Source organism: Nerophis lumbriciformis, linkage group LG01 (assembly GCF_033978685.3).
Source record: "Nerophis lumbriciformis linkage group LG01, RoL_Nlum_v2.1, whole genome shotgun sequence".
Classification (NCBI taxonomy): domain Eukaryota; kingdom Metazoa; phylum Chordata; class Actinopteri; order Syngnathiformes; family Syngnathidae; genus Nerophis; species Nerophis lumbriciformis.
Genome location: NC_084548.2, coordinates 7,557,163 through 7,700,000, shown reverse-complemented (window position 1 = coordinate 7,700,000; position 142,838 = coordinate 7,557,163). Strand labels below are relative to the sequence as shown.

The 142,838-nt window shown below is 37.8% G+C and overlaps 1 protein-coding gene across 2 annotated transcripts; it reads left to right on the top strand.

The window, feature by feature from the left end:
* Window positions 1-22,953: 22,953 nt before the first annotated feature.
* Window positions 22,954-141,774, top strand: prkar2aa (protein kinase, cAMP-dependent, regulatory, type II, alpha A). 2 transcript variants are annotated; one of them, XM_061974213.1, is made up of 11 exons: window positions 22,954-23,508; window positions 48,172-48,511; window positions 119,682-119,717; window positions 123,383-123,519; window positions 123,955-124,061; window positions 129,663-129,804; window positions 130,046-130,147; window positions 130,234-130,308; window positions 132,558-132,623; window positions 134,214-134,352; window positions 141,347-141,774. In XM_061974213.1, the coding sequence occupies exons 2-11, from the start codon at window positions 48,265-48,267 to the stop codon at window positions 141,469-141,471; spliced, it is 1,176 nt and encodes a 391-aa protein (XP_061830197.1). In that variant the 5' UTR covers window positions 22,954-23,508; window positions 48,172-48,264; the 3' UTR covers window positions 141,472-141,774. The 2 variants fall into 2 exon arrangements, with proteins under 2 accessions (XP_061830197.1, XP_061830188.1); XM_061974204.1 differs by having other exon boundaries at window positions 22,954-23,525.
* Window positions 141,775-142,838: the final 1,064 nt, after the last annotated feature.

The window sequence follows — 142,838 nt, the reverse complement described above, 5'->3', positions numbered from 1 at the left end:
GAAAACAAACTCTCTTTTTTCTGCTCTCCTTATCATGATGGCAAACTCTAACCGCTCGCCCACGAGAATCTGACGTGATAGCTTCTGCCGTTATAAATATATAGTTTATTATTCAATTTCATATAAAGCACCCTGTCATTTGTTAGTTGACATTTTACAAGCTATTTTCAGAGTTGACGCATCGAGTAAAAAAATAAAATAATAATAACTAGATGGCCAGTCCACACCTGCAGCCTGCTCTCTTCCTGGCTGGATATAATGAACTGTAAACTGCATCCGTAATATCACAAAAGCAGCTTCTGGAAAAAGTTCATGATCGCACTCACCAGATCAGCAGCAACACAGCAAAGGTTTTTAAGTCAATTTTTGTCAGAAATATCTCTCTTCTGTGAATGGTCGCCGCTCATCGCGCCAGAATGCCAATTAGTAAGCTTGTGGGCGGGTCCAAAGGGGGCACACTTCAGTCTGAGTGGAGGTTTCCGCCTGGCACAAGTGTTTGACTTGTCTCCGTTCAACGGCATTAAAAAGTGCCAGGAGAAGAAAAAAAAAGCCTTTTAGATAAATACCCCATACTTGCCAACCCTCCCGGATTTTCCGGGAGACTCCCGAAATTCAGCGCCTCTCCCGAAAACCTCCCGGGACAAATTTTCTCCCGAAAATCTCCCGAAATTCAGGCGGAGCTGGAAGCCACGCCCCCTCCAGCTCCATGCGTACCTGAGTGACGTCAGGTGCGCAACACCGCGTAAATCGTTGGCCAACCAAAAAGTAACCCCAGTACGCTATAGCCAACATTCACCAGGAGATGGCAACAGACAAACATAGATCATTATTACATTCCTCCCCTTTTAGAAATGTATAGAAGTTACTCAAAATAAATAAACAACCCAACCAAAAAATGCAGCAGCTCAATTAAAAAACTGTACTTAAGCCACATTCTTTTCTTCTTTTTTTTTTTAGAACTGAACTCTTAACCCTCATTTGTAAAAAAATAACATGCTTATTATACAAACAGTATTTGTACACCTTTAACACAGATTTTTATACTGTCTTCAGAGATTCAGTTTTTTTGGTGGTACTCGAAACCTTTCTGGGTACCTGCGAAAGGGTGTTCAGCATGGTTGGAAAAATAGTGACAGAGAATAGAACAAGGATGGACAATTCAACCCTTAACTCAACAATGAGTAGATGAGTGTTATGTGTGTGTATATGTGTAAATAAATGAACACTGAAATTCCAGTATTTCTCTTATTTATATATATATATATATATATATATATATATATATATACATATATATATATATATATATATATAATAAAATAAATATATATATATATAATAAAATAAATATATATATAGCTAGAATTCATTGAAAGTCAAGTATTTCTTATATATATATATATATATATATATGAAATACTTGACTTGGTGAATTCTAGCTGTAAATATACTCCTCCCCTCTTAGCCCCGCCCCCAACCACGCCCCCGTCCCACCCCGACCACGCCCCCCACCCCCCACCTCCCGAAATCGGAGGTCTCAAGGTTGGCAAGTATGACATACCCCTATCGACTCCAAATTACGCCCATGCTTTGATGTCACTTAAAAAAATAATAATAATAATTAAAAAAACGTGACCGATACAGCTGTTGTGTCATTTGAATGCAAAACACCAAACTGCTTACCAGGACAAACAGGCTAAGAAGTCGGAAGTTTTGCGTTTGACAAATCGGTTTACGTCTCCCATCATCGATCCAAATAGAAAGTTAAGTTAAAGTGCCAATGTGAAGTGAAGTGAATTATATTTATATAGCGCTTTTCTCTAGTGACTCAAAGCGCTTTACAATGTGAAACCCAATATCTAAGTTACATTTAAACCAGTGTGGGTGGCACTGGGAGCAGGTGGGTAAAGTGTCTTGCCCAAGGACACAACGGCAATGACTAGGTTTGCAGAAGCGGGGATCGAACCTGGAACCCTCAAGTTGCTGGCACGGCCACTCTACCAACCGAGCAAACCGCCCCAATATTGAAAAATTTGAGAAAAAGGAAAAACTACAGTTCCAAATAAAGAATGTTATTTTTTACTATTTTGTTTACTATTTTGATCACTAAACAGAGCTGCGCATGTCATATTCCTCTCGTTAAACAAATAGTTATATTTTTTACTATTTTGTTTACTATTTTGATCACTGAGCAGAGCTGCGCATGTCATATTCCTCTCGTTAAACAAATAGTTATATTTGCTAACTATTTTACTTGCCGGTCAATTGTAATGACTTGTTTGATTTTTGAAACCAACATCAGTGCAGTGTCGCTACAGGTAGTGAGTGTTCCATACACTCACCGAGGTGTCATTTACCCATCACTACATGTAACAAAGATGTCTCGTTAGATAAATCAACGACCTATGGGCAATTAGTTGCATTAAGCGGCCTTTTTTTTTTCTTTTTTTTTTTACCACATGTGCATGTCAGTCCCCGAGAGATGTGCACCAAATTCTCATAGTGATTCAGCCTTACAGCGGAGAGCTGTGCGAGAAATTTCAAGTCAATGGAAACTTTGGGGTTTAATACCCGCACTACCATGTGGTTGTGTGCATGTTTGGACACATTTTTTATCCTTTTGAGTGCAGCGTTTCAGGAATAGAAAAAGGTCCGGGTGCGGTCCGCGATAAATAGATGACAGAAATGAAATAGGGGGCGAATGAAAGAGAGAGGCCAAAGGTCAAGGGTTCAAAAGTTCTTTCCATTGTGTTTACTTTGGACTTCAGGGTCAAACCTAAATCCACTGTATGGGCTCTTTTAGCACGGGGCCATATTTCTTGTATGAAGTCCCAAGAAAAACGGACAATAGTGAGTCGGTTCACACGCCGGCTGCCATCGGGTGTTGTTGACACAAGGTGCCGTCGTTAAACACGTCAATAAAAGACAAAGTCTCACCTTTTATTATTGTTATTATTGCACATCTATAAGACCGGTGCGCCACTCGCAACACGCCAAAAGGGACAGATTGGCCCATATGTGACCACGCCGGCTGCCATCGGGTGTTGTTGACACAAGGTGCCATCGTTAAACCCGTCAATAGAAGACAAAGTGTCACCTTTATTATTGTTATTATTGCACATCTATAAGACCGGTGCGCCACTCGCAACACGCCAAAAGGGACAGATAGAATTCCATATGTGACCACGCCGGCTGCCATCGGGTGTTGTTGACACAAGGTGCCGTCGTTAAACACGTCAATAGAAGGCAAAGTGTCACCTTTATTATTATTATTATTGCACATCTATAAGACCGATGCGCCACTCACAACTCGCCAAAAGCGACAGATAGAATTCCGTTTGTGACCACGCCGGCTGCCATCGGGTGTTGTTGACACAGGGTGCCGTCGTTAAACCCGTCAATAGAAGACAAAGTGTCACCTTTTATTATTATTATTATTATAGCACATCTATAAGACCAGTGCGCCACTCGCAACACGCCAAAAGTAACAGATAGAATTTTGTATGTGACCACGCCGGCTGCCATCGGGTGTTGTTGACACAAGGTGCCGTCGTTAAACCCGTCAATAGAAGACAAAGTGTCACCTTTTATTATTATTATTATAGCACATCTATAAGACCAGTGCGCCACTCACAACACGCCAAAAGCGACAGATAGAATTCCGTATGTGACCACGCCGGCTGCCATCGGGTGTTGTTGACACAAGGTGCCGTCGTTAAACCCGTCAATAGAAGACAAAGTGTCACCTTTTATTATTATTATTGTTATTATTGCCCATCTATAAGACCAGTGCGCCACTCGCAACACGCCAAAAGCGACAGATAGAAGTCCATATGTGACCACGCCGGCTGCCATCGGGTGTTGTTGACACAAGGTGCCGTCGTTAAACCCGTCAATAAAAGACAAAGTGTCACCTTTTATTATTGTTATTATTGCCCATCTATAAGACCAGTGTGCCATTCACAACACGCTAAAAGCGACAGATATTATTCCATATGTGACCACGCCGGCTGCCATCGGGTGTTGTTGACACAAGGTGCCGTTGTTAAACCCGTCAATAAAAGACAAAGTGTCACCTTTTATTATTGTTATTATTGCACATCTATAAGACCAGTGCGCCACTCACAACATGCCAAAAGCGACAGATAGAATTCCATATGTGACCACGCCGGCTGCCATCGGGTGTTGTTGACACAAGGTGCCGTCGTTAAACACGTCAATAAAAGACAAAGTGTCACCTTGTATTATTGTTATTATTGCACATCTATAAGACCGGTGCACCACTCACAACACGCCAAAAGCGACGTGTTGATACCAGGGAGATTAGTTTATTTACACTTTGACTCCCAAGCCACGCCCCCGCTTGTTTTGTTTGTTGCCACGGTGACCAGCAGACTTTGTCCAGTCAGTCGCTTGTTCTCCTGTCTTGTCACCCAATACCGCCTCTAGTGGTCAGCTATAGAGTCGCATTTGTGTGTCCCTCGACGGACAGGAGATTTATTTGTCACTAGGGAGAATCAGAGGTGAAATGACATTTAAAAAAAACAACATTTTACTGCATAACATTAGCATTAGGGCGGAGAATGATGGAGTGAAAGGAGAGGGAGGGAGAAGACGATACACTGACTGTAACCATGGCAGCACCTTTGATGTTTTGTTTTTTTATGTTTAATTTATTCCGATAATTGAGCAGCATGTGAAAGGGTGCATATCAGGGCCTGATTGGTTCATTTGGCGCACTGAGAAGTCACACACTGAATGCAAATTAGGCTGTTTGAGCTTTTTCAAACTGATACGATATATAAATCCACATTTCCTATAAAAGATGCACACTATATTTTTTACAGTGCATTTAATCTAGTGTCTATACATAAGTTCCATAAAAACCTCGAAGATGTTGCTAGGAAGGATTAATGGGTGAGGTAGCGCTGTTTAGAATATTTCCCTTGTCACTTGTTGCTAGGCAGAATTCATGCGGCACAGTTAGCAAGCTGGCAGGCATAGCAACTTGGAAAAACATTGGTCACGTTTGCACAGAACTTGTGGGCCACAGCTGACTGGCAGACGCAGCAACATGGTTAGTCGTGTCACACGTTTGTATGGTAACTGGTTGCTAGGCAACACCGCTAGCTAGTAAGCTGGTTGTCTCAGCAACATAAAATGGCTGTAGAAATATTTTTTTGTCCTGGTTTGGTCACAGATATGTGGGGAAGAGACCTGTCGCTAGGCGGAATACATGGATCACAGTGCGCTAACTTGCCACATCAGGTGACCATTTACATGGTCACCTGTTGCTAGGCAAAGTTCATGCGACAGTTAGCACGCTAGCAGGCGTAGAAACTTGTAAAAAACAAAAAAAAATTAGTCCCGTCCCACACTTGCCCAGTCACTTGTTGCTAGGCAGAATTTGTGGGTCACAATTGACTTGCAGACGCAGGAACATAAGAATTAGTTATGATTTATGGTAACGGGTTGCTAGGCAACATAGCTAGTTAACTGGTTGTTTCAGCAACATCAAATGGCTGTACAAGTATTATTTTCTGGTCTGGTCACACATTTGTAGGGACACCGACTTGTTACCAGGCAAAATATGTGGAGCACATTGAGCTAACCAGAAATTTGCATGGTCACCTGTTGCTAGGCAGAATTCAAGCGGCACAGTTAGCAAGCTAGAAGGCATAGCAACTTGTAAAAAAAAATTAGTCTCGTCCCACACTTGCCCAGTCACTTGTTGCTAGGCAGAATTTGTGGGTCACAATTGACTTGCAGACGCAGCAACATAAGAATTAGTTATGTTTTATGGGCAACTGGTTGCTAGGCAACACAGCTAGTTAACTGGTTGTCTAAGCAACATCAAATGGCTGTACAAATATTTTTTCCTGGTCTGGTCACACATCTGTAGGGACACCGACTTGTTACCAGGCAGAATACGTGGAGCACAGTGAGCTAACCACAAATTTGCATGGTCACCTGTTGCTAGGCAGAATTCAAGCGGCACAGTTAGCAAGCTAGAAGGCATAGCAACTTGTACAAAAAAATTAGTCCCGTCCCACACTTGCCTAGTCACTTGTTGCTAGGCAGAATTTGTGGGTCACAATTGACTTGCAGACGCAGGAACATAAGAATTAGTTATGATTTATGGTAACGGGTTGCTAGGCAACATAGCTAGTTAACTGGTTGTCTCAGCAACATCAAATGGCTGTACAAATATTATTTTCTGGTCTGCTCACACATTTGTAGGGACACCGACTTGTTACCAGGATACGTGGAGCACAGTGAGCTAACCAGAAATGTGCATGGTCACCTGTTGCTAGGCAGAATTCAAGCGGCACAGTTAGCAAGCTCGAAGGCATAGCAACTTGTACAAAAAAATTAGTCCTGTCCCACACTTGCCTAGTCGCTTGTTGCTAGGCAGAATTTGTGGGTCACAATTGACTTGCAGATGCAGCAACATAAGAATTAGTTATGTTTTAAGGGCAACTGGTTGCTAGGCAACACAGCTAGTTAGCTGGTTGTCTCGGCAACGTAAAATGGCCGTACAAATATTTTTTTCCCTGGTCTGGTCACACATTTGTAGGGACACCGACTTGTTACCAGGCAGAATACGTGGAGCACAGTGAGCTAACCACAAATTTGCATGGTCACCTGTTGCTAGGCAGAATTCAAGCGGCACAGTTAGCAAGCTAGAAGGCATAGCAACTTGTACAAAAAAATTAGTCCCGTCCCACACTTGCCTAGTCACTTGTTGCTAGGCAGAATTTGTGGGTCACAATTGACTTGCAGACGCAGGAACATAAGAATTAGTTATGATTTATGGTAACGGGTTGCTAGGCAACATAGCTAGTTAACTGGTTGTCTCAGCAACATCAAATGGCTGTACAAATATTATTTTCTGGTCTGCTCACACATTTGTAGGGACACCGACTTGTTACCAGGATACGTGGAGCACAGTGAGCTAACCAGAAATGTGCATGGTCACCTGTTGCTAGGCAGAATTCAAGCGGCACAGTTAGCAAGGGAGCAGGCATAGCAACTTGGTTAAAAAAAAAATTGGTCACGTGCCACATTTGCAGTCACTTGTTGTCAGGCAGAATTCGAATGTCACAATTGACTGGCAGAATATTAGAATTAGTCATGTTTTATGGTAACTTGTTGCTAGGCAACACAAGTAGCTGGTTGTCTCAGCAACACAAAATAGCTGTACAAATTGTTTTCCCTGCTCTGATCACATATTTGAAGGGACACAGACCTGTTGCAATTATTTTTTCCTGATCTGGTCACACATTTGTAGAGCCACCGACCTGTTGCTAGGCAGAATACATGGAGCCCAGTAAGCTAACTCACAGGTCACATATTAGTATGGTCACCTGTTGCCAGACTGCCAATTAGCGAGCTTGTTGTCTCAGAAACATGGAATTAGTTTAACAAATATTTCCCATAATACCTGTATACATTTACATTTTCTCCTGGTGCTATAGGCAGAAATTGCGGGGCACATAATTAGCTGTAACGGGTATAGGTTCGATTCCCAGCCAGGGTTGCATAAAAACAAAACCAAGTCTATTCATGTGATTGACTAGCTGTGTCCAGGAAATGCAGAAGTAGAAATTAGCCATGACTTTTTATTTCTATTTGTATAGTCATTTGCTGTTAGGCAGAATTCATGAATGACAATTATAAAGCTCGGAGCAGTGTCAAAAAAAAAAAAAAAAAAGGTCATATATTTGCATGGTCACCTGTTGCTAGGCAAAATTCGCTAGAGCGCTGGCAGGAACATAGAAAAAGGAACTTGTCATGTCACCCTATTGTAAATGTTCACTTGTTGCTAGGCAGAATTTATGGGGCCCATCATTTGTCCATCCAGCATTATTAATAAATTATACATAGTTCTAGTCAAAGTATTTTATTTTACAACAGCACCATCTGCTGGCCAAATTTTAATTCATGTAAAACCACTACTGTTATCTTCACTGTAATACACAGTTTACTTTTACAAGCATGATCTATTTGAAGTCTATATATATATATATATATATATATATATATATATATATATATATATATATATATATATATATATATATATATACACATTATATATATATACATACATACATACATACATACATACATACATACATGTATGTATATATATAGATACATATATATATGTATATATATACATACATACATATATATGTATGTATGTATATATATACAGGTATATTATATATACATATATATATGTATATATTTATATATATATGTGTGTGTGTAATGTGTATATATGTATATATATGTATATATACATATATACATACACATATATATATATGTGTATTGTATATATGTACATATGTGTATATGTATATATATATACATTTATATACATACATTTTTGTATGTATACATACAAAAATATGTACTTATGTGTATATATATATATATATATATATATATATATATATATATACACACACACGTTCATTTGTATATGTTGTAATTCAAATGTGTATGTCAACAGAGCACAACTTTCTATACGATAATCAGTGTGACTGTTGTTATTAAGCAAGTTGGGAAGTGTTGAATAGTGAAAAGCATTTATTTCATTTTACAGTATTATTAATAATGAATTATATTTATACAGTATATATATATATATATATATGAAGTTAATACAGTATTAATAATGAATATGCAAAATATAATTAATACTGTAATAATTTGAAATATTTGTTATTAATATAAATATATATATATATATATATATATATTTACATTAATTTAAAAATATATATATATATACACACTAATAAAATATATGTTAATAATTTAAGACAATATCTATAAATAATATAGTATTAATAATGAATATATATTTATATATCTGTATACATTAATTAATGTGTATATACATATGTATTAATAGTTGATATAACAATTATATAACTTATTATTATTATTATTAATACTGTCGTAATTTTCTTTTCTTTTTTTCATTTAGATATATTTATATAAATTTGAATTTAAAAAAAAATTTGAATTTACATTTTGGTTTATTTCAATGTTCAAACCATGACTTTAAGACTGTTCCTTAAGTAAGAATAAAGGACCTTGATGTGTTTTTACTTCCACTGACATAGGCTGTAAAAAAAAAAAAAAAAATTCAAAAAAATGTTCTGTTTCTAAGAACCTAAAAAATTACAATAATTTAGCATGCCTGCTTTTTTTAAATGTATATTAAAAAAACTTTTTTTAAATATTTTAATTTACATTATTCCTTTTTAATTGGTGGTTTTTGAACAACTGTAATAGGACATTGTACTACTATAAAGCACTGCTTACTCATTATTAAGGCTATGTTGGGTTGTTTGAGTTACACATGTATATATTGTATACTGATCACACATTCAGGACAATGCACTTTTGATACCTTACCATATATCACACCTGTGATTTGTAACTTATTAACATGAGTTCAAAGTTGGTTGCTGTCACACACAAAAAAAAAAGTATGATGATGCTTCTCCTGTGACCCACTGTTTAATTCCTCTTTGCATTTATGATAAAAAAACAAAACAATGAATGTTTCTCTTCCTGGCATGTTTTGAAGCATGTTGGGACATACTGTACTCACTGTAAACTCCACTGCATGTATGTGACCATTTATACTGTACGTGGACATGAGGGTGACACACAGATTGGACCTCAGATTGATAAAAATGTTTGTTTTTTTGTCTAGAAATGCCAACCTGCAGTAAGTTAACAAGGACCTTGTATTGTATTGTTACATTGGAGATTGTAGTGTCTATAATATAGTGTTGTTTGTGCCTTATTGAGTATCGCCATGGACAAGAGTGTGAGCATGTTGGTGCAATAAGATGTGTCATATCAGGGTGACCAACTATGTCGACCTAATGAACATTGCTTTGTCTGTCTGTTCAATAAATGGCACTTTTACTCAAAATGGGTTTTCTTTGACCTTGACATTGCTATAAACCATACTTGCCAACCCTCCCGGATTTTCCGGGAGACTCCCGAAATTCAGCGCCTCTCCCGAAAACCTCCCGGAAGAAATTTTCTCCCGAAAATCTCCCGGAATTCAGCCGGAGCTGGAGGCCACGCCCCCTCCAGCTCCATGCGGACCTGAGTCCAGTGTGCGCACACAAGGAGACGAAGCAGAAGAACGAGACCATAGTCTAAGAGCGCAGGGGAGACACTTCTCCAGGGCCGATGTATGCTCGGGGCAACACCTTCGTCGTCCGCAGTGGGTCTCCACAGCGGACGACTTTAGGGTGAATGATGAGTCCAGCGATTAGTTGCAAATCTTGCTTTATTGATTGCTTGCACACAGCCAATCCCACACAAAACCAACTAGTCCCTCCCCGCACTCACTCCCTCTCTTCTCTCGCCCACACACTCACTGACGTCACTTACCTCACATGCTGTCACCTATTAAAGGGCCACACACACACATACTCTACTTTTATAACACACAGTACAGTTAGTAGAACAACTGTGTTTTCATTACTGTGTATTTGATAGGTGCCATTGCCCCAGAATTGTATTGCATTGTACTTTCAAGTACAACAATGAGTAGATGAGTGTTATGTGTGTGTATATGTGTAAATAAATGAACACTGAAATTCAAAAAAGTATTTCTTTTATTTATATATATAATAAAATATATATATATATATATATATATATATATATATATATATATATATATATAGCTAGAATTCACTGAAAGTCAAGTATTTCATACATACATATACACACATATACATATATACATATATATATACATATATATATATATATATATATATATATGAATGAAATACTCAGTTGGTGAATTCTAGCTGTAAATATACTCCTCCCCTCTTAACCACGCCCCCAACCACGTCCCCCGCCCCACCCCCGACCACGCCCCCCACCCCCCACCTCCCGAAATCGGAGGTCTCAAGGTTGGCAAGTATGCTATAAACACAAATAAAAAAACAGGAAATGACAATTATCCAACCAAATGCACTCCATTATTAATAAATTAACAATATTGATATCTCAGCGACCCCCAAAAGGGACAAGCGGTAGAAAATGGATGTATAAATAATGTATTTCACAAAACATATTAATTTGTATTAAATACATAAACAAACCTGTATTATTCGACTTTATAACTACATATTTGTGGTTTCAGTGAATTAAAAAACATTCACAATATTTGAGATAAACATGGATTATTTGGGGTAAATATAATACAATTTAATTGAAAAAATAGGTATTTTTAAATACATTATTGTACAAAACCCAAAAGCAGTGAATTGGCACGTTGTGTAAATGGTAAATAAAAACAGAATACAATGATTTGATAATCATTTTCAACTTATATTCAATTGAATAGACTGCAAAGACAAGATATTTAATGTTCCAGCTGGAAAACGTTATTTTTTGCAAATATTAGCTCATTTGGAATTTGATGCCTGCGACATGTTTCCAAAAAAGCTGGCACAAGTGGCAAAAAAGATTGACAAAGTTGAGGAATGCTCATCAAACACTTATTTGGAACATCCCACAGGTGAACAGGCTAATTGGGAACAGGTGGGTGCCATGATTGGGTATAGAAGCAGCTTCCATGAAATGCTCAGTCATTCACAAACAAGGATGGGGCGAGGGTCACCACTTTGTCAACAAATGCGTGAGCAAATTGTTTTAAGAACAACATTTCTCAACCAGCTACTGCAAGGAATTTGGGGATTTCACCGTCTACGGTCCGTAATATCAAAAGGTTCAGAGAATCTGGAGAAATCACTGCACGTAAGCAGCAAGGCTGAAAGCCAACATTAAATGCCTGTGACCTTCAATCCCTCAGGCGGTACTGTATCAAAAAGCGACATCAGTGTGTAAAGGATCTCACCACATGGGCTCAGGAACACTTCAGAAAACCACTGTCAGTAACTACAGTTGGTCGCTACATCTGTAAGTGCAAGTTAAAACTGTACTATGCAAAGCCAAAGCCATTTATCAACAACACCCGCTGGGCCCGAGCTCATCTAAGATGGACTGATGCAAAGTGGAAAAGTGTTCTGTGGTCTGACGAGTCCACATTTCAAATTGTTTTTGGAAACTGTGCACGTCGTGTCCTCCGGAACAAAGTGGAAAAGAACCAATCCGGATTGTTATAGGCGCAAAGTGGAAAAGCCAGCATCTGTGATGATATGGGGGTGTATTAGTGCCCAAGACATGGGTAACTTACACATCTGTGAAGGCGCCATTAATGCTGAAAGGTACATACAGGTTTTGGAGCAACATATGTTGCCATCCAAGCAGCGTTATCATGGACGCCCCTGCTTATTTCAGCAAGAAAATGCCAAGCCACCTGTTACAACAGCGTGGCTTCATAGTAAAAGAGTGTGGGTACTAGACTGGCCTGCCTGTAGTCCAGACCTGTCTACCATTGAAAATGTGTGGCGCATTATGAAGCCTAAAATACCACAACGGAGACCCCCGGACTGTTGAACAACTTAAGCTGTACATCAAGCAAGAATGGGAAAGAATTCCACCTGAATAGCTTCAAAAATTGGTCTTGTCAGTTCCCAAACGTTTACTGAGTGTTGTTAAAAGGAAAGGCCATGTAACACAGTGGTGAACATGCCCTTTCCCAACTACTTTGGCACGTGTTGCAGCCATGAAATTCTAAGTTAATCATTATTTGCAAACAAAAATTAAGTTTCTCAGATAGAACGTTAAGTATCTTGTCTTTGCAGTCTATTCAATTGAATATCAGTTGAAAAGGATTTGCAAATCATTGTATTCTGTTTTTATTTACCATTTACACAACGTGCCAACTTCACTGGTTTTGGGTTTTGTACATAAACAAACCTATAGTCGCACCAACTTATTTGACTTTATAACTACCTATTTGTTGTTTCAGTGAATTAAAAACAATCACAAGATTTGAGGAAAAACATGGATAATTTTGGGTAAAAATATTAGAATTTAATTGAAAAATTAGGTATTTGAAAATGAATTTTTGTATAATGTTTTTAGTATTATACAATTCATTTCTCAATGAATATAAAAAAATATATAGATTTATTCAATAAATAAATATGTGTTTGTACTAACTTTTTCAGCTTTATACCTAAAAATATTAGAATTTAATTGAAAAATTAGGTACTTGAAAATACAATGTTTTTAGTATTATACAATTCACTTCTTAATATTATTTTATTTATTTATTGATTTATTCAATACATAAATCTGTATTTGTACCAACTTCTCCAGCTTCAACTAAAAACAAAAAAAGTCAACAGTAAATTGTTCAGTGACTTTACTTGGCAGAAAGTACAATATGATTACAAATATCGATAAATAATGTATTTCACAAAAAACATTTATTCGTAATAAATACATTAAAAAAACCTGTATTCGCACCAACTTATTCGACTTTATAACTACATATTTATCGTTTCAGTGAATTAAAAACAATCACAAGATTTGAGGAAAAACATGGATAATTTTGGGTAAAAATATTAGAATTTAATTGAAAAATTAGGTACTTGAAAATACAATGTTTTTAGTACTATACAATTCACTTGTTATTATTTTTTTTTTGATTGATTTATTCAATACATAAATCTGTATTTGTACCAACTTCTCCAGCTTCAACTTAAAAAAAAAAGTCAACAGTAAATTGTTCAGTGACTTTACTTGGCAGAAAGTACATTATGATTACAAATATCGATAAATAATGTAATTTACAAAAAATATTTATTTGTAATAAATACATAAAAAAAACTGTATTTGCACCAACTTATTTGACTTTATAACTACATATTTATCGTTTCAGTGAATTAAAAACAATCACAAGATTTGAGGAAAAACATGGGTAATTTTGGGTAAAAATATTACAATTTAATTGAAAAATTAGGTACTTAAAAATACAATGTTTTTAGTATTATACAATTCATTTATTAATAAATATTTTAAAAAATTTGATTTATTCAATACATAAATCTGTATTTGTACCAACTTCTTCAGCTTCAACTTAAAAAACAAAAAAAGTCAACAGTAAATTGTTCAGTGATTTTTCTTGGCAGAAAGTACATTATGATTACAAATATCGATAAATAATGTATTTCACAAAAAATATTTATTCGTAATAAATACATAAAAAAACCTGTATTCGCACCAACTTATTCAACTTTATAACTACATATTTATCGTTTCAGTGAATTAAAAACAATCACAAGATTTGAGGAAAAACATGGGTAATCTTGGGTAAAAATATTACAATTTAATTGAAAAATTAGGTACTTAAAAATACAATGTTTTTAGTATTATACAATTCATTTATTAATAAATATTTTAAAAAAATTGATTTATTCAATACATAAATCTGTATTTGTACCAACTTCTTCAGCTTCAACTTAAAAAACAAAAAAAGTCAACAGTAAATTGTTCAGTGACTTTACTTGGCAGAAAGTACATTATGATTACAAATATCGATAAATAATGTATTTCACAAAAAACATTTATTCGTAATAAATACATAAACAAACCTGTATTCGCACCAACTTATTTGACTTTAGAACTACATATTTGTCGTTTTAGTGAATTAAAATTAAAAACAATCACAAGATTTGAGGAAAAACATGGATAATTTTGGGTAAAAATAGTAGAATTTAATTTAAAAATTAGGTATTTGAAAATACATTTCTGTATAATGTTTTTAGTATTATACAATACATTTCTTAATGATTTTTTTTTTTTTTATTTGATTTATTCAATACATAAATCTGTATTTGTACCAACTTCTCCAGCTTCAACTTAAAAAAAAAAGTCAACAGTAAATTGTTCAGTGACTTTACTTGGCAGAAAGTACATTATGATTACAAATATCGATAAATAATGTAATTTACAAAAAATATTTATTTGTAATAAATACATAAAAAAAACTGTATTTGCACCAACTTATTTGACTTTATAACTACATATTTATCGTTTCAGTGAATTAAAAACAATCACAAGATTTGAGGAAAAACATGGGTAATTTTGGGTAAAAATATTACAATTTAATTGAAAAATTAGGTACTTAAAAATACAATGTTTTTAGTATTATACAATTCATTTATTAATAAATATTTTAAAAAATTTGATTTATTCAATACATAAATCTGTATTTGTACCAACTTCTTCAGCTTCAACTTAAAAAACAAAAAAAGTCAACAGTAAATTGTTCAGTGATTTTTCTTGGCAGAAAGTACATTATGATTACAAATATCGATAAATAATGTATTTCACAAAAAATATTTATTCGTAATAAATACATAAAAAAACCTGTATTCGCACCAACTTATTCAACTTTATAACTACATATTTATCGTTTCAGTGAATTAAAAACAATCACAAGATTTGAGGAAAAACATGGGTAATCTTGGGTAAAAATATTACAATTTAATTGAAAAATTAGGTACTTAAAAATACAATGTTTTTAGTATTATACAATTCATTTATTAATAAATATTTTAAAAAAATTGATTTATTCAATACATAAATCTGTATTTGTACCAACTTCTTCAGCTTCAACTTAAAAAACAAAAAAAGTCAACAGTAAATTGTTCAGTGACTTTACTTGGCAGAAAGTACATTATGATTACAAATATCGATAAATAATGTATTTCACAAAAAACATTTATTCGTAATAAATACATAAACAAACCTGTATTCGCACCAACTTATTTGACTTTAGAACTACATATTTGTCGTTTTAGTGAATTAAAATTAAAAACAATCACAAGATTTGAGGAAAAACATGGATAATTTTGGGTAAAAATAGTAGAATTTAATTTAAAAATTAGGTATTTGAAAATACATTTCTGTATAATGTTTTTAGTATTATACAATACATTTCTTAATGATTTTTTTTTTTTTAATTTGATTTATTCAATACATAAATCTGTATTTGTACCAACTTCTCCAGCTTCAACTAAAAACAAAAAAAGTCAACAGTAAATTGTTCAGTGACTTTACTTGGCAGAAAGTACATTATGATTACAAATATCGATAAATAATGTATTTCACAAAAAGTATTTATTCGTAATAAATACATAAAAAAAACCTGTATACGCACCAACTTATTCGACTTTATAACTACATATTTATCGTTTCAGTGAATTAAAAACAATCACAAGATTTGAGAAAAACATGGATAATTTTGGGTAAAAATATTACAATTGAATTGAAAAATTAGGTACTTGAAAATACAATGTTTTTAGTATCATACAATTTATTTCTTAAAAAATATATTTTTTGAAAATGTATTTACTCAATACATAAATCTGTATTTGTACAAACTTCTTCAGCTTCAACTTAAAAAAATAAAAAAAAGTCAACAGTAAATTGTTCAGTGATTTTACTTGGCAGAAAGTAAATTATGATTTTAAATATCGATAAATATTGTATTTCACAAAAAACATTTATTCGTAATAAATACATAAAAAAAAACTGTATTCGCACCAACTTATTCGACTTTATAACTACATATTTATCGTTTCAGTGAATTAAAAACAATCACAAGATTTGAGGAAAAACATGGATAATTTTGGGTAAAAATATTAGAATTTAATTGAAAAATTAGGTACTTGAAAATACAATGTTTTTAGTATTATACAATTCATTTCTTAAAAAAAAAAAGTTTTTTAAATTGATTTATTCAATACATAAATCTGTATTTGTACCAACTTCTCCAGCTTCAACTAAAAAAAAAGAAGTCAACAGTAAATTGTTCAGTGACTTTACTTGGCAGAAAGTACATTATGATTACAAATATCGATAAATAATGTATTTCACAAAAAACATTTATTCGTAATAAATACATAAAAAAACCTGTATTCGCACCAACTTATTCGACTTTATAACTACATATTTACCGTTTCAGTGAATTAAAAACAATCACAAGATGTGAGGAAAAACATGGATAATTTTGGGTAAAAATATTAGAATTTAATTGAAAAATTAGGTACTTGAAAATACAATGTTTTTAGTATTATACAATTCATTTATTAATAAATATTTTTTTTAAATTAGATTTATTCAATACATAAATCTGTATTTGTACCAACTTCTTCAGCTTCAACTTAAAAAACAAAAAAGTCAACAGTAAATTGTTCAGTGATTTTACTTGGCAGAAAGTACATTATGATTACAAATATCGATAAATAATGCATTTCACAAAAAAACATTTATTCAAAATAAATACTTTAAAAAAAAACTGTATTCGCACCAACTTATTCGACTTTATAACTACATATTTATCGTTTCAGTGAATTAAAAACAATCACAAGATTTGAGGAAAAACATGGATAATTTTGGGTAAAAATATTAGAATTTAATTGAAAAATTAGGTACTTGAAAATACAATGTTTTTAGTACTATACAATTCACTTGTTATTATTATTATTTTTTTGATTGATTTATTCAATACATAAATCTGTATTTGTACCAACTTCTCCAGCTTCAACTTAAAAAAAAAAGTCAACAGTAAATTGTTCAGTGACTTTACTTGGCAGAAAGTACATTATGATTACAAATATCGATAAATAATGTAATTTACAAAAAATATTTATTTGTAATAAATACATAAAAAAAACTGTATTTGCACCAACTTATTTGACTTTATAACTACATATTTATCGTTTCAGTGAATTAAAAACAATCACAAGATTTGAGGAAAAACATGGGTAATTTTGGGTAAAAATATTACAATTTAATTGAAAAATTAGGTACTTGAAAATACAATGTTTTTAGTATTATACAATTCATTTCTTAAAAAATATTTTTTTTGAAAATGTATTTACTCAATACATAAATCTGTATTTGTACCAACTTCTTCAGCTTCAACTTAAATTTTTTTTTAAAAGTCAACAGTAAATTGTTCAGTGATTTTTCTTGGCAGAAAGTAAATTATGATTACAAATATCGATAAATAATGTATTTCACAAAAAACATTTATTCGTAATAAATACATTAAAAAAAACTGTATTCGCACCAACTTATTTGACTTTATAACTACATATTTATCGTTTCAGTGAATTAAAAACAATCGCAATATTTGAGGAAAAACATGGATAATTTTGGGTAAAAATATTACAATTGAATTGAAAAATGAGGTACTTAAAAATACAATGTTTTTAGTATCATAAAATTCATTTATTAATAAATATTTAAAAAAAATAATTGATTTATTCAATACATAAATCTGTATTTGTACCAACTTCTCCAGCTTCAACTTAAAAAAAAAAAGTCAACAGTAAATTGTTCAGTGACTTTTCTTGGCAGAAAGTACATTATGATTACAAATATCGATAAATAATGTATTTCACAAAAAACATTTATTCGTAATAAATACATTAAAAAAAACCTGTAATTGCACCAACTTATTCGACTTTATAACTACATATTTTTCGTTTCAGTGAATTAAAAATAATCACAAGATTTGAGGAAAAACATGGATAATTTTGAGTAAAAATATTAGAATTTAATTGAAAAATTAGGTACTTGAAAATACAATGTTTTTAGTATTATACAATTCATTTCTTAATAAAAAAATTTTTTTTTTAATTGATTTATTCAATAAATAAATATGTATTTGTACCAACTTCTCCAGCTTCAGCTAAAAACAAAAAAAGTCAACAGTAAATTGTTCAGTGATTTTACTTGGCAGAAAGTACAGTATGATTACAAATATCGATAAATAATGTATTTCACAAAAAACATTTATTCGTAATAAATACATTAAAAAAAACCTGCATTCGCACCAACTTATTTGACTTTATAACTACATATTTATCGTTTCAGTTAATTGAAAACAATCACAAGATTTGAGGAAAAACATGGCTAATTTTGGGTAAAAATATTAGAATTTAATTGAAAAATTAGGTACTTAAAAATACAATGTTTTTAGTATCATACAATTCATTTATTAATAAATATTTTAAAAAAAATTAGATTTATTCAATACATAAATCTGTATTTGTACCAACTTCTTCAGCTTCAACTTAAAAAACAAAAAAAAGTCAACAGTAAATTGTTCAGTGACTTTACTTGGCAGAAAGTACATTATGATCACAAATATCGATAAATAATGTATTTCACAAAAAACATTTATTCGTAATAAATACATAAACAAACCTGTATTCGCACCAACTTATTTGACTTTATAACTACATATTCGTCGTTTTAGTGAATTAAAAACAATCACAAGATTTGAGGAAAAACATGGATAATTTTGGGTAAAAATATTAGAATTTAATTGAAAAATTAGGTATTTGAAAATACATTTCTGTATAATGTTTTTACTATTATACAATACATTTCTTAATAAATATATATTTTTAAAATTTGATTTATTCAATACATAAATCTGTATTTGTACCAACTTCTTCAGCTTCAACTTAAAAAACCAAAAAAGTCAACAGTAAATTGTTCAGTGACTTTACTTGGCAGAAAATAATGTATTTCACAAAAAACATTTATTTGTAATAAATACATAAAAAAAACCTGTATTTGCACCAACTTATTCGACTTTATAACTACATATTTATCGTTTCAGTGAATTAAAAACAATCACAAGATTTGAGGAAAAACATGGATAATTTGGGGTAAAAATATTACAATTTAATTGAAAAATGAGGTACTTAAATATACAATGTTTTGAGTATTATACAATTCATTTCTTAATAAATATTTAAAAAAATAATTGATTTATTCAATACATAAATCTGTATTTGTACCAACGTCTTCAGCTTCAACTTCAAAAAAAAAAAAAAAAAGTCAACAGTAAATTGTTCAGTGAATTTACTTGGCACTAAGTACAGTATGATTACAAGAAAGATAAATACTAGCTAGATAATTAAAATGTGTTATTTTGCCAATACTGTAATATCTATACAAATCCAAACGATATTGATTTTCTTTTCATTTATTTGCATAACAGGTTATGATGATGATGCTACATAGTGATAGCATTATGGCACGCTACTATTTGACTGCCAGTAACTAAAACACGGTATTTCTTTATTGCATTAGCACATGTTTGCCACTAGATGTCAGTGTTCCACTCTTCCAAAGATTGCAGGATCTCTGAATAGAAGTGCAAAAGGCAGCACTTGCACACATAAACATGAATGAACATTGTGTTCAGCTTGGAAAACATAAAACCATTTTAATGATCCCCAATCAAATCTAGTGTGGCCACTAGGGGGCGTATTTACACACTCCAGAGATGCCTATGATATGTTGTGATGCATTAAAAAAAAAAAAGCATTATTGTCCTGGAGGTATTCTGTCCATATGCAGCATTGCGTTTTGCAATTAAATCATGCATAATCAATACTGTCCTCTCACCATATATCTTTTGAAATATGTCCTGCGTAGGAGAACTTAATGGGCTGTTTGTGGAAACCAAAGATCAACACAGAGAACCTGTTAGCAGGATTACATCCGGGACTGCGTGCACACGTGTTTGTGCATGTGCGTGTGCGCGCGTGCATCCGCGCGCGCGCGTGTGTGTGGCCATGGCAACCGTTTTTCCTCAGTCAGTGCTGCTGAGGAATGGGAATGGAAAGGAGGATGCAACACTGACCACATTGGTGCTTATGTAAAGAATACATATTTATATCATTCAAAAAAATCTACAAACAAAATATGAGAAAGTTGCACTCAATAATGGTGAAATTGGGAAAGTAATATTTAGAAAAATAGTCATATAATTAACAACAATAGAATAGGGGTTAGTGTGTGTGCCTCACAATAAGAAGGCCCTTGGTTCAATTTGTGGTACAAAAATGGATGGATGGAAGAACATAATAACATATAAAGAATACATACCTATATAATATATATCTATATTTCTTAAAAATGTAAATAAATTATAAGAAATAGTTTCATTTGACAAAATGGTCAAATTGGGAAAATAGTCATATTTTGGGGGGGGAAAAAAGTCACAATATAACCATATGTACTTTATATTATAGTCATAAGATAAAATCATAACTATATTTGTTAACTGAAGATAAAATCATGTAACTTCCGCAGACAATAACAAAAATAACAATTTTACATTGTTGTATAATAAATTGTAAAATACTGCATGTAATTACAATATTTTGAATACAAACAAAAATATTCGGTATGAGTTAAAAAAAAAATAATGTTTTTCTAATTACGCAAATATGTCATTATTTTTCCATTCAAATAGACGTCTACTTTTACTGTGGGCGGGGCCTTGTTTTCCGCCACGCCTCCTCTTCTTATCTGCATGCAACGTGATTGGCCCCACCTCGCGTCAGTCAACATGTCAAGGCTTTTCTCCCAGGCCACGCCCACCAGGCTTCCTGCGGTCCTGAGGGGGAGGTTCATTCTCGCACTGACAGGCTGTGGAGAAATAGTTTCCATTGACAAAACGGTCAAATTGGGAAAATAGCAGTATTTTGGTGAAAAAAAGTCACAATATAAACAAAAATAAAATAGAACAAAATATAATCTATACTTTATATAATCGTCATAACTATATTTGTTAACTTAAGATAAAATCATGTAACTTCCGCAGACAATAACACAATAACTTTACATTGTTGTATAATAAATTGTAAAAGACTGCATGTAATTACAATATTATGAATACACAACAACAATAGTCGGTATGAATTTAAAAAAAAAAAAAGATTTGTTTTTCTAATTACGCAAATATGGCATTATTATTTTCCCATTCAAATCAACGTCTAGTTTTTCTGTGGGCGGGGCCTTGTTTTCCGCCACGCCTCCCCTTCTTATCTGCATGCAACGTGATTGGCCCCACCTCGCGTCAGTCAACATGTCAAGGCTTTTCTCCCAGGCCACGCCCACCAGGCCTCCCTGCGGTCCTGAGGGGGAGGTTCATTCTCGCACTGACAGGCTGTGGAGAAATAGTTTCCATTGACAAAACGGTCAAATTGGGAAAATAGCAGTATTTTGGTGAAAAAAAGTCACAATATAAACAAAAATAAAATAGAACAAAATATAATCTATACTTTATATAATCGTCATAACTATATTTGTTAACTTAAGATAAAATCATGTAACTTCCGCAGACAATAACACAATAACTTTACATTGTTGTATAATAAATTGTAAAAGACTGCATGTAATTACAATATTATGAATACACAACAACAATAGTCGGTATGAATTTAAAAAAAAAAAAAGATTTGTTTTTCTAATTACGCAAATATGGCATTATTATTTTCCCATTCAAATCAACGTCTAGTTTTTCTGTGGGCGGGGCCTTGTTTTCCGCCACGCCTCCCCTTCTTATCTGCATGCAACGTGATTGGCCCCACCTCGCGTCAGTCAACATGTCAAGGCTTTTCTCCCAGGCCACGCCCACCAGGCCTCCCTGCGGTCCTGAGGGGGAGGTTCATTCTCGCACTGACAGGCTGTGGAGAAATAGTTTCCATTGACAAAATGGTCAAATTGGGAAAATAGCAATATTTTGGTGAAAAAAAGTCACAATATAAACAAAAATAAAATAGAACAAAATATAATCTATACTTTATATAATAGTAATAACTATATTTGTTAACTTAAGATAAAATCATGTAACTTCCGCAGACAATGACTTTACATTGTTGTATAATAAATTGTAAAAGACTGCATGTAATTACAATACTATGAATACACAACAAAAATATTCGGTATGAGTTAAAAAAAAAAAAAAGATTTGTTTTTCTAATTACGCAAATATGTCATTATTATTTTTTCCATTCAAATGGACGTCTACTTTTACTGTGGGCGGGGCCTTCTTATCTGCATGCAACGTGATTGGCCCCACCTCGCGTCAGTCAACATGTCAAGGCTTTTCTCCCAGGCCACGCCCACCAGGCTTCCTGCGGTCCTGAGGGGGAGGTTCATTCTCGCACTGACAGGCTGTGGAGTCTCTTCTCTGGCCGGGGGAGGAGGACGAGTCCTTCCATTTATGCACGCGTCTCCACGTTACAACCAGCACTTTAACATCGCTCTAAAAACGACACGTTTTGTGAGGGGCTTTTTTTTTTTTTTTTTTTTTGGTGTGTTTGTGTGTGTGTTTTTTCTAAAAAAAAAAACCCGCCTTGTATCAGATACGATACAAGCTGTTAGCTAGTTAGCCGGATAGCTTGTGGGCTAGCCAGCTCTCTCCCCGCCCTCAACACGGTGCGTGGTCGTCGTGCCAAACTGCAGCCGAGAAGCGCGACTTTTTCTTTCTTTTCTTTTTTTTTTCTTCCCCCCCCTTCGCCTTCGACCGACGTCGTCGAGCCGGCACGTTAGCAAAGGTGACGCCAGCGACATAGTGGGCGCTACGTGGGGAGAGACGTGTCTTCTGACAGCAGGGATACGTCGGCTGTCCTCCCCGCCTCTGGCTGACAGCTCGGGCTGCTGAGACGGAAGACGACGCGGCGAAGGAGGGGATTGGCGACTTTATAGCCGGTGAGCTCGATTTGCACGTAAGTTTGCACACGCAGTAGCCTTTTAGTTGTTGTTGTTAAACCACTTACCTTGGCTTGTAACTTCTCCGACCGGCGCACTCGTGGTAAGCTGCCATAAACCCTCGAAGGACCAGCTAGCATGAGGGAGCTATACGGTCTGGGTGGATGGAACTCCTACAAAATACACCGCTAATCTCACTAAATGACCGACAGTATTTGTCCTATCACCATTACTAGGTTGTTTGTTTTTGTAGTTTCATGAAAAACACCGCCTCCTCAAGCTAATTGTCACGAGTATTAGCCTCTTTGCTAAGCCGCCAAAGTTGACAGCTAAGTGCAGGGGTCCCCAAACTACGGATCCGGCCCGCCAGCGTCCCAAATCAGGCCCACAGAAAGTCCCAAATATAAAAAATATATATATATATATATATTTTTTTTTTCTGTCTTTTCTTATCCACTTGCTACTCACGGTGTCTCCTAGCCGCTCAGGCAAATCATATTGTCTAAAAATGCATTTTCTCATCGATAACATGACATCATCGCGCACGCGGAAAGTGCGCTATATATATATATATATATATATATATATATATATATATATATATATATATATATAATATATATTAGGGCTGCAACAACTAATCGATTAAAATCGATTATAAAAATAGTTGGCGATTAATTTAGTCATCGATTCGTTGGAGCTAAGCGCATGCGCAGAGGCAATTTTTAATTTTTTAAATTATTTTTTATAAACCTTTATAAACTGCAACATGTACAAACAGCTGAGAAACAATAATCAAAATAAGTATGGTGCCAGTACGCTGTTTTTTTCCCCAATAAAATACTTGAAAGGATAGAAATGTAGTTTGTCTCTTTTATCCGATTATTAATCGATTAATCGAAGTAATAATCGACAGATTAATCAAGGGGTCCCCAAACTACAACCGGGAAGTCCCAAGTATAAAAAAATATATATATATTTTTTCTGTCTTTTCTTATCCACTTTGTACCGCTTGCTACTCACGGTGTCTCCTAGTTGCTCAGGCATATCATATTGTCTAAAAATGCATTTTCTCATCGATAACGTGACATCATCGCGCAACAACTAATCGATTAAAATCGATTATAAAAATAGTTGGCGATTAATTTAGTCATCGATTCGTTGGAGCTAAGCGCATGCGCAGAGGCAATTTTTAATTTTTTAAATAATTTTTTATAAACCTTTATAAACTGCAACATGTACAAACAGCTGAGAAACAATAATCAAAATAAGTATGGTGCCAGTACGCTGTTTTTCCCCCCAATAAAATACTTGAAAGGATAGAAATGTAGTTTGTCTCTTTTATCCGATTATTAATCGATTAATCGAAGTAATAATCGACAGATTAATCAAGGGGTCCCCAAACTACAACCGGGAAGTCCCAAGTATAAAAAAATATATATATATTTTTTCTGTCTTTTCTTATCCACTTTGTACCGCTTGCTACTCACGGTGTCTCCTAGTTGCTCAGGCATATCATATTGTCTAAAAATGCATTTTCTCATCGATAACGTGACATCATCGCGCAACAACTAATCGATTAAAATCGATTATAAAAATAGTTGGCGATTAATTTAGTCATCGATTCGTTGGAGCTAAGCGCATGCGCAGAGGCAATTTTTAATTTTTTAAAATATTTTTTATAAACCTTTATAAACTGCAACATGTACAAACAGCTGAGAAACAATAATCAAAATAAGTATGGTGCCAGTACGCTGTTTTTCCCCCCAATAAAATACTTGAAAGGATAGAAATGTAGTTTGTCTCTTTTATCCGATTATTAATCGATTAATCGAAGTAATAATCGACAGATTAATCAAGGGGTCCCCAAACTACAACCGGGAAGTCCCAAGTATAAAAAAATATATATATATTTTTTCTGTCTTTTCTTATCCACTTTGTACCGCTTGCTACTCACGGTGTCTCCTAGTTGCTCAGGCATATCATATTGTCTAAAAATGCATTTTCTCATCGATAACGTGACATCATCGCGCAACAACTAATCGATTAAAATCGATTATAAAAATAGTTGGCGATTAATTTAGTCATCGATTCGTTGGAGCTAAGCGCATGCGCAGAGGCAATGTTTATTTTTTTTAATTATTTTTTATAAACCTTTATAAACTGCAACATGTACAAACAGCTGAGAAACAATAATCAAAATAAGTACGGTGCCAGTATGCTGTTTTTTTTCAATAAAATATTTGAAAGGATAGAAATGTAGTTTGTCTCTTTTATCTGATTATTAATCTATTATCAAAGTAATAATCGACAGATTAATCAAGGGGTCCCCAAACTACGGTCCGCAGGCCGCATCCGGCCCGCCAACGTCCTAAATCAGGCCCGCGGGAAGTCCCAAGTATAAAAAAAAAAATATATATATATTTTCTGTCTTTTCTTATCCACTTGCTACTCACGGTGTCTCCTAGCCGCTCAGGCAAATCATATTGTCTAAAAATGCATTTTCTCATCAATAACATGACATTATCGCGCACGCGAAAAGTGCGCTATGTATATATATATATAATATATATCATCGCGCACGCGGAAAGTACGCTATATATATATATAATATATATAACATATATATATATATATATATATCTAATATATATTAGGGCTGCAACAACTAATCGACTAAATCGATTAAAATCGATTATAAAAATAGTTGGCGATTAATTTAGTAATCGATTTGTTCGAGCTATGCGCAGAGGCAATTTTTAATTTTTTTTCTTTTTTTTATAAACCTTTATTTATAAACTGCAACATGTACAAACAGCTGAGAAACAATAATCAAAATAAGTATGGTGCCAGTATGCTGTTTTGTTTTTCAATAAAATACTTGAAAGGATAGAAATGTAGTTTGTCTCTTTTATCTGATTATTAATCTATTATCAAAGTAATAATCGACAGATTAATCAAGGGGTCCCCAAACTACGGTCCGCAGGCCGCATCCGGCCCGCCAACGTCCTAAATCAGGCCCGCGGGAAGTCCCAAGTATAAAAAAATATATATATATATATTTTCTGTCTTTTCTTATCCACTTGCTACTCACGGTGTCTCCTAGCCGCTCAGGCAAATCATATTGTCTAAAAATGCATTTTCTCATCAATAACATGACATTATCGCGCACGCGAAAAGTGCGCTATGTATATATATATATAATATATATCATCGCGCACGCGGAAAGTGCGCTATATATATATATAATATATATAACATATATATATATATATATATATATATATATATATATATATATATATCTAATATATATTAGGGCTGCAACAACTAATCGACTAAATCGATTAAAATCGATTATAAAAATAGTTGGCGATTAATTTAGTAATCGATTTGTTCGAGCTATGCGCAGAGGCAATTTTTAATTTTTTTAATTTTTTTCTTTTTTTTATAAACCTTTATTTATAAACTGCAACATGTACAAACAGCTGAGAAACAATAATTAAAATAAGTATGGTGCCAGTATGCTGTTTTGTTTTTCAATAAAATACTTGAAAGGATAGAAATGTAGTTTGTCTCTTTTATCTGATTATTAATCGATTAATCAAAGTAATAATCGACAGATTAATCAAGGGGTCCCCAAACTATGGTCCGTGGGCCGGATCCAGCCCGCCAGCGTCCAAAATCAGGTCCACGGGAAGTCCCAAGTATAAAAAAATATATATATATATTTTTTCTGTCTTTTCTTATCCACTTGCTACTCACGGTGTGTCCTAGCCGCTCAGGCAAATCATATTGTCTAAAAATGCATTTTGTCATTGATAACATGACATCATCGCGCACGCGGAAAGTGCGCTATATATATATATAATATATATCATCGCGCACGCGGAAAGTGCGCTATATATATATATATAATATATATATATATATATATATATATATATATATATATATATATATATATATAATATATATTAGGGCTGCAACAACTAATCGACTAAATCGATTAAAATCGATTAAAAAAATAGTTGGCGATTAATTTAGTCATCGATTCGTTGGAGCTATGCGCATGCGCAGAGGCAATTTTTTATTTATTTATTTATTTTTATAAACCTTTATTTATAAACTGCAACATGTACAAACAGCTGAGAAACAATAATCAAAATAAGTATGGTGCCAGTATGCTGTTTTTTTTCAATAAAATATTTGAAAGGATAGAAATGTAGTTTGTCTCTTTTATCCGATTATTAATCGATTAATTGAAGTAATAATCGGCAGATTAATCAAGGGGTCCCCAAACTACGACCCGCGGGCTAGGTCCGACCCGCCGGCGTCCAAAATCAGGCCCTCGGGAAGTCCCAAGTATAAAAAAAAAAAAAAAAATGTATATATTTTTTTCTGTCTTTTCTTGTCCACTTTGTACCGTTTGCTACTCACAGTGTCTCCTAGCCGCTCAGGCAAATCATATTGTCTAAAAATGCATTTTCTCATCGATAACATGACATCATTGCGCGTGCGTAAAGTGCGCTATATGTATCTAATATATATACATATGTATATATATATATATATATATATATATATATTATGGCTGCAACAACTAATCGATTAAAATCGATTAAAATCGATTATAAAAATAGATTTATATCGATTTATAAAAATTGTTTTTTTATAAACTGCAACATGTACAAACAGCTGAGAAACAATAATCAAAATAAGTATGGTGCCAGTATGCTGTTTTGTTTTTCAATAAAATACTTGAAAGGATAGAAATGTAGTTTGTCTCTTTTATCCGATTATTAATCGATTAATCGAAGTAATAATCGACAGATTAATCAAGGGGTCCCCAAACTACGACCCGCGGGCTGGGTCCGACCCGCCAGCGTCCAAAATCAGGCCCGTGGGAAGTCCCAAGTATAAAAAAAATATATATGTGTATATATTTTTTTCTGTCTTTTCTTATCCACTTTGTACCGTTTGCTACTCACAGTGTCTCCTAGCCGCTCAGGCAAATCATATTGTCTAAAAATGCATTTTCTCATCGATAACATGACATCATTGCGCGTGCGTAAAGTGCGCTATATGTATCTAATATATATACATATATATATATATATATATATATATATATATATATATATATATATATATTATGGCTGCAACAACTAATCGATTAAAATCGATTATAAAAATAGATTTATATCGATTTATAAAAATTGTTTTTTTATAAACTGCAACATGTACAAACAGCTGAGAAACAATAATCAAAATAAGTATGGTGCCAGTATGCTGTTTTGTTTTTCAATAAAATACTTGAAAGGATAGAAATGTAGTTTGTCTCTTTTATCCGATTATTAATCGATTAATCGAAGTAATAATCGACAGATTAATCAAGGGGTCCCCAAACTACGACCCGCGGGCTGGGTCCGACCCGCCAGCGTCCAAAATCAGGCCCGTGGGAAGTCCCAAGTATAAAAAAATATATATATGTATATATTTTTTTCTGTCTTTTCTTATCCACTTTGTACCGTTTGCTACTCACAGTGTCTCCTAGCCGCTCAGGCAAATCATATTGTCTAAAAATGCATTTTCTCATCGATAACATGACATCATTGCGCGTGCGTAAAGTGCGCTATATGTATCTAATATATATACATATATATATATATATATATATATATATATATATATATATATATATATATATATATATATATATATATTACGGCTGCAACAACTAATCGATTAAAATCGATTATAAAAATAGATTTATATCGATTTATAAAAATTGTTTTTTTATAAACTGCAACATGTACAAACAGCTGAGAAACAATAATCAAAATAAGTATGGTGCCAGTATGCTGTTTTGTTTTTCAATAAAATACTTGAAAGGATAGAAATGTAGTTTGTCTCTTTTATCCGATTATTAATCGATTAATCGAAGTAATAATCGACAGATTAATCAAGGGGTCCCCAAACTACGACCCGCGGGCTGGGTCCAACCCGACAGCGTCCAAAATCAGGCCCGTGGGAAGTCCCAAGTATAAAAAAATATATATATGTATATATTTTTTTCTGTCTTTTCTTATCGACTTTGTACCGTTTGCTACTCACAGTGTCTCCTAGCCGCTCAGGCAAATCATATTGTCTAAAAATGCATTTTCTCATCGATAACATGACATCATCGCGCGTGCGTAAAGTGCGCTATATGTATCTAATGTATATATATATATATATATATATATATATATATATATATATATATATATATAATGGCTGCAACAACTAATCGATTAAATCGATTAAAATCGATTAAATCGATTAAAATCGATTATAAAAATAGATTTATATCGATTTATAAATTTTTTTTTTTTATAAACTGCAACATGTACAAACAGCTAAGAAACAATAATCAAAATAAGTATGGTGCCAGTATGCTGTTTTTTTCCAATAAAATAATGGAAAGGATAGAAATGTAGTTTGTCTCTTTTATGCGATTATTAATCGATTAATCGAAGTAATAATCGACAGATTAATCAAGGGGTCCCCAAACTACGGCCCGCCGGATCCGGCCCAAAATCAGGCCCGCAGGAAGTCCCAAGTATAAAAATATATATATATATTTTTTTCTGTCTTTTCTTATCCACTTTGTACCGCTTGCTACTCACAGTGTCTCCTAGCCGCTCAGGCAAATCATATTGTCTAAAAATGCATTTTCTCATCGATAACGTGACATCATCGCGGGTGCGTAAAGTGCGCTATATGCATCTAATATGTATACATATATATATATATATATATATATATATATATATATATATATCTAATATATATTATGGCTGCAACAACTAATCGATTAAATCGATTAAAATCGATTATAAAAATAGTTGGCGATTAATTTAGTCATCGATTCGTTGGATCTTTGCGCATGCGCAGAGGCAATATTTAATTTTTTTAATGTTTTTTTTAATTTTTTATAAACCTTTATTTATAAACTGCAACATGTACAAACAGCTGAGAAACAATAATCAAAATAAGTATGGTGCCAGTATGCTGTTTTTTTCCCAATAAAATAGGATAGAAATGTAGTTTGTCTCTTTTATCCGATTATTAATCGATTAATCGAAGTAATAATCGACAGATTAATCGAGGGGTCCCCAAACTACGGCCCGCCGGATCCGGCCCAAAATCAGGCCCGCGGGAAGTCCCAAGTATAAATATATATATATATATATATATATATATATATATATATATATATATATTTTTTTTTTTTTCCTGTCTTTTCTTATCCACTTTGTACCGCTTGCTACTCACAGTGTCTCCTAGCCGCTCAGGCAAATCATATTGTCTAAAAATGCATTTTCTCATCGATAACGTGACATCATCGCGCGTGCGTAAAGTGCGCTATATGTATCTAATATATATACATATATATATATATATATAATATATATATATATATATATATATATATATATATATATATATATATATATATATATATATATATATCTAATATATATTATGGGTGCAACAACTAATCGATTAAATCGATTAAAATCGATTATAAAAATAGTTGGCGATTAATTTAGTCATCGATTCGTTGGATCAATGCGCATGCGCGGAGGCAATATTAAATTTTTTTAATGTTTTTATTTTTTTTTATAAACCTTTATTTATAAACTGCAACATGTACAAACAGCTGAGAAACAATAATCAAAATAAGTATGGTGCCAGTATGCTGTTTTTTCCCAATAAAATAGGATAGAAATGTAGTTTGTCTCTTTTATCCGATTATTAATCGATTAATCGAAGTAATAATCGATTCATCGAGGGGTCCTTAAACCGGATCCGGCCCGCCAGCGTACAAAATCAGGCCCGCGGGAAGTCCCAAGTATAAAAAAAAAAATATATATATTTTTTTTTTGTCTTTTCTTATCCACTTTGTACCACTTGCTACTCACGGTGTCTCCTAGCCGCTCAGGCAAATCATATTGTCTAAAAATGCATTTTCTCATCGATAACGTGACATCATCGCGCACGCGGAAAGTGCGCTATATATATCTAATATATATATATATATATATATATATATATATATATATATATCTAATATATATACTATTAACCCCAAAGGGAATAAGCGGTAGAAAATGGATGGATGGATAATATATATATTAGGGGTGTGGGAAAAAATCGATTCGAATTCGAATCGCGATACTCACGTTGTGCGTTTCAGAATCGATTCTCATTTAAAAAAAAATCGATTTTTATTTTTATTTTTAATTTTTTAATTTTTTTTTTAATTAATCAATCCAACAAAACAATTCACAGCAATACCATAACAATGCAATCCAATCCCAAAACCAAACCCGACTCAGCAACACTCAGAACTGCAATAAACAGAGCAATTGAGAGGAGACACAAACACGTCACAGAACAAACCAAAAGTAGTGAAACAAAAATGAATATTATCAACAATAGTATCAATATTAGTTACAATTTCAACATAGCAGTGATTAAAAATCCCTCATTGACATTATCAATAGACATTTACTAAAAAAAAAGGAACAATAGTGTCACAGTGGCTTACACTTGCATCGCATCTCATAAGCTTGACAACACACTGTGTCCAATATTTTCACAAAGATAAAATAAGTCATATTTTTGGTTCATTTAATAGTTAAAACAAATTTACATTATTGCAATCAGTTGATAAAACATTGTCCTTTACAATTATAAAAGCTTTTTACAAAAATCTACTACTCTACTTGCATGTCAGCAGACTGGGGTAGATCCTGCTGAAATCCTTTGTATTGAATGAATAGAGAATCCTTTTGAACCGAGAAAAAAATCGTTTTTGAATCGAATCGTGACCCCAAGAATCGATATTGAATCGAATCATGGGACACCCAAAGATTCACAGCCCTAATATACATATATATATATATATATATATATATATATATATATATATATATATATATATATATATATATGTATATATATATATATATATATATACATATAAAAATAATATATATATATATTAGGGCTGCAACTAACGATTAATTTGATAATCGATTAATCTGTCGATTATTACTTTGATTAATAATCGGATAAAAGAGAAAAACTACATTTCTATCCTTTCCAGTATTTTATTGAAAAAAAAACAGCATACTGGCGCCATGTTCTTTCAACTTGCCAAATAAAACAAGGAAAATGTTGCAAAAATGCACTTTTGACACCGCTGCTATAGATATTAAAAAATTAAATCTGATAAATCTATGGATAAAAAGCAGAGCCTGACGACACATGCACGTTTATCATAACTCTCTCTTTCTCTCTCTCTGTCTCTGCCCCTCCCTCACCAATGCTGCTGCGCACACCTCCACAATTTGTTTTGTTTTTAACCTTCTTAACCCTGAACATACATTGAAAATACACGCAGCCCTAACTCAAAATGCAGGATAGACTGACCATACGTCCTCTTTTCGCCGGACGTGTCCTCTTTTGCGGGGCTGTCAGGGCGGAGTTTCTTGGGTGCCTCAAATGTCTGGCATTTTGAGTATTGTTTACACAACGTGCAGTACACTACTTAATATGTCGGTGTGGAAACTCGTTCGGTACACATCCGAACCGAAACGAAACCCCCATACCGAAACGGTTCGATACAAATACACGTACCGTTACACCCCTATTATTTTGAGTATTGTTTCTCAGCTGTTTGTAAATGTTGCAGTTTATAAATAAAGGTTAAAAAAACGTAGCCTCAGCGCATGCGCATAGCAAAGATCCAACGAATCGATGACTAAATTAATCGGCAACTATTTTTATAATCAATTTTAATCGATTTAATCGAGTAGTTGTTGCAGCCCTAATGTATATATATATATATATATATATATATATATATATATATATATATATACACTGTATATATATATATATATGTATGTATATATATATATATATATATATATATATATATATATATATATATACACTGTATATATATATATGTGTGTGTATATATATATATATATATACGGTAACACTTTAGTATGGGGAGCATATTGTAAGTAACCAAGACTTAATTAAGAGTTATTTGGACACTAGGGACACATTTTTTAAGTGACAAAGACTTAATTTAGAGTTATTTGGTTAGGGTTACGGTTAGAGGGTTAGGGTTGTTGTATAATAAGGCCAGGCAGAATAAGGCATTAATAAGTACTTAATAATGACTAATTGGCTAAGTGTGTCACTATTACACGAGTGTCATTCAACTTGCGGCCCGCGGACACAATTTGGCCCGTTAATGTTGTGTTTTTGAACCACTGTGCCGCGGCACACTAGTGCAGTGTTTTTCAACCTTTTTTCAGCCAAGGTACATTTTCTGCGTTGAAAAATTCCGGAGGCACACCACCAGCAGAAATCACAAAATAAAAAACGAAACTCAGTTGACAGTAAAAAGTCGTTGTCGCAATTGTTGTGTATTTTAGACTTAGACTTTCTTTTTTATTGTCATTCTAATTTGAACTTTACAGTTCAGATAAGAACGACATTTTGTTACATTAGCTCATGGTAGTGCAGGATAAATAAAGCAATAAGGTGCATATATAAATAAATAAATAGGTTACTGTACAGATATATGTATTGCACTTTTCCATATGCATCCACGTTTATGGATGAATGTTATATTGTATTTTTTATTCCAGCGAGTTAATCCATATATGACTTTAAACTAGGGATGTCCGATAATGGCTTTTTTGCCGATATCCGATATACCGATATTGTCCAATTCTTAATTACAGATACCGATATCAACCGATACCGATATATACAGTCGTGGAATTAACACATTATTATGCCTAATTTGGACAACCAGGTATGGTGAACATAAGGTACTTTTTATTAAAATTAATTTAATAAAATAAGATAAATAAATTAAAAACATTTTCTGGAATAAAAAAGAAAATAAAACAGTTACATAGAAACTAGTAATTAATGAAAATGAGTAAAATTAACTGTTAAAGGTAAGTATTATTAGTGGACCAGCAGGACGCACAATCATGTGTTCTTACGGACTGTATCCCTTGCAGACTGTATTGATATATATTGATATATAATGTAGGAACCAGAATATTAATAACAGAAAGAAACAACCCTTTTTGTGTGAATGAGTGTAAATGGGTGAGGGAGGTTTTTTGAGTTGGTGCACTAATTGTAAGTGTATCTTGTGTTTTTTATGTTGATTTAATTAAGAAAAAAAAGGACGATACTGATAATAAAAAAGACGATACCGATAATTTCCGATATTACATTTTAAAGCATTTATCGGCCTATAATATTGGCAGGCCGATATTATCGGACATCTCTACTTTAAACCATAACCAAGCATGCATCACTATAGCTCTTGTCTCAAATTAGGTGTACTGTCACCACCTGTCACATCACGCCCTGACTTATTTGGAATTTTTTGCTGTTTTCCTGTGTGTAGTGTTTTAGTTCTTGTCTTGCGCTCCTATTTTGGTGGCTTTTTCTCTTTTTTTGGTATTTTCCTGTAGCAGTTTTGTGTCTTCCTTTGAGCGATATTTCCCGCATCTACTTTGTTTTAGCAATCAAGAATATTTCAGTTGATTTTATCCTTCTTTGTGGGGACATTGTTGATTGTCATGTCATGTTCGGATGTACATTGTGGACGCCGTCTTTGCTCCACAGTAAGTCTTTGCTGTTGTCCAGCATTCTGTTTTTGTCTACTTTGTAGCCAGTTCAGTTGTAGTTTCGTTCAGCATAGCCTTCCCTAAGCTTCAATGCCTTTTCTTAGGGGCACTTACCTTTTGTTTATTTTTTATTTAAGCATTAGACACCTTTTTACCTGCACTCTGCCTCCCGCTGTTTCCGACATGTACTAAGCAATTAGCTACCGGCTGCCACCTACTGATATGGAAGAGTATTACACGGTTACTCTGCCGAGTTCTAGACAGCACCGACACTCAACAACAACACATCATTTGCAGACTATAATTACTGGTTTGCAAAAAATATTTTTAACGCAAATAGGTGAATTTAGATAATCTCCCACGGCACACCAGACTGTATCTCACGGCACACTAGGCCGCGGAACACACTGCACTCGTGTGCCGTGAGATACAGTCTGGTGACTAGTACCATGAATTGATTAACTTAAACAAGTTGAAAAACATTTAGCCTTTTCACGATTTGAACAATTCGTACAGCCGAAAACAACAGAAGCATAGGGCATTTTTTTCTTTGAGAAAGGCTAAATGGCGCCTCGTGCCAATTGGGAACAGAGCTAGCTTGACCGCCATGCATGTTTAATGGGCGGGACAGGGGCCAGACGTGATGTCAGTAAAATCCAAGCAATACACAATGTAAGTATATGTGTAATGTAGTAAGAGGCACATTTATAATAACATTTAATGTTTACGTATTTTGATCAGTTTAAGCATACACTGCACATTAATAAAAAAAATTGCATCACAACGTTAACATTTTTTTTTAACAACAGCACTGATTATCATACTGCAGACTTTATGAGAGCCAAACAAACATAATAAATCTTCACTTACTGTACAATGTCTGCTGTCATCAGGATGCCGACTGATAGAATCTTGTTATATTCCCGTTTTAGATAAAAATTACTCATAGTCCTTGCAAAGAAAAGGGGATCAGAACCAAGCGTCTTTTCGTGTCATTCTCGCCATTTCCGGGTCTAAATTGGTTGTCAAAGTGTGCCAACTTATCGGAATACGTCCTTGTTACCATGAATTGATTAACGTGGACCCCGACTTAAACAAGTTGGAAAAACTTATTCGGGTGTTACCATGTAGTGGTCAATTGTACGGAATATGTACTGTACTGTGCAATCTACTAATACAAGTTTCAATCAAATCAGTCAATCAATCAATGGTGTGCCGTGGGAGTTCATGTAACTTCACCTATTTGGGTTAAAAATATTCTTTGCCAGCTTGTAAACATGTTCTTCCATCCATCCATTTTCTACCGCTTTTCCTGTTTGGGGTTGAGCAGAGCAGGGCAGGGGACGGGGGGGTTAGTGCTGGAGCCTATCTCAGCTGCATTCAGGCGGAAGGCGGGGTACACCCTGGACAAGTCGCCAGCTCATCACAGGGCCAACACAGATAGACAGACAACATTCACACTCACATTCACACACTAAGGCCAATTTAGTGTTGCCAATCAACCTATCCCCAGGTGCATGTTTTTGGAGGTGGGAGGAAGCCGGGAGTACCCGGAGGGAACCCACGCAGTCACGGGGAGAACATGCAAACTCCATACAGAAAGATCCCGAGCCCGGGATTGTTATTGATATTATATATTCTTAATTCATATCTTGTTTAAAAATATATCAATACATCTTACAAACTCGATATATCGCCCAGCCCTAGTAAAAAAATGATTAGCTAACGTTAATAAGCGATAATCGATTTATTTATTGTAAATAAGGTAATGCAGACAGTTCTAAAATTTGTCTGACTGCTACGAGCCACCTCACCGAGAGATCCGACCAGCTCCTCTAGTATAAGGCACTTATGTTCCAGTTTTGCACACATTTCAATGAATTTGATAAACAAGATGGGAATGTATTTTTAAAAGTTGCAACGAAAAGACTGGATCAATATGCATGAATTAAAGATGCATCAATAATCGATTTTTAATCAAATCGTACCTCCTGAATCGTAATCGAATCGTGTGGTGCTCAAATATTCCCACCTTTACTTGGGAGTGACTAACATTATGACAGTAGGTCCTTACAAATTGCATGTTTCTCCAGTGTGAGCGTCCAGTCATTTCAATGGACGGTTGTGTTTTTATCGATCGCATACAGTACAGGCCAAAAGTTTGGAAACACCTTCTCATTCAATGGGTTTTCTTTATTTTCATTGTCACTGAAGGCATCAAAACTATGAATGAACACATGTGGAGTTATGTACTTAACAAAAAAAAAGGTGAAATAACTGAAAACATGTTTTATATTTTATATATGGGACGGCGTGGCGCAGTGGGAGAGTGGCCGTGCGCAACCCGAGGGTCCCTGGTTCAATCCCCACCTAGTACCAACCTTGTCATGTCCGTTGTGTCCTTGGGCAAGACACTTCACCCTTGCTCCTGATGGCTGCTGGTTAGCGCCTTGCATGGCAGCTCCCGCCATCAGTGTGTGAATGTGTGTGTGAATGGGTAAATGTGGATGTAGTGTCAAAGCGCTTTGAGTACCTTGAAGGTAGAAAAGCGCTATACAAGTACAACCCATTTATTTATCATTTATATTCTAGTTTCTTCAAAATAGCCACCCTTTGCACTGATTACTGCTTTGCACACTCTTGGCATTCTCTCGATCAGTGTGTCATAGTTTTGATGCCTTCAGTGACAATCTACAATGTAAATAGTCATGAAAATAAAGACAACTCATTGAAATGAGTAGGTGTGTCCAAAGTTTTGGCCTGTACTGTATGTACTTTGCGTGGAAAACAGTGTATGCAACTTTCTGGCCCTGTTTTTTTGCGTACTCAAGCTCGATTGACCGCAGAGATCTCCCGTTGTAGAAGATTTTTGACTAGTTTAAAACAATTACATGTCGGGTTGCGCACAGGCCTGGGGCTGACGGAGCTTTGGGGGCCCACCATCCCACCCCCTCGCCCAAAAAACACAGTTTGAAAAAAGATCTTGATTTTACTCGACAGAACAGCAACAATACCAAAATCGAATCCATTTTAGAAATATTTTTGCTCATGTATACATCATATTCGCGATGGGCACTCGCACCTCTATGCGAGTGTAACAGAGGCCAGGCAACTTCTAGAATAGTGCTGGCAATCTTAGCTCAGTAGCCCCCCGATTGGGTGGGGGCCCCTGGGCCTCAGCCCAGGTAAGCCTGTGCATTAAGGTGGCCCTGGTTGCACGGTAAATAATAATTGTGTATTCAGCCTTGTTTTGTGTGTACGTAAGCTTGATTGACCGCAGAGATTTCCTGTCTTAGAATATTTGTGACTCGAGTAAACCAGTTGCTTGTAGGGTTGCGCAGTATACAGTACAGGCCAAAAGTTTGGACACACCTTCTCATTTCAATGCATTTTCTTTATTTTCATGACTATTTACATTGTAGCTTGTCACTGAAGGCAAGTGAAAACCATTTCAGGTGACTACCTCTTGAAGCTCATCGAGAGAATGCCAAGAGTGTGCAAAGCAGTAATCAGAGCTAAGGGTGGCTGTTCTGAAGAAACTAGAATATAAAACATGTATTCAGTTATTTTACCTTTTTTTTGTTAAGTACATAACTCCACATGTGTTCATTCATAGTTGTGATGCCTTCAGTGACAATCTACAATGTAAATAGTCATTAAAATAAAGAAAACACATTGAATAAGGAGAAGGTGTGTCCAAACTTTTGTCTGTACTGTATATCCATCCATCCAACCATTTACTACCGCGTAAAAAAATATGGTAAGTTGCAATAATTTCACCTTCAAATTTTTAGTGTATATTACTGTAAAAAAAAAAAAGGCAGCTTACTTGCCAGAATTTTACTGTAAAATTACATTACTTTTTTTTTACTGTAAATAAAAAAAAAACTGCATTTTTACAGTATTTTTTTAGCATCTGAGCTGCCAGTTTTTTTTGTTGTTGTTTTTTTTAGTTTTTTTTTTACCCCAAATCAACAATTGTAGATTTTTCGGTGTATTCCTGTAAATACTGTTTTTTTTTCATTTAGAGAAACATTCTGTAAAAAACCACAATAAATTTCACAATTTTACCATTGTATTTATTGCTACTTTTACATTGCACAATTTGATGGATAACTTGCTTTGAAATCATTATTATTAGTATGTGTTTCTATTTAAAAAATGGTTTGAATGTTTGATAATATATTTTCGCATAATTAGACAATATTTAAGTTAACTAAATTTGCGATTGCATGGAGTACATGCATTTTTTTTCTACCAAAATAGAAATAAATAATACATTTAGTAAGACAAGTTACAGTACCTAGGATTTCGAGGGCCAAATAAAATGAAGTGGCGGGCCACATCTGGCCCCCGGGCCTTGGGTTTGACACCTGTGGTCTATGTCTACACACAAACGCATACACCTGCTGTCATGCACGTTTTGTCTAATTAGAAGCCTGGAAAAAGCAGCAGCAGCTGACTTGGTGGCATTACACCTCTGTTATTATGTTTATTTTGACATACTAGACAGACATTATCTTTAAAACCAGCCTGCACTTACACAATATTAATCTTATTTTAGTGTTTAAAGTGCGCATGCACGCCTGTGCTGCTGAAACCCAACACTTGTGGAATTATAACATGTTTAATCGGCAACGTTGTGATACATTACATGTGAAGTGTAAATTTTTTCTAAAATCAGCACGCACTAACGAGCCGAGGAAACCCTTTTGCATGTTTAAGTGCCAGTATAAAGCGCACGGACGTGCATCTGCTGCTGCAAAACTCGTGGAATTATAACTCATTTAATCATCTATATAGTGATATATTACATGTGCAATGAAGTGTATGTTGTCTTTAACATCAGTACACACTACAAGGAGGTTGCTACATCATGTTTTTTTTAGTTGCTTGGTCGCTTTTTACGATGGAAGCAACACACGTAAGTTAACTTCATGATCTGTTGTTAAATAAGGACTAAAAACATAATCCGTGGTGGCGCGAGGAAATTTCAAAATGGATCAAGTCATAAAAATGAGGTCCTACAGTACATTTTTGGGGTCCCACTTTTTTGTAAGCGTTTTGAAAACAAATGATAAATGTATGCATTATCCTATTATATCTCACATTCTGTATTGTTTTGGAAAAAGGTTGTAATAAACGTTACTTAATTCATTAAAAAATAATACAAAAGAAAATAAATGTTTATGCATATGTAAATGTATTCAGTTATAAACACTTTCTTCTTTTCTCCATGGATCTAAACTTTACCGCTGCTGCCCCAAAATCAAAGTTCTCTGGCTGACGAGGACCACTGACACATCTCATCTCTGCATATTTTACTACAATACCCTTATGGTAGGGGTGTAACGGTACGTGTATTTGTATTGAACCGTTTCGGTACAGGGCTTCCGGTTCGGTTCGGAGTTGTACCGAACGAGTTTCCACACGGACATATTAAGTAGCGTAACGCACGTTGTGTAAACAATGCACACCGAGGCACAACACACGGCATGCTAGCAGCTAACGGGCTACGATAGACTGACCATACGTCCTCTTTTCACCGGACATGTCCTCTTTTGCGGAGTTTCCTAAATGCCTCAGATGTCCGGCATTTTGAGTTAGGGTAGTGTGTATTTTCAATGTACGTTCAGGGTTAAGAAGGGTTTAAAAACAAATCAAATTGTGCTCGCAGCAGCATTGGTGAGGGAGGGGCAGAGACAGAGAGAGAGAGAGAGTTATGATAAACGCGCATGCGTCGCCAGGCTCTGCTTTTTATCCATAGATTTATCACATTTAATTTTTTATTATCTATAGCAGGCGTGTCAAAAGTGTGCCCTGGAGGCCATTTGCGGCCCACAGCTAATGTTTTAAAGGCCCACGGCACATTCTAAAAATACTATTAAAATAAACAAAAACATAACAAAAGTGAAATAAAAAAGCTTAAAGGTTAAATGTAATTTAGAAAAAGTTGCAATGTTGACTAATAAAACAAAGCTGTTTTTTCTTTCTTTCAAACTGTCATTGCTCAAAACGTAATATTGAATCAAAATCAATGTTATTATTATGAATTATTGACCTATCCAAGGTTCCCATTACTTCACATCAAATATTCCACTAAGAAAAATATTTTTGGTGGAAGATTTTGCAAATTTGGTAAATAAATAACCCCAAAATTTATATTTTGTTGTTTTCTTACTGTACCGAAAATGAACTGAACCGTGACCTCTAAACCGAGGTACGTACCGAACCGAAATTTTTGTGTACCGTTACACCCCTACCTTATGGGCATTACATCAAAATCAAGTACCTACTGTACTGTAGCAAATATCTACCCTAACGACCACTTTGCTGCTGCCAAAAATAGATTTCAAGGGTATTTCAACAAGTAAACAATACAGTTGATACTTGATTTTGATGTATGTAATTCCCACAAAGACACAAAAAGTGCATTAACGCTAACATTGATAATGTTGCACCTTATGACACAGAGCAAAAAGTCTTGCTTGTCAAAGTTCTCCCATCAGCTGGAGGCTCGACAGAGATCGTATCCATAACAGCTGATTGTGGTTAGCGCTGGCGGGAGTGTCGCAAAGCCCACTTTGATGTGTCTTTTTTTATTCATGTAGAGTGAACATAGCAGCATGTTTATGTTCAGGGACCCATTATCTCCCTGCTTGGCACTCAGCATCAAGGGTTGGAATGGGGGTTAAAATCACCAAAAATTATTCCTGGGCGCGGCCACCGCTGCTGCTCACTGCTCCCCTCACCTCCCAGGGGGTGAACAAGGGGTTGGGTCAAAGGCAGAGGACACATTTCACCACACCTAGTGTGTGTGACAATCATTGGTATTTTAACTTAACAACATACAGTAAGTCTTCTTATAGTGTGTTTAAAGCCAGCAAGGCAGTGTTGTTGAGCTTTGGGAATGACAGCGCACAACACTGACGTCATCACAAGTCTCCGTTTGTGCCGTGTACACGCATACGCTAAGCGGAGAGCTTTGGAACTCTACACTCGGGCCAGCGTTTGCAAAAGTCTGTGTTTTTAAAGGCAAAAGTATGCGTTTGCGTGTGTACCAGAGGCCTAAACGCAGAGATAAGTACCGTATTTTTCGGACTATAAGTCGCAGTTTTTGTCATAGTTTGGCCGGGGGTGCGACTTATACTCGGGAGCGACTTATGTGTGAAATTATTAACACATTAGCGTAAAATACCAAATAATATTATTTAGCTCATTCACATAAGAGACTAGACGTATAAGATTTCATGGGAGTTAGCGATTAGGAGTGCTTTTGGTCTGGTTTGTACTGCAGAAAATGACCAGTTTTGCTAGATATCATTTTTTTTACTAATGTTTTGGTGATGTGTTTATGGCCGACAATAAAGAGTTTTGCTCAGTAAAGTGGTGGATGGAATTCATGTCCTCAAAGCGTCTCGACAGACGTTACAATATTTGAACAATGATGACGAAAACTGTTTTCTCTGTCGTGTCCGTGTGTCGAAAATTGTTATGCGCTTATTTTTTTATTTGATTTTGTGCGTGGCATAGATTTGCCGTGCGCAGAGGACGCTTGAGCAGTGCGCAATTGCACAGGCGCGCACCTTAGAGGGAACGTTGATTCTAAGTAATAAAGACTTATTAATTTAGAGTTATTTGGTTAGGGTTAGAGGGTTAGGGTTATAATAAGGCCATGCCGAATAAGGCATTAATAAGTACTTAATAATGACTAGTTAAGAGCCAATATGTTACTAATTTGCATGTTAATAAGCAACTAATTAATGGTGAATATGTTCCCCATACTAAAGTGTTACCATGTTTTTTTTACTGGTGCACAAAATGAGCTGTGCATGAACATCACCTTGTTCAAACAACAAAACCAACACAGTGCATAAACTCACAACAAATTACACACCTGCAAATCAGTCTGACTTCTGCTGTTGTCGCATCCGTAATACGCCGATAAGGAGAAGTTTTTATTTACACGATGAGTCGGGTGCGTCTTGACCTGCGCCGAACCCCTGAGCCCGACTCACCGAACCCCTAGGGTTCCATCGAACCCAGGTTAAGAACCACTGGACTAGACGTATAAGATTTCATGGGATTTAGCGATTAGGAGTGACAGATTGTTTGGTAAACGTATAGCATGTTCTATATGTTATAGTTATTTGAATGACTCTTACCATAATATGTTACGTTAACATACCAGGCACGTTCTCAGTTGGTTATTTATGCCTCATATAACGTACACTTATTCAGCCTGTTGTTCACTATTTATCTTTATTCATTTTAAATTGCCTTTCAAATGTCTATTCTTGCTGTTAGGTTTTATCAAATAAATTTCCCCCAAAAATGCGACTTATATATGTTTTTTTCCTTTATTATGCATTTTCGGCCCGTGCGTCTTATACTCCGGGGCGACTTAAAGTCCGAAAAATACGGTATGCGTTTATTAAGTATCCGTGTTTGTGTAGACATGGCTTTAATTGATGTATTTTCATGCAGTTTTACATTTCTTTTCGTTTCATTAAATAAGCGTTTATCACTTGCATGTGTAATAAGAAATACCCATCACATTTATTAACTTAATGGAAATGTTTGCAAAACTGGAACATAAGTGCCCTATAATAAAGGAGCTTGTCGGATCTCTCAGGGAGGTGGCTTGCTGCAGTCAGCTACATTTTAGAACTGTTTGTATTACTGTTTGTACAATAAGTAAATCCATTATCGAATATTGACCTTTACTAATTGATTTTATAATCGTCCATGTCCGAATTGCGATGCATCTAAAAATGTATTATTTCCCCCACCTCTACTATTTCCCGCCCTGGCATTGCCGATGATAGACAGCGTCTCAGGCGTGTGAAAGCATGTATCTGCCCCTCGTTTCCTAATTTCCATAGCCTCCTTCATCCATCTCTTATATTTCTTTCTTTCTGTCACTTCTGTTGTGTCGGTTCCGTCTTTTGTGGCTTAAAATTGTGTTGCGTCTTTATTAGTGTGTTGTGTCGTTTGTCTTTGTTGTGGATTTTGCAATCGTGCGTTCATGACCTCTCTTGGCCACCGTAGGTATCTGCCATTCTTGTTTTGATAACACCACAGACGGGAAAATAGTTTACGTCTTTATTATTACAAACGCTAAGCTTCATATAAATCCTGCCGTTCTTAAATCGAATGTTTTCCTTTTTCTAGTATCGATAAGATCAATCGATTCCCTTTTAAATTGATCTGGATCGATACCTATGATCCAGAAGGCAAACTTACTGAGCACAGATCGATATACTTGAAATTTTGGAATATAAATCGATCTGTCGATATATTGATCAATCGTTACGTTGCCAAATATTTTTTAAATTAATCAATTCGCATACAATTTTTCTCCTCCCCTTTAATGCCTGTTTGTTTTGTGACTCCCAAGTCAAGTTCGACCAGTCATGTTTACGCAAGTCTTCCATCACTTCCAACGCTAATTTCATGAATTTACTTAAAACAGACCGTAACTGTGGAACTTACTTTTTCTGTTTGTTTGTTTAGCAAGCGTTCTAATGATACCAACCTTTTTAAAATGAGGTAAAGATGAAGCAAGTTATGACATTTTTAACAAAAAGGTCACAACTAAAATTATGAGCCCCATACACTTTGTATTGAAGAAGTTGACCATAAATTAGTTTGACCCTGTAAAAGTCCATAACTTTGTTAATATTTATCACATAAATATGATACCTAATTACATTCTGGGAATTGTCTTTACAAGACCTGTCTGAAAATATTAGTTTCATGTAAATCAATTGTTGTTTTAATTTTTTCACACATATTTAATTATATACGATATAAATTATTTACATTTGTCTGGCGATAGAGTTTGAGGACTCATTTAGCTTTGTCCAAGAAATGTGCCAGTGACAAGCGAATGAACGTGTCCTCAATGCACTGTAGCATTCTCGCTAACAAACTAGCGGTTAACCTACCTCCCTCAGCAATACAGATTTTATTAATTCAAAACTTTTTTTTATCATTACATCAGCCATTTGGTGAGTTAAAGAATGTGATGGCAGAGCCTCGCAGTGACTAGAATAACGAGTCAGTGTACATGTGCATAGTTTATTGAATCTATTATTTGACAATCTACTATTTGGATTAGGTTGTTACTTGTGTACATAGACCCTAAACAAAAATTATGCGATTATGACAGGCATTTTCATTCGTCACCCCTTAAATCGGAATACTTTATTTTGACATGCGCAGCACATCACGTAAACGGAAGAAGGAGCAGTGACCTCCGCTGTTAACAAACATGGCTTTGTGCATTTCTTCTTGTCACGTTATTTATCACTTGTTCCTTCTGTTCGCTACTTTTGTTTTACCTCTCTTTTTTAAATGGAGCTGTTCTGTGCCCTCCATGTTGTGATATGTACAGGTTTCCGCACGTCTTCATGTTACGACATTCTGCGTTCGTGTTTGAGGCTAGCAGTAGCACTTGGAGTAGCTGTGAAGCTGTGAATTAAACATCTTGTTGAGACGACAACTGGATCCCTCCTTTTTATTGTTACGACACGTGACACTCTATTAGGGATGTCCCGATCCGATATTTGGATCGGATCGGCTGCCGATATTTGCCAAAAATTGCATATCGGCAAGGCATAGGAAAATGCCGATCCAGATCCAGTTTAAAAAAAAACCTCCGGTCCGTGTTTTCCAACGCACCTATTCAAATAATACATTCCACTTTTCTGCTGCTCCGTAATTTCCATTCCACATTTTCCAGCACACCTTCAACACATCCACAATTCTCACGCAGTTGCTTTTAGCTGCTGGCATTACACGACAGGCTCTTCTCACTCTTTCCTGTGTCTCCCTCTCACAGACAGCGAGCGCACCTTCTTACACACGTCACATACTGTCACGTCATACGTCACATACTGTCACGTCATACGTCACATACGTATACGTCCTCTCCCAGCAGAGAGCGAGGTAGCGGCATGGCTAACGTTAGCTGTGATGCTAGCGCAGCCGCTAAGGTGCGCGCCTGCTCAAGCGTCCTCTGCGCACGGCAAATCTATGCCACGCACAAAATCAAATAAAAAAATAAGCGCATAACAATTTTCGACACACGGACACGACAGAGACAACAGTTTTCGTCATCATTGTTCAAATATTGTGACGTCTGTCGAGACGCTTATCTCCATTCGGTGCCACACGTCCACACCATCAAAATGCAGAGGCAAAAATTTCCACATCAACACCGTATGAAAAAATTTGTGATTTTTTTAGTTGTGATTTCCTTCTCTGCATGAAAGTTTAAAAGTAGCATATATTAATGCAGTATGAAGAAGAATGTTTTAATGTAGACATGCAAGCCTTGAAAGAAAATGTTGAAAATCAAGACTACATTTCCTGCAAATGGGTGCATTTCTACCCTATATTTTAACTTTAGATTTATTCTCATATCAAACTCTTTTGGCTGTCTTTTTGACACTTACATCCGGCGCCCCCCTCCACACCCTGGATTATAAATAATGTAAATAATTCAATGTGATTATCTTGTGTGATGACTGTATTATGATGATAGTATATATCTGATAGTATATATCTGTATCATGAATCAATTTAAGTGGACCCCGACTTAAACAAGTTGAAAAACTTATTGGGGTGTTACCATTTAGTGGTCAATTGTACGGAATATGTACTTCACTGTGCAACCTACTAATAAAAGTCTCAATCAATCAATCAAAACACATAGAATCATCATACTGCTGTGATTATATGCATCAAGTGTTCATTCAAGGCTAAGGCAAAATATCGAGATATATGTTGTGTATCGCAATATGGCCTTAAAATATCGCAATATTAAAAAAAGGCCATATCGCCCAGCCCTAGTTCAATGATGCCATTTCTGTTTGTCATGTATAATTTTGTCTATTTTGTGTTTATCCTTGAATAAACAGGTCAGTTTCTTGTTACCAACCATTGTGTATTATTCAAACTCCCCTAATTCAGCTGGCTAGTTGTTATCAAGAGTACTAAAACCCTTTTCAACATGATTCTGACAACTAAGTAGGCTAAAGAACTTTAAACTTTAATACATGCTCGGATAGGCCAGTATCGGTCAGTATCGGTATCGGTCAGTATCGGTATCGGATCGGAAATGCAAAAACAATATCGGTATCGGAAGTGCAAAAACCTGGATCGGGACATCCCTACACTCCATACCGTACTTTTGTTTTTGCAAGTCTCGGTTTTAGAGCAACATACTCAACAGTATATAACGCTACAATCCCTTCATTGATCAGTCTGAGACTATTGAATTTAGTCCCCCCTCCACCACCAAAGTATAGCTGACATCAAAGACATGCGCAGTAAGGAGAGTTTCGACCCAAACTTCGGAAGAAATGTTTACAAAGGGCACCAATCTGAATGACTATCGACATAAACCACCAATCTTGATCGGAATTACATTTTTATCTGTACGTGTGTGATGAGGTTAGAATATTCCGAACGGCGTGTTTACATGAAGCATTCTTATTCCGGTTAGGCTTTTAATCCGAATACTTGTATCCATGTGCACATAGCTGAAGGGAGAGGTCCGGCCCCCTTAGTGCTTGGCTTTTTGAAAATATGCCCCCTAGAACCATTTGGTTGAATAGCCCTTGCCGCAATGTTTGTGAAACCGAACCACTGACCCTGGTTATCTGATGCACCACCCCTCTGCCTCAATGGCAAACGTTTGTCTCATATCTACCCGATGCAGCTTTGAGAACTCCATGTTCCCTGGCTCACGTTCTAGATAAAGTGGCCGCTCTGTGTCAATGTCATGGGCGTTGCACTCGCGACCTTGCATTCTAAACTGTAAAGTCAGTGATTACCCTGGTGCTTACCTGAGCAATACATTGTATAAACATCCACTGAGCATGCATGTTTTTAAATGACCACCTCTGTCTTTCTTCTCCGACAGATTGTCAACAAGCGCTGCGACTGAGCCACACGCACACACACACACACACACACGCACACACGCACACGCACACACGCACACACACACACAACCATGAGTATTGAGATTCCGGTGGGGTTGACAGAACTGCTGCAAGGCTACACCGTGGAGGTGCTGCGACAACGGCCGTCGGACCTGGTGGATTTTGCCATACAGTACTTCACCCGCTTGCGGGACACGAGGAGTCAAGATGGCGCCAGCGAGGGCGGCAAGACGGGGAAAGGAGTGATGTTCGATGGGGAGCCGATGCAGACCGAGTCTAACGGAGACGACGACGAGGACGACGACTCTGACTTCGAGCGTAAGTTTTGTTGTGGTTGTCTTTCTATTGTTTGTCCTGTTGTTTTTTCATTCATACAATATTTACTCATGCAGCCATGAGGGTGTCTATTTAGGGTAAGAGGGGATGCCTTTATTTGTTTTACACAAAAATATATTTAAATTACACAAATGATACTACATTCAATATAATAATGATAAAGTTACACATCACATTTTATAAAGGGAATTGTGTACATACAAGAGCTTTAGCTTAGCGTAGAGCTGGGCAGTATATCGCTATTACTAGGAGTGTAACGGTACGTGTATTTGAATTGAACCGTTTCGGTACGGGGGCTTCGGTTCGGTCCGTAGGTGTACCGAACGAGTTTCCACACGGACATATTAAGTAGCGTACTGCACATTGTGTAAACGATGCACACTGAGGCACAACACACGGCATGCTAGCAGCTAACGGGCTGCAATAGACTGACCATACGTCCTCTTTTCACCGGACATGTCCTCTTTTGCGGAGTTTCTTAAATGCCTCAAATGTCCGGCATTTTGAGTTAGGGTTGCGTGTATTTTCAATGTACGTTCAGGGTTAAGAAGGGGTTAAAAACAAAACAAATTGTGCGCACAGCAGCATTGATTGATTGAATTATTTATTTCAAACCTGCACAGTACAACACACGTTTTTTTTTTTTTTTTTACATTTTGGCAGGGACATTTATGCAAGGCTTGAAAAGGGGTTGGATGAAGCAGATGCTTATAATATCCCAACCCCTCTCACTCATTCCACATTTAACATTAACAATATAATACAAGAACAATACTATACAAACAAAAACAAGAAAAGCTCCTGTACACTAACAATACAATAGTACCACTGTTACTATGAGACAAGACAAGACGAGACAAAACACAAACACACACACACACACACACACACACACACACACACACACACACACACACACACACACACACACACACACACACACACACACACACACACACACACACACACACACAAGCCCAAACACTCTCTGACCATACACCTCTCTCTCATCGCTATGTGCTGAGGGCATCACTCTCTTTCCTCCTCGTACTTCTTCAATACTTATTTTTTAAACAGTCTTTTAAATTGAATCATGTTAGAACAGGTTTTTAAGTCGTCCCCTAAATTGTTCCACAGACTGACTCCACGCACTGAAATGCATATTGATTTTAAAGTTGTTCTAAATTTAGGAAAATATAATTTGTTGTTTCCTCTTAGACTGTAACTTTGGTGAGCATCTCTATCCTGGAATAGGTTCTGTATATTGGATGGTAGAGAGTTTTGGGATGCCCTAAACATAATTTGAGCAGTTTTAAAATGGATCACATCATGCAGTTAAAGTTGCTTTACCTCCATGCATTGGTGAGGGAGGGGCAGAGACAGAGAGAGAGAGAGAGAGTTATGATAAACGCGCATGCGTCGCCAGGCTCTGCTTTTTATCCATAGATTTATCAGATAAAATGTTTTATTATCTATAGCAGGCGTGTCAAAAGTGTGCCCTGGAGGCCATTTGCGGCCCACAGCTAATGTTTTAAAGGCCCACGGCACATTCTAAAAATACTATTAAAATAAACAAAAACATAACAAAAGTGAATTAAAAAAGCTTAAAGGTTAAATGAAATTTAGAAAAAGTTGCAATGTTGACTAGTAAAACAAAGCTGTTTTTTTTCTTTCAAACTGTCATTGCTCAAAACATAATATTGAATCAAAATCAATGTTATTATGAATTATTGACCTATCCAAGGTTCCGATTACTTCACATCAAATATTCCACTAAGAAAAATATTTTTGGTGGCAGATTTTGCAAATTTGGTAAATAAATAACCCAAAGATTTATATTTTGTTGTTTTCTTACTGTACCGAAAATGAACCGAACCGTGACCTCTAAACCGAGGTACGTACCGAACCGAAATTTTTGTGTACCGTTACACCCCTAGCTATTACAGTTAATACCGGTATATTTTACAAATATATATGTATATTTGAGACAATGCCGCAATACTTGTGTCCTTTGATGTGCCTCTGTTATGGCCGTTTGCGGCCGTTGCGGCGTGCCTCCGCCAGGGAGCCTGATGGAGTCGGTACCGCGCATTGCCAACACCTCTAACACCCCCCTGCCACATGCACATTCGCGGGGGCGGGTGGCGGCTTCTCTTTATTAACCGGCGATACACAAGCCGGTGAAAAGATTCAACAGAACAGCCGCCAGAGCCGACAAACTGCCGCTGCTAACTGCTGAAGCTAAAAATTACAGTTCAACGGATACCCTCGCTGACGTCACATGTCGCTTGGCAACAGACACAGCCTTTTAAAGGCACGCACACGCTGCTCTCATAAACTTATCTCAACTGCATATGACATATATTTAAATATTTTTTTAAGCAACGCCTTAAATTACTTTCAATAGTAATTAATTACATTTTTTAAAGAGTAATTGTATTCGTAATTAAATTTTTTTGGTAAAGTAACTACAATTAATCACTTTTTTAAAATAATTTTCAGATCATTGGTAGTAACATTGATTGATTGATTGATTGAAACTTTAATTAGTAGATTGCACAGTACAGTACTTATTCCGTACAATTGACCATTAAATGGTAACACCCGAATAAGTTTTTCAACTTGTTTAAGTCGGGGTCCACGTAAATCAATTCTTGGTACAAATATATACTATCAGCATAATATGTACAGCGAGCAGTGAACATAGTGAGTTCAGAAAGCATAAGAACAAGTATATACATCTGATTATTGACATTTGATTATTTACAATCCGGGGAGGTGGGATGTGGTGGGGGGAGGGTGTTAATCAAGGGTTGAAGTTGCCTGGAGGTGTTCTTTTAGTGCGGTTTTGAAGGAGGGTAGAGATGCACTTTCTTTTACATCTGTTGGGAGTGCATTCCATATTGATGTGGCATAGAAGGAGAATGAGTTAAGACCTTTGTTAGATGGGAATCTAGGTTTAACGTGGTTTGTGGAGCTCCCTCTGGTGTTGTGGGTATGGCGTTCATTTACGTTAAGGAAGTAGTTTGACATGTACTTCGGTATCAGGGAGGTGTAGCGTATTTTATATACTAGGCTCAGTGCAAGTTGTTTTGAGGTGTGATCTGGGGTGGAGGTCTAGAAGTAATCTGACTAGCTTGTTCTGGGATGTTTGGAGTCTAGATTTGAGGGTTTTGGAGGTACTGGGGTACCAGGAGACTTTGCTTGCCTTCACTCAATCGAGGTTACATGATGACTGCTGCTTTTCATTCTTTCCGCTTTTTGAAAAGTGAAAGCAACCACATGTACAAGCTGAGGTACATTGGCGTTATTCTGCATTTTTATGCAGTGGTTTCAGGCATCGACCAATTGCCTCCCACCCCACATCAACACGACACAGTCACTGCCAAGCCAGGACAAATGGGAGGGTTGCTTCAGGAAGGGCATCCTGTGCTGCATAAACTGTGTGAGCTAAAAACAGGAATTATGATGTTTGACCCCTGAAGGAAGATGCTATTTCCCCAATGTTTTTTTTACAAACATATATAAAAGCTGTGTTTTTTTTTAGACATACCGTTTTCCTATTTTTGCTAGCATGGGAAGTCTCGCTTCAATCATTTGCTCCCTTTTATCTCCGCCTTTTCACTCTTGGAACCACCAAACATGTACCTACTTGTTCAATTTCTCCTGCAGCCCATTTAGGCAGCAGCTAGTTGGGCCTGAACTGTGTGCCCTGGGTTGCTGTGAAATCCTGTTACAGCCATTTATTTCGGATGTATTGAACAACACACCATAACCTTGTTAAAACAGACCGTATAATTGAATCAGTATACATAGTGTTTTGGTCTTTTACAGTCCAAAGACATAGACCTCGCATTACCATGCGAGTGTTTTGCAGACTTGCAGAAGCTGGAAGCCAATGCAAGGCAGCGTGGCCTACATCCCATCAGTGCGCTGTGCAGCCAGCGAATGTTGTTTTGTGAATGAGGATTCTCTCAATGGGTTCTCTTTATTGGTCTTGGGTTGTGTTCTTTTATAGGGTTGACGTGCTGCTCGGTGCTAATAATGCAAAATGTACTTACCGGGTGAATTGATGATTATAAATTGTCAATTTGGAATTTGAGCCTGTTTCCGTAAGCATGTGCATTATGCCCTTTATGCATGGAGATGATTGGCCAGCTTTGTCGATCGGTACAAACCGGCTGGAGGGGTAAAAGCGGGATTACGCTTTTCCTCTCTGCTCACACAAGTGGGATTTGGTTGCTGTCAGACAGCTGTGAGTGTGTGTGTCATTGATAGTGGATGTGCAGCACGTGCTTGTGAAAGCCAACCAATCTGTTACTATTTCCCAGCGTTCCTAATCCAGCCAGGTCTTCCGCATACTCATTAGCAGCATTTTCCACATTTGAAGCTTTCCACCATCCAGCATGTCGATACTAAGAGGAGACTGAACTTTGAAAGCGACGTGCTTTTGCCCGAATGCTGTCTGGGTCACACGTATGACATCCCTGGCATGAGATGATTCAGCCACGCTCGTAACACAGCCCGAGGGCAACATTTCAGAGAGGGGTGACAACACAGGCCTGTACAGTGAAACACATCATGTGCTCTGGCCTGGCTGCTGATATAGCCTATAGATAAAAGGCAACACATGCTCTTTGTTCATGCAGTCATCTGTCGCACAAAATTAATTTCTGAAGTCATGACGACCAAACCGTCTAATATTTACACGTAATATACTATAACATATTCTGTGTCTTGTAGGACACCTAAGATTACTTCAAATTATTGTCTATTGTGAGCAAACTGTGGTGCTGAATTTCCCCCAGGGTTCAATAAAGTACTTTCTATTCTATTCTATTCTATTCTAAATTTGAAGCAGATTGTTCAGCTTACAATACAAAGTTGCCTTTTTGAGGTTATTTCCGTGCTTGGCTCCAAAACACCACAATTTTAACATTTTTAAGATTTTCATCTTTTTAAAAATAAATTTTTTTTTTAATATAAGAAATATATAAAAAAAACAATACAATATAACATACTAAAACTACAGTAGTTTTATTAAGAACGTAATAATAGCAGCATTTATTTTGGAGAGCGGGCTTCTTGAGCTTACAGTATAAAGTTGCCTTTTTGAGGTTATTTCTATAAATGTGTGTACTTTAAATGCTCTATAAATAGTAAGGGCGTAATGCAAAGAGGGCAGTTTGTTTAATTGGAACCAGGCGATAATTGGAGAGAAGCTGTTTTAGCTCAATTTAGATAACTTAATTTTTTAAATCTTAATAATGATTTGGAGTGTATGAGAAAAGTGACATCAAAAATCCCCCCCCCACACACACACACACATTTATTCACAAGTACAGTGGTACCTTAGAATACAAGTTCAATTTGTCAATTTGCAGCACGTACCTTAATAAACTCGTATTACGAAACAATTTTGCTGATTGAAATTAATTGTAACCAATTTAATCCGTGCTTGGCCCCAAAATACCACAATTTTAACATGTAAAATGCTTTTTAAAAATAAAAAATATTTTTAATATAAGAAATATATAAGAAACAATACAATATAACATACTAAAACAACTACAGTAGTTGTATTAAGAATGTAATAATAGCAGCATTTATTTTGGAGAGCGGGCTTCTTGAGCTTAATTAATAATTAGTAATTAATTAATTCATTAATTCCATGCTTGGCTCCAAAACACCACAATTTTAACATGTAAAATGCTTTTTAAAAATAAACATTTTTAATATAAGAAATATATCAAAAACAATACAATATAACATACTAAAACAACTACAGTAGTTTTATTAAGAATGTAATAATAGCAGCATTTATTTTGGAGAGCGGGCTTCTTGAGCTTACAGTATAAAGTTGCCTTTTTGAGGTTATTTCTATAAATGTGTGCACTTTAAATGCTCTATAAATATTAAGGGCGTAATGCAAAGAGGGCAGTTTGTTTAATTGGAACCAGGCGATAATTGGAGAGAAGCTGTTTTAGCTCAATTTAGATAACTTAATTTTTTAAATCTTAATAATGATTTGGAGTGTATGAGAAAAGTGACATCAAAAATCCCCCCCCCACACACACACACACACATTTATTCACAAGTACAGTGGTACCTTAGAATACAAGTTCAATTTGTCAATTTGCAGCACGTACCTTAATAAACTCGTATTACGAAACAATGTTGCTGATTGAAATTAATTAATTAATTAATTAATTCCATGCTTGGCTCCAAAACACCACCATTTTAACATGTAAAATGCTTTTAAAAAATAAAAAACATTTTTAATATAAGAAATATATCAAAAACAATACAATATAACATACTAAAACAACTACAGTAGTTTTATTAAGAATGTAATAATAGCAGCAGCATTTATTTTGGAGAGCGGGCTTCTTGAGCTTACAGTATAAAGTTGCCTTTTTGAGGTTATTTCTATAAATGTGTGTACTTTAAATGCTCTATAAATAGTAAGGGCGTAATGCAAAGAGGGCAGTTTGTTTAATTGGAACCAGGCGATGACTGGAGAGAAGCTGTTTTAGCTCATTTTAGATAACTTTAATTTTAATAATGATTTGGAGTGTATGAGAAAAGTGACATCAAAAATCCCCCCCACACACACACATTTATTTACAAGTACAGTGGTACCTTAGAATACAAGTTCAATTTGTCAATTTGCAGCACATACCTTAATAAACTCGTATTACGAAACAATGTTGCTGATTGAAATTAATTAATTAATTAATTCCATGCTTGGCTCCAAAACACCACAATTTTAACATGTAAAATGCTTTTTAAAAATAAAAAACGTTTTTAATATAAGAAATATATAAAGAACAATACAATATAACATACTAAAACAACTACAGTAGTTTTATTAAGAATGTAATAATAATGTACAGCATTTATTTTGGAGAGCGGGCTTCTTGAGTATCTCCTGCAAACTTCTTCTCTGTCAAACACACCATCTGAAGCCTGTTCAAATTTAACATCGTTGGCTGACTAGCATTGCTACACATGAGCTGCTTTGCCACGTTCTGGCATGCTTTTGATGAGTTTGTTAATTTTAAAGATTATCTTCCTCTTTTTCTTCTCATCACTGTCCATCACACTCAGTTTCTTTGTTCCAATGGCTTGAAAAACAAAGTTATGTCGATTTCCAGTTATGAGCTAATGCTAGCGAGCAGGACATCAGATGTTTTGGTCGGATTCTGTGGCATTTGCTACGCCAACTGGCGTTGGGGAGGCTATTAAGCTGAATTTTTGCTCTCAACCCTAAACATACCAGGGACAGATCTTCAGGCACTTTCATCCCCAGGTACCATTGTATATTGCACAGCACAGCAGATGTAATAGCAATAAGTAACAAAAATGTTCAGCCAACATTATTTTTGCTGATGGGTTCATTGCAGTAAATAAAGGAATGTAAATGAAGGAATGTGTGTAATTAAAATTTTACTCATACAGCTGAGGAGTGCAACTGTAAATTGCATTCAGATGTGGATAAAGCTGCTCGATGATAATCACGAGGGGTTGCGTTATATACACGAATTACGATATAAATTGTATAAATTTGGCCAACGATATGCAGCTGAGATAGGCTCCAGCACCCCCCGCGACCCCAAAAGGGACAAGCATTAGAAAATGGATGGATGGATAGTCTTTATTACTTATTACTAGAGATGTCCAATAATGGCTTTTTTGCCGATATCCGATATTCCGATATTGTCCAACTCTTAATTACTGATTCCGATATCAACCGATACCTATATATACGATCCTGGAATTAACATATTATTATGCCTAATTTTGTTGTGATGCCCCGCTGGATGCATTAAACAATGTAGCAAGGTTTTCCAAAATAAATCAACCCAAGTTATGGAAAAAAAATGCCAACATGGCACTGCCATATTTATTATTGAAGTCACAAAGTGCATTATTTTTTTTTTAACATCCGTCAAAACAGCAGCTTGGAATTTGGGACATGCTCTCCCTGAGAGAGCATGAGGAGGTTGTGGTGGGGGGGGGGGGGGGGGCGTAGCGGGGGGGGGGGGGGGGGGTATATTGTAGCGTCCCGGAAAAGTTAGTGCTGCAAGGGGTTCTGGGTATTTGTTCTGTTGTGTTATGGTGCGGATGTTCTCCCGAAATGTGTTTGTCATTCTTGTTTTGGTGTGGGTTCACAGTGTGGCGCATATTTATGACAGTGTTAAAGTTGTTCATACGGCCACCCTAAGTGTGACCTGTATGGCTGTTGCCCAAGTACGCCTTGCATTCACTTGTGAGTGTGAAAAGCCGTAGATATTATGTGACTGGGTCGGCACGCAAAGGCAGTGCCTTTAAGGTTTATTGGCGCTCTGTACTTCTCCCTACGTCCGTGTACACAGCGGGTTTTAAAAAGTCATACATTTTACTTTTTGAAACAGATACCGATAATTTTGAAACCGATAATTTCCGATATTACATTTTAAAGCATTTATCGGCCGATAATATCGGCAGTCCGATATTATTGGAAATCCCTACTTAGTAGAGTGGCCGTGCCAGCAATCGGAGGGTTGCTGGTTACTGGGGTTCAATCCCCACCTTCTACCATCCTAGTCACGTCCGTTGTGTCCTTGGGCAAGACACTTCACCCCTTGCTCCCGATGGCTGCTGGTTAGCGCCTTGCATGGCAGCTCCCGCCATCAGTGTGTGAATGTGTGTGTGAATGGGTAAATGTGGAAATAGTGTCAAAGCGCTTTGAGAACCTTGAAGGTAGAAAAGCGCTATACAAGTATAACCCATTTATTTATTCATCATTATGTAGAATTTTAGCCAGCGGCTAACTTCCTCCTGCGGTGCAAAGCCAGTCAGCAATCCTCGCCTCTATGCCAGCAAATAAACAAAATTTCTTACAAATATCATCCCTGGAGGACGAAAAATAGCTAAAATCTGCCTTTCTTACGCAAATAATCATATAATGCTTGTGCATCCCTTTGAAACACTTGTGATTTAGGGCTATATAAATAAACATTGATTGATTGATTGATTGATTGATAATCCTTGGAGGATGAGGAATAGCTAAACATCCTATACACTACAAATCGTAGGAGGATATGCGAACCTGTAGCTAAAGCACCTGAATGTAAACAAAGATGGGCTGATCGTTTTAAATATCGACCGCAAAGATACCAAGTATAATATCATTATTTGGTCGATATTGCAGTGGTTAAATCAATATTTTGTTATTATCAAAAGCATATTTTGTTGTTTTTGTTATTGGTTACAAACTCAGGAGGTTTTTAAGGGCAAACAACAAATGATTAAAATCATAGCTAATACTAGGAAATTATTTAAATTAAATGATAAATGATAAATGGGTTGTACTTGTATAGCGCTTTTCTACCTTCAAGGTACTCAAAGCGCTTTGACACTACTTCCACATTTACCCATTCACACACACATTCACACACTGATGGAGGGAGCTGCCATGCAAGGCGCTAACCAGCACCCATCAGGAGCAAGGGTGAAGTGTCTTGCTCAGGACACAACGGACATGACGAGGTTGGTACTAGGTGGGGATTGAACCAGGGACCCTCGGGTCGCGCACGGCCACTCTTCCACTGCGCCACGCCGTCCCATAATTAATTGTTTTTGTTACTCCAGCCATCATGAGTTTTTTGTATGATTATGATTGTCATCAAAAATGGAATCTTTCAATGATCTTTAAAATTGTATGTATCAGTATTGGTATTACCAATACTACCCCTGTAACTATTTGGTATTGGATGGATACCCAAATGTGTAGTAATGCCCAAAACTAAAGTAAAGAATCCAAACAGAAGACTAAGTGTGTATTATATTTTAACATAACTGTAGATATAACCATGTTAGGACAGAAAGTAACCACCTATGACAGTAAATTAGCAAGTAGATTAATAATAGATTTGAGAAAATAATACACTTAATGCAATATATTATTGCATATGTCAGCATCTAATTTAGGAGCCTTTGTAACCAGTTTTGAGATGGTTCTATTATTATTTATACCGAATAATATATTGTGATATATATCATCATCATGGCCCATCCCTGGTTACCTCTCATGGTACTTTAAATGCAGATAACTGTCATCTTGTGAAATTGATAACAATTAAACTGCAGGGGGTTGCCTGCAGCCACACATGTTACTGCCCATGTTTTTGGACCCAGGGAAAGCCCCGGTGGTTATTTGCTCTAGTATACTAAAAAAGCGCCTGGATATTTAGGACTGCCTTTAATAAGCAAAGTGCGACTTCTGAGGCTTTATTTTTTTAATTTTGAAACAATTCTGACAGTAGGGAATAAATCTATCCCTTCTGGAGTCCAAAAAAAATCATCCATTCTTAACTATTATATCAATGTAATTATTATTTTACCTGTTTCTGGTAAAGGGAAACTGCACTTTCTTTGGAATTTTGCCTATTGTTCACAATCATGAACGACATGGACTGGACGTATGTATTTTTTTTAAAATGTATTCTAACTCGTAAATAATAGTCTGCTTTCAGTGGAGCCAAAGGGAGGTCCTCTATTCTGCACATAAAAGCCAATAAATAACCATCCAAAAAGCGCCAGCAATACTCATTCACATTTTGTGACTTAAATATTTACCAAGTATTAGTGATATTGTTATTATAAGTGCTAACACAGACTATTTATAGCAGTACCGGGATCACGAGCTTGCGTGCCAATGGTGACATGATCGACTGATTCCTTGCTCGTCAAACTTTATTGTAGATCATAAATAATACCTCTCGCGTGAATAGTAGAAAAACGAGGACGTATTCCGACAAGTTGGCACACTTTGACAACCAATTTAGACCCGTAGATGGCGAGAATGACACAAAAAGACGCTTGTTTCTGATCCCCTTTTCTTTGGAAGGACTACGAGTCATTTTTAATCCAAAACGGCAATATAACAAGATTCTATCAGTCAGCATCCTAATGACAGCAGACATTGTACAGTAAGTGAAGTTTAATACATTTGTTTGGCTCTCATAAAGTCTGCAGTATGATAATCAGTGATGTTGTTAAAATAAATGTTAACGTTGTGATGCGTTTTTGAAATTAATGTGCCACGTATGCTTAAACTGATCAAAATACGCAAACATTACCGTATTTTTCGGACTATAAGTCGCTCCGGCGTTTACGTCGCACCAGCCGAAAATGCACAATAAAGAAGGAAAAAAACATATATAAGTCGCATTTTTGGGGGGAAATTATTTGATAAAATCCAACACCAAGAATAGACATTTGAAAGGCAATTTAAAATAAAAGAATAGTGAACAACAGGGCAGCACGGTGGAAGAGGGGTTAGTGCCTCTGCCTCACAATACGAAGGTCCTGAGTAGCGTGAGTTCAATCCCGGCCTCTGGATCTTTCTTTGTGGAGTTTGCATGTTCTCCCCGTGACTGCGTGGGTTCCCTCCGGGTACTGCGGCTTCCTCCCACCTCCAAAGACATACATAGGTTGATTGGCAACACTAAATTGGCCCTAATGTGTGAATGTGAGTGTGAATGTTGTCTGTCTATCTGTGTTGGCCCTGTGATGAGGTGGCAACTTGTCCAGGGTGTACCACGCCTTCCGCCCGATTGTAGCTAAGATAGGCTCCAGCGCCCCCCGTGACCCCGAAGGGAATAAGCGGTAGAAAATGGATGGATGGATAGTGAACAACAGGCTGAATAAGTGTACGCCATATGACGCACGAATAAGAACGTGCCTGGTTAACGCAACACATCATGGCAAGAGTCATTCAAATAACTATAACATATAGAACATGCTATACGTTTACCAAACAATCTGTCACTCCCGATCGCTAAATCCGATGAAATCTTCCTCCCCAGTGTCGCCTCTGGTATGTCCTTTGCCGTTCTCTGCTGCATATTTCACTACGTCCAGCTTGTAATCTGCAGTATATGATTTCCTTTTCGGTGCCATTTTTGTTCAGTCCTTCTCAGTTTTTATAAGTTACCGCCAATGTTGATGTGATCCATTTTAATAGCTACGGCAGTAGCATATAGCATATAACAGTTAGCATCCCATGACCCACAATGCACTTCTGCCATGACCCCCCTCTGCCGAATTCTTATTGGTTGACGTGTGAGTGACGATTGCTGCCATTTGCTTCGTCTCTTACGCGAATGAGATAAATAATATTATTTGATATTTTACGGTAATGTGTTAATAATTTCACACACAAATCGCTCCGGAGTATATGTCCCACCCACGGCCAAACTATGAAAAAAAACCTGCGATTTATAATCCGAAAAATACGGTAATTGTTATTATAAATGTGCCTCTTACTACATTACACATATACTTACATCATGTATTGCTTGGATTTTACTGACATCACGTCTGGCTCCTGTCCCGCCAATTAAAGGGGAACATTATCACAATTTCAGAATGGTTAAAACCATTAAAAATCAGTTCCCAGTGGCTTATTTTATGTTTCGAAGTTTTTTTCAAAATTTTACCCATCACGCAATATCCCTAAAAAAAAGCTTCAAAGTGCCTGATTTTAACCATCGTTATATACACCCGTCCATTTTCCTGTGACGTCACATAGTGATGCCAACACAAACAAACATGGTGGAAAGAACAGCAAGCTATAGCGACATTAGCTCGGATTCAGACTCGGATTTCAGCGGCTTAAGCGATTCAACAGATTACGAATGTATTGAAACGGATGGTTGTAGTGTGGAGGCAGGTAGCGAAAACGAAATTGAAGAAGAAACTGAAGCTATTGAGCCATATCGGTTTGAACCATATGCAAGTGAAACCGACGAAAACGACACAACAGCCAGCGACACGGGAGAAAGCGAGGACGAATTCGGCGATCGCCTTCTAACCAACGATTGGTATGTGTTTGTTTGGGATTAAAGGAAACTAACAACTATGAACTAGATTTACAGCATATGAAATACATTTGGCAACAACATGCACTTTGAGAGTGCAAACAGCCCAATTTTCATCAATTAATATATTCTGTAGACATACCCTCATCCGCGCTCTTCCTGAAAGCTGATCTGTCCAGTTTTGGAGTTGATGTCAGCAGGCCAGGGAAGCTAGGGTCGATATTCTTCTCTTGCCAAGACATCCAGGGGGTTTAGCTCGCTCGTCTGCGGGAACAAACTGCCGCCATTGCTTGCCGTGCTACCGAGGACCTTTGTCCCTGAATTGCTCACACACTCCGGCAGATTCAATGGGGGTCTGGCGGCAGATTTCTTTGACTTTATCGTTGGAAATGCATCTGCTTTGAGTGTCGCAGGATATCCACACATTCTTGCCATCTCTGTCGTAGCATAGCTTTCGTCGGTAAAGTGTGCGGAACAAACGTCCAATTTCTTGCCACTTTCGCATCTTTGGGCCACTGGTGCAACTTGAATCCGTCCCTGTTCGTGTTGTTACACCCTCCGACAACACACCGACGAGGCATGATGTCTCCAAGGTACGGAAAACAGTCGAAAAAACGGAAAATAACAGAGCTGATTTGACTCGGTGTTTGAGAAAATGGCGGATTGCTTCCCGATGTGACGTCACGTTGTGACGTCATCGCTCCGAGAGCGAATATTAGAAAAGCGTTTAATTTGCCAAAATTCACCCATTTAGAGTTCGGAAATCGGTTAAAAAAATATATGGTCTTTTTTCTGCAACATCAAGGTATATATTGACGCTTACATAGGTCTGGTGATAATGTTCCCCTTTAAACATGCATGGCGGTCAAGCTAGCTCTGTTCTCAATTGGCACGAGGCGCCTATTAGCTTTTCTCAAAGAAAAAATGCCCTATGCCTGTGTTGTTTTCGGCTGTACGAATCGTTCAAATCGTGAACGTGAGGTAATCAAAAAGGGTGGAAGAGCGCAAGATTTTCCGAAACGACGACGAGAAAAGCATGCAGCTCACACTCCAGTCCAAGAGAGCAGAGTCGAAAAATGCATAAGTTTGAAGTGATCACTTCGTTTGTTTTGTTTAATTTGCTTTTAACCTTTAATATTTCCCATTTAGTAGGGGTGTAATGGTACGTGTATTTGTATTGAACCGTTTCGGTACAGGGGGTTCGGTTCGGAGGTGTACCGAACGAGTTTCCACACGAACATATTAAGTAGCCGCCGATCTTAAAGTCTTAACAAGCTGCTCCGCTTCCTTCTGCCTGTCTGTCAGTACTCTACACAGCACCCAGCATTGTCCCACCCACACAACCATCTGATTGGTTACAAACAGAGCGGTAACAGCCAATCAGCCGTGCGTATTCAGAGCGGTAACAGCCAATCAGCAGTGCGTATTCAGAGCGCATGTAGTCAGTGCTTAGCGTTTAGCAGGTAAGCATCAGGCAGTGGACTTTCCCCAAATGATAATAAACACCTCCCAGTCAACTACTAGTAACATCACTATGAGCTCGTTGACCTTCTAGAAACATAAACGGCAGCTTCAGCTTGCTCGCAGTCCTGGCTTGAGGTGAAGGCTAATTCGCTTTTAGCGTAACGTTAGCTCATTTTGCGGTGCGTGTGTGTGTGTGTGTGTGTGTGTGTGTGTGTGTGTGTTACGGACAGCAAAGCCCTGTCTGTCTGTTATTTCACTTTACCTTTTTCTGTGTTGATTGAGCTGTGTTGAAGCAGCAAAAAAGGACATTATGTTAAATGAAGAGTTTCTGTCTCTGATAATTGATATAATAATTTAACTGCATCATAAAGCCTACATGAACTCCATGGTGTTCAGGGATGAATAGTCTCTCCTATTGCTATTGTACTATTTTTTTCAGCTATAGTTACATTAATCATTAGTAATGGAGCAGCCTAGTTTTGAATGGCAGGGTCCCTGCTATCACATGTTGATAAAAATATAACATTTACATAATAAAAATCAACTACAGGCTTCCCAAATGCTGTAATAAATTAAGCATGATGAGTTGACTTGAAACTGTTTAATGTTGCACTTTTTATATGTAAAAAAGTTTTGTCATTTTATTTAATCTGAGCAACAACTTGAGGCAGTTTAATGTTGATTAACGTGAGCAGAATTATTATAGTGTTCCCAATGTTAAAAGGATAAAGCCATTGTTTACAAATTTGGTAAATAAATAACCAAAAAATTTATATTTTGTTATTTTCTTACTGTACGGAAAATGAACCGAACCGTGACCTCTAAACCGAGGTACGTACCGAACCGAAATGTTTGTGTACTGTTACACCCCTACCATTTAGGTATTATCTTGATACCATTTGTATTTCTAAAATACTTATTTACTACAAGTGTCTCTAAAAGCGCCAACTCGGTGAGTCTAAATAAAAGAAAGCAAATATGAGCAAAACCTAAAAGAGTTAAGATTTTACCAAAGGCAACAATCACGAATGAAGCTTTCAGCACATACACAATGTTGACATCTATACTTATTTTTTGATAAAGACGAGGAAAAACACGCTACTCGTAAACAGCGCGTGCAAAATCAACAAACATGGCAGAAAACGCAAACTTAAATCATGAAATGCAACCTTATCTGAGCAAAAGTAATGCATTTTTATCCGGGAGAGTCTTGATTACAGCCACACAGAAAGAAGTTGTAGACCGTCGCCTCCATGCTTTCCAAGTTTCATCTGTTTTGTCATGTAGAATTGCGTCTGCAGCACAATAGTTCGATATGTCTGGGAATGCAACCGACAGATAATCCTTGATATTACTCAACAAATCTTTTTTTGATAAAGTATAGGGATCTATTCCATTGCATAGTTTGATTGTTTTGCTTGTACCTGCTTTTTGTAGGAAGATTTTAGCCTTTTTTGTACTCAGGTGCTGCTTGCTGTACAACAGCTATTTTAGCTTGGTTGACCACCAGTGGTTTTCAATTCCGGGAAGAAGTCACGTGACGGAATACCAGCAATACAAAAGTTTAATGGAATTGTTTGTATGTTAAGGGCTTTATAGGCAGAAAAGAGTGGCTCACATAGGCTCCATTGTAAGTCGACTTTTGATCGCATTCATTTAATATTTAGAATGCATTAAAAAAAAAATACATCCATCGTCATGTCTTTCATAATTAATGTGAACGGTAGGCAAAAAAAAAAAAAAAAAGTGCAGTTCCCCTTTAAGATTTTATACAACAATAAAAGATTGTAGTTATAACTGTGACAGTAAGCTGTGGTACTGTAATGGGAAGCTAATTTATTTCACAGATGTCTAACACACCTCATTTGTAAACATTCTATACCGTCACACCAATATAAGAATGATTTAACCACCTTAATTATGCCTATAGACATTTTTGTTGGCTGAATACCTCAATTGTGTTGAATGTGTTGTGCTATACTTCATTACCTCCAATGGTGTTGGTCTGTAAAAGGGAAAGCTTAAAGAGCATTTTTGGGTTGAAGCTGTGAAATCATAGCTTTAGAATAAAGATGACTCCACGTGGCTCTGCTAAAATGTTAAAGAAAAAGCACAGTTGGACTTCATCTCGAGTTACTCTTTAAGTCAATATCACCTGCTGGCTCTTTTAATGGACCCAGCGATGTCATTTTATTGGATCAAGTTGGAAACATTCAAAGACGGGCAGGCTCTTACAAATATGTGCATTCTTTTTTTCCATATTCAATAACTCGGTCTGCCTTGTTTCAGTCCGAAATAGCACTTCCACAAACAGATGGTTCTTTGTTTTTGTAATTCCAAAGCAACTAAATTACTTAAAGGGAACTGCACTTTTTTTGGAATCGTTTACCATCCTTATGCAAGACAAGCACACATGTTTTTGTATTCTAACTAGTAAATAAAATGCAATCAAAAGTCTGCTTACAATGGAGCCAATGATGTCACTATAGCAGGAAAATAAGTTTGGTAGCTCTCTGTGACAATGCGCCGCTAAAAATATTTTGTCTGCGTTTGCGCTTATAATAACAATATCACTAATACTTTGTTCAAATTCAGGTCACAAAATGTACATGGAGTATTGTTAGCTCTTTTTAGATGTTTTTCAGAGGGCTTTATGTACCAAAAAGAGGACCTCCCATTGGCTCCATTGTAAGCAAGCTTTTATTTATGTTTATTTACAACAAACAAACATCTGTCTTATTGTCTCTCATAATGAATGTGAGATTGTAAAAAAAAGAAGACGTGAAGTCCCCCTTTAACATGGAGTGGTTTTGGAACACATTTTGTTGAAGAAGAAACTTGTCTTATCTCAGACAGGACAGGAGAGCTGTTATTTTCCACTGTCATTATAAATATAAATTAGTAGAAATAAATGGTAAGACCACGGACTGCAAAGCAATGATGTAATTGCATTGCATCTGTGCATCCAGTGTTATGTATTTTACTATGTACTGCTTTTATATTTCCTGTATTATGTATTATTACTTTGAACTGTTTTGTATTTTAATTTTTTATCCTGTAAAGCAGTGGTCCCCAACCACAGGGCCGCGGCCCGGTAACGGTCCGTGGATCGCACAAGAAAAAAATAAAATTAAAAAAATAATTATTAAATCAACATAAAAAATACAAGATACACTTACAATTAGTGCACCAACCCAAAAAACCTCATTCTTTACACTCATTTACACTCATTCACACAAAAGGGTTGTTTCTTTCTGTTATTAATATTCTGGTTCCTACATTATACATCAAGATAGATCAATACAGTCTGCAGGCATACAGTCTGTAAGCACAGATGATTGTATTTTTTTATGACCAAAATAAAATAAAACAATTTTGTGGGACACATTTTCAAGCGTTGACCGGTCCGCAGTTATAAAAAGGTTGGGGACCACTGCGTCTTTGAGTACCCTGAAAAGCGCTATTCCAAATAAAATGTATTATTATTATTATTATTATTATTATTATTATCATGCGTTGCACTCTATGAAGGGAGTGGTATGATGTTTTGTGATCTGGTCCTCAATGAGTTTCTTTCAGAAGAACCATGTTTAAAACTAGAGATGTCCGATAATGGCTTTTTTGCCGATATCCGATATTCCGATATTGTCCAACTCTTAATTACCGATACCGATATCAACCGATACCGATATATACAGTCGTGGAATTAACACATTATTATGCCTAATTTTGTTGTGATGCCCCGCTGGATGCATTAAACAATGTAACAAGGTTTTCCAAAATAAATCAACTCAAGTTATGGAATAAAATGCCAACATGGCACTGCCATATTTATTATTGAAGCCACAAAGTGCATTATTTTTATTAACATGCCTCAAAACAGCAACTTGGAATTTGGGACATGCTCTCCCTGAGAGAGCATGAAGAGTTGAGGTGGGCGGGGTTTTGGGGGTAGGGATTAGCGAGGGTGTATATTGTAGCGTCCCGGAAGAGTTAGTGCTGCAAGGGGTTCTGGGTATTTGTTCTGTTGTGTTTATGTTGTGTTACGGTGCGGATGTTCTCCCGAAATGTGTTTGTCGTTTTTGTTTGGTGTGAGTTCACAGTGTGGCACATATTTGTAACAGTTAAAGTTGTTTATACGGCCATACGGTGTGACCTGTATGGCTGTTGACCAAGTATGCCTTGCATTGTGAAAAGCCGTAGATATCAAGTGACTAGGCCGGCACGCAAAGGCAGTGCCTTTAAGGTTTATTGGCGCTCTGTACCTCTCCCTACATCCGTGTACACAGCGGTGTTTTAAAAAGTCATAAATGTTACTTTTTGAAACAGAAACCGATACCGATAATTTCTGATATTACATCTCTATTTAAAACCTTTGTGTGAATACTGAGGTTCATTTTATTAAATACAAATAAGGCATGTATTCTATGGACCCCTCTGCGTGTGTGCTGCAAATTAACATGCTAGTTGCTTGTTAGAGTGCTGCATATTAAAGCCTCAGGTTAAAGGCATGCCCTCTTTCTGTCCTTTCCCTTGCCTTGTCATCTCTTAGGTAGTTGCCATACTTGGGATTGTCACACAGTCTCTATCATAACCATGCATCCCCAATGTGGTTTGTTTCAATATTATTTGTCATGATAGTGTTGTGATGTGATGGTGCATACACATATGCAGAAACTGGATTAAGTGCAATACAGTGTGCGTGCGGGGGGAGTTAACTGGATAAGTGTGAGTACCCTCCTATGTCTTTTCCTTTTTTTTAAACTTCACATCCTGTTCAAAATGGCAGGAAAGCTGGAACCTATCCCAGATGGCTAAAAGCAGACTACAGGCTGAAAAGTCAGCTTTGTGAACCACCACACCAGGGCCAACCAACAGGTGGCCGTGGGCGAGTTGAATTCAAAACAACTCACATTTTTTCAGTAGTCCTTTAAATAAACTGCAGAACACTACTGTCATATAACAGATCTTTGACGTAGGTCCTTATTAACTGCAAAGCACTTCTGCCTTACACAACTTTGAATAGTTTAAATATTAGAGCTGGGTAAAAAAAAAAATCGGACAGATGGTAAACGGATTATACTTGTATAGCGCTTATTTACCTTCAAGGTACTCAAAGCGCTTTGGCACTATTTCCCCATCCACGCCGTCCTGATAGCTTTTTAAGTTTGAGATTTTAATTCACGGGACATAATATCAATTATTCCCTTAGGGGTCTCGAATAAGCGGTAGAAAATGGATGGATGGATGGATAATATAAATTATCCACCCAAGGACCCTCTGATAGTATATTACACTATGCTAACGTTGGCTTACAACAACAAGCCGTCTGGCACCAAACATGAGAAACTGAGGGACTTACTTACATTATCACCTGATTCTCCACAGGCCATGAAGCTATAGTACTAATGGCCACAGCAACTTTTCTTGGTAAATATTTATTTTTATTGATTAGCTGAGAGTCTTGTAAGATGCCAGCTGAAGTGGTGCAAGCTCACTATAAAGAAAGGAAGGCAGTTGTTGCTCCGGAGGTACTTTTGTTGACAAATCTCCCTGTCCCGGCACACAGTACTTTTGTCTATTGTGCCAGAATAAACCCAAAAGCATACTTCTGGCTTTCACAACTAAATATCTGTGTGTTACCTAGGGATGTCCCGATCCGATATTTGGATCGGATCGGCTGCCGATATTTGCCAAAAATTGCGTATCGGCAAGGCATGGGAAAATGCCGATCCAGATCCAGTTTTAAAAAAAATGCCGGTCCATGTTTTCCAACGCACCGATTTAAATAATACATTCCACTTTTCTGCTGCTCCCTAATTTCCGTTCCGCATTTTCCAGCACACCTTCAACACATCCACAGGTCTGTGAATTCTCACGCAGTTGCTTTTAGCTGCTGGCAGTACACGACAGGCTCTTCTCACTCTTTCCTGTGTCTCCCTCTCACAGACAGCAAGTGCACCTTCTTACACACGTCACATACTGTCACGACATACGTCACATACTGTCACGTCATACGTCACATAAGTTTACGCCCTCTCCCAGCAGAGAAGTAGCAGCATGGCTAACGTTAGCTGTGATGCTAGCGCAGCCGTGCGAGCAACGCTCCCTCTAAGGTGCTCGCCTGTGCAATTGCGCACTCTTTAAGCGTCCTCTGCGCATAGCAAATCTATGCCACGCACAAAATCAAATAAAAAAATAAGCGCATAACAATTTTCGACACACGGACACGACAGAGAAAACAGTTTTCGTCATCATTGTTCAAATATTGTGACGTCTGTCGAGACGCTTATCTCCATTCGGTGCCACACGTCCACACCATCAAAATGCTGAGGCAAACATTTCCAGATCAACACCGTATGAAAAAAATTTTGATTTTTTTTTTTAGTTGTGATTTCCCTCTCTGCATGAAAGTTTAAAAGTAGCATATATTAATGCAGTATGAAGAAGAATGTTTTAATGTAGACACATAGAATCATCATACTGCTGTGATTATATGAATCAAGTGTTCATTCAAGGCTAAGGCAAAATATCGAGATATATATTGTGTATCGCAATATGGCCTTAAAATATCGCAATATTAAAAAAAAGCCATATCGCCCAGCCCTTGTTCAATGATGCCATTTCTGTTTGTCATGTATAATTTTGTCTATTTTGTGTTTATCCTTGAATAAACAGGTCAGTTTCTTGTTACCAACCATTGTGTATTATTCAAACTCCCCTAATTCAGCTGGCTAGTTGTTATCAAGAGTACTAAAACCCTTTTTAACATGATTCTGACAACTAAGTAGGCTAAATAACTTTAAACTTTAATACATGCTCGGATAGGCCAGTATCGGTCAGTATCGGTATCGGTCAGTATCTGTATCGGATCGGAAATGTAAAAACAATATCGGTATCGGATCGGAAGTGCAAAAACCTGGATCGGGACATCCCTAGTGTTACCTACTGTCTGACTGAGCTAACAAAATCAGAGTCGCAGAAAAATAGCTCATATAGTAATGTTTTATATAGCATATTTACTGTTATTTTTATTTGCACCTGAATAAACAATGTCCTAATGCAATTTGCAATGATAGAATGTTGCGACAAAAGTACACTTTCATTTACAATCCCAGTCCTATTTAGAAGTTGCACTTTTGAGAGAGTCTTATTCAAGTTCAATTTTAAGCTGTCGGAAGTTTGTTGTTTAAGGGACAAAAAGTACATTTGTATTTTGTAACAGTGTTTAGACATTCTCATTATTTATAGGTGCCATATGTAATAATTTCATGTCAAGTCATCATAAAATGGCCCTAACATGTCAAAAGGCATTAATAAATCATGTTCTTTTCGAATACCTTTGTTACTGATAATGGTATATGCTCATTTCAACATTCGATTTACAGCCCCAAAATGTTGTTATTGTTTTCATTTCGATGTCCCGCCCTCCACCGTTTGACCAATTAGAAAGTCTGTGAGTGTTCCATCCAGGTTGCCAGTTACGCACCGTCATCTTCGTCGAGCTACTGCCACTGGTAAAGTTACGAAACATGTCAGACCTTAGTAAATCTAAAATGTGTCGTTACGATTCTCAACCTATTCATGACAAAGCCAGGAACAAAATGAGGATTTGTATCGGGATGCCTTTGAAAGTTGGAGACAATTGAAGGCGTCAAAGATTTTTTCATCTGACGCCAAACTTGCTAATTTCCTCCTTGATAGGTAAGCAAGGCATTTACGTTTTTTTAAATTACTTGTAATGAATGGAAATGGACATTTTGTATGTCAACTATATTGTCCAATACAGTCTATGACCTTGTCTAACAAAGCTAGTATGTTTGTGCAACGAATGCTTAGCATGCTAGCCCGGTAGACACATAAAACCTACGTGGATATGGGTAGTGTCAGTGCCTATTTCGTTCTCAATATGCTGATACGCTGAGGAAATGGGTTCCAACATTAGCACGGCTAATTGCGGTTTCTGGTACTGTATGTGCATCAGGCACATATGGAGTGGTACTTGCTTGGCACAATATAATGCATTACATGTAATGATTTTCTACTTTGTGTATTGATATGGTAGTAGGCTATATGATTTATGCGTAACGTGATTTTTGCGTAGAGTGTAGGGATGTCCCGATCCGATATTTGGATCGGATCGGCCGCCGATATTTGCCAAAAAATGCGCATCGGCAAGGCATGGGAAAATGCCGATCCAGATCCAGTTTTTAAAAAAACCTCCGGTCCGTGTTTTCCAACGCACCGATTTAAATAATACATTCCACTTTTCTGCTGCTCCCTATTGTCCGTTCCGCATTTTCCAGCACACCTTCAACACATCCACAGGTCTGTGGATTCTCACGCAGTTGCTTTTAGTTGCGGACATTACACGACAGGCTCTTCTCACTCTTTCCTGTCTCCTTCTCACAGACAGCAAGGGCACCTTCTTACATACGTCACATACGTATAGTATACGTCCTCCTTGAGCAGAGAGGTAGCAGCATGGCTAACGTTAGCTGTGATGCTAGCGCACGGCAAATCTATGCCACGCACAAAATCAAATAAAAAAATAAGCGCATAACAATTTTCGACACACGGACACGACAGAGAAAACAGTTTTCGTCATCATTGTTCAAATATTGTGACGTCTGTCGAGACGCTTATCTCCATTCAGTGCCACATGTCCACACCATCAAAATGCTGAGGCAAACATTTCCAGATCAACACCGTATGAAAAAAATAGTGATTTTTTTTTAGTTGTGATTTCCCTCTCTGCATGAAAGTTTAAAAGTAGCATATATTAATGCAGTATGAAGAATAATGTTTTAATGTAGACACATAGAATCATCATACTGCTGTGATTATATGCATCAAGTGTTCATTCAAGGCTAAGGCAAAATATCGAGATATATATTGTGTATCGCGATATGGCCTTAAAATATCGCAATATTAAAAAAAAGCCATATCACCCAGCCCAGTTCAATGATGCCATTTCTGTTTGTCATGTATAATTTTGTCTATTTTGTGTTTATCCTTGAATAAACAGGTCAGTTTCTTGTTACCAACCATTGTGTATTATTCAAACTCCCCTAATTCAGCTGGCTAGTTGTTATCAAGAGTACTAAAACCCTTTTCAACATGATTCTGACAACTAAGTAGGCTAAATAACTTTAAACTTTAATACATGCTCGGATAGGCCAGTATCGGTCAGTATCGGTATCGGATCGGAAGTGCAAAAACCTGGATCGGGACATCCCTAGTAGAGTGGGTTGATTCATAGAATCGCACTCTGCATTGAAAGATGGTGATGTGCGTATGCAGGGCGTCAGCCCGGATGCAACATGGAGTTATGCTGAACGAAATGTGGCGGTAATTTTACTGTTGGCCTTGGCTTGACATCAAAGTAGGCCTATGCGATGTATATTATATAAAATTATTTCGATGGTGGTCCGTGCGGTCAACTACCGTATTTTTCGGAGTATAAGTTGCTCCGGAGTATAAGTCGCACCGGCCGAAAATGCATAATAAAGAAGGAAAAAAACATATATAAGTCGCACTGGTGTATAAGTCGCATTTTTGGGGGAAATGTATTTGATAAAAGCCAACACCAAGGATAGACATTTGAAAGGCAAATTAAAATAAATAAAGAATAGTGAACAACAGGCTGAATAAGTGTACGTTATATGAGGCATAAATAACCAACTGAGAACGTGCCTGGTATGTTAACGTAACATATTATGGTAAGAGTCATTCAAATAACTATAACATATAGAACATGCTATACGTTTACCAAACAATCTGTCACTCCTAATCACTAAATCCCATGAAATCTTATACGTCTAGTCTCTTACGTGAATGAGATAAATATAATTATTTGATGTTTTACGGTAATGTGTTAATAATTTCACACATAAGTTGCTCCTGAGTATAAGTCGCACCCCCGGCCAAACTATAAAAAAAACTGTGACTTATAGTCCGAAAAATACGGTAGACATTTTAGCAGGGTAATGCCAACAATGTGTCTCGACTCCCGACGAAAATATTGCTGCGTAACTTTACAAATACATTAGGCTAATTGACATTAGTAAAATGTTGCATAATTACTAAGGCCCCTCCTACACTAAGCCGGGAAGGTTATCCAGGCTATATCCCACTTAACCTTTAACCTTAACCTTGTCCTTGTCCACACACACACAATGCCACCGTTTAAGACCCCCTTCCCTCTCCGTCTGCCGGAGCAACGTGACCTAGTACAGGCGAGCCATCATACATGAATCATATCTTTAAGGGCCGTGTGAAAGTAAACAATGTGATGAAGAACATTTTACAACAATCAATCTAGGAATCTAGATTTCTGGTCAGGACACTGTGCTTGTAGGCTGAAATTGGCGGTCGTACCTGACGGCCGAAACCACTTCATGGCTTCACAATAGTTATGGAGTACAAAACTAGACATTGAGTAATCGCTCGATATACATCGCGGACAACAACTGACAGTCTGCTTTGCCGGTCCAAATGCATTCGCCGTTTTATGTAGTACTCCCTCGTCCACGGGAGCCCGCATTCTCGTTGTATCCCCTTCGACAAATGGACAAGGATTATTGATAAGTACAATCACAGCTGACCTGGACATTCAAAAGTTATTTTGCCGTTCCTCTGGCACAACACACTCGTTGTCAAACATATCCCACCAAGCTGCCGTTCTTCCAGGCCTTATCCAAAACCGTCGCTCAACTGGTATGTTGTCGTCTGAGATGTGTTGTATCTGAAATAGCTGCAATCGCGCGTTTCCTTCCCTTAAGGTATTCATGTGTGATTTCCTCAAGCGTCTGTACATGTAGGAAAAGGAGAAACACGTTCATGTCTGGATGACTCGCCACCCATCTTTTCTGTGGTTACCTCCGAGTTACGATACCGCTTGTTATGAAGCTGGCTGTGGCGTGTTCTTTCTGACGTCACTTCCTGTGTGGGGCGTGGTCTTTCTGGCGTCACTTCCTCTCCCAACTCAGTTTGTAAACGATCGATGAGTCCACACAAATATAAGAGCTGGAGATTCAAGAAATACACGGCGCACTTACCCGTGTAAAAATGTATCCAAGGAGGGGGACCTTAAACGATAGGTTAGTGAGGCTGACATGGGGTTTAGGCTAAATATTTTTTTGTTTAAAGGGGAACATTATCACAATTTCAGAATGGTTAAAACCATTAAAAATCAGTTCCCAGTGGCTTATTATATTTTTCAAAGTTTTTTTCAAAATTTTACCCATCACGCAATATCCCTAAAAAAAGCTTCAAAGTGCCTGATTTTAACCATCGTTATATACACCCGTCCATTTTCCTGTGACGTCACATAGTGAAGCCAACACAAACAAACATGGCGGAAAGAACAGCAAGCTATAGCGACATTAGCTCGGATTCAGACTCGGATTTCAGCGGCTTAAGCGATTCAACAGATTACGCATGTATTGAAACAGATGGTTGTAGTGTGCAGGCAGGTAGCGAAAACGAAATTGAAGAAGAAACTGAAGCTATTGAGCCATATCGGTTTGAACCGTATGCAAGCGAAACCGACGAAAACGACACGACAGCCAGAGACACGGGAGAAAGCGAGGACGAATTCGGCGATCGCCTTCTAACCAACGATTGGTATGTGTTTGTTTGGCATTAAAGGAAACTAACAACTATGAACTAGGTTTACAGCATATGAAATACATTTGGCAACAACATGCACTTTGAGAGTGCAGACAGCCCAATTTTCATCAATTAATATATTCTGTAGACATACCCTCGCGCTCTTTTCCTGAAAGCTGATCTGTCCAGTTTAAGGGACGGTGTGAGCCAAGACATCCAGGGGGTTTACCTCGCTCGTCTGCGGGAACAAACTGCCGCCATTGCTTGCCGTGCTACCGAGGTCCTTTGTCCCTGAATTGCTCACACACTCCGGCAGATTCAATGGGGGTCTGGCGGCAGATTTCTTTGACTTTATCGTTGGAAATGCATCTGCTTTGAGTGTCGCAGGATATCCACACATTCTTGCCATCTCTGTCGTAGCATAGCTTTCGTCGGTAAAGTGTGCGGAACAAACGTCCAATTTCTTGCCACTTTCGCATCTTTGGGCCACTGGTGCAACTTGAATCCTTCCCTGTTCATGTTGTTACACCCTCCGACAACACACCGACGAGGCATGATGTCTCCAAGGTACGGAAAACAGTCGAAAAAAACGCAAAATAACAGAGCTGATTTGACTCGGTGTTTGTAATGTGTTTGAGAAAATGGCGGATTGCTACGTTGTGACGTCATCGCTCCGAGAGCGAATAATAGAAAGGCGTTTAATTCGCCAAAATTCACCCATTTAGAGTTCGGAAATCGGTTAAAAAAAAAAAAAGGTCTTTTTTCTGCAACATCAAGGTATATATTGACGCTTACATAGGTCTGGTGATAATGTTCCCCTTTAAGGAGTTATCTGGCTTAATGTAGACAGTGCCTAAGTAAATCATTTTGCAAGAAGCCTAAACAAGATAAAAACCTACAACCTATGACTCGTCGATAGCCATTTGAAGTTCCTTGGAGCACGATTCGGATTCGGCTGTGTATCTGGCAACCTCAGTCATGGAGAGTGGGAGGGGACTACCGAATCTTGACCGTGATTGCATTACATTTCTGGCCACATTACTACATATGGCTCCTTTAAGTGCAGAACAAATAGAATAGTGATAAATCGACTTGGACTCTTATGAATCACTTCGGAGAAATTGGCCCTCGCTTGTGTTTTAATTAAAGACTGATATAATATATGACTATATCAGCCAGTTTGTGAGTCGGCCGCCCCCTCAAAAATGAGCTTTCTGAAAATATGAACCCAAGAACAATTCAGGTGAATATAGTTTGGAAAAACTCCCCTTCACCCTTTTTTAATATATATACCTATCTGTTAGTCTTGAGGGAGCCACATTGCATAACTTTATTAAGAATAATAATACTTACATAATTGAGTTTTTCACCCCTGATATTTCTTCTCATGTGTCATACATGTACGGTATGCAGTGTGCCTAAAGTCCACTGCTAATTAGTGCAGTGAGCACGGATGAGATGTCCTTATTGTCTAGCAGGAGCTCTATGTGTGATTAAAAACGTGACAGAGTATGTGAATGCCTAAACCTTAGTGTACATTTCTTTGGTCCTGTGTGTGTAGCAGTGTTGTAGAACAGGTGACCTGATTATCCGGCAGTATTGCGTGTCATGTGCTTTTTGGGCTGCAGGCATATCTTGTGTGACATAGCCTCCCTTCAGGGACTTGTCAGCCTGTCTGACTGACACGGCTAAGTGGGAAAGCCCTCAGAAAGCTCATACTACTCAGTCAAACTGTCTGAGCTTTAATACGCAACTCACTGATTGTACCTGTCTGCCTGTCTCCACTGTCTTTGGGCCTAACTTGGCAATGTATTTGAAATGCAAATGTGTCATATTGCCTATTTCAACTCCCTGCCAGTCACAGTTGTTTGATCGAATGTTGTTGTGTTGTCTTGTGATATGACAATTATTATATATTATTAGGCTACTATTGATTTAAATGTCAGAACACAATGTTCATGTATGTGTCTTTGACTGCCAATTTCTTTTTGTGTTGTGTTTGTTGTTTTGTTGGGTAAAAAAACAGAAAAGCCTCTTCTGATTTCGGACTCCCTGGTTTACTCGCATTTACAGATAGGCATCGTTTCACCTTTGGCACTTCCTCATTCTCTTCCCCCACCTCCTCTCGAGTTATCTTTAGTAGCATGGCAGAAAAATGAGGAAGTGGTGAGGGTTGTTAGACTTTTCAGGTACTTTGCTGAAACACAGCCCCTCACTCCCAACACGCACACATTGTCAACAATGACAACTTCTTTATTTTTCTGACTGTGTATATATTTTTAACTCGTGCACCGTGGGAGCTTAGAATATCGGATGTCAATGTGGGAATTAGGGATGTCCCGATCCAGGTTTTTGCACTTCCGATCCGATACCGATATTGTTTTTGCATTTCCAATCCGATACCGACCGATACCGATACTGACCGATACTGGCCTATCCGAGCATGTATTAAAGTTTAAAGTTATTTAGCTTACTTAGTTGTCAGAATCATGTTGAAAAGGGTTTTAGTACTCTTGATAACAACTAGCCAGCTGAATTAGGGGAGTTTGAATAATACACAATGGTTGGTAACAAGAAACTGACCTGTTTATTCAAGGATAAACACAAAATAGACAAAATTATACATGACAAACAGAAATGGCATCATTGAACTAGGGCTGGGCGCTATGGCCTTTTTTTAATATTGCGATATTTTAAGGCCATATTGCGATACACAATATATATCTCGATATTTTGCCTTAGCCTTGAATGAACACTTGATGCATATAATCACAGCAGTATGATGATTCTATGTGTTTTGATTGATTGAGACTTTTATTAGTAGGTTGCACAGTGAAGTACATATTCCGTACAATTGACCACTAAATGGTAACACCCCAATAAGTTTATCAACTTGTTTAAGTCGGGATCCACTTAAATTGATTCATGATACAGATATATACTATCAGATATATACTATCATCATAATACAGTCATCACACAAGATAATCACATTGAATTATTTACATTATTTATAATCCAGGGTGTGGAGGGGGGCACCTGATGTAAGTGTCAAAAAGACAGCCAAAAGAGTTTGATATGAGAATAAATCTAAAGTTAAAATATAGGGTAGAAATGCACCCATTTGCAGGAAATGTAGTCTTGATTTTCAAAATGTTCTTTCAAGGCTTGCATGTCTACATTAAAACATTCTTCTTCATACTGCATTAATATATGCTACTTTGAAACTTTCATGCAGAGAAGGAAATCACAACTAAAAAAATCACTAATTTTTTCATACTGTGTTGATGTGGAAATTTTTTGCCTCTGCATTTTGATGGTGTGGACGTGTGGCACCGAATGGAGATAAGCGTCTCGACAGACGTCACAATATTTGAACAATGATGACGAAAACTGTTGTCTCTGTCGTATCCGTGTGTCGAAAATTGTGATGCGCTTATTTTTTTATTTGATTTTGTGCGTGGCATAGATTTGCTATGCGCAGAGGACGCTTAAACATTGCGCAATTGCACAAGCGCTCACCTTAGAGAGAACGTTGGTCACACGGCTGCGCTAGCATCACAGCTAACGTTAGCCATGCTGCTACCTCTCTGCTCGGGGAGGACGTATACGTATGTGACGTATGACGTGACAGTATGTGACGTATGACGTGACAGTATGTGACGTATGACGTGACAGTATGTGACGTATGACGTGACAGTATGTGACGTATGACGTGACAGTATGTGACGTGTGTAAGAAGGTGCGCTTGCTGTCTGTGAGAAGCACAGACACAGAAAAGAGTGAGACGAGCCTGTCGTGTAATGCCAGCAGCTAAAAGCAACTGTGTGAGAATTGTGGATGTGTTGAAGGTGTGCTGGAAAATGCGGAACGGAAATTACGGAGCAGCAGAAAAGTGGAATGTATTATTTAAATCAGTGCGTAGGAAAACACGGACCGGAGTTTTTTTTTAAACTGGATCTGGATCGGCATTTTCCCATGCCTTGCCGATACGCAATTTTTGGCAAATATCGGCAGCCGATCCGATCCAAATATCGGATCGGGACATCCCTAGTGGGAATAAATTATTTTATTGTCCGATTTATCTACAATTGTTTTTAATTGAACTTCTGTTCTTTTTCGCATGAATGTAATTTTGAATATGATCCGGTGCAAGCAATGCAAAGACAGTCAAAGATCCAAAGATTTTTCAATGTTTTGTTTTTACAAATGTATCATTAAGCGAGCACTGTGGTCCCAACATTGTTATTAAATGTTCGTAATTCACCATGAAAGCTGGAGATGGTTATTTTCTATTAATTATAGCTGTAGCACTTTGTCCGCCTTTTTACGGTTCTTTTGTTCAGTTCAGTTCAGTTTCAGTTTACTTGGAACATGCATGCGATACAATGTAATGCATCACACAATTCCAGTTGTTTCATTACAGCACGTCCGAAAAGGAGTAGAAAGAAGCAGAGCTTATTTAATCCTACCCCTTTTCATACCATAGCAATTTTATCCAATTTCCTCATACCATAGCAATTTTATCCAATTTCCTTGTTCTCTGTAACAGAACAGTGAACAAATAAATAATGAATAAATAATATACCATAGTAAGCATACAAATATCAAATACATAAATAATCTTTGTCTCCAAAAAAAAAAAAGGGTTCAAGATGTTCATCATAATTCTTGTTCTGTATACTTTGTGAACACTTGTAGTTTGAACAGTCTCTTAAACTGAATCATATTGGTGCTTTGTTTGATTTATTTGGTTAATTAATTTAATTCCACATACTGATATACTAAAGGTTTTAAGTGTTGTACGAGCATACACATTTTAAATTTTCCTCTAAGGTTACATTTCTTCTCTTTTGTTGAGAAGAATTGTATATAGTTTGCTTTATACATAATTTTAGCTGTTTGCAAATGCACCAAATCGTTGAATTTCAATAATTGTGATTTAATAAATAAAGGGTTTGTATGTTCTCTATATCCAACATTATGTATTATTCTAATTCATCTTTTTTGTAACAGTTTGTGAATGAAGCGCACATTTTAGTTGTTTCTCCATATTTCTACACAATAACTCAGATATGGTATCACTGGTGAGCAGTAGAGAATATAAAGTGATTTTTGGTCTAGAACTGACTCAGGATCTGGAATCTTCTCCTCCAGATTTGGTCCAATGTTCACAAAGTACTTTGTCTCTATCATTTTGTCACCCGTTAGCTTTTCCTGATTCTTTTCCACCTGCCTTCTCTCCCTGTCTGCCTTACGCTGCTGCATGTGTTGACCTGGATGTACAAGACCAATCTCATTAGATGAGACGGCTTACAGAGAGAAGGGGTTATTAGTGGGTTTAGCAGAACTGTCTTTGCCTTGCTCAGAAAGAGATGTGTTATTGGTGGTGGGGACAAAACACTGCAGTGAAAAGGAAAACATGAATGGAAGGAAGCTACTCAATGAATTGACAGTTTTTTTCTGAATAAATATTGGTAACAATTTCTGGTATAACGTTATGCCTTAATCATGGTTCAGTATAGGGATGGGCGATATGGGCTAAAATCTATATTGCGAAATATATTGCAGCCACCTGCGATTACAATATATATAACAATATATTATTTGGCATGTGAATGATAATAGAACCATTTCAAAATGGGTTACAAAAAGCTCCTAATTTGGCGGCTGACGTATGCTGTAACCTATTGCGTCATTTCCGGTTGTATTACTTTCTACAATATACAGTGTATATATATATATATATATATATATATATATATTAGGGGTGTAACGGTCCGTGTATTTGTATTGAACCGTTTCGGTACGAGGGTTTCGGTTCGGTTCGGAGGTGTACCGAACGAGTTTCCACACGAACATATTAAGTATCTGCCTCTGTCTCTGTCAGTACTCTACACAGCATTGTCCCACTCACACAACCATCTGATTGGTTACAAACAGAGCGGTAACAGCCAATCAGCAGTTTGTATTCAGAGCGATAACAGCCAACCAGCAGTGCGTATTCAGAGCGCATGTAGTGAGTGCTTAGCGTTTAGCAGGCAAGCATCAGGCAGCGGACTCTCCCCAAATGATAATAAACACCTCCCAGTCAACTACTAGTAACATCACTATGAGCCCGTTGACCTTCTAGAAATATAAAAGGCAGTTCAGCTCGCTCGCAGTCCTGGCTTGAGGTGAAGGCTAATTCGCTTTTAGTTTAACGTTAGCTCATTTTGCGGTGCGTGTGTGTGTGTTACGGACAGCAAAGCCCTGTCTGTCTGTTATTTCACTTTACTTTTTTCTGTGTTGATTGAGCTGTGTTGAAGCAGCAAAAAAGGACATTATGTTAAATGAAGAGTTTCTGTCTCTGATAATTGATATAATAATGTAACTGCATCATTAAGCCTACATGAACTCCATGGTGTTCAGGGATGAATAGTCTCTCCTATTGTTATTGTACCATTTTTTCAGCTATAGTTATATTAAAGGGGAACATTATCACCAGACCTATGTAAGCGTCAATATATACCTTGATGTTGCAGAAAAAAGACCATATATTTTTTTAACCAATTTACAAACTCTAAATGGGTGAATTTTGGCGAATTAAACGCCTTTCTATTATTCGCTCTCGGAGCGATGACGTCGCAACGTGACGTCACATCGGGAAGCAATCCGCCATTTTCACAAACACATTACAAACACCGAGTCAAATCAGCTCTGTTATTTTCCGTTTTTTCGACTGTTTTCCGTACTTTGGAGACATCATGCCTCGTCGGTGTATTGTCGGAGGGTGTAACAACACGAACAGGGACGGATTCAAGTTGCACCAGTGGCCCAAAGATGCGAAAGTGGCAAGAAATTGGACGTTTGTTCCGCACACTTTACCGACGAAAGCTATGCTACGACAGAGATGGCAAGAATGTGTGGATATCCTGCGACACTCAAAGCAGATGCATTTCCAACTGGACTGGACAGATCAGCTTTCAGGAAAAGAGAGCGGATGAGGGTATGTCTACAGAATATATTAATTGATGAAAACTGGGCTGTCTGCACTCTCAAAGTGCATGTTGTTGCCAAATGTATTTCATATGCTGTAAACCTAGTTCATAGTTGTTAGTTTCCTTTAATGCCAAACAAACACATACCAATCGTTGGTTAGAAGGCGATCGCCGAATTCGTCCTCGCTTTCTCCCGTGTTGCTGGCTGTCGTGTCGTTTTCGTCGGTTTCGCTTGCATACGGTTCAAACCGATATGGCTCAATAGCTTCAGTTTCTTCTTCAATTTAGTTTTCACTACCTGCTTCCACACTACAACCATCCGTTTCAATACATGCGTAATCTGTTGAATCGCTTAAGCCGCTGAAATCCGAGTCTGAATCCGAGCTAATGTCGCTATAGCTTGCTGTTCTAACCGCCATGTTTGTTTGTATTGGCATCACTGTGTGACGTCACAGGAAAATGGACGGGTGTATATAACGATGGTTAAAATCAGGCACTTTGAAGCTTTTTTTAGGGATATTGCATGATGAGTAAAATTTTGAAAAAAACTTTGAAAAATAAAATAAGCCACTGGGAACTGATTTTTAGTGGTTTTAACCCTTCTGAAATTGTGATAATGTTCCCCTTTAAAAATTAGTAATGGAGCAGCCTAGTTTTGAGTGGCAGGGTCCCTGCTATCACATGTTGATAAAAATATAACATTTACATAATAAAAATCAACCACAGGCTTCCCAAATGCTGTAATAAATTAAGCATGATGAGTTGACTTGAAACTGTTTAATGTTGCACGTTTTATATGTAGAAGAAAAGTTTTGTCATTTTATTTAATCTGAGCAAAAACTTGAGGCAGAAAAATGTTGATTAACGTGGGCAGAATTATTATAGTGTTCCCAATGTTAAAAGGATAAAGCCATTGTTTACAAATTTGGTAAATAAATAACCAAAAAATTTATATTTTGTTTTTTTCTTACTGTACCGAAAATGAACCGAACCGTGACCTCTAAACCGAGGTATGTATCGAACCGAAATTTGTGTGTATATATATATATATATATATATATATATATATATATATATATATATATATATATATATATATATATATATATATATATATATATATATATATAAATTAATTTACTTGCCAATTTACCTTAGACAAGTGCCAGGGAGAAAAGAAATTATTGAAATGTGAGCAGAAAAGGTTTCCTCTTTATCTAAACAAGATGTGAATGCATTGGCTATACATTTGTGTTTACTTGCTTGTAGGGCTGGACGATTATGGCAAAAATAATAATCACAATTATTTTGATTGACATTGTAATCATGATTAATTACACGAATATTCATGAATTTCAAAACATGAGTTTTTATTGTCCCACAAACTCAACTTAAATATAGTTTTAAAATAACTGGATATGAATTAGTAACGAACAAACCACAACAAGTAAAATAATGATAGCTATAACAATAAATTTAAATAACAGTAGCAATATAAAACAATACAATTCAGGTTTTCCTTTTTAATGGTTTTTAGTTCCGTTTTTTAACTTTTATACTTATATTTTACCACCATAGTGTGTGCTTAATGTGTAAAATAAAATGTATCTTAATTAAATGCAAAAATTAATGAATTATTGGTACACTACATCTTTGGTACATTTGTACCTGTATTTTAGGTCAAAGCATAATAATTGTGTAAATGTATCAAAACGAGGTTTAAGTACATTGTGTTTGTGCAAGGTACTTTTTTAAACCTTTTTAAACCCATCTGCTGTGCTGTTGTTCTCAGCTTAACGAGGAAAGAGGCCACTCACTTGTATGAAGCTGTTAAAAAAAAAAAAAAGAGCGCACCTCTCAGTTGCGACCATTTGAAGTGTGTGGGGGGTAGCGGGTAGCGGGGGATGTATATTGTAGCGTCCCGGAAGAGTTCGTGCTGCAAGGGGTTCTGGGTATTTGTTCTGTTGTGTTTATGTTGTGTTACAGTGCGAATGTTCTCCCGAAATGTGTTTGTCATTCTTGTTTGGTGTGGGTTCACAGTGTGGCGCATATTTGTAACAGTGTTAAAGTTGTTTATACGGCCACCCTCAGTGTGACCTGTATGGCTGTTGACCAAGTATGGTTTGCATTCACTTGTGTGTGTGAAAAGCCGTAGATATTATGTGACTGGGCCGGCACGCAAAGGCAGTGGTTTTAAGGTTTATTGGCACTCTGTACTTCTCCCTACGTCCGTGTACAGCGGCGTTTGAAAAAGTCATACATTTTACTTTTTGAAAACCATCCATTTTCTACCGCTTATTCCCTACGAGTCGCGGGGGGCGCTGGAGCCTATCTCAGCTACAATCGACCGATACCGATAATTTCCGATATTACATTTTAAAGCATTTATCGGCCGATAATATCGGCAGTCCGATACTATCGGACATCTCTAATTAATACCACGGTATTTACACATTAATACCATAAAACGTGAATAACTTCAAAACACTAAAAACACAAATGAACATTTTTGCAGCACAAACAAAGCCCCAACAATTGGGACACGTGGGGTGGCCAACTTCACACAGGTGAATCACAAAACATCAATAACTTAAAAACTAAAATAGTTAGACCAAAAAATGTTGCAGCACAAATATATATTACAAACAAATGAGACAAGTTTGGGGAGATTTTTGACAAAGTTGCGGTTTAGTTATGATTATTAACACGTTAATTACACATTAACATTAAACCATAAAATGTTAATAACTTAAAAACTCTGATAGTTAGACCAAACATTTTTGCAGCACAAACGAATGGAACAACTTTGGGGTGATTTGGACAAGGTTGGGGGGCTGGACGACATCGCAAGTCAGAAAATGTATTTTTAGAAAAACTTAAAAACCGTAACGGCACAAAAGAAAATTTTTGCGGCACAAACGTTTGGGACAAGTTTTGGGAGATTTGGACAAGCTGGGGGGGAAACTTCACACATAGGGGCGGCATAGCGTAGTGGGTAGAGCAACCGTGTCAGAAACCTGAGGGTTGCAGGTTCGCTCCCCGCCTCTTACCATCCAAAATCCGCTGCCGTTGTGTCCTTGGGCGGGACACTTCACCCTTTGCCCCCGGTGCCACTCACACCGGTGAATTGAATGATGAATGATAGGTGGTGGTCGGAGGGGCCGTTGGCGCAAATTGCACCCACGCTTCCGTCAGTCTACCCCAGGGCAGCTGTGGCTATGAAAGTAGCTTACCACCACCAGGTGTGAATGAATGATGGGTTCTACATGTAAAGCGACTTTGGGTACTTAGAAAAGCGCTATATAAATCCCAGTTATTATTATTATTATTATTATATATCTCAGAAACCTGCTAGGTTCATACCTAACTAACATTTCTCTGATGTATTCTGGGCCAAACCCATTCACAGATGTATACGATAATAGCAAAACTTTAAAGTCTACTCTGAGGCTCACTGGGAGCCAATGTAAAGTCTTAAAAACTGGAGCTATGTGCTCAGACCTCTTTGTTCTGGTTAAGACTCGAGCTGCAGCGTTCTGAACCAGCTGCAGCTGTTTGATGCTCTTACAAGAAGACCATTACAATAGTCCATCTCGTCTGCTGGAGATAAAAGCTTGGACTAGTTTCTCCTGATCTTTTTGAGTCATTAATCTTTTCACTCTGGAGATGTTCTGTAGGTGGTATGAAGCTGTTGGCTTGTGGTTAGAGTGTCCGCCCTGAGATCGGTATGTTGTGAGTTCAAACTCCGACCGAGTCATACCAAAGACTATATAAATGGGACCCAGTACCTCCCTGCTTGGCACTCAGCATCAAGGATTGGAATTGAGGGTTAAAGGGGAACATTATCACCAGACCTATGTAAGCGTCAATACATACCTTGATGTTGCAGAAAAAAGACCATATATTTTTTTAACCGATTTCCGAACTCTAAATGGGTGAATTTTGGCGAATTAAATATTCGCTCTCGGAGCGATGACGTCACAACGTGACGTCGCATCGGGAAGCAATCCGCCATTTTCTCAAACACCGGGTCAAAACAGCTCTGTTATTTTCCGTTTTTTTCGACTGTTTTCCGTACCTTGGAGACATCATGCCTCGTCGGTGTGTTGTCGGAGGGTGTAACAACACGAACAGGGACGGATTCCAGTCCATGACAGTGATGGCCAGTAGCCTTGTTACATTTTTATTTACCTAGAGTCAGGAGGTCATGACTACGGATTCATCTTTGCACCAGTGGCCCAAAGATGCGAAAGTGGCAAGAAATTGGACGTTTGTTCCGCACACTTTACCGACGAAAGCTATGCTACGACAGAGATGGCAAGAATGTGTGGATATCCTGCGACACTCAAAGCAGATGCATTTCCAACGATAAAGTCAAAGAAATCTGCCGCCAGACCCCCATTGAATCTGCCGGAGTGTGTGAGCAATTCAGGGACAAAGGACCTCGGTAGCACGGCAAGCAATGGCGGCAGTTTGTTCCCGCAGACGAGCGAGCTAAACCCCCCTGGATGTCTTGGCTCACACCGTCCCAAGATGATCAAGAGAAGAATATCGACCCGAGCTTCCCTGGCCTGCTGACATGAGGGTATGTCTGCAGAATATATTAATTGATGAAAATTGGGCTGTCTGCACTCTCAAAGTGCATGTTGTTGCCAAATGTATTTCATATGCTGTAAACCTAGTTCATAGTTGTTAGTTTCCTTTAATGCCAAACAAACACATACCAATCGTTGGTTAGAAGGCGATCGCCGAATTCGTCCTCGCTTTCTCCCGTGTCGCTGGCTGTCGTGTCGTTTTCGTCGGTTTCGCTTGCATACGGTTCAAACCGATATGGCTCAATAGCTTCAGTTTCTTCTTCAATTTCGTTTTCGCTACCTGCCTCCACACTACAACCATCCGTTTCAATACATTCGTAATCTGTTGAAATCCGAGTCTGAATCCGAGCTAATGTCGCTATAGCTTGCTGTTCTTTCTGCCATATTTGTTTGTGTTGGCTTCACTATGTGATGTCACAGGAAAATGGACGGGTGGTTAAAATCAGGCACTTTGAAGCTTTTTTTAGGGATATTGCGTGATGGGTAAAATTTTGAAAAAAACTTCGAAAAATATAATAAGCCACTGGGAACTGATTTTTAATGGTTTTAACAATTCTGAAATTGTGATAATGTTCCCCTATAAATCACCAAAAAGGGTTCCCGGGCGCGGCCACTCCTGCTGCTCACTGCTCCCCTCACCTCCCAGGGGGTGAACAAGGGGATGGGTTAAATGCAGAAGTCAAATTTCACCACACCTAGTGTGTGTGACAATCATTGGTACTTTAACTTTACTTTAACTTTTTTGTGATAGATTTGATCTGACTGCTTAATGTCAGATCTGAGTCAATTAGAACACCAAGGCTTGACTTGGTCCATAGCCTTTAAAGATCGAGATTCAAGGTGCTTGCTGACAGTTGTCCTGTTTTTCTTGATACCAAAGACAATTACCTCCTCCTTATCATTTAGTTTCAAGGAAGTTTTCACTCATCCTGCAGTTTACTTTTTCGAAGCAGTCACACAACACCTCAATGGGACCATAGTCATATCATTCAGTGGTAGATGTAGTTGTTTGTCATCTGCATAGCTCTGATAATCAACCTTACAGTTTTGTAAAATGTGTCCTAAAGGAAGCATATAAAGGCTAAACAAAGGGGGTTTAAGAACCAAGCCCCGAGGAACGTCACACGACATGGGTGTAATCCGTCAGATTTAAAGTTTCCAATGCTTACAAAATAACTTCCGTTCTCCAGGTAGGACTCAAACCATTGCATTACTTTTCCATTTAGTCCAACCCATGTTTGCAATATGTGCAACAAAATGGTATGGTCCACAGTGTCAAATGCAGGACTAATATCCAAAAGATTTAGAACGGATACTTTTCCCAAATCAGTGATCAACCTTATATCATTGATCACTCAGTTGTATGTAATGTAATAAACACTTATTCTTCTGTTGTTTGGATACTTTACATTAGTTTAAGGCGATACTACAATTTTGGGTATCAATCCAATACCAAATAGTTACAGGTGCAGTATTGGCCATACCGATACTGATATATATAATTTTCAAGAACATTGAATGATTCAAATTTTCATATAATCAAATACAAACACAGAATGGCTTTGTAACAATATAAATTACTACAATTATTTCCTTATTGTTGCATTTCAAATTATGACCAAAAATAAAGTCAATAGTGCAAAACATGATCAAAAAATACTATTGGCTATGATTAAAAGTGCATCTTTTGGTTTTTGCCCTCAATGTCCTCCTGTGTCCATGTACTAATTTCCCGAGTTAGTAAACAATAACAAAAACCATTTGGCATACTTGCCAACCCTCCCGAATTTTCCGGGAGACTCCCGAAATTCAGCGCCTCTCCCGAAAACCTCCCGGTACAAATATTCTCCCGAAAATATCCCGATTTTCAGCCGGAGCTGGAGGCCACGCCCCTCCAGCTCCATGCGGACCTGAGGGAGGACAGCCTTTTTTCACGACGGGAGGACAACAGGGTGACAAGAACTAAATCATCCAGACTAGAGATAAATTGTATTATTATGTTTATCTTACCTAAAAATAAATATATTTATTAATTTAAAAAAACAACTAAATAAATGTTTACTATATTTTGCTAAAAACATCAAAATTAATTATATTTTTATTTGTATTTTTTCTGACTCCTTATTACATCCAGCCATAGAATTATACATTAAAATAAACATATTTGAAATAATTAATTTTTAATTATCATAATAATTCATTTAAAATGACCATATTTAATTATTAAAATAATTGCTTGTTTATCAACAACTTTTGCATTTTATTCATTACATTTTAAAGCTCTCAGAAGCCAAGTTATGTTATATTCCTTAATATTTATTTATGCAAGTTTGAAGTATCAATTATCTAAACACAGTTTTGTTTGCATATTTTCAGGATATATATATATATATATATATATATATATATATATATATATATATATATATATATATATATATATATATATATATATATACACATATATGTATATATATGTATATATATATATACACATATATGTATATATATGTATATATATACACATATATGTGTATATATATATATATATATATATATATATATATATATATGTATGTATGTATGTATGTATGTATGTATGTATATATATATATATATATATATATATATATATATATATATATATATATATATATATATATATATATATATATATATATATATATATATGTGTATATATATATATATATATATATATATATATATATATATATATGTGTATATATATATATATATATATATATACATATATGTGTATATATGTATGAAATACTTGACTTGGTGAATTCCAGCTGTCAATATACTCATCCCCTCTTAACCACGCCCTCAACCACGCCCTGCCCCACCCCCGACCACGCCTTCACCCCCCACCTCCCGAAATCGGAGGTCTCAAGGTTGGCAAGTATGCCATTTGGTGATAGTAAAAAACTATCTAATCACTGTAGTATTGACTATATACTCGTACCAAAATGGTAACGGTAACGATACCAAGTATAGTATCGAGCAACTCACCCATGTTAAGCCATTCCAGTGATAAAGTTAATTGTAAGAAATATAGTTGATTTGCCGACATAGAGGCGAGGATTCGTGACTGAGAAGTAGCTAGCCGCTACCGAGGACGCTACATTGCGTTGAGGATGCAGTCGTTTGCTTGTCACTGTCAAATTTTCGGGAAACAGCTACAATGTGTCATCAATATGCATTATCATGATACGACAACAGTATTAAATTCTCTATTGTCGGCCAAATTTATATTGTACTGCATATATCATCATTCACTTTGGCTATTATGGTGTGGATGGGACAAAGCAGTATAAAGACTTTGAGGTAGGCCTACATACAGTAAATCGTTTTTTGTTTGACCCCTATAAACATGCACAAATATATACATAATCACACTATTGCTATATCAAGATCATTGAGAGTCATATATCGTGATTTATCATGGTTTATTTGAAACATACTCTTTCTCGATAGTAAATTAAAAAAATATCTTGACCCTACACCCTAATAAAGTGGTTGGGGAAATGTTGGGAAAATCATCAATGACACATTTGCTCCCATGGGGGGGTTAAATATTTCACCTTCTTATTTATAGTTAATTCGAAACCCATAGATTGTGTTTGGTGCAGTCAACGTAACTGGTAGAGCCACAGTTGCCATAGAAACTACTGGCCTTGAGCAGCGCAGCGCCAGTCCCTCCCCGCCCATGACAGTGATGGGCAGTAGCCTTGTTACATTTTTATTTACCTAGAGTCAGGAGGTCATGACTACTCTGCAGCCCACCTCAAACGTTCCTCCAGAAATGTTTTTGCGAGCCTTTAATGTGAAATTTGACTTGCTGGAAAGTATACGTGGAATTTTTCAATGGAACAGAAAGTATGCAAGCAATGAAAAGCGATTGAATTTAATGACTCTACTGTAAACATCAGTATGAGTTTGAGGAGGTTTGGTCTTCTTTTCTGACTGTACATGGTCATGTAATTGGAGACCAGCCTTGCCTTGTTTATGTTTCATCCCGGTGGGTTGATGAAAGCTTGTTGCAATTTCCTACCCACCCGCTACAGTCACTCTTGTTGTTTTGTACCGTCGCTCGTGACTTCTACTGGTCACCTCTTGTTTTGTGTATTGTATGCGTGATTGTTTCATCACGAAGAACAATACACACTTATTTTTTTTTTTTTTGCATTGACTGATGATCATAGCATCCATTAAAAAAACTACTGTACTTTGATGTGATGCTGATACTGTCATTTGGAGATTGCTATGACATTCACTGAGGTCTCAATTTGATCAAGCGTGCCGCAGGTTTTGACTTTCTGAATTACTTCTTCCAACTATTTTATAAAGCATGACCAATTTTTACATAAAACTGGGAAAGCACGATCATGTTACGGTCATTCTATAAGTCGTTTGTTTTGGTGTTTGTGGACATACTGATTTATGTTCAACTTTAGATATGAGTCGCGCATTGTGCATTATTTTTTTTTTTGCTATGAGTGATGACCATCATTACCATCAGTGTGTGTTAGAAAGTTAGTTTTGTACTGTAGCTTAATTTCTGCTCACATGTCTTGAAAGGGGTTATTTATCATACGCTCAATGAGGGGAACTCCATCATGTTCCCCCGAGAAAAACGGTCTGGGAACAGCAACCAGTATACACGCTATATAAAATCTCAGTCATCTGCATTGTCTGCAGACAGTACATTATCTGTTCTAATGTTTTACTTCGTTTTTGCAAGTAAACAAAATTGGTAGCGTGTAATCCGGAGAATTGGTCTCATAAGAATTGGTTAAAAATGTACACTCTGACATAAACCATCCACAAGCACAACCTTTCACCCTATCTGCCTCGGGCGCTGTATATCTCTTGCCCGGAAAAAACACAGCCTCCATAAAGTTTGTGCTGGCAATAATCATGTGAGCCTTTCAAAGAAAGCTCAACAAAGCGAGCATGTCCCAACAACTCAACAGTTTCCCGCAGGACCATAATGTATTTGTGGCAATAACTGGCCGTGACGCTTTAAAGAAAGTGAACAAAAAACATCAAATGCCAAAAAATATGTTTAGAAACAAAAACTTTCTTCTCTCATTTCGTTTTTTTAATGTGAAAAAACATGTTGTAAAGTACCAGTAAGCCCTAGGGCAGGGGTCGGCAACCCGCGGCTCTTTGATCACTCTGATGCGGCTCAGCAGCCTACTTGCCGACCCCCCCGATTTTCCCGGGAGACTTCCGGATTTTAGTGCCTCTCGCAGAAAACTACCGGGATTAACATTCTCCAATTTTCAACCTTATAGTTATAATAAGGGCGTGCCATGATGGTACAGCATTTGGTGCCATCTACAATCAGTATTAACAGTCTGTCAGCCCAACCCCTTGTTATGCAGTATGCATCTTCTGCTTGAACACGTACGTGACAGCAACGCGTACTTGGTCAACAGCCACACAGGTTACACTGACGGTGGCCATATAAAACAACTTTAACACTCTTACTAATAATGCGCCACACTTTGAACCAAAACCAAACAAGAATGACAAACACATTTCGGGAGAACATCTGCACCTTAACACAACATAAACACAAATACCCAGAATCCCATGCAGCCCTGACTCTTCCGGGCTACATTATACACCTCTGCTACCACCAAAACCCCCTCCCCCCACTGTGCGTCGGTTGAGGTGGGCGGGGTTTGGTAGCGGGGGTGTATAATGTATCCCGGAAGAGTTAGGGCTGCATGGGATTCTGGGTATTTGTCCTGTTGTGTTTATGTTGTGTTACGGTGCAGATGTTCTCCCGAAATGTGTTTGTTTTCTTGTTTGGTGTAGGTTCATAGTGTGGCGCATTATTAGTAAGAGTGTTAAAGTTTTGTTTTTTTTATACCGCCACCGTCCCCTGTGGGGTTGTTGACCAAGTATGCCTTGCTATCACTTACGTGATTAAGCGAAAGCCCCATACAGCGTGTGGCTGATCAGGCGCGCTGGTTGTAGCGGGTGCTCTACACTGTACCATCACAGCACGCACGACGCTGACAAGTGCCATTCATATAAAATCCGCGTGCCGCACCAGCATTCAAATTCCATATTAATATATATGGGCGGCGTGTCTGAGACCCCTGGTTTATACATAGCACAAAGCAAAAAAAAAAAACATCTTATGCATTGTTATTTCATTTTAAATTTCAAAAAATATTTGTGGCTCCCATTGATATCTTTAATTTGTGGAACTGGTCAAAATGGCTCTTTGACTAATAAAGGTTGCCGACCCCTGCCCTAGGGTAAAAAAACGAATTGCCTCTATATTGAAGCTATTACCATATACTGTATATCTGATCTATGAACCAAAGAGACTTTAAAAGTTTGCGTATAAAAAAATTATAATAGTATCAATCTCACAGAGATTCTCAAGACTTATTGAGAGGTAATGAGAAAGCCAGTCACGTGATCCGTGACGTAGCGTTAGGAAACACAGATCCCTTCACCATCAACAACAATGCTAATCAAGCAGACTTTGTGAGCCAACAATGATTACTTTCGAAAAAGTGATCTGATCCAGAACCTTATATTTTTGAGCCTGAACACAAAGAGGATGACAAATATGTTTTAAAGAAGACAAGTACTAAACCGATGCAGCTTTATCGAAACACTACAGTGTACAGCTCCACTAATGGACATCGGAGTGTTACTTTCAAAGGCAAAATTAAAGTATTGCTAAAAACATAATTTTATGTGGGACTTTATTGTATTATATGTGTAGTACATGTTCCAAAAAGAAAAAAAGCATAAAACACCACCAGAATTAGAGATATTACAAATCAAAGTGATGAAGCTTAGTGTTACGCTCATTACTTGGTGTAACTAAACATTACCCTACAAGATGAAGGCAATTGCATTTTATTGATATTTGAAATGTATTCGATGTTTATAAATGAATATTTAAATAGACTAAATGTAAAAAAGGGAATAAATATTCACAATAAGATCATTAAATGAAATCTAGTTTGGTTATGCCATCATGAGCGCAACACAAGGTTATAAAAGTTTGAACTACAATTCTAAATAAGATGTCAAAAGCAAACTGAAATCAAATACACACAGCTTAAGGATTGTTCAATACCTATTTAAATTTAATAATACATAAATATGATGATTTATCAAAATATAAAAGAAATATACCTGAACAGAACGCTCATGATGGTTACACCAAAAAGTAACGCTATGAATCGCGTTTTTCCAAGTTTTTGGGGCATTTTTATGCTATTTCCAAGCATCTCCTTTTTATTATCGTTGATTTTAAATGGTCAAACTAATGCATATTATATATGCATGCCCTAGTAAACAAAAAGAAAGTCATATTTATTTTGATTGTTACATTTTGAAGTAAATTTGTGCAGGTTGGTGCGAATGTACCCATTACCAAAGCTGTACACTATAGCTTCAGCAGCATTGCTCAGTGCTAAACATGCAAACTAACCATAATAAAACAAACTCTTACTCTACATTTTCCACTCTTGCTGGGATGCTGACCGACGGGGCGCTTACATAAGTCCGTTAAGATAAAGAATCACTCACAATTCTCACAACGGGTTAAGAAAAAGTTGCTGCAACTAGCGTCTTTTTCGCTATCTCGGGTGATGTCGACCAGCCTCTCGGTAATTTACTTTTAGCAAGTTTGAGTTGAAGCAGAAGCAGCCGCCGGTTTAGTGTTTTAACAATAGCAGCGTAAACTAGCACTGCTATCAATGCGCCGCTAAAATTGTCCGTCTTCGTTGGCCCTTATAGCAACAATATCACCCGTATTTGGTTAATTTTCAGGTCACAAGTAAATGGAGTATTGTTGGCGGTTTCTAGATGATTTTTAGATGGTTTTATGGGCGCAATCGAGGATCCTTTGCACCATCTGTTGACTCAATTCTTAGCTATTTATGTACAATTTCGAATGCATTAATTCTTAGCTATTTATCGTATTTTTCGGAGTATAAGTCGCACCGGAGTATAAGTCGCACCTGCCGAAAATGCATAATAAAGAAGGAAAAAAACATATATAAGTTGCACTGGAGCCCGGCCAAACTATGAAAAAAAACTGCGACTTATAGTCCGAAAAATACGGTATGTACAATTTCGAATGCATTAAAAAAAGCCAAGCTTCTGTGTTCTTGTCTTACATAAGGATTGTGAATGATTAACAGTAGAGGTTAAAGAAATTATCGATTTTTAGATGCATTGCAATTCGGACATGGACGATTATAAAATGGATTAGTAAACGTCAATAATCGATATTTGATTTATTTGTTGTAAATAAAGTAATGTAGACAGTTCTAAAATTTGGCTGACTGCAGCGAGCCACCTCTCTGAGAGAACCGACCAGCTCCCTTTTATTTTAGGGCACTTGAGTTCCAATTTTGCACACATTTCCATTAATTTAGTAAATGTGGGAATTAGTTTACAAAATTTATAAACAAATGACAAATGCACCTTTTTTAAAGTTGCAAGTGATAAATGCTTGTTTAGTGAAACCAAAAGAAATGTAAAACGGCATCAATATGTATAAATTATAGATGCATCAATTATCGATTTTTAATCGAGTCGTAGCTCCTGAATCGTAATCGTGACGTGCCCAAAGATTCCCCACCTCTAATTTACAGCACTTTTTTTTTTCCAAAGTTTGCATATTCCCAGTATGACTGATCTGATGATATGGTCAGAGTGCGGAAGCCTAACTACAGTGGCGTAGAATCTATGGAAATGGCGGAAGATACTCTGAGCGGAATATTCAAAATGGCCGTCTGAATTTTGTGGCATTTTGTAATGTTTAGACGGTATTTTCACGTACTTTGCAGGTTGTAAATACAATTGGATATGGTTTAAGGCAGTGGTTCTCAACCTTTTTTCAGTGATGTACCCCATGTGAATTTTTTTTAAATTCAAGTACCCCTTAATCAGAGCAAAGCATTTTTGGTTGAAAAAAAGAGATAAAGAAGTAAAACACAGCACTATGTCATAGGGATGTCCCGATCCGATATTTGGATCGGATCGGCCGCCGATATTTGCCAAAAAATGTGTATCGGCAAGGCATGGGAAAATGCCGATCCAGATCCAGTTTAAAAAAAAAACTCCGGTCCGTGTTTTCCAACGCACCGATTTAAATAATACATTCCACTTTTCTGCTGCTCCGTAATTTCCGTTCCGCATTTTCCAGCACACCTTCAACACATCCACAGGTCTGTGGATTCTCACGCAGTTGCTTTTAGCTGCTGGCATTACACGACAGGCTCTTCTCACTCTTTCCTGTGTCTCCCTCTCACAGACAGCGAGCGCACCTTCTTACACACGTCACATACTGTCACGTCATACGTCACATACGTATACGTCCTCCCCGAGCAGAGAGGTAGCAGCATGGCTAACGTTAGCTGTGATGCTAGCGCAGCCGCTAAGGTGCGCGCCTGCTCAAGCATCCTCTGCGCACGGCAAATCTATGCCACGCACAAAATCAAATAAAAAAATAAGCGCATAACAATTTTCGACACACGGACACGACAGACTGTCTGTCGAGACGCTTATCTCCGTTCGGTGCCACACGCCCACACCATCAAAATGCTGAGGCAAAAATTTCCAGATCAACACCGTATGAAAAAATTAGTGATTTTTTTAGTTGTGATTTCCTTCTCTGCATGAAAGTTTAAAAGTAGCATATATTAATGCAGTATGAAGAAGAATGTTTTAATGTAGACATGCAAGCCTTGAAAGAAAATTTTGAAAATCAAGACTACATTTCCTGCAAACGGGTGCATTTCTACCCTATATTTTAACTTTAGATTTATTCTCATATCAAACTCTTTTGGCTGTCTTTTTGACACTTACATCCGGCGCCCCCCTCCACACCCTGGATTATAAATAATGTAAATAATTCAATGTGATTATCTTGTGTGATGACTGTATTATGATGATAGTATATATCTGATAGTATATATCTGTATCATAAATCAATTTAAGTGGACCCCGACTTAAACAAGATGAAAAACTTATTCGGGTGTTACCATTTAGTGATCAATTGTACGGAATATGTACTTCACTGTGCAACCTACTAATAAAAGTCTCAATAAATCAATCAAAACACATAGAATCATCATACTGCTGTGATTATATGCATCAAGTGTTCATTCAAGGCTAAGGCAAAATATCGAGATATATATTGTGTATCGCAATATGGCCTTAAAATATCGCAATATTTAAAAAAGGCCATATCGCCCAGCCCTAGTTTCAATGATGCCATTTCTGTTTGTCATGTATAATTTTGTCTATTTTGTGTTTATCCTTGAATAAACAGGTCAGTTTCTTATTACCAACCATTGTGTATTATTCAAACTCCCCTAATTCAGCTGGCTAGTTGTTATCAAGAGTACTAAAACCCTTTTCAACATGATTCTGACAACTAAGTAGGCTAAATAACTTTAAACTTTAATACATGCTCGGATAGGCCAGTATCGGTCAGTATCGGTATCGGTCAGTATCGGTATCGGATAGGAAGTGCAAAAACCTGGATCGGGACATCCCTACTATGTCATCAGTTTCTGATTTATTAAATTGTATAACAGTGCAAAATATTGCTCATTTGTGGTGGTCTTTCTTGAACTATTTGGGAAAAAAGATAGGTTTTTGTTTATATTTATAAAGGATTTTTGGATTGTTGCTATTTTTAGAATATTTAAAAAAAAATCTCACGTACCCCTTGGCATACCTTCAAGTACCCCCAGGGGTACGCGTTCCCCCATTTGAGAACCGCTGGTTTAAGGGATACAATGTAACATGTAAACAGATAAAGTCAACTTGTTTTTCCACTCTACTGGTACTTTAAATGCCCTTAGATCAGTGACAGGCACACAGAAGAATTCAATGTTCAATACGGCGAACTGAAGAGAAGAATGTCGAGTCGTTTTTGTGTTCTCTTGGTCCTTAACCTTATTTTAGAGAAAACTCTAGGAGCTACCGGCACCACCCGCCTCTGACTTTCCTGCGGTTAGAGGCGACCGGTCATGGGAGTTGGTTGTCATGATGATGTGTGACGTGTGTTGACAAGCATTTTAAAGCTGTTATTCCTAATTATTAGTTAATGGTAGATTTATTTGTATGCTTGTGAATGGTTGTTGTGTTGTAGTGAAACATATACCTTTAAAAACACGCAGATAATCCATATCATGTCCCAGAAAGAGTCTCCATTGTCTATTCATACAGCAACACCACACAATGTTAATTAGCAGTTACTTTATTAATAGGTCATTCATAATTGATGTACTTTTTTAATCTTGTCAAATTACTTGCATTATAGCTAGTAATAGTAAATATTTGCTGGGCTATCAATTGGGATAAGTATTTGCAATGAAGGCACAAGAAATTAATCACAACTGCAGTTTCAGCACATTAGTTTATTCATTTATATGGGTTTTAAAAATACTGCTATTTACGTGTTTCGTGTCATTACTTTTTGGTCTGTCGTCTTTGAAATTGCCTTGTCCAAACCCATGTCCCCTTTGAATGTTCAGCAAAGCAGAAAAAACATAAAATCATAAAACACAAGATCACATCAATCATTTATAGAAGTAAACATTTTCAGATAAGATGCAAATGTACACAAAAACAGCAATCACTAATATCCATACATGCGCAATGAGAAGGATGCAGCTGCCCCATTGAGTCACAGCTAATGAGTGTCTGATTACCAGAGGTGGGACCAAGTCATTGCTTTGCAAGTCACAAGTAAGTCTCAAGTCTTTACCCTCAAGTCTCGAGTCAAGTCCCGAGTCAAGACAGGGCAAGTCCGAGTCAAGTCCAAAGTCAAGACTGGAAAGTCTCAAGTCAAGTCCCAAGTCCTGCATTTTGAGTTTCGAGTCCTTTCAAGTCATTTAACCACAGACTAATATATTTACACAGATTGTGTATGCTTTTAAAACGCTGTATTTATTTATTAAAACAAGTGCATTTGAAATTGCAGGGAAAAAGATAGTGCTGACATTGCACTTCAAAATAGCACTATTAACCAGTCATTTTAAACATGTAACTCATTCCTTTACAGAATAAACACATTTGAAAAAAAACAAGTGCAACTGTACTTATTTGCACAAAAGTGTTAACATTGTATTTCCATGGCATATTGCATTGTAACTAGTTCCACAGCAGTTTCTATCCTGTTCTTACCTTATCTCATTGATCTCATCTCATACTGTATGTGTGTTTATGTGTGCGTACACATGAAAAACATAACAAATATATGAACATAACAATGAACAGAGTTGTACTTTTTAGATGTCAGGACCCTATGCAATATGTACACATATTCTTAATATAGTATACATTTTAACTGACCTTTATTTGACTATGTTTGTCTTTTTGTAGGTGGCTAAAATACGCGGTGCTGCTGACTGCCGTCTAACGTTACGTTACTGTGTGTGATACATTGACTAACGTAACGTTATGTATAGGTACCTCATGAAACCCTGCTTAAAAAAAAATCACTTGACAAAAAGTATGAATAAGGTAGCAAACTGCAGTGGACGCAACAGATTGCCGTGTTTGCAATGACGTTATAACCATAGACATGTTATAAGTAGACGCAGCATTGGTTGCTGTGACGTGAGCAATTTGGCCGCCATCTTGAAGTGCTGATGAGGAGCCGGCGAGCAGCCTAAACTGACAGTTGAAAGGTAGAAAACAAAGATGGTGTTCATTGTTTCCTGCTCAAATGAGCGGACTGTTGAAAATAGGAATCGGGGGATTACTTTTCACAAGTGAGATTTAACATTAACGTACTATTGGTTGTATTTTATGAAAATAATATTACCACAGAGTTGAGAAGGATCAAAGATCTTCAATATTTGTATGTGAAAATCACAAAGAAATCTTCTGGGGGAGGATGACGCCCCTACAGGGGTTTGGTTTACAAACTTTCAGCCCCACCTAAAACAAAATTCACCAGCCGCCACTGATTATGATGCATTCTCATTTTAGGCAAAGTATAAGACAATACTTTCTTAACAGTATAATTGTAACCAGGAATCAGTCTTCAAGTAACAATATTCAAATACTAACATTGTTGGGTTAAACAGAATTTGGTTTTATTCTGAATCCAGTGAAACAGATTGGTGGTTTTAGCTGATATGAAGACTTTCAGGTGTTTATATATGTTTAAGTATTTGGCAGACGCTTTTATCCAAAGCGACTTACATAAAATAATACATATAAAACAATCACTGCAAACATTATCATTTAAGGGAAGAATGTAATAGAAAATATCAATACAAAGTGTCAAGACAGAATAAACTCTCTGCTGCTGAAGCAACAGAGATACAGTCTATAGGTCCCTAAGATATATAGATATCTAATGTATTCATACATTGTTTATGTAGGATACACGCATATGTATATATAACCTAATCATATTGTTTCTTCAACTTAAAAATAGTTTACCGTTTTTTTTCCCCTTCTCTGGGATTATATTCCCAGTTTTGATCTCGGACGTCTGGTCACTTATAGCGTATAAGAATATTATATTACTGTTAAGCAAACTATGAATAATAAAACACGCCAAAACATGTGTCTGTTACACACGTATGACAAAAAAGGGGGTGAAAATCAGTGGTATTCAGTGAGGTAAAATGAATTAAATGCGCTGACAGTTCATTGCTCCTGCCAAATGAATTGCACTGAGTGGAGCGGATCACCACTCCAAGATGGCGGCCCCGCGCCTCGTCTGCGCCAGTAGGCAGTAGCGCTCTATGCTGCGTCTACTTATTAGATGTCTATGGTTATAACGTTAGCAGTGAGTTTGCAGCCTCACTGATTTAACTACACAGCAAATAAAAGTCACGTTACTTAGCCAATAAACGTTATCTTACATTCAAAACTTACCCTTCTTTGTGCAACTTCAAATGTCGAACGAAGTTGGAAGTTGTTGCGTCTCCGTCTGTAATATTCGAACTGCGTGATTTGCATACGGCAATTCGTTTTTTGTTGACCAAGTCGTAGTTTTTATACCCGAACGAAACCAACTTTAACGTAATTGTTTATCACTGGCACGTTGTTGGACCAACTCTTGTTCATTGGTTGTCCTGCAATTTGATTGAATGAATGCTGTGTGATGAAAACAACGTAGTTCTAATTTGATTGGCTGTTGTACTGACAGCACACCAGCTGACAGGAATAACACGCTGATAGACAGACGAAGAAAATGAAAAATACAGAGCGCTCCCAAATAACTTTTTAAGCTTTGGATTTTGGGGAAAGTGGCAAGTCATGTCAAGTCATGTCAAGTCAAAAGGCTCAAGTCCAAGTGAAGTCACAAGTCATTGATGTTAAAGTCTAAGTCGAGTTGCAAGTCTCTTTACATTTTGTCAAGTCGAGTCTAAAGTCATCAAATTCATGACTCGAGTCTGACTCGAGTCCAAGTCATGTGACTCGAGTCCACACCTCTGCTGATTACTCACTAAATAGTGGGGGAGAGTACGGCAGGTTACAAGCCATATAAATAAATTAAGCATCTATAATAAATGATTAAAATTGTATAAATTTGGCCAACAATACAGTTTTTAATAATATTCTAAAGATTCATGATGATGGCACATTCTAGCTGTGTCCACAACATTTGACAGTGATAGTCGACGGACGATAGCGTCCTTGCTGGCGGCTAATGTCCCTCCACCTTGCAAAGCTGCTTCTAAATCAGTAATCCCTGTCTCCATGGCGGCAAATAAACTACAAATGTAATCCCAGGATGACGAGGAATAGATAAACATACTACACTGCACACCGTAGGAGGATATGCTAACTGCAAACTAGAGCTCTTGATTGTAAACAAGTATTATGGTATCCGGTCGATACCACAGTGCTTAGATCAATATTTTTTACGGTCTGTAAATCTTTTGTTGTTTTTAAATATTGAAAGGAAAATAAGTGCAAAAAGGGCAAAAACCAAAGTATTTAAACTAAGCCAATAGTAGGTCACGTTTCAAAAATTATATTATTTTTAGTCCGCCATGCTGTTTCTGTGTGATTATAATTTTGATTAAAAAAATTTAATCATTCAAAATGTGAAGTATCAGTATCAGCATTGGTATTAGGGATGTCCCGATCCGATATTTGGATTGCAAAAAAATGCGTATCGGCAAGGCATGGGAAAATGCCGATCCAGATCCAATTTAAAAAGAAAAAACTCTGCTCCGTGTTTTCCAACGCACCTATTTAAATAGTACATTCCACTTTTCTGCTGCTCCCTAATTTCCGTTCCGCATTTTCCAGCACACCTTCAACACATCCACAGGTCTGTGGATTCTCACGCAGTTGCTTTTAGCTGCTGGCATTACACGACAGGCTCTTCTCACTCTTTTCTGTGTCTGTGCTTCTCACAGACAGCAAGCGCACCTTCTTACACACGTCACATACTGTCACGTCATACGTCACATACGTATACGTCCTCCCCGAGCAGAGAGGTAGCAGCATGGCTAACGTTAGCTGTGATGCTAGCGCAGCCGTGTGACCAACATTCTCTCTAAGGTGCGCGCTTGTGCAATTGCGCACTGTTTAAATGTCCTCTGCGCATAGCAATTATATGCCACGCACAAAATCAAATAAAAAAATAAGCGCATAACAATTTTCGACACACGGACACGACAGAGACAACAGTTTTCGTCATCATTGTTCAAATATTGTGACGTCTGTCGAGACGCTTATCTCCATTCGGTACCACACGCCCACACCATCAAAATGCAGAGGCAAAAAATGTCCACATCAACACCGTATGAAAAAATTTGTGATTTTTTTAGTTGTGATTTCCTTCTCTGCATGAAAGTTTAAAAGTAGCATATATTAATGCAGTATGAAGAAGAATGTTTTAATGTAGACATGCAAGCCTTGAAAGAACATTTTGAAAATCAAGACTACATTTCCTGCAAATGGGTGCATTTCTACCCTATATTTTAACTTTAGATTTATTCTCATATCAAACTCTTTTGGCTGTCTTTTTGACACTTACATCGGGCGCCCCCCTCCACACCCCGGATTATAAATAATTCAATGTGATTATCTTGTGTGATGACTGTATTATGATGATAGTATATATCTGATAGTATATATCTGTATCATGAATCAATTTAAGTGGACCCCGACTTAAACAAGTTGAAAAACTTATTGGGGTGTTACCATTTAGTGGTCAATTGTACGGAATATGTACTTCACTGTGCAACCTACTAATAAAAGTCTCAATCAATCAATCAAAACACATAGAATCATCATACTGCTGTGATTATATGCATCAAGTGTTCATTCAAGGCTAAGGCAAAATATCGAGATATATATCGTGTATCGCAATATGGCCTTAAAATATCGCAATATTAAAAAAAGGCCATATCGCCCAGCCCTTGTTTCAATGATGCCATTTCTGTTTGTCATGTATAATTTTGTCTATTTTGTGTTTATCCTTGAATAAACAGGTCAGTTTCTTGTTACCAACCATTGTGTATTATTCAAACTCCCCTAATTCAGCTGGCTAGTTGTTATCAAGAGTACTAAAACCCTTTTCAACATGATTCTGACAACTAAGTAGGCTAAATAACTTTAAACTTTAATACATGCTCGGATAGGCCATTATCGGTCAGTATCGGTATCGGTCAGTATCGGTATCGGATCGGAAGTGCAAAAAAAATATCGGTATCGGATCGGAAGTGCAAAAACCTGGATCGGGACATCCCTAATTGGTATGGCCAATATTTCCCCTGTACTTACTTGGTATTAGATCGAAACCCAAATTAGTAGTATTGCCCAAAACTAATATAAAGAAAAACTGAAAAAAAGTGCCTAACACATTTCAACAGAAGTGTTCATATAACTATGTGACAACAGGAAGTAACTAGATATTAACAGTAAATTAGCAAGTAGATTAATAATAGTTTTGAGAAAATAATACAACCGGAATTGATGTAATATGTGACTGCATAAGTCAGCAGCCAAATTAGGACCCTTTGTAACCAATTTTGAAATGGCTCTATTTTCATACATACAAAATAATATAACGTTATCGCAGGAGGCTGCAGTATATATCCCAATATAGATTTTAGGCCGTATCGCTCATCCCTAATGTACTGTATCCGCCTGCATGCTTTCACGCGGCAACACGCCAACCAATAATCAGATATGCGAATACGATATACACAATACTTGTCAAAATTGCTTTCAACACAACAGGGCGGGAGAAATCACTGCCACTACTTCCTAAAGATGAAAATTGTATTTCACCGCCTTTCATACAGTATGGGAGAAAAAGGAGCCCAAGCAGTGAAATTTGAACCAATATACCAATCGCGGTTGCTGGGGTCATAAGTCATATCTAGTTGCGGCCATTTACCGAGTACGGTGCAGTGACAGTCGAGGCGCAATGCTGGGAAAGAGACTGAGCGTGATATGTTGGACCTGTGGAGAAAAGAGTGGGAGAGGGCAGAAGAGACAATGTGTGGCTGAGAAAGGGAAGTGTAGTGAAGATTGAGTAAACAAGAGGGAATGTCTCCCACTCTTGTTCATCGCTGGGACCCAAAGCCCCTCCCTGTTGACGTAGAAGACCACTCAGTCCCTCAGTGGCTAACATAAATCTTGGTTAAGACTGTGCTGTACCGTGGTATCCTTTCACCGCAAAAAAGAGCTTTGGGTTGTTTAAGCGCTATTAATTTCGGGGCCAAAAAGAGGGCGTCAAAAAAGCCCTAAAGCTGTGGAAAAAAAATGTCTGATGTCACATGTTTTGTGTTTATTTTTGCATGTGCTTTGTGAACAGCTGATGCAGAGCTTGGCAAGAGTATTTCTAAGTAACTCCACTGTACTCTGTACTTTGCTTCAGGCCACCTTGCCATATTCTCCCGTCTGTTTCATGATTTTAACCATTAAAAATGTCTGTGACCTCTGTCCTCTTCCCTCCCACACCACCGTGCAATATTTCCTAACAGTCGACTCTTTCTTACTTGGCTGTCTCATATGACACAAACAGATGCCGCAAAGAGCTTCTTATTATGCTGCAGGAATGGTCTCATTGGTTGCTCAGTGATGTACATTGTTTAAATGTTTGTTTGCTCTGTCCATTAGGCAGGCCTAAATTTGCTGGGGTAATAAATGACACATAGCTTGACATTTAGCTAAGATGGCCCTTGAGGATGGGTGTAATAAATGCAAAGAAAAACCAACAGTCTAGATTGTAATAAATGACAAATTAGTTAATAGTAACATCATTTTAGAAGAAAAAAAAAATCATTAATCAAAACTGGATGGATGATAATTTTTTGCTATGCATAATTTGTGTCCATATTCTTCATTCCCTAAAAACTGTAATAGAGATGCACAATAATATCAGCCAAAAATTGCAATTATGATCAGTTATGGTTATGGTTTGCTTTATTTCGAACATGTATACCAGTGACGTGCAGTCACTATCATGGAAAGAAAAAAAATGTAAAAAGAAAAAAAAATAATTAAATTGTTATATGTATCCAGTGATTATACTATAAAGTTATTTTCCATTTAACTTCACCAGTTTTAGATTATTTTTATTCAAAATCGCTGAATTTTGTTTTTTTTGTTTCATGAAATCATATACAGAATGTTTGCGTTACCTATCAATGAAATCATTGACAAGTTGAATTATCAATAAATTCCAACTTATTTTTCTCTACGCAATAATTTAGATTGTTTGCATGGGTCAGAATTATAGAAGAAAGTGTATTTGTACGCCAATTATGGTTAATTCGGTAGATAAAATATCAGTTGAGATTATCCTATTACCTATATTAGATTTGTAGATTTTTAGCATCTACATTTTGGGCAAAAGGGTAAACTGTTAATTTAATTTACTTTCACAAAATGTTGTGTAAATATATGTACAAAAATATTGGTTATCAACTTTTTATCAGTTGTAAAGGTCCGGAAATAATCGGTTATCATGCACGGTGCCCTAATATATACTGTATTTAACAATGGGGTTGGGTTTTGCTATTTGTTGTATAATTCCTCTTACTTATGCCCTTGTGTACTATTACTACTATTATTACTACTACTACTAGTACTGTTGCACAGTGGTGTAGTGTAAATTGGAATAGGGACATGCAGGTATAAGCACATTGACTAATATGGGTTCAAACTCCATCTATCTTCTCAAGGGGAAGGAAACCATGCACTTCCCTCTTGGTGGGATCTCTTGGCTTCTCTCCTCCACATTTCCTTTTGGTTTCACTTTCGTTTGGACACATATCTAAAATAATACACAGCACAAAGTCACATACACACCTATATTCCTCACTATTGAGTATGCCTTGTGGAAAATACCTACTCAAGTAATTAGGTTTGTTGACCTGTAATGCATGTAAGCTATATAATGATCTTTGACCATGATTTCATACTTACTGTTACCTCACAAATTGACCAGAATTTCAACAGTTTTCCTATTATGCAGTGGTGTCTTCAGTGTGGCCTAAGCTCCATTTGTTGTCTACAGCTTGTTTTTTTTCTTTAATCTATTGGATTATGACTTTGCTGTGGACAAAATAGTAGCATAGCTAAAATATACTAATTATTGGTGCTTTGATTGATGCTTTCTGGTCGATTGAGAATTTAATTCCCATTGAGGCATTATATTTAGTATAATAAATAAAGAAAATCATAAGAATTAAGAACATGTGAAATTGTCATTGCTGCTACATGTTCAAAAACAAAGAGGAATGGGCAACGTGTTTTTCTTTAGACATTGTTGACATTTCTGTCTGTGATTCAATGGCAACGATTCATTTAGCAGATTAGCGCTGCCCGGAGTTTTGCTATTACGAAGGTCTGCGTCCATGTCCTATTTTTTTTTTTCATCGATTATTATGCCCATCCCAAGTCACCACTAATGTTTGCTTTGCATCGTCAGGGGGGCGGGAAACTGTTGAGGCTTTTAGTATCGGAAAGATGTCTAATTGCATTCCCAAGCAAAGCTTTGGGGAGAAATGTTCAGGAGAGAGGCTGAGTTGAAATGAGAGTATGGAGACAGGATGATTGTTTTCTATTAAACTAACTCTATTTAAAGTGCATTACAAGTTTAGCCTGGTATGCATGTTGTTCTTAGACTGTGTTCTCCCTTGTTTCCATTACTGACACATTCTTTGCTTTTCCCCCTTTTACCAGCAGCCATCACAATCAGTCTCTCACCCTTACTCCACCTTACATGTGTCTACTCATCTCCCATGCTGTGTAAACTCTTTCTTTTGCGCCAGCTTACTACTCTTCGTGTCTGCCATCATACTGCTTATCAGCTACCATGTCCATTTGTCATATTTCCGGTGTGCTCTCTCTGTTAAACCTGTTACCCCCGCCATACACCACGACTGTTTATCTTTTTTTCCCCTCCCTTTCCTTTCCACCCAACAGTTCCGTTAAGGCACTGTGTGGGTGTATATGGAGGGAGGGGTAGAGATAGCGAGAGCTTGTGAGTGGGGTGGTGGTGATGGGGACAAGCTGCCACTTGTTACCAGCTCGATAGAGTAGAAAGGAGGTGGATACGGTGGAGAAGGGATGAGGGGAGGGTGTACGGGGTAGTGTTGTTATGGCAATGAGATCCTCTTTGTGTTAGGTTGCCAGGGCAACTTCAGGCATACTCTTAATACAGCCACCAGCACCACCCAAACACACGACTAGCGGGCGGGCACTCAATTCACGCTATGCACCCACACAAATAATAACGGCACACCAGCACGTGATCATGCATATTTCCATACAGTGGAACACACTTAAAGGGGAACATTATCACAATTTCAGAAGGGTTAAAACCATTAAAAATCAGTTCCCAGTGGCTTATTTTATTTTTCGAAGTTTTTTTTCAAAATTTTACCCATCACGCAATATCCCTAAAAAAAAGCTTCAAAGTGCCTGATTTTAACCATCGTTATATACACCCGTCCATTTTCCTGTGACGTCACACAGTGATGCCAATACAAACAAACATGGCGGATAGAACAGCAAGCTATAGCGACATTAGCTCGGATTCAGACTCGGATTTCAGCGGTTTAAGCGATTCAACAGATTACGCATGTATTGAAATGGATGGTTGTAGTGTGGAGGCAGGTAGCGAAAACAAAATTGAAGAAGAAACTGAAGCTATTGAGCCATATCGGTTTGAACCGTATGCAAGCGAAACCGACAAAAACGACACGACAGCCAGCGACACGGGAGAAAGCGAGGACGAATTCGGCGATCGCCTTCTAACCAACAATTGGTATGTGTTTGTTTGGCATTAAAGGAAACTAACAACTATGAACTAGGTTTACAGCATATGAAATACTTTTGGCAACAACATGCACTTTGAGAGGGCAGACAGCCCATTTCAGGCGCGCTAAGAACATATATTTTTCCACGATTTCAGCACTCAGGTTAACCATACCTAAATAGACACAAAATACTGCATTACACAAGACTACCCGAATGTACTCGAATGATTGAAAAAAATAAATGTTTTTAAGCTAAATTATTGGTAAACACAGTTTATGTATAATAATTTATGTAAAACCGCGAGTGATGAATAAAGTTTTCATCAATTAATATATTCTGTAGACATACCCTCATCCGCTCTCTTTTCCTGTCCAGTTTTGGAAGTTGATGTCAGCATCTGCTTTGAGTGTCGCAGGATATCCACACATTCTTGCCATCTCTGTCGTAGCATAGCTTTCATCGGTAAAGTGTGCGGAACAAACGACTGACCATTTCGTCGGCTTTCCCCACAGCCTCGTATTTTGAACAAATTTCGTCCAATTTCTTGCCACTTTCGCATCTTTGGGCCACTGGTGCAACTTGAATTTGTCCCTGTTCGTGTTGTTACACCCTCCGACAACACACCGACGAAAGTGAGAAAATGGCGGATTGCTTCCCGATGTGATGTCACGTTGTGATGTCATCGCTCCGAGAGCGAATAATAGAAAGGCGTTTAATTTGCCAAAATTCACCCATTTAGAGTTCGGAAATCGGTTAAAAAAATATATGGTCTTTTTTCTGCAACATCAAGGTATATATTGACGCTTACATAGGTCTGGTGATAATGTTCCCCTTTAAGTCGGTCCCGCTTAAGCCAACAACTCGTCTATATAGTCGGCCAACTCATCGAGTCTTTGCCCAATGTGTCATTACTACAAAGTGCTCGCTTAAGTTGATGTCAACATTAGGGATGGGTATCAAGGCCAATTTCCCAAATCGAATAGATTTCGTTTCACAAGGTTCCTAATCGAATAATCAAAAATGTGATTTGCCTTAAATATTGAAAATGTCTCAAATCTGTTACAAAATACACTATATAGCCAAAAATAGTTGGCCACCTGCCTTGATTCACATATAAACTTGAAGTGCCATCCCATTCCTAACCCATAGGGTTCAATATGATGTGGGTCCAACATTTGGAGCTTTTACAGCTTCAACTCTTCTTGGAAGGCTGTCCACAAGGTTGCGACCATTCTTCCAAAAGCGCATTGGTGAGGTCACGCACTGATGTTGGTCGAGAAGGCCTGGCTCTCAATCTCCGTTCTAATTCATCCCAAAGGTGTTCTATCGGGTTCAGGCCAGTCAAGTTCATCCACACGAGACTCCATGTCATCCATGTCTTTATGGACCTTGCTTTGTGCACTGGTGCACAGTAATGTTGGAAGAGGAAGGGGCCCGCTCCAAACTGCTCCCACAAGGTTGGGAGCATGGAATTGTCCAAAATGTTTTGGTATCCTGGAGCATTCAAAGTTCCTTTCACTGGAACTCCTGAAAAACAACCCCGCACCATAATTCCTCCTCCAGCAAATTTCAGGTGGCATCCTATGACAGTTCCACGCTGGAAATCACTGAGCTCCTGAGAGCGGCCCATTCTTTTACAAATGTTTGTAGAAACAGTCTCCATGCCTAAGTGCTTGATTTTATACGGGGTGGTATAGCTCGGCTGGTAAAGTGGCCGTGCCAGGTTCCAGGTTCGATCCCCGTTTCGGCCATCCTAGTCATTGCCATTGTGTCCTTAGGCAAGACACTTTACCCACCTGCTCCCAGTGCCACCCACACTGGTTTAAATGTAACTTAGATATTGGGATTCACTATGTAAAAGCGCTTTGAGTCACTAGAGAAAAGCGCTATATAAATAAAATTCACTATACACCTGTGGCCGGTCCAAATGATTAGGACACCTGATTCTGATCATTTGGATGGGTGGCCAAATACTTTTGGCAATATAGTGTAGTTTTTTTCTCTTAACCATAATTGATATAATGCATTATGAATAACAATTACAAAAATAGTAAAGATAGAAATCCATAATCGACCAATCAATCCATCAATCACAATTTATTTATATAGACATTAACCACAAATGCCTCAAGGAGCTCAAGTTGATTGATCTACCAAGTCCTAGTCAACATACAGTGCCAATCGCTTCTATTGCCATAAAACCAGATGAGGTCCTTTCTCTGAAAAATATGTTTACTGTAGTATTGTCAACTTATTGTCAAACAAAAGCGCCAACATAACTATTGCCGAGTTACACGGCGACTTCCTCTTCATTGTGAAGTCAGCTTTAAAGGCAAATTAAAATCAAGGCACGGTGGAGATATTTAGTTACGAATATTTCCATGTATAGGTTAGTCTATGAGCCAAACTATAACGGGGTATTAGTTTTGATCCATATCGCCCAGCCATACACTCGTGTTAGCGACAGGGGTAGCAGAGTTTAGACATGTTCTCTGTGTTTATATGAGCGTTACAGTAGGGCTTGTGACGGCATTGTATTTATGTGTGAGTGCACATGTACCTTGTTTGAGTGTTAATAATGAAATTGTTTCATATTGTTCCTAAATGTTTTCTGTGCTACTAATTTATTACATTAAGGAGCGCCGGTGCTACTGGTAAACAAGCTAAGCGTACAGCCTGGTAATATGTTTCCCCTTTAAGAAATGACATACCTTAATCTAAACTTATATAAACACATTGCTGTCTGAGCAACTAATATATTCAGTTGAGCACATTGAACCCACAAGCTGTTCTCTCTAAGACAGTGATCAGATCAGTGGAATGTGAAATGGAGGCATTGTTATGCTGAACAGAGAAAGAAGCCCCAATGCCCTCCAGAAATAATAAATAATAATAGATTTTATTTGTTACACACTTTTTATTTAAAGGGGAACTGCACTTTTTTTTTGGAATTTTGCATATTGTTCACAATCATTATGAAAGACATGACGATGGAAGTTTTTTTTCTTTTGTATTCTAAATATTAAATAAATGCAATCAAACGTCTGCTTACAAAGGAGTCTATGGGAGCCCTTCAATTCTGCATAAAAAATAGGGATGTCCCGATCCGATATTTGGATCGGATCGGCCGCCGATATTTGCCAAGGCATGGGAAAATGCCGATCCAGATCCAGTTTGAAAAAAAAACTCCAGTCCGTGTTTTCAAACGTCCTCTGCGCACGGCAAATCTATGCCACGAACAAAATCAAATAAAAAAATAAGCGCATAACAATTTTCGACACACGGTCACGACAGAGAAAACCGTTTTCGTCATCATTGTTCAAATATTGTAATGTCTGTCGAGACGCTTATCTCCATTCGGTGCCACACGTCCACACCATCAAAATGCTGAGGCAAAAATTTCCAGATCAACATCGTCTGAAAAAATTAGTGATCTATTTAGTTGTGATTTCCTTCTTTGCATGAAAGTTTAAAAGTAGCATATTAATGCAGTATGAAGAAGAATGTTTTAATGTAGACATGCAAGCCTTGAAAGAACATTTTGAAAATCAAGACTACATTTCCTGCAAATGGGTGCATTTCTACCCTATATTTTAACTTTAGATTTATTCTCATATCAAACTCTTTTGGCTGTCTTTTTGACAGCCCCCCTCCACACACCGGATTATAAATAATGTAAATAATTAAACGTGATTATCTTGTGTGATGACTGTATTATGATGATAGTATATATCTGATAGTATATATCTGTATCATGAATCAATTTAAGTGGACCCCGACTTAAACAAGTTGATAAACTTATTGGGGTGTTACCATTTAGTGGTCAATTGTACAGAATATGTACTTCACTGTGCAACCTACTAATAAAAGTCGCAATCAATCAATCAAAACACATAGAATCATCATACTGCTGTGATTATATGCATCAAGTGTTCATTCAAGGCTAAGGCAAAATATCGAGATATATATCGTGTATCGCAATATGGCCTTAAAATATCGCAATATTAAAAAAAGGCCATATCGCCCAGCCCTAGTTTCAATGATGCCATTTCTGTTTATCATGTATAATTTTGTCTATTTTGTGTTTATCCTTGAATAAACAGGTCAGTTTCTTGTTACCAACCATTGTGTATTATTCAAACTCCCCTAATTCAGCTGGCTAGTTGTTATCAAGAGTACTAAAACCATTTTCAACATGATTCTGACAACTAAGTAGGCTAAATAACTTTAAACTTTAATACATGCTCGGATAGGCCAGTATCGGTATCGGATCGGAAGTGCAAAAACAATATCGGTATCGGATCGGAAGTGCAAAAACCTGGATCGGGACATCCCTAATAGAAAGCACTTAAAAAAACATCCAAACACCTCCATTGAAGTTTTATATAGATGATGTAATGTAGTAACAGGCACATTTATAATAACATTTAATATTTACGTATTTTACTCATTTTAAGCATACACGGCGCATTAATTTAAAAAACATATCACGTTGTTTGCTTTTTTTTATTTTTTATTACTGCTCACTGCAGACGTTATGCGAGCCAACAAACATAATAAAACATCACTTACTTTGCACAGTCTGCTGTCATTAGGATGCCAACTGGTAGGATGTTCATACATTCCCATTTAAGTGAAGAATGTTTCTTGATACTTGCAGACCACTCGATGTAAATATAGGCACACACAGTAGTGATCACGGCGCCGCTATAAATAGTTTGCCTGCGTTAGCGCTTATAATACCAATATCACAAATAGTTTTGTTAATATTCAAGTCACAAGGGCCGAGCTAAGGCAAAGCACAATTGGTTAAGCACACTCACTTGTGCACTCAACATAGCCAAGTCATATAATGACTGTAAAGCGGTAGTTGCTCATATTATGATAATTGCCACCTTTCTTAATTGAAATCCACTAAATATAAATACTTAAAAAATATCACAAAGCCAAAAAAGTATAACAGTAATTAGGGCTGTCAAAAATAAAGAGTTAACTTGTGGTTAAATACAAAAAAATATTGCATTAATCATGTATAGTTACAGATTTACCACACTTTTTTTTTTATTTTTATTTTAAATTACTTTTTACATTAATTTATTTTGAGATGCTTTACCTTAACATCAAGTGGTTACCTAAAAAGCGGCATGGTTTTTACATAAGGTCAGTGATCAGATCACTGCATATGCATACATAATTTCAACGGATGTCCAATAATATCGGACTGCCGATATTATCGGCCGATAAATGCTTTAAAATGTAATATCGGAAATTATCGGTTTCAAAATTATCGGTATCAGTTTCAAAAACTAAAATGTATGACTTTTTAAAACGCCGCTGTGTACACGGACGTAGGGAGAAGTACAGAGCGCCAATAAACCTTGAAGGCACTTCCTTTGCGTGCCGGCCCAGTCACATAATATCTACGGCTTTTAACACACTCACAAGTGAATGCAAGGCATACTTGATCAACAGCCATACAGGCCACACTGAGGGTGGCCGTATAAACAACTTTAACACTGTTACAAATATGCGCCACACTGTGAACCCACACCAAACAAGAATGACAAACACATTTCGGGAGAACATCCGCACCGTAACGCAACATAAACACAACAGAACAAATACCCAGAATCCCTTGCAGCACTAACTCTTCTGAGACACTACAATATACACCCCTTAACCCCCCAACTCCCCACCCCCCACCTCAACCTCCTCATGCTCTCTCAGGGAGAGCATGTCCCAAATTCCAAGCTGCTGTTTTGAGGCATGTTAAAAAAAAATAATGCACTTTGTGACTTAAATGATAAATATGGCTGTGCCATGTTGGCACTTTTTTCCATAACTTGAGTTGAAGTTCTCTTATTTTGGAAAACCTTGTTACATTGTTTAATGCATCCAGCGGGGCATCACAACAAAATTAGGCATAATAATGTGTTAATTCCAGAACCGTATATATCGGTATCGGTTGATATTGGTAATTAAGAGTTGGACAATATCGGATATCGGCAAAAAAGACATTATCGGACATCTCTATTAATTTCACTTCAAAATAAACCCCCGGCAGAGAACTTAGGATGATACTTTTACCAGGTTTTGATCAAACACATAAAAATTCAAGTAAAACTTTTTTTTTTTAAATTGTGTACATCATTCTGATGGTGAAATTGCATTTGTGATAAAATATTTCAGGTTAATTTGAGTTATGTCAGCATGTAATTTACTGTGATGAATCATGATTCATTGAAATTCAAGAGTGTGATTAATTGGATTAAAAAATATTACTAATTCGACAGCACTAATAATAACACCTTTGTATGCAATGGATGGCACAAGCAAACGGGCAAATCATGAATGCTCAGTGACTGCGCAGGCACCGTGGAATAATGAGACAGCACAAATAGACTTCAGGAGAAGTCAAAAAAGAACTAAGGCACTGGGGTTGGTGTTGAAACAGCCAATTCACTCAGTTTTCCTATCGTAAGGTGAAAAACAACCACACCTTAGCGGTGACATGCGAATGAAGTTGAATCCCGTTACACTTATACGTGTTGAGTGATCAGTGTGAACGTCGAGAAGAGTCTGGAGCGTTGGTCTCAGGCGACTGAGGAAAGTGGCGTGTGTGTGCGATTATCTTTCCGTCCCTGAGCTTCACAGTCTAGATCTAATGGGCTCTGACAAGATGTTAATAAGGTAGTGGCACACTTTTAGTGTGTGTCTATATGTTGTGTGTAGTAATGCCAATCTCTGCATTATCAAGCAGGTGTTCGTTTACCCTCGATGTGTGTAAATTACCACCCCTACACATAAACCCTGCTGCATAATTTGTTTCAAAATCACAATATTAGAAGGTTACTGAAATGTAAATTCTGGACAATCAATTCACATCTGCATGTAAGCTTGCTACACACACACACTCTCTTTGACTGGCCTATTTATTATTCCTGTTGCATATTAATTTCCAGCAGTGTCTGCTCCAGGCAGCTGTGTGCTGTCAAGAGTGCAGCACTTCAGTCATGACCAGGAAATGTTCCGTACTCTCTCAAACAATGGCCTCTGCTTCGATTAGTAACCTCCCCCCTCCCCCCAAAAAACCCCTTAAATGGACATGTCATGAGTAAGGTTTAGAATTATGTCTGACGCAAATCTCGGTAAGGTAGCTGGGGTCAAAAATCATATCAATGTTTGTTTTTAGGAATTCAGATTGACACAAATGGATAGCAAAGACAAAATATGTTATAAAGTGCAATAAAAAATGGTTTCACATTCAGATGATGTACTGCGATGCTTTAAACACGAGGCATGCACTCTCAGGTAATTAATTGGGTTTTGGCTGATGAAGTGACTTGCATCCATTCATTTTCTACTCGCTTGTCCCAAATGTAATATTTCAGCAAAGAATATATTAATTTGAATCCGGTTTCAGGAACAGGGTTTTTCCTTGCTCCAATTGAGGCAGAGGTGGTACAATCCCGACCATGCGCCAGAATTTTAACGCAAAAAACAATAGTAGTTTTGTTCAATTTACAGTAATATGCTGTAAGGAACGCCGTAAACTGTATGGTCATTTTTATTAGAGATTACTTTTATTATTCCGATATTGTCCAACTCTTAATTACCGATTCCGATATCAATCAATACTGATATATACAGTCGTGGAATTAACACATTATTATGCCTAATTTTGTTGTGATGCTCCGCTGGATGCATTAAACAATGTAACAAGGTTTTCCAAAATAAATCAACTCAAGTTATGGGAAAAAAAATGCCAACATGGCACTGCCATATTTATTATTGAAGTCACAAAGTGCATTATTTTTTTTAACATGCCTCAAAACAGCAGCTTGGAATTTGGGACATGCTCTCTCTGAGAGAGCATGAGGAGGTTGAGGTGGGCGGGGTTGGGAGGTTGGGGGGGAAGCGGGGGGTGTATATTGTAGCGTCTTGAAGAGTTAGTGCTGCAAGGGGTTCTGGGTATTTGTCCTGTTGTGTTTATGTTGTGTTACGGTGCGGATGTTCTCCCGAAATGTGTTTTTCATTTTTGTTTGGTGTGTGGGTTCACAATGTGGTGCATATTTGTAACAGTGTTTAAAGTTGTTTATACGGCCACCCTCAGTGTGAACTGTATGGCTGTTGTACAAAGACTAGAAGCTACTTTAAGATGCGCAACCATGTAGAGAAAAGACTTTGTGTCGTGTAAAGAAGTAAAATAACATAAGATATTCATTTAGCGGAATTAGAATAGCGAACACTACATATATCGGTTTTACCACAGTCGAAGAATAATGGCCAACTGTTTACCGTATTTTCCGCACTATAAGGCGCACCGGATTATTAGCCGCACCTTCTATGAATTACATATTTCATAATTTTGTCCACCAATAAGCCGCCCCGGACTAAAAGCCGCGCCTACGCTGCGCTAAAGTGAATGTCAAAAAAACGCTGCGCTAAAGTGAATGTCAAAAAGACAGTCAGATAGTTCAGTCAAACTTTAATAATATATTGAAAACCAGCGTTCTAACAACTCTGTCCCAAAATGTACGCAAATGTGCAATCACAAACATAGTAAAATTCAAAATGGTGTAGAGCAATAAATAGCAACATAATGTTGCTCGAACGTTAATGTCACAACACACAAAATAAACATAGCGCTCACCTTCTGAAGTTATTCTTCATTCGTAAATCCTTCGAATTCTTCGTCTTCGGTGTCCGAATTGAAAAGTTGTGCAAGCGTGGTATCCAAAATGGCCGGTTCCGTCTCGTAGAAGTCATCGGGAGTCAGTGTCGCTGTTGTTCTGTGAATCCTGCCTTCCGGAAAGCTCGGACCACAGTTGTGACCGAAATATCTGCCCAAGCATTTACGATCCACTGGCAGATGTTGGCGTATGTCGTCCGAGGCTGTCTGCCCGTCTTAGTGAAGGTGTGTTCGCCTTCGGAGCTGTGTGAAAAAAGCCACCCGGCCTCTTCGCGTAAACTTCCCTTAACCACTCGCTCATCTTTTCTTCATCCATCCATCCCTTCGAGTTAGCTTTTATGATGACGCCGGCTGGAAAGGTCTCTTTTGGCAAGGTCTTCCTTTTGAATATCACCATGAGTGGAAGTTAGCATGGCAAGCTAGAACCACAGTGAAGGATGACTTCATTCCCTGTGGTGCGAATATTCACCGTACGTGCTTCCGTTCCACAGTGCGGTTCACAGGAATATCAGTTGCTGTGAAATACGGTAGTAATCCGTGTGCGGATGGAGAGATTGCGTCTTTTTATGAACCGGATCGCTTATTAGGAGCCATTTTGTGGTCTTTACAGATGTAAACAGGAAATGAAACGTACGGTGATATCCGCGCGTTTTTTCTTCTTCTTCCGGGGGCGGGTGAAGCGCTTCCTGTTCTATGGGGGCGGGTGAAGCGCTTCCTGTTCTATGGGGGCGGGTGCTTTCCTTGGCGGTTGCTTGCGTAGAAGAAGAAGCGCTTCCTGTTCTACCGGGAAAAAAGATGGCGGCTGTTTACCGAAGTTGCGAGACGAAACTTTATGAAAATGAATCGTAATAAAGCGCACCGGGTTATTAGGCGCACTGTCAGCTTTTGAGAAAAATTGTGGTTTTTAGGTGCGCCTTATAGTGCGGAAAATACGGTATTAAAGGGGAACTTCACTTTGTTGGGGAATTTTGCCTATCATTCACAATCATTATGAAAGACATGACGATGGATGGATATTTTTTCAATGCATTCTAAACATTAAATACATTTGATCAATTGTCCACTTACAATGGAACCTGTGGAAGCCGTCAATTCTGCCTACAGAGCCCATAAAAAACATCCAAACACCTCCATTAGGGTTTTATATACATGATGGAAGTATATATGTAATGTAGTAACAGGCACATTTATAATAACATTTATTTTTACGTATTTTGATCATTTTTAGGGTACGCGGCTCATTAGTTTAAATAAACGCATCACAATGTTTGCTTTTTTTTTCTTCATCACTGATTATTACTCACTGCAGACTTTATGAGAGCAAACAAACATAATAAAACATCACTTACTGTACAAGGTCTGCTGTCGTTAGGATGCCTACTGCTGGGATGTTCATATATTTTCATTTAGGTGAAGAATGTTTCGTAATCCACCCGAAAAAACAGGGTCGGGAGGCCGGGGTTGGAACTAGCCAGTTCCAGGTCCTAAATTGGCTGTCAGTGTTCCAACTTCTCGGATTACCTACTCAGATGTTTCATGTCCAGGTGAGAGGCGTGATTTATGATCTAGAATAAGACATCAAGAGCGAGGAAGCGAGGAAACAGCAGACCACTAGATGATGTAAACATAGGGAGACACAGAAGTGATTATGTCGCCGCTATAAATAGTCTGTGTTAGCTATGGCGTCACATTAGTGCCAAAAATCCGAGCGCATAAAAACTGTTATCGCGCGCTGATTCTCCACTTCGTGCGCGCGCGCGACACCCTTTTGCGCGCGCGCGGTGCCTTTCTGCGCGCGCGCGGTGCCTTTCTGCGTGCGCGCCGTCTCGATCTGTGCGCTCTCTGTGTACTCCTGGCATCTCTCCTCGCGCTGTCATGTTTCTTTTTGGCACTTTGGGGGCGGGTATGCTTAGACGGCCCCTCCTTTCTGATTGGCTCTGAGCATTTTTCATAAGACCAATCATTCTCCAGCGTAGCCACGCTGTAGCCATCTTACCTCGGACAGCTAGCCTCAATCATTACATTGATGTCAATGGTACATGTACTAATTAAATTACCATAACTTGCTCGATTTTCGACCAATTTACAAACGGACAGCTAGCCTCAATCATTACATTGATGTCAATGGTACATGTACTAATTAAATTACCATAACTTGCTCTAATTTTCGACCAATTTACAAACGGTTTGCCTTGTTACAAATCTTATTACATGTAGATATGACATAGGATGCTGTACCTGTTGAAATTACCTCTTTCGCTCTAAAAAAAAAAAAAGACTTAATTGTGCCACATAGTTGTGTAGGGTCAGTGTTCGTCAGTTCTCTGATTATTTTAAACTGTTTCAGAATACATTATTAAAAGGCTATTTTTAACATTTTAAAAACAAAATTAATTTGATGGCTGAATCAAAAGAAATTCCATAAATTAGAAAACAAATGTTCAAGAAGAAGTGAAAATATAAAATAATGTTATGTTTGGATGTTATTGCTGGTGGACCAGTTCTGGCTGAAAGATGTGATTATGGTGTTTGTTGTCTTATTATTTATTTGGGTCACATTTTGTATTACCCTGTATTGTGTTTATGTGGTATGAAATAACCTTCATCAGCGCGCGACATTTTTTTATCCACTTCTTCCTCCGTAAATCTTGATACATATTGACGATGACCTGCCCTGCTATACTTCTGATTGGCTCTGAGCATTTTTCGCCTGACCAATCAGAAAGAAGGGGCCGTCTAAGCATACCCGCCCCCAAAGTGCCAAAAAGAAACATGACAGCGCACAGACCGAGACGGCGTGCGCACAGAAAGGCACTGCGCGCGCAAATGGGTGTCTCGCGCGCGCGCACGAAGTGGAGAATCAGCTCGTGATAACAGTTTTTATGCGCATGGATTTTTGGCACTAATGTGACACCATAGTTAGCGCTCATAAAAATAATATCACAAATACTTAGTTGATATTCAAGTCACAAAATGTAAATGGAGTATTGTTGGCGCTTTTTGAATGCTTATTTATCAGATTTTATGGGCAAGATAGTGGAGCTCCCATTGGCTCCGCTGAAGCGGACTTTTATTTACATTTAATTCATATTTAGAATGCATTAAAAAAAAATCCATCTGTCATAATGATTGCGAATGATAGACAAAATTAAAAAAAAAAAAAAGGTACAGTTCCCCTTTAAAGGACCTCATGTATCCTGACATTGTGTCGTGTCATCAACCGAACAAAAATCCACTAGCACCAAGACCTCAGTTTATGACTTACTGAATGTGAGTTTTCCATCCATCTGTTTTCCATTTGACTACACACTGTATGAAATGTGGGGTTCTTATTGATTTTCTATTAAATGACTTTATAAAATCACAGAAAAATAAAGTAGGCATTTTGCCAGAGATAATTTAGACGTTAGTATTCAGAGCACTGCTTTGTTTGATACCTTCATGTCCTGTTTTGCGTCATTTTCTCATCGTTTTGAGCTTGATGGACATCATTCTGACGCACTGGCGTCTGCCTTCTCCGCCCTTTCTGTTTCCTTTTGTTTCACTGCAATTACATTGTGCATTGTCAGACAAAAGTTAGAAATCTATTGCATTGTTATTTCTTTGTATGAACTCAATGTTAATTTTGCCTCTCTTGTTTGTGTCTCCATACAGCCCCACCGCCAAGCAGATTCAGCAGAAGAGTGTCAGGTGAGATTATTGCGCGTGTGTGTGTGTAGTGCATGTGCATTCACTACTGTGCGTTTGACGTCAAACCCCTGAAGTGCAATTCACTCTGACGACCGTATTGCATACGTCATTGTGTAAGAGGCTCCATTGTGGCGTGCAAGCATCATTGTGTTGATCATGCATGTCAAACACAAGGAGCTGATACTTCACTGACTATCTCAATCACCAACCACTGATACAATACATCTTTATGCATTGGCTTACGAATTTCCTGCACAGCATTATTACGTGCTGGGGCATTGAGTTTAAGGTTTTGTGTGTCTTTGTTTCCCATTTCAGTCGGTGTCAATTGTATTTTGCGCGCGCCGCTTGTTTTCTCACCATTTCATTGTACCTGTCGAGTATTTACATATGCGTCAGCCTCCACGGTGAGCTGCACTTTGATTATGCTGTCAGCTGATGTTTATCTTTACGACTGTCTTACTATCGCAGTTGACCCTGCTGTCTATTCTTCAGCTTTATGGGGGCTCACTGTATGTGGTTTTAATTAGGCTAAGTAAACCTTGTTGTTGACCTCGGTTGATTTAACAACACGAGATCAAAAAAAATAGTCAAATGTGCTGGAAGGGACGTCACAATTTAAGACAAAATCATCAAATTAAAGTAGTGATAAACATTTGGGTAATATTATTTTTTTTACATTTAGTTATACATGAATAATACATTTGTAAGAGTCAGTTGATTTTTTTTTCCTGAAACATTATAAATGTTTATGTTTTATATATATATATATATATATATATATATATATATATATATATATATATATATATATATATATATATATATATATATATATATGCTCTGAAAACTATGCTGGCAGACACAGCAAATCTTGCCACAGCTTGCATCAATGTGCCATCCTGGATGAACTGCACTACCTGAGCCACTTGTGTGGCTTGTAGCCTGCATCTCACTCAAAAGCCAGAAAGCATAGGAACTGAGAAGTGGTCCGTGGTGACCACCTGCAGAACAACTCCTTTATTGGGTTACTGGGCTAATTGGCTATAATTTCCACCTGTTGTCTATTTCATTTGCACCGAAGCATGCGAAATTGATTGTCAATCAGTGTTGCTTCATAAGGGGACAGTTTGATTTCACAGAAGTGTGATTGACTTGGAGTTACACTGTGTTGTTTAATTGTTTCCTTTATATATATTTTTGAGCAGTGTATATTGTGTCTATTTATTTTAGTTATTAAAAAAATACAACTTCGTTATAAGATTTTAGTGTGTGTATAAATACTTTTTGAGCACATTAAACAATACCACAATAATAATGGTAACTGGCCGAGTATATTTTATTTTCATTCTTTGTTTGTTTAATTTAACTTGGATATTTAAAAGTGTACATTCCAATTACAATGTTAAAATTTACAAGACATTCAAGTTTATTTCATTATCTATTATTACATTAGTGGTTAATTTAGTCTCAAAATAATGCAATAATATTGTTTATGGGCAATAATTTGTAAGTCAATATATCACCCAGCAAAATTTGTTATCGGCCCAGGCCTAATCATGTTTACCTTCCCCAGCAACACACTTGTCATATTGGAGGTGTGTGTTGGAGCTTGTTGGAAACTCATGCTCTGCTTCAATGTAGTACATCTTGGAATTCATGTTTTCTTCAATGAAGCACAGCACTCAGCCCCTACCCTCCATCTCTTCTTCTTCTTCTTCTGTCGTGTGTCTTTAGATTTTCAGCTCTGTTTAGGCAAGCCAGGTCAACGTGTCATCGTCCAGGTCAATCAGACCTTGTTCGCCATTCGGTGGCCGGTGTTTGGGGCAACTAGTTACTATATGCTCTACTGTCTGGACTGGGTCCCCACACTCGCAGGAGGCACATTCCGCAAGTCCCCACCTTGTCATCGCTTCTCCGTAGCATCCGTCCTCAAGCGGTTGAGGGTTGTCCACTTCTTCCGGGGCAGTTCCTGGCCGTAGACGTCTGTGGGGTCGTCGATGTAGTGGTGCAGCCTAGATGGTTCTGCTAACTTTCACTGTTCTCTCCATCTCGTCTTGACCCAGGTGGCCTTTGAAGTATCAGCTGATGTTGTGCTCAGCAGCTTGTGGGCTTGCATGGCAAAGGGGCGCCTTGACTTTAGGCGTACGCGTCGTGGTGTTTCTGTGACGATCTTATGAAGGAGATGGGATTCGCTGGTCTGTGCCTTTCGAGAGAGGGCCAGTGTGGCTGCTTCTCGTCTGATGTTTGCCGGGGCGATGCCAGCAAGGATGGGCAGTTGGTTTACTGGGGTCCCTCGCAGGCACCCGGAGACGGTCCGCAGGGCGCTGTTGAGGGCGACATCCAACTTCTTTACATGGGCGCTCCGGCACCAAACCGGGGCACAGTACTCGGCGGCTGAGAACACCAAGGCCAGCGTGGACATGTGCCGTGTCTTCGTCGTAGCTCTCCATGTGGTGCCGGCTAGCCGCCGTATTAGGGCGGCACGGGCACTTGTCTTTGCCTTGGCCACTGTGCAGGTGTTGTTTGAATGTCAGTGTTCTGTCAAGCTTCACACCGAGGTACGTGGGAACGGGCTGGGACTGTAACCGGGCATTATCCACCATGATGTTCATCTCACGGGCTACTTCCATGTTGTTGAGGTGGAACATTGATAATGTTGTCTTATCCATGCTGAGCTTGAGACGCCATTTCCTCAGGTATGAGGACAGGGTGTTCATGTCCTCAGAGACGCCCTGTTCTGCTGCTTCTCAGGATGGCTTACTAAGTAGGATGGCCAGATCATCTGCATAGCCATACTTCTTTGACTGAGTTGCAGGCAGGTCATGGGTATAAATGTTGAACAGTATTGGTGCCAGCACTGAGCCCTGTGGGACGCCATTCTTAAGTTTCCTCACCCTGCTGCATTGGCCATTGCTGGTGTGTAGTCGGAAGCTGCGGTTGCTCATCATCTCCATGGATGGTTTCCAGAAGTTTCATATGTAGCCCACGCATCCAGACAGTATCGTATGCAGCTGTGAGGTCCAAGAAGACCGCGCCAGCCTTCTGCCCTACCTGGAAGCTATCCTCTATGTCTTGACACAGAAGGGTCACCTGGTCCTACCGCTTCGGAAGGCAGCTGGGGGTCGATCACCGGGTTGAGACGTGCATGGAGGAGGCGTTCCAAGACCTTATATGGAACACCCTCCAACTCCATGCTTAGCTTGTGGGCAAGGCACAATTGTCTTGCTACTCACTTGTAATAAATTCATTTTTATTGCATAGTAAATCTTACACTGACTACTCCAACGTATATCCAAGTTTACCTTATATGGTATTGTCGTTTGAGAAGATAAGCTGTCATAAAAAGGCTTGCTGAAGTGTAAGGCGTGTTCTTCCTTTTGTACCGTACGTGATAAACATGGAAGTGAGGTTGAGTGGATGAATGAATGCATAGTGTGAATGTCTCTTTATGTTAGGGCTGATGTTGCCTGGTGATTTTCTGTACACAAGTACTATTTGAAGACTTCCCAGAATTCCTTCAACTTCAAATTCGCTATAAGAGCGACTAATCTTCGCTGAAACCTCGACTGTGTTTTTTTCTCATGATGTCTTTTCTCCTGGAGCAAATGATACTGCGTATTCCAGGGACATCTCATCAAATATATTTATTTCCCTACTTCCAGTGTGTGCAGAGGCGTTCAACCCGGATGACGATGATGAGGACACCGAACCCAGAGTGGTTCATCCAAAAACCGATGAACAGCGCTGCAGACTGCAGGAGGCCTGTCGGGACATCCTGCTTTTCAAAACACTGGACCAGGTAAAATGATCCCAGGGCTGGGGAGAAAACGCTAGTCCTTGTTAGCCTTTGACACCGGCTCCCATAGTGTCATCAATCCTTTGGGACATGACCATGTGTGGGATTTTCCACAAATCTCAGGAAAAGTCACTGCCCTTGATTTATTCACCAATTATATATATTCCCATTGTGAACCGCTGTGGCATCACAATGAAACATGCCTGACATTATGTTGAACTTGCACTCCAGGGACAGCATGGTTGCCTTGAGACTGCATATTCCTATAAAACAGAAAATGTCTTTCCCTTCCATACACTACTTTCCTCAGCTCGTTTTATTTAGCTCGCCTCCCCCTTCAGGGGCCTACCTCACATGATGCCATTTTCAGCTTATAGTTCAACTCCACTTTTGCCGCTCATTTCCTGACGCGCTTCCCTCCTTCCTTCCCCGACCCAGGAGCAGTTCTCTGAGGTGCTGGACGCAATGTTTGAATCACGGGTGCAGCCCCAAGACCATGTCATCGACCAGGGAGACGACGGGGACAACTTTTATGTCATCGAGCGGTAAAGTGGATGTTTTTCCATGAATATTCTTACCCCTTATAACCACACGACTGCACAGCACCAATGGGGAAAACATGCTCAGTGAATTCTAGAATTCTATGACTTCAAGGGGAAAGGACATCACTGACCAATGCAACAACCACAAGAGTTTTTAAGGTTATTGTTTTCCCACCCTGTCCTCTAATTACTCATCAGAACAGGACTGATTGTGATCTTTCCGTCTGCATACACTCACTCTAAGCTTTTGTTTCCACAGTTTTTTCTGCACATAGTGTGCAGTAATGACCTTTATTAGCTGTAATCCTGCCAAGTCCTACACTGTCCTCACACGTTTAGCAGGCCTGTACAAGATATATGGTCACGGTTTAGGATTGCACAATTCTCAAATAAATGTGTATCTCTGGGATCATTTTTCCACACACACCATGCTCAGAGCCATGTCCTTTCATTTTAAAACAGTCACACTGTTTTTATTTGTTATTTTTAGACATCTCATTGTTTTTAAAGAGGAACATTATCACCAGACCTATGTAAGCGTCAATATATACTTTGATGTTGCAGAAAAAAGACAATATATTTTTTTAATCGATTTCCGAACTCTAAATGGGTGAATTCTATTATTCACTCTCGGAGCGATGACGTCACAACGTGACGTCACAACGGGAAGCAATCCGCCAATTTCTCAAACACATTACAAACACCGAATCAAATCAGCTCTGTTATTTTCCGTTTTTTCGACTGTTTTTCGTACCTTGGAGACATCATGCCTCGTCGGTGTGTTGTCTGAGGGTGTAACAACAGAACAGGGACGGATTCAAGTTGCACCAGTGGCCCAAAGATGCGAAAGTGGCAAGAAATTGGACGAATGTTGTTCAAAATACGAGGGTGTGGGGAAAGCCGACAAAAATGGCCAGTCGTTTGTTCCGCACACTTTACCGACGAAAGCTATGCTACGACAGAGATGGCAAGAATGTGTGGATGTCCTGCGACACTCAAAGCAGATGCATTTCCAACGATAAAGTCAAAGAAATCTGCCGCCAGACCCCCATTGAATCTGCCGGAGTGTGTGAGCTATTCAGGGACAAAGGACCTCGGTAGCACGGCAAGCAATGGCGGCAGTTTGTTCCCGCAGACGAGCGAGCTAAACCCCCTGGATGTCTTGGCTCACACCGCTTCTACCGTCCCTTAAGCCACCAAAGATGATCATAAGAAGAATATCGACCCTAGCTTCCCTGGCCTGCTGACATCAACTCCAAAACTGGACAGATCAGCTTTCAGGAAAAGAGAGCGGATGAGGGTATGTCTACAGAATATATTAATTGATGAAAACTTTATTCATTATTCGCGGTTTTACGTAAATTATTATACATAAACTGTGTTTACCAATAATTTAGCTTAAAAACATTACATTTAAAAACAAAAACATACCACAACCTCAATCTCGTTACCTTGCGTAATGACAATAAAGCTGATTCTGATTCTGATACCAATCGTTGGTTAGAAGGCGATTGCCGAATTCGTCCTCGCTTTCTCCCGTGTCGCTGGCTGTCGTGTCGTTTTCGTCGGTTTCGCTTGCATACGGTTCAACCCGATATGGCTCAATAGCTTCAGTTTCTTCTTCAAGTTCGCTTAAGCCGCTGAAATCCGAGTCTGAATCCAAGCTAATGTCGCTATACCTTGCTGTCCATCCGCCATGTTTGTTTGTATTGGCATCACTATGTGACGTCACAGGAAAATGGACGGGTGTATATAACGATGGTTAAAATCAGGCACTTTGAAGCTTTTTTTAGGGATATTGCGTGATGGGTAACATTTTGAAAAAAACTTCGAAAAATATAATAAGCCACTGGGAACTGATTTTTAATGGTTTTAACCCTTCTGAAATTGTGATAATGTTCCCCTTTAAAGAAACCGTCTTTCTGCTGTTTTTAATAAGAGATACTGGGAATAACTTTTTAAATAGAAAATAAACTGACAAAAAAATCCATCAAGTCAAAAACATGGCATGCTCGCTCACTCCACTATACATTCCAGTACGTAATAAAGACAAAATAAAAGAAGAGTCAATTAGTTATTGTGATAGCTCCTACCTCGAGCTAATGAATGACAGCCAGCTGGTCTTGATGGGGAGACTGAGAAGGAAAGGTATGGCCGTCACGCTAACAACGGTGGAGCTTTAAAATGGCAGCCTTTGTGATGCAGCTCATTGGGTACATTTTGTTTTTACATTGTCCTTCCATTTTCGACCGCGTGTCCCTCTCTGGGTAGCGGGGGGTCTGGAGCCTATCCCAGCTGCACCCGGGCGGAAGGCAGTGTACACCCTGGACAAGTCGCCATCTCATCACAGGGCCAACACAGATAGACAAGCATTCAAAACACATTGACACACTATGACCAATTTAGTGTTGTCAATCCAACCATCCATCCATCCATTTTCTACCGCTTATTCCCTTCGGGGTTGCGGAGGGTGCTGGAGCCTATCTCAGCTACAATCGGGTGGAAGGCGGGGTACACCCTGGACAAGTCGCCACCTCATCGCAGGGCCAACACAGATAGACAGACAACATTCACACTCACATTCACACACTAGGGCCAATTTAGTGTTGCCAATCAACCTATCCCCAGGTACATGTCTTTGGAGGTGGGAGGAAGCCGGAGTACCCGGAGGGAACCCACGCAGTCACGGGGAGAACATGCAAACTCCACACAGAAAGATCCCGAGCTGGGATTGAACCCAGGACTACTCAGGACCTTCGTATTGTGAGGCAGACGCACTAACCCCTCTGCCACCGTGCTGCCCCCTGTTGTCAATCCAATATTATTTATTACGTACAGTACAGGCCAAAAGTTTGGACACACCTTCTCATTTCAATGCGTTTTCTTTATTTTCATAACTATTTACATTGTAAATTGTCACTGAAGGCATCAAAACTATGACACCTGAAGGCATCAAAACTATGACACCTGAGAGAATGCCAAGAGTGTGCAAAACAGTAATCAGAGCATAGGGTGGCTATTTTGAAGAAACTAGAATATAAAACATGTTTTCAGTTATTTTACATGTTTTTGTTAAGTTCATTCATAGTTTTGATGCCTTCAGTGACAATCCACAATGTAAATAGTCATGAAAATAAAGAAAACCCATTGAATGAGACGGTGTGTCCAAACGTTTGGCCTGTACTGTGTATATATATTTTTAAAACTTTTTTTTTTATAGTTCATATAGTACAGTTATAGGAAGGGAACACAATGCAAAACAAAACTGCCTAGCTTTTGTGTAAACTGTTGTAATGATTTTTTTCAAATGCAAACTGCGAGCAGGTAAATTATCCAATAAATACAATGCTCAAATAAAAAAAATAGAAATAAAAAAGAAACACTAGTTTTTAATGAGTGCAATAATAACTGTTCCTTCCCAATCTTGGCACACTGATTTTTACAGATGTGGATCTTGGGGCACCTAACACTTCAATACGATTCCTATTCCTGAGGTCACGGTTCTATTCAGAAAGGATTTTCGATTCAAACCGATTCTCGGAATGTATTATTTGGTGCAATATTTATAATTCAACTTTTCCAAAACACATTATAGGTTACAAAAGCTTCTGTTGGTTGCATAGAGACGGCCTAAAAATGTATTTTTGAATATTGATTCCTATTTTAAAGAAAAGCCCAGACTTCCCTCTCCCCAGTTACTTTGTCCAGCTCTTCCCAGGGGATCCGGAGGCTTTCCCAGGCCAGCTAAGAGACATAGTCTCTTCACAGTGTCCTGGGTCTTCCCCATGCCCAGGGAGGTGTTCGGGGGGCATTCAGACCAGATGCCTGAACCACCTCAGAGCAGCAGCTCTACGTTGAGCTCTTCCCGAATGACAGAGCTTCTCACCCTATCTCTAAGGGAGAGCCCCGCCACCTGACGGAGAAAACTTATTCCGGCCACTTGTACACGTGATCTTTCCTTTCAATCATAACCCAAAGCTCATGATGATAGGTGAGGGTAGGAACGTCGATCGGCCGCTGCCTCCTGAGTCTCGAGCCAAAAGGACCTGATAGGATTCCTTTTTCAGCTTGACGGCATCCCTTATGTGCCCTGTGCAGCACTTAAGTCAACATTGGTTGTTTTAATGTGCTGTATAATAATGTTTGACTTGACTTGGCTAACCATGACTCCCACTAGCCAAAGGCTGGGTGTACAGAGTAGAAAACTTAACACTTCCTGTCCCTCATTTAATTTGTTCCGTGTGGGAAACTGCGATCCCGTTATCTGGTTATGAATACCTCAAACCCTCAGCATCTTGTTGCCCCTAAACTTCTTTATGAGCAGGTCTATTCTGAATTTGGGTCATTTGTCTGAAAGGCGTCACTAAATTCTTTACTCGTGCCCTGTAAGCCTGTAACAATCAGATGATTGGCTGTGGAATGTCGTTATTAATCACCCTACGAGCCAATTGGCATTTTTAGATTTGACCCTGGGAACAGCAAGTAGCCGACCTGAGTGGAATTAAGAATGCTACACACAGATTTGTGACTTCACAGTAATATCTAGAAGTTCTGGTATCAAATGAAATTATTATGCCAATCTGACATTGTGCTTGTTAGCGCTAAGGCCTACTCTTCACTTCAGCTTTTGGCCCTGTTATATTACCTTAGATCAGTGTTTTTCAACCTTTTTTGAGCCGAGGCACATTTTTTTCTTGAAAAAATCGAGAGGCACACGGCCAGCAGAAATCATTTAAAAAACGAAACTCAGTTGACAGTAAAAAGTCATCGTCGCAATTGTTGGATATGACTTTAAACCATAACCAAGCATGCATCACTATAGCTCTTGTCTCAAAGTAGGTGTACTGTCACCACCTGTCACATCACGCCGTGACTTATTTTGAGTTTTTTGCTGTTTTCCTGTGTGTAGTGTTTCAGTTCTTGTCTTGCGCTCCTATTTTGGTGGCTTTTTCTCTTTTTTTGGTATTTTCCTGTAGCAGTTTCATGTCTTCCTTTGAGTGATATTTTACCGCATCAACTTTGTTTTAGCAAACAAGACTGTTTATAAGTGATTTTCATCCTTCTTTGTAGGGACATTGTTGATTGTCATGTCATGTTCCGATGTACTTTGTGGATGCTGTCTTTGCTCCACAGTAAGTCTTTGCTGTCGTCCAGCATTCTGTTTTTGTTTACTTTGTAGCCAGTTCGGTTTTAGTTTCGTTCTGCATAGCCTTCAATGCCTTTTCTTAGGGGCACTCACCTTTTCTTTATATTTGGTTCAAGCATTAGACACCTTTTTACCTTCACCCTGCCTCCTGCTGTTTCCGACATCTACAAAGCAATTAGCTAGCGGCTGCCACCTACTGATATGGAAGAGTATTACACGGTTACGCTGCCGAGCTCTGGACACCACCGACACACAACAACGCCACATCATTTGCAGATTATAATTACTGGTTGTCAAAAAATATTTTTAACCCAAATAGGTGAAATTACATAATCTCCCACCAGACTGTATCTCACGGCACACTAGTTGAAAAACACTGCATTAGATCACGTTCCTTTTGATGTGACTGAATTTACTTGAGGTGTCTAACCGAGACTCTCCTGTCTTTCACCCTTCAGAGGCATCTATGACATCGTGGTTTCTGGGACATGCGTGGGCCAATACGACAATAAGGGCAGCTTTGGGGAGCTGGCACTCATGTACAACACACCTCGTGCGGCGACCATCGTCGCCACCCAGGAGGGGGCTCTATGGGGGCTGGTAAGTGCATCTAAATACACAAATATTCAAACCTCACACAGAAGCATACATTTATTGTAGAAGTCAGTGCTACTGGCATCAAAATAGTACATTGACTGCCATGCCCACTACTAACCTTAAGAATGAACTCCCAATTCTCCTTGAATGAAGGCTCTGCTGTGCTCTACTACTCCCCCCAGTGGCCAAACAAGGGAAGATGCTTTGATAATCCAACTTTTTTTTTTTTTTACCTTCTATTAAGGATCGTTCCACATTTCGAAGACTCATTGTGAAGAACAATGCCAAGAAGAGGAGGATGTACGAGTGCTTCATTGAGTCCGTGCCCTTACTCAAATCCCTGGATGTAGGTTTGGTGTTTGAAAGAACTATAGTTGACTTTACTTTGCCATGTCTCATTATTTGTCCTCTCTCACTTTAAATTCTGTGCAGGCAACAGAAAGGATGAAGATAGTGGATGTATTGGGGGCAAAGCAGTTCTCAGATGGCGAGCGCATTATCACACAGGTAAATCAAATCAAATCAAATCAACTTTATTTATAAAGCACATTTAAAATTTACCACAGGGGTAGCCAAAGTGCTGTACAATGAACGGGTTAAAAGATAAAACGAGTACCGAGCAAACACAACACAACACAAACAGAACACGATAAAAAATAAATAATTAAAATAGAATTAATAAAAACATAAAAACATAAAAACAGGATCACAGCAGGTGTATTATGGGGCGCCATTGCAGGATGGATATCACTCAGTGTTAAAAGCCATGGAATAAAAGTATGTTTTTAAGAGAGATTTAAAAACAGGAAGAGAGGAGGCTTGTCTAACACTCAGGGGTAGGTCGTTCCAGAGCTTGGGAGCAGCAACGGCGAAAGCTCTGTCACCTCTAAGCTTCAGCCTTGTGTCAGGGACCGTCAACAGCAGCTGATTGGCTGATCTTAAGGATCGGGTGGGGCAGTAAGGCTGAAGGAGGTCGGAGAGATAGGTTGGCGCGAGGTTGTTTAGACATTTAAAAACATATATATATATATATATATATATATATATATATATATATGAGGTAAGCCCTCATGTTTGCGTTACATGTTAAGGTCCCATACTATACAGTTATACAACAATTTTCCGTAATTCTGAGAGATGTCATCATGGGTTATTGTAAATGTGTTGGCCAACCTTAATTCGGGTGTTAAAAAAAATCATTTTTACAAAGTTAGGTCTGTAGCTTTAATGCTAATGAGCGGTGTTTGTCCACGCTTGTCTTCGACAGTGTGTGTGCCTCTAAAAAGTGCTTTTGTGTACTTTATCTACTTAACTCTGCACACTGCAAAAAGTCAGTGTTCAAAAACAAGAAAAAAAAAAAATTAGAGGTATTTTATTTGAACTAAGCAAAATTATCTGCTAATAGAACAAGAAAATTCGGCTAACTTCAATGAACCCAAAAATACCTAAAAATAAGTATATTCTCACTAATAACAAGTGCACTTTTCTTGGTAGGAAAAAAAAAGCCCTTTTTGCTCAATATGTTGAAAAATATTCTTTAATTAAGTAAATGCTAGTGCCATTATCTTGACATAATGATATACGCTCGGCATGGTTATTTTTTTTTTCATGCTTGAAGTAAGAAATGATTACTTTAAAAAAGTAGTTTTATACTTGTGAGTGTTGATGACACAGCTTTGCATCAGTTGATATTCTAGTTTCAAGCATGTTTTACTCAATATAGGTCATACAAGCTGTAATATCTTACTGAGATCATTTAGGACCAAAACCCTTAAAACAAGTAAAACACTCTAACATAAAATCTGCTTAGTGAGAACAATTATCTTATCAGACAGAAAATAAGCAAAAATCACCCTTATTTGGAATATTTAATCGTACTTAGATTTCAGTTTTTGCATTGCACTTGCCTAATGTCATTATTGATGTCATATATCACATTCAACAACATAACATTAATGAGTGAGACAGAAGTACACAAACGTTATAGCAATGTGAGCTATATTGCTACAGCATCACCATGCTAGCATGTTAGCTGAAGAAAAACCACACGATCAAACGTGCATCTCATACGTCTGCAGCTGACCGACAATAATTGAATTTTCAGGCTGAATTTTAAGACATGTAGAGAACCCTAGTTCATTTTTATTTATTTTTTTACAAACCTGTCCTCTATGAAGTGGCAGACATACTGTCATGGCAGGCTGATATAGCTAGGTCAAAGGTCATATGCCCATGAAGGAGGTAGTTTTTTTTCCACAAATGTATTTCAACAACAATATGATACAAAACAAACACTATCATTTAAAACGGCAACAGTATGAACCTATTGATTAACGTATACATTTTTCAAAAGGTGTACATAAAAAATATTTTCTCCAGACACTAATGCAGGATATTAAAACAATGCTTTTTTTTTTTTTTAATACAAAAAAATGTGTGTGGGATAACACTTAAAAGCGATTGAAACAAAAACATACATGGTACATTACTTTTTAAATTTGTCTTTCTAATAGTTTGTATGGTTTTCTTAGAACGTGGGAAGTTTTCATGGCTTTTTTTTGTTTTCTTTATCATTAGTGAGTTATTATACACATTGTTTTATTTCAGTATGAAACACAAAAGGAAGGAGTTGTTTTGTGTTGCTCATTAACACACACCTGTCACATTGTTTTATTACAGCAATAAAATGACAATTGTGCATAAAATGGGGACATTTAAGTTACTGGAGATAAATGAATGCTGTTCTTTCTTGGTAGGGAGACAGTGCTGACTGCTTCTACATTGTAGAATCCGGGGAGGTGAAGATCATGATGAAGAGTAAAGTAAGTGCATTATGCTGGCGTTTTCATTTTTTGGTACTATATTCACACTTTGTATGTGTGTAACATTTCTTGGAATATCACCACATGCCATAAAGGTGTCTCTTCTTTCAATTTCAGTCTCTTTTTAATGACCAAAGCATTGATGAAACTGTAATTTGCCACTTTTTGCACTAAGCAGGTAATCCAGGAGATGTCTGGTAGATACATTGTGGTCATCCATGTCAATACAATTAACATACTTGCCAACCTTGAGACCTCCGATTTCGGGAGGTGGGGGGAGGGGGTGGGGTTGGGCGTGGTCTGGGTGGGGCGGGGGCGTGGCTAAAAGGGGAGGAGTATATTTACAGCTAGAATTCACCAAGTCAAGTATTTCATATATATATATATATATATATATATATTATATAAGAAATGCTTGACGTTCAGTGAATTCTAGCTATATATATATATATATATATATATATATATATATATATATATATATGTCTTAATAAGGTTATCCAAAAAATAGTGCTCGATACCGTAGTAGAGCGCAATATATGTATGTGTGGGAAAAAAATCACAAGGCTATTTCATCTCTACAGGCCTGTTTCATGAGGGGGGGTACCCTCAATCCTCCTGACGATTGAGGGTACCCCCCCTCATGAAACAGGCCTGTAGAGATGAAATAGTCTTGTGATTTTTTTCCCACACATACATATATATATATATATATATATATATATATATATATATATATATATATATATATATATATATAAAATACTTGAATTTCAGTGTTCATTTATTTACACATATACACACATATAACACTCATCTACTCATTGTTGAGTTAAGGGTTGAATTGTCCATCCTTGTTCTATTCTCTGTCACTATTTTTCAAACCATGCTGAACACCCTCTCTGATGATACATTGATGTGTGGCACGCACAAAAGTGCTTTCATCAAATGCACTAGATGGCAGTATTGTCCTGTTTAAGAGTGTCACAACATTGCTGTTTACGGCAGACGAACTGCTTTACGGTATACAAAAAAGTGACTGCTGTTGTTGTGTGTTGTTGCCACGCTGGGAGGACGTTAATGAAACTGCCTAACAATAAACCCACATAAGAAATCAAGAACTCGCCCTCCGTCATTCTACAGTTATAACGTGATTGGGCAGGTACGCTTTTTTATGTTGTGGAGGACCTGAGTCCGCCTGAATTTCGGGAGATTTTCGGGAGAAAATTTGTCCCGGGAGGTTTTCGGGAGAGGCGCTGAATTTCGGGAGTCTCCCGGAAAATCCGGGAGGGTTGGCAAGTATGACAATTAATTGCCAGTGCTTGCCTCAACGCATGAGGATACAATGTGGGTTTGAGCATGTTAGCTCAGTTTTGCACTCCGACCAGGTAGTGTCAGTGCTTTGAGCATTTTGACAATGACAACCCACACTTCTCATTAAAAAGGTTTCGCCTAGCAACTGAGGAAATCACGACAGTCGGCTCAGCTTCCGAGTGCCTCTCTTGCTGGAGGGGGGTAGAGGTGCTGGAAACGTTGCACTCGCTGGTTGCTCACCTTTAATCCTCTCCTCTCTTCTCCAACACCCTGCAGACGAAGGCGGACCATGCAGACAATGCGGAGGTGGAGATAGCGCGCTGTAGCAGGGGTCAATACTTCGGGGAGCTGGCCTTGGTCACGAACAAGCCCAGGGCCGCTTCAGCCTACGCGGTGGGCAATGTCAAGTGTTTGGGTAAGATGAAACGCACTCTTCTATCTGAGTTGGGGGTTTTTTATGTCAGTGTCAGACGCCATTTTCAAAGGGTTATTGGATTCGATGAAGAAGACCATTTAAAAAGTGCAATAGAAAGAACTTAGTATGAATTTAAGTTAAAACTGGACATTAAAACGATATATACCGCATTTTCCGGACCATAGGGCGCACCGGATTATAGGGCACACTACCGATGAATGGTCTATTTTCGATATTTTTTCATATATAAGGCGCACCGGATTATAGGGCGCATTAAAGGAGTCGTATTATTATTACTTTTTCTAAATTGAAAACTTCCTTGTGGTCTACATAACATATAATGGTGGTTCTTTGGTCAAAATGTTGCATAGATGATGTTTTACAGATCATCTTCAAGTCACTTTCTGACAGTCTCTTCAGAATGCGCCGTTTTGTGGGCGGTCTTATTTACGTGGCTCACCTTCGGCAGCGTCTTCTCCCCGTCGTCTTTGTTGTAGCGGTGTAGCGTGCAAGGACGGGTGTGGAAGAAGTGTCAAAAGATGGAGCTAACTGTTTTAATGACATTCAGACTTTACTTCAATCAATGACGGAGCAGCATCTCCTCACCTGGAAACAACAAGGCCGGAAATGTGTCCCGTGAAAAAAACGTCCGACCGGAACTGTCTAATAACTAAAGTTCATTGGGTGAATAATGTAAACTCACCACACAGGTATGTTTTAGAGCTTTCATGGCGAGTTTACTGACAGATATAAGTAAGAACTTTACACTACTTTATATTAGAAATGGCAACAGCGGAAGATAAATGTCCCATAACAAGAAGATAGAGAAAAATAAGAAGCTTATCGACTACAAAGGCAGACACGCGCAACTTTTCAGGATTTATGCAGATCCCAAATACAGATCAGCGGGTACCAGAAGGTAAGAAAAGTTTCTTTTGCATAATATTGCGAAACAAAACGGCAGATGATCTCTTACCTTATGCACACACCATAATAATACTCCTATGTTTAATGCGCCGACAACCCATTAAGCGGTGAGGCTTCATAGCTTACCAAAGTCGTACTAGAACATTTTGATAGATTTTTGAGCGCCGTGTGTATTGTTCTATATTTTCAATGGAACATATACAATGTTGGTGTTGTTTACTTGAGTCTTATTGCCATCATATTGCAGTCTACACGTATCTCTTATGTTTGACTGCCATCTACTGGTCACACTTATCATTACACCATGTACCAAATAAAATCGCTTCGAGGTCGGTAAGCAAAACCAGAATTATTCCGTACAGTAGGCGCGTTATAAGGCGCACTGTTGAGTTTTGAGGAAAGAAAAGGATTTTAGGTGCGCCTTATAGTCCGGAAAATATGGTACTGTATATCGCGAAATAACTTTTTTATTGAATAGTAGTAATTTGTTCATGTTCGAGAAGATGCAAGGATCATATGTAGACAAGCTCAAAAAGAGGTCTCACTCGGTCATGCGACTTGTGTAATGGTGAAGTGTGTGTCGTTAGCAGGTTTGAATAGTAGAAATAAGTAATTAAAAAAGTGTCATACGTTTATGACAATCTCGAGGACGTGTCAGATGTGAGTATATGGTTTTTAGAAGATTATTTTTTTGTAGTGTAATGAGCCTCTACCTATTACAAGATCTACAGAGAAATGGAGTGACGTAGTCACTTCTGGATGTGCATCAGTAGAGTGTTGTTTAACATGAACAATATATCATTTTTAAGATCAGAGCACACTCGCATGAAGAAGAATGTTGTTTTGCGTCATAACACGACACGACACGCGCGTGTGCCGATGGACAGAGTAAAACAAACATTCTTAAGCAAATACCTTCATGTTTTGTCGTTACATAAGAGCCCACATGGCAGCATGGCTCAGGGTGGAGAGAGGTTGTCTCCCAACCTGAAGGTTGCGGGTTCGATCCTCAGTCCACCTGTGACCATGTCAAAGTGTCCTGGTGCAAGGCAGTTGCATCATCAGTAGATGAATGTGGTCGTAGTGAGTACCGTATTTTTCGGATTATAAATCGCAGTTTTTTTTCATAGTTTGGCCGTGAGTGCGACTTATAGTCCGGAGCGATTTATGTGTGAAATTATTAACACACCGTAAAATATCAAATAATATTATTTATCTCATTCGTGTAAGAGACGAGGCAAAATGTCAGCAATCGTCACACACACACACACGTCAGCAATCGTCACTCACACGTCAACTAATAAGAATTCGGCGGGAGAGGGTCATGGGATGCTAACTGCTATATGCTACTGCCGTAGCTATTAAAGTGGATCACATCAACATTGGCGGTAACTTATAAAAACTGAGAAGGGCTGAACTAAAATGGCACCGAAAAAGAAATCATATACTGCAAATTACAAGCTGGACGTAGTAAAATATGCAGCAGAGAACGGCGATTGAGCAGCAGAAAGAAAGGACATACCAGAGGCGACACCAAGGAGGAAGATTTCATGGGATTTAGCGATTAGGAGTGACAGATTGTTTGGTAAACGTATAGCATGTTCTATATGTTATAGTTATTTGATTGACTCTTACCATAATACGTTACATTAACATACCAGGCACGTTCTCAGTTGGTTATTTATGCCTCATATAACGTACACTTATTCAGCCTGTTGTTCACTATTCTTTATTTATTTTAAATTGCCTTTCAAATGTTTATTCTTGGTGTTGGGTTTTAGCAAATAAATTTCCCCCAAAAAATGCGACTTATACTCCAGTGCGACGTATATATGTTTTTTTCTTTTATTGTGCATTTTCGGCCGGTGCGACGTATACTCCAGAGCGACTTATAGTCCGAAAAATGTGGTACCTTAAAGCGCTATGCAAGTAAAATTCATATATCAGAATACGTGCACTATGCAAATTGCATCCCTGGAAGTGTGTTTTTGTACGCTATGTTAAAGTTAAAGTACCAATGATTGTCACACACACAATAGGTGTGGTGAAATTTGTCCTCCGCATTCGACCCATCCCCTTGTTCACACCCTGGGAGGTGAGGGGAGCAGTGGGCAGCAGCAGTGGCCACGCCCGGGAATCATTTTTGGTGATTTAACCCCCAATTCCAACCCTTGATGCTGAGTGCCAAGCACGGAGGTAATGGGTCACATTTTTATAGTCTTTGGTATGACTCGGACGGGGTTTGAACTCACAACCTACCGATCTCAGGGCGGACACTCTAACCACTACGCCACTGAGTAGGCTAGGCCACGTACGCTATGTGCACGTACATGCATCAGGCAGTTGTGATTGGCACTGCAGTCTCCCACCCGTGTGCATGTAACTTACACAATAAAAATACCTTCAATAATAAAAATAATAATAATAACATGAGCTGTGAGCAAAATGACATTTGTAAAATAATATTGGCAGAGTGTGTGAATATTATACAGTAAGATACTGTCTGTTATCTGAAACAGTCATGTTCTTCAGTACATCTGTCATGTTCAACCCCTGATAAAAAAAAAACTACAGCATTTTTCGGAGTATAAGGCGCACCGGAGTGTAAGTTGCACCTGCCGAAAATGCATAATAAAGAAGGAAAACAAAAACATATATAAGTCGCACTGGAGTATAAGTCACATTTTTGGGGGAAATTTATTTGATAAAACCCAACAGCAAGAATAGACATTTGAAAGGCAATTTAAAATAAATAAAGAATAGTGAACAACAGGCTGAATAAGTGTACGTTATATGAGGCATAAATAACCAACTGGTATGTTAACGTAACATATTATGGTAAGAGTCATTCAAATAACTATAACATATAGAACATGCTATACGTTTACCAAACAATCTGTCACTCCTAATCGCTAAATCCCATGAAATCTTATACGTCTAGTCTCTTACGTGAATGAGCTAAATAATATTATTTGATATTTTACGGTAACGTGTTAATAATTTCACACATAAGTCGCTCCTGAGTATAAGTCGCACCCCCGGCCAAACTATGAAAAAAACTGCGACTTATAGTCCGAAAAATACGGTACATATTTTCCGTCAAAATTAACCTTCTGTTGAATTCACATTTGACTTACTAGCAATGTAACATGTAAGCATCGCAAAAATATTATTTACATTGTGACCCATATCAATATCAATTGATATGTGTTTTCACCATATCACCCTGCTCTAATTCAAATTCATCTCCACAGATGTGCTGTTGATTAAAGCCTCATTAAATGGAACTATCACAGTGCTGCCCTTTGATATCAAGTGGCCTTTGTGCTATAGCATGAGAAAGCCCATCTCAAACTACCCATTACTTGTACTTATTTCTTTTTTTGTTCAACTTTTTCCACCCCCCACGTCACCGTCCTAAATAAATAGTCCTGACACGGAATGGGGGAGACAAGTCAACCTGGTAAAAGTGGCTGGGAAATGACAGCAAACCATCTTTCGTGCAAGCGACTTACACTTTTTGGAGCAGATTCCTGAAAGTGGTCTCCATGATGGTCCTGTCATATAAAATCTAGCAGTACAGCCTTAAAAACAGCAAAGCGCTCCTTTCATATTCATGATTTTGGATTGTTTTTTGCAGTAGTTCCTGAAAAACTGCACTTATAGAACATCTAGAGGTTGATCTTTTGCCGTTTGTAATATAAACAGTGGCACTCTTGTTATACTGTATATAGGGCAGGACCTGGGCAAATTAAGGCCCGTGGGCCACATGCGGCCAGCCGGACATTCCCAAATAATTTTTTTAGATCTTTATAGGGGAACTTTATCACAATTTCAGAAGGGTTAAAACCATTAAAAATCAGTTCCCAGTGGCTTATTTTATTTTTCGAAGTTTTAAATTTTTTTTTACCCATCACGCAATATCCCTAAAAAAATGCTTCAAAGTGCCTGATTTTAACCATCGTTATATACACCCGTCCATTTTCCTGTGACGTCACACTGTGATGCCAATACAAACAAACATGACGCATAGAACAGCAAGGTATAGCGACATTAGCTCGGATTCAGACTCGGATTTCAGCGGCTTAAGCGATTCAACAGATTACGCATGTATTGAAACGGATGGTTGTAGTGTGGAGGCAGGTAGCGAAAACGAAATTGAAGAAGAAACTGAAGCTATTGAGCCATATCGGTTTGAACCGTATGCAAGCGAAACCGACGAAAACGACACGACAGCCAGCGACACGGGAGAAAGCGAGGACGAATTCGGCGATCGCCTTCTAACCAACGATTGGTATGTGTTTGTTTGGCATTAAAGGAAACTAACAACTATGAACTAGGTTTACAGCATATGAAATACATTTGGCAACAACATGCACTTTGAGAGTGCAGACAGCCCATTTCAGGTGCGCTAAGAACATATATTTTTCCACGATTTCTGCACTCAGGTTAACCATACCTAAATAGACACAAAATACTGCAGTACACAAGACTACCCGAATGTACTCGAATGATTGAAAAAAATAAATGTTTTTAAGCTAAATTATTGGTAAACACAGTTTATGTATAATAATTTACGTAAAACCGCGAGTAATGACTAAAGTTTTCATCAATTAATATATTCTGTAGACATACCCTCATCCGCTCTCTTTTCCTGAAAGCTGATCTGTCCAGTTTTGGAGTTGATGTCAGCATCTGCTTTGAGTGTCGCAGGATATCCACACATTCTTGCCATCTCTGTCGTAGCATAGCTTTCGTCGGTAAAGTGTGCGGAACAAACGACTGACCATTTCGTCGGCTTTCCCCACAGCCTCGTATTTTGAACAAATTTCGTCCAATTTCTTGCCACTTTCGCATCTTTGGGCCACTGGTGCAACTTGAATCTGTCCCTGTTCGTGTTGTTACACCCTCCGACAACACACCGACAAAAGTGAGAAAATGGCGGATTGCTTCGCTCCGAGAGCGAATAATAGAAAGGCGTTTAATTCGCCAAAATTCACCCATTTAGAGTTCGGAAATCGGTTAAAAAAATATATGGTCTTTTTTCTGCAACATCAAGGTATATATTGACGCTTACATAGGTCTGGTGATAATGTTCCCCTTTAAGATGGAAAGTGTAGCTGCCATTATGATGTGCAGTAATGTTTTCAAATGACCGTAAGTCTTGAACTATATAAAGTATTTCAATGGTTAGAATCTGTTTTTGCATGATATATTAGTTACTATAGTAATCTAATTAGTTACTATGGTAATCTAAGTCACAGTAGCTCAGACCGGGCACCTAGCAGTGTGGGTGGGGAGCATTTCCACAGAGTGTTTCCAGGGCGGCCAGCCTGAAATGCGGGTGTCAGGGACAGACGCGGAAGGAGATTTTTACAACAAAGTTCTAAAGCTTAGTGATGTATCAGATACATCAGATTGTAGGTGGGGTTTTTTTCTTACCCTTCACATTCATATTTCACTGTGTTTGTTGCATTTTTGTTGATTGTAAAATATGTCGATAGAGAGGGTGTGTGACGTTCATATGTTGTCAATATTCACTGTTTTATCGTTCATAGTTAATATTGTAAATTCCACATTCTTTATTTTCATGTACATTCTGGGTGTCTCATTCAGTAAAACAAAATGTCAAATTCCATTCCGTTTTTTAAGGCGGTTTGTCATAACGTTTTTAGCATTCAATCAGACATTATTGTGAGGTTTTGTATTAGTGTTCCTAAAAATCAGACGCATTTTTTTTCTCTAAATTTAACCCCTCTACCGCCCGAATCAAAAAAATTGCCCAGGCCTGATATAGGGTCTTTGACTTGACAGAAGAGCTGTCCTGTCATATATATGATCTTTGACTTGCTTTTTTGCATGCTGTCAGTCAAAGAAGGTCTTTTGTTTGCAAAAGTGTCCCATAAAACCAAGTACAATGGAGCAAAAACAGGAAGTAGAAAGCTATCATAGTAAACTGACAGCATAAGATCTGAGAGTGGTCGTCGTAGTGCGGTGCGGTGCGATGCATCCACGCAGCTCGCCTCGACAACTTCCCCGCTGACACGCCATGTAACATGTCTTGCAGTAATAGACATACAAGCGTTCGAGCGCCTCCTGGGCTCCTGTAAAGAGATCATGAAGAGGAACATCGCCCACTACGAGGAGCAGCTGGTGGCCCTGTTCGGCTCGAGCATGGACCTGAGAGACTGAGCCTCCCACTCCACCCTCCGTGCCTTCAATTACACACACACACACACACACACACACACACACACACACACACACACACACACACACACACACACACACACACACACTAGACGACATACAGGGGCAACTCACCATAAGCTTTACCCAGATCGTCCAAACACCATTAGAAATTGTAGTTATTCCACATGTAAATGAGTACATCATCATTTCAGTGAGCTTTAGGTCATAAAATTGTGTTGTTCCACGACCGCCTCAAGCTTTCAGTATGACACACACACACACACACACACACACACACACACACACACACACACCATTTAATAAACACATCATGCTTTGTAAGACAGTCTTCACAGCTCTTACGTTGCCTCAGCCAAGGACACTTACACACACACACACGCACACACTCAGTGGGGTACACGTCAGAAACACACACCACATTTGCAAAAAGTCATTCTTGTACAATGGAGCTGACAAACTAAAGAAAAAAAAAAAACTGAGGAAAATGCAAAAAAATAGAAGTTTAACAAAACAAAAGTTTTAGAAACATTTTATGAAGATTCAAAACAGAAGCTTTGATAAAATATTTAAATAAGAAAAAAAAAAGTGTTTTGCCTTCGGGAGGCCGAGGTGAGGACACTCCACTTCTTTCTCGACTGTTGTTGATTGAGTTGAGTTAGTTCTGGTGATTATTGCAGTACCACAGAAGAAGAAGAAGAAGAAGCAGTCAAAAACAATAACATCCTCCATTTCTGGGACTTTGCTATTCTACTGTTGACGTCCAACTTCATTGTATTGAATTAATTATTAATGTATTGCTATTATATATTCATGTATTTTTGTTTTGTTTTATTTTGACTTGATAATTTCACCCCTCATCTCCATTGAAAAATGTAAAAACCAACAAAATCTAATAAACATATTAGTGCTTATTTCTTGATTAACCTACAATGATTTGTCCTGGATCAAAAAAAAGTACAAAAAAATACAAATAAAGCAAACATTTTGTTAAAACATGACTCATTGATATTTCTTTTGAGTTGATTGTTCTGTTTGTATAAGAATAGGGTAGACCCGGATCATTCTCTGCCTCTTCCGATCTTGAAATATCATTTTTGCAGAGGTTCCCAAAAACAACAAAATGCTCCTGTCAATGAAATGTATTCGACAATTGCTTTTCAGTCTGTCCTTAAATAAAAACAGAAAAATTGCTCTTGTTATATCGAGGATCTGCATTAGCAATCAGTTTAATGGATTTTAAAAGGAAGTTTTTCAATTAAAAACAAGGGGGGAAATTATATAATGAAAACATGCCTATTTGTAGCAGCACACGCCTGTCATACAGAACATCTTTGTGAACATATTAA

Excerpts from the sequence above, each read along its gene's own strand:
- prkar2aa (XM_061974213.1), top strand. The coding sequence starts at position 48,265 with ATGAGTATTGAGATTCCGGTGGGGTTGACAGAACTGCTGCAAGGCTAC. Across the intron at positions 123,520-123,954 it reads TTTTCAAAACACTGGACCAG|GAGCAGTTCTCTGAGGTGCT; the intron begins GTAAAATGATCC and ends TCCCCGACCCAG. Across the intron at positions 129,805-130,045 it reads AGGGGGCTCTATGGGGGCTG|GATCGTTCCACATTTCGAAG; the intron begins GTAAGTGCATCT and ends CCTTCTATTAAG.